This window comes from Eublepharis macularius, chromosome 12 (genome assembly GCF_028583425.1).
Source record: "Eublepharis macularius isolate TG4126 chromosome 12, MPM_Emac_v1.0, whole genome shotgun sequence".
Lineage (NCBI taxonomy): Eukaryota > Metazoa > Chordata > Lepidosauria > Squamata > Eublepharidae > Eublepharis > Eublepharis macularius.
The window spans coordinates 44,773,491-44,903,562 of NC_072801.1; the positions used below are offsets into that span (position 1 = coordinate 44,773,491).

General features: G+C 44.5%; 2 protein-coding genes across 4 annotated transcripts; one reads left to right on the top strand and one right to left on the bottom strand.

Moving 5' to 3' along the window:
* The first annotated feature begins 2,397 nt into the window (after nucleotides 1-2,397).
* NXPH3 (neurexophilin 3) lies at nucleotides 2,398-11,093 on the top strand. The gene is made up of 2 exons (XM_054995318.1): nucleotides 2,398-2,454; nucleotides 10,244-11,093. Exons 1-2 carry the CDS (start codon nucleotides 2,398-2,400, stop codon nucleotides 10,985-10,987), a joined length of 801 nt encoding a protein of 266 aa, XP_054851293.1. The 3' UTR covers nucleotides 10,988-11,093.
* Nucleotides 11,094-48,347: 37,254 nt separating this feature from the next.
* SPOP (speckle type BTB/POZ protein) lies at nucleotides 48,348-117,268 on the bottom strand. 3 transcript variants are annotated; one of them, XM_054995331.1, is made up of 10 exons: nucleotides 117,195-117,268; nucleotides 63,273-63,418; nucleotides 61,801-61,922; nucleotides 60,727-60,878; nucleotides 60,512-60,639; nucleotides 56,566-56,743; nucleotides 55,556-55,611; nucleotides 54,207-54,329; nucleotides 51,031-51,173; nucleotides 48,348-49,750 (listed from the first exon to the last, which is right to left on the bottom strand). In XM_054995331.1, exons 2-10 carry the CDS (start codon nucleotides 63,348-63,350, stop codon nucleotides 49,606-49,608), a joined length of 1,125 nt encoding a protein of 374 aa, XP_054851306.1. In that variant the 5' UTR covers nucleotides 63,351-63,418; nucleotides 117,195-117,268; the 3' UTR covers nucleotides 48,348-49,605. The 3 variants fall into 3 exon arrangements, with proteins under 3 accessions (XP_054851306.1, XP_054851307.1, XP_054851308.1); XM_054995332.1 differs by lacking the exon at nucleotides 117,195-117,268 and adding an exon at nucleotides 116,502-116,742; XM_054995333.1 differs by lacking the exons at nucleotides 61,801-61,922; nucleotides 117,195-117,268 and having other exon boundaries at nucleotides 63,273-63,349.
* Between the last annotated feature and the right edge of the window lie 12,804 nt (nucleotides 117,269-130,072).

Consider the following 130,072-nt stretch of genomic DNA (forward strand, 5'->3'; position numbering starts at 1 on the left):
CTTAAATGAGCAACAGTCATTTAACATTCAGCAGTTTCCCTGCTAGTTGCCTTCAACATTTATTTCAAATGGAAAAGCAGGATCTTTAAAAAAATCAATTCCATTTTAGTTAATTAATTAGAATATAAAAGTTTCTGCATTTTTATAGGATTGCCAGCTCTTTTCCTGGCCTGGACTCTTGTGCCTTTAATTGTTGCATGAGGCAGAATTTTTTTAAAAAAGAGTATCTTTTATTTCCACGCTGAAAGAGGCAACACTTGTTGAAATCTGTGTCTGTAATGTAGCTATTAAAGGCATGTCTGTCAAGGATAGAATCAGCAACCCACTAAGTGCCAAAATCCACAATACACCCAACACGTGTCAGGCCACAGTTATGCAATCTGACTTGCAGTGAGACGTACATCATGGGAACCAACCTTAAATAAACCTCATTTGCTCAATGCTGCAAGGGGAGAGAAGCTTCAGTTCAGATGTTCCTCCCAGCAAACTTCCACCAGTGGCAACAGCAGCAACGGGGATTTTTGCCCCTTTTCCCTTGCTCCATGTGACATGTGAGTGTGTCTGGCTCCACATGACTCAGCATATGTTGGGCATATAATGCATTTTGGCCCACGCTCTCTTGCATTAAGAGACTGCAGCAGAGACTTTCCCGCGCTTCCTTTTCTAGCTGTCAAAGGACGCCAATTTTCTGTTTGACAGCACTATGAATTCCCTGTTTGGGGACCCTGTCGGTGCCTGGTTTTCCTTACTGTATCATTAAAACTGTTTGAAAAGTAGAACGAGCAGCTTCCATAAATATTAAGGAGCAGCCCTGGATTGTCAGCTCTCAACGCAAGGAGGACCCCTTGAAGGACTTCGTTGAAGGGAAGAAAATTCCGTGGTGCACTACCGATCAGTGTAGCTCTTTGATGGGAAAAAGCCATACCTGTCCAAATTCTCCCTCCTGTCTAATTCTTAGATAAGGAGTTTTCTCAGAACAATGCCTCCTGAGCCATACATTTCTTTCCCTCTACCTATCACCACTTTTCTTCTTCCAACTGCGAGGGGGCTGATGTCTTGGCAGGGATAAAGGCGGTACACGGCTGTTCCCACGCTATGGGGCTTCTTGAATCGCTGGAGAATAACAGGGGAGCCATGAAGCCAGGCTGAGATCTATCATTTCCCCTTTGAGCCCACAGTTAAATAATGTGAGGAAAATGGGGGAAGAAGGTGTCCAAGCCACAAAGCAAGGGGCATTGTGGGTACTGCGGTCAAACGGAGCAGATGGGGAGACAGACATGGCATAGCTCACCAGGCAGTTGTCCTGCACTATCATCCTTGAACGGAATTGTGTAAGAACACTCTTCATTTCAATAAGGCTTTCACAGGAGACCATCGTGGTGGATTGGGCCCCATTTTAATAAGTAGACTGTACCATTTGGACCAACTGCCACTGAATGGCACCTTGGGAATCAACACATCTACAAAAGTAAAGCGCAATCCTAATAAGAATTACACCTGGTCTTAAAGGGTGGAACTCTGCTTAGGATTGCAGTTAATATATTTTCATTCTCTCCAATATCCTCCTGTCTTTCTCATTTGGTTAATTTTTAAAAAATGATAATATCTAAGTTCTAAAATAAGAATATTGGCGTTCAGGAAATTCACACCAGGAAAGGACAGCCTGTCTTGCCCCTAAACCCACATATGTAGCAACTTGCTCTGCTTGCTTTGCGGTGCAGGAAAATCTGCCCTTTCTCAGAGAAGAGATTGGCTAGAAAGAGCATTAAATTCCAGCCATGGCCTTGGGGAAAGAGGCTCTGGTGCTCAGCCCAGCTTCAAACTGAACCCCGAGCCCCATTCAGAACCCAAACACCCTGTTTTCATATTTTAACATTAGTCCTGTAAGAGGAAACAAAATGCATCTTGAAATCCACGCAGCATCTTTTCGAACCCACCTGCAGCCTTCTTTCCTGGGTCCTGGCCTAACGCTGTGGGGTGACCCTCTTTGTCCCCACCACACACACATACACCACGACAAGTTTTTGAGTGTGGTGCTGAGTTTCCAAGTTGACAGGCAGGCAAGGGTTAAGGCAAGGCTCAGTGCTCCAGTGGTGGCACCTATCAGTGGGAGGGAGCTAGTGGAGAGCAGAGCGAGGGACTGGAATGAGTTTTACCAGAGTCTCCAGCAAAGCAGGGAACAGCCGGTAGTCAGACACATGGAGGTCTCCAGCTGCAGTGGGTGAACCAGCTGCCTTCCACTGCCACAACCCTGCATGTCTGGCTGGAAACCGACTGCCAAAGCAAACCTGGAATGGGGGGATCCTAGGAGGCCAGAGGCCAGGGTGTAACAAGCAACATCGAGAAGGCAGAACAGATTTGCAGGAAATCAATAGGAAGAAAGAAGCTGGGGAGAAAATGCAGCTGACACGGTGCTGTTTCATATTTCTCATCCAGGGGAGCATCTATCTGCTGGTGAGTGACCGCTGGACCGGGCAAGGTTGGAGGGGAAGGGGGAAGCTAGGGACATGCCCTTGTATATGCCTACAAGCAGAGTCAGGGGTTAACCGGCGCAAAGCATCTCCTGAAATTAGTATGATCAAGCAGTTTTTATGCTCTGCTGTTTCTCTAGCACTTTTTAACATGCGCCAGGGCTTGTCTGGTCTCAATTATCCACACAGCAACTTTGCGAGATAGGTTTATAGCATCACAGACTTGAGTGGTAACCTCAAAGGCCATCTAGTCAAACCCCCACACACACATATCTGTGCAAAAGGCAAGAGCAGCCACTTTTAGAGGAAAGTTGCCATTCTTTGAGAGATGGATTCTGGTACTTTATTCGCCACCTGAAAAGTAGAGCAGCTTTTCCCAGATTGCTTTTGTCCCCTGCAATGGAAACTTTCTCCAGAGAAATTTCTTTGTGTTGTTAAAGGCTCAATGAGGGCAACTCTCCCACAAGGGATGGTAACTTGGCAGTGGGCAAATCAACACCCATCATCCCCAGATCGCCTTGGTAGAATAGGGATATTTTTGTTTGTTTGCTTGCTTGCTTCTTTTCAGTGTGGTTGGTTTACTTGCAACTTGGCTCGCTTACTTGAGTCAGCTGATGAAGAGTGTAGCCTTGAGTGCGCCATAAGATAAATACACTTTTGAAAGTTGCCTGCTAAGCAAACTGCTCTAGCTAACTCAAGCAAGTAAGCCAAGCTGTAAATAAACCAACTACACAAAGGAAAATACATTTATGCCCATGAGATCCAGCAATCAGGCAGTATAGAGTGAGGAGTACTTCCCTGTGGTGAGCGCTCACATCCTGAATATGAGCAAAACTCTTTCTGCACATTCCTCTGAAAGAAATTTGAAGGCCACCAAATGTCCTTCCTCAACTGTATTCTTTTGGTGTGGGGAGAACAGCGTTCATGGGAGAGAAAAATCCCCATAACTGAACAGAACAGAAAAGGAGGCAATTTGATCAGACAATAAAATATAGACACCTCCACTAAGCCCCCTGGCTGTCTAGAGATTCAAACACAGATTGAAATCTCATGCTAAACCAAATCAATGATTTGCTAGTTTTAGGGTTTTTTTTTAAAAAAGAAAGTATTTTCAGGTATCTTCTGCAAAATGCATGTATTAATTTCCAGCTTTTAAGCAACTTCTGCAGTTCACCATCATTCATTTGCAAAGAAGCCAGTGGAACACAGAATACAAAGACAGTTGTATTAGGCTTGGAAATGTTGTGTGCTTATCAAGAGGGGCAGCATTTTTTTCAGTTGCTATCCACATATATGGTGGATTTTTCTCTGGCGTTCTGAATTCGAGAGACACTATTCACAATTCAGTTGACTGGTGTGGGCTAAAAGAGCTTGTTCTTCCAAGTCTAAAGAGGTGGCTTATCTCCTCAAAAACAAAACTGTGAACAAGTGAGACTCATTCTGAGATTTTGCAAACAGCATTGAATATCTGAGTGTGTGATTGGAGCTTACTTTGGATGGGATGGACTGGCATGAATGGCGAGGAATAATGTTTGCTTCAACAGCAAAAGCCTCCACCGTCTCCCCTCCCCCTATTTAATCACTGCAAAACAGGAGGTGTCTCACTGGAATTGCTGGTGGCTACAGGTAGCTCTTGTAAACCCTGAAAACGGTTGTAACTCTTGGAAATCTGTCTGTTCTTTGCGCGTGTGTGCCCATGGATGAGAACTCCTTTTGCCCTTCTCCCCAGCTGTTCTGTTGTTCTGTGCACAGAAAACATTTCAAGTCCACGGGGAAATGAGCCCAGAGTTTTCTCCAGCAGCCGAGCGCCTTTAATCTCTGTGGATTCAGCAGGATACGTCTCCCTCCAAATGCCGCAGGCACAGGGTCGGCAACTGGCTGGTTTGGAAGTGGGCTGACTCCGGTGGGTGTATCTGGGAGGATTCAGGGGTGCCTCCCTGCATCCTGCTTTGTTTAATGTTTATCCTGCCTGCCTGTGAATCATTTAAATATATCAGAAGAGACAAAAGGGGGGGGGGTTGTAGTGCTCTGGCAAAAGCGGTAGCCACTTTGCTTGTTAGAATTACAGCATCAGAGCTGGGAAGTGCCAGAAGGTTGCTACATAAATATAAGAAGTTGCCTTGTGCCGAGAGTCAGGCCACTGGTCCATCTAGCCCAGCATTGCTCCAGCTGGAAGTAGCTCTTCAGGGTCTCAAGCAGAGAAAGCTCTTTCCTGGCACCTGCTCCTTGAGATTGTCTTAACCGGAGATGCCAGGGCTTGAACATGGGACCTTCTGCATATAAAGCGGATGCTCTGCCTCTGAGTTATAGTTAGGATGTGTGAAATTAAGAGGGGGTAGCCATGTTAATCTGTTGCAACAAATAAAAACAGGAATCTAGCAGCACCTTTAAGGCTAACAATGTTTCAGCCAGCATAAGCTTTCAGGGACAGAGCGGCTGAGTGCTGACTTTGTCAGAGGCGATGTAAAATCAAGTCTGAACCCTTTTGCCACTCCAGACCTTGACGGGAGGTCCCTGTGCCAGGCACAAAAAATATCATCAGTGCACAAGGCAAGAAGATTATTACTATGGGGATCCCTTTGCTATGGAGTTCCCTCTCCAAGGAGTTCCCACCTTAGTCTGTCCTTGCATGCTTCTAGAAGATGGTGCAAGATCTGGATTCTTCCAGAAGGTGTCTAATGATTAAAATACATCCTTATTGTGTTGTGATGAAACATTCTGCGTGTGTGTCTGTGTGCTGGATCATTTCTTTATATTTATTGGGCTGCTGTGATTCTTCAGAGAAAAAAAGGAATTAAGAACAAACAGGTAGGCTGGGCAGACCCTCCTCCCCAGATCATCCACTGAACTCTTCTTTCCCGGGTCTTCTGACTCTCCCACCCAACAGAGTGCTTCACTCACTATCCTTTTCACACCCTTCTTTTCACCAAGGTCACAGCAGCCTCTGCCTCTGTCCCCAAAGGCAGACCATAGAATGACACATCGTGGCTGGTTGCATGTAAAAAAGAACAATCATTCTTATACAACATTCTGGCTTTGGCTGTGATCAGCCACGGAATGCTCACAGCCACGTCCTGCCAGAGATATAGTGCCTCTAATCATGGAGGCTTTACTTGGCTCACCCTGGGTAATAGCCACTGAACAGTAACTAACTACAGCAAGCGTCCCCAAATACTTGGGAGAGCTGACATAAGGAAGGAATATGACCTGGGATCAAAATCCATGTCTGAACATGGGGAAGTCAGTTCAACTCTATCTTCCGGGGGGAGGGGTTATTATGGTGCCCCCTGCTGGAGTTTACAAGGCAAGAGACTAGCAGAGGTAGTTTGCCATTGCCTATCTCTGTGTAGCAACCCTGGTTTTCCTTGGTGGTCTCCCATCCAACTACTAACCAGTGCCAACCCTACTTAACATCTGAGATCTGATGAGATCAGGTTAACCTGACCCTCCAAGTCAGGGCATGCAAGCTCTGCTTCGTGATTATTTAGTGCTCTAGCGTATTTATCCTCACAACAACCCTGCAAGGTAGATGAAGGGATGAGAGAGATAGCATAAGGCTCGAGTCAGATTTATTCCCAAGCATGCATAAGATTTCTGTTTTAATTCAACCTATAGGGTTGGATCCAAAGGCTCTTTTTCACTAACAGTATAGCCTTCTCTCCACAAGTAGACCATGCCTCTTCTGCCAGAGAAAGACTCAATCATTAGGCAGAATGGAACTTTTGAGTTTGTTTTTGATGGCAAGGTCAGAGTGGCGTAATGGCTACAGTGACAAACTGGGAACTGAGTGATCGGATTCAATTCCCTGCTCTGCCACAGAAGCTCACTGGGTGACCTTGGGCCAGTCACTCTCTCTCAGCCTAACCTACCTTACAGGGTTGTTGTGAGGAAAAAATAGAGGAGAGGAGAATAATGTAAGCCAATTTGGGTCCCCAATAGGGAGAAAGGTGGGGTATAAATAGAGTAAAATAAAAATAAAATAAAATGGTAAAGAAAAAAAGTTTGTTGAAGTAGGGTATTCCTTATATGCACACAATTGTTTCACAACCTTTGGCTCCCCATAGTCCCAAATCGAAAGGTAAACTGATATTGTGCCCATTTTACAGATAGACCACTAAGGTCATAGGTTTTTTTTTTTTAAATTCCTCGAATGGGTCTTCTAGGGGCAGTGCGGTGCAGGCTCTAACGTGTTGGGAGGCCCAGGTTCAAATACCTGCTTGGTTCTGAAGTCCTTAAAAATCCCACTCTGGGTTTTCTGAGGAGAGGGCACAATAGAGATATATGAATGAAAAAAAATGATACTTAGATGGAAAGGATAAATGAAACATTCATTTTAGTCATCCTGTCAATAACCCTGAGTTTCCAGGTAGATTTGAGCTCCCAGCTGACTACCCCCTACCATTTTTATCAGAAAAGGGATGGCACAATTTCACACCAAGAAATAATCTTAGAGCAACAGGTCTTATGCACAGATTCTACCAATATGATGTTAGTGCCTTTGATAGTATTTATATATATACACATTTGGGGGAGGGGGCATATATAGAGGGCAGCTGATGAGCCCGATCCCCTTAAATGATAATATGCTAATTCTGGAGCAAATATTTTCAAAGTGCATTTGGGTCATTCTTTAAATATATACTTTGTTTGGGAGGGTTTTTATTGTTGTTACTATATGTTTTATGTACACATCTCATAGCAAATGTGGTCAGGTGCTGACATTTACCAGTATTTACCAGTCCCTTCAAAAAGGGACCAAGAAACAGCAGAGATTGTTGTCTTGAATTGATCGTTGTCTTTAAATTTCATCCTCAGATTTGTATTTCCAATTTTTTAAAAAAAAAACCCTGCTAAATTATGCAAACAAGGATGAGGTTTGGTCATCTGCTAGGGTTATGAGATTGTCCTTGAGACTGACCAGCGAATACTAAGATTCATATAACCACTTCCCAGTGGTTTTCTAAGATCTTACAAATGACCAACACATGTCAGCATTTACTGTAGTAACACAGTCACTTCAATTGTTTTTGGTTAACGTTTAAAACGAGGACTTCTGGGAGTGTATTGCAACAGCACTGTATAGTGGTTAAAAACTCAAGACTGGAATCCCCACTCTGTTCTAGAAGATAACGAAGTGACTTGGGGCCAGTCACTCACTCTCAGTCTAGCCTGCCTCACAGCGTTGTTGTGGGAATAAAATCAGGATGGCATACTGCCTTGAGCTTGTTGGCAGGAAGGCTAGCCTTGGGGTTTAATGGCAGCTAGAGGCTCAAGAGCTGGATTTTAAGGACAAGGATGTGTGGGATAAATTTTCCTCTTTGGCACAGCCTCCTTGTAGGCTTAATTTCTAAAGCAAAAGGTTTCACCAATAAAGACTGAATATTGGAAGATGAAGCACATGCATGCACGCACATACATTGTGCAGCACAGATTTTGGAGCAACTTGGGATTCGGGGAAGGCTTCGGAAGGATTTTCCCAAATCACATATCCCCAGAGTCCTGGTTGTTTAACAGCAACCAGCCCATATGGTGTACTCAGAATGAAGAGAGCTGGGTGCAAGTCCCTGCTCTGCCCTGAGGTTCGCTGGGTGACCTACACACCCTCAGCCTTCCTGTGCTCACAAGGTTATCGGGAGGATAAAATGACAGAGGGGAGAAGAGGCACAATGCCCCGGGAGGGGACAGGACTGGCTGTGAATACTGGCTGCACAGGGAAAGGAACTCTACTGAAGTCTCTCTTCACATGTTCTAGAGGCGAGGGCTGGCATGAGACATATCTTGGGGCTTAGCCTGGCCCAGAAATGACCCCTGACCATTAAGGGGCATGTCTATAATGTTAGTCAGAAACAACTGCAGTTCAGTCTTCGGCAATCGCCCCTGAACAGTGAACACATTACTATTCTATCTAGAACATTATTTCTGTCTCACTCTTCCTCCAACGAGGTTAGGGTCGCATACATGGCAATCCCATCCCCCATTCTATCCTCCCAGCAACCTCATGAGCTTGGCTAGGATGAGAGGGAGTGAATGGCCACAATCACCTAGCACAAGCCACAGGGTGGAATAGGGAGGCAAACCCAGATCCTCCCCCAGACCCCAGACCCAAATGTTAATAACTTCAACACTCTCTTATCCCAAGCAATAGTTTAACACCCACATCTTTGGATTTGGGGCATTTTTTTTTTTGCACAATCTTACCCCAACGCCCTTCTAGCCTATAGTCCCCAACATACACAGCTTTTGTCCAGGTAGCTCCATGACCCCCCGACATAGTCTTTGTTGTTTGTTCTCCTCTCCGTTTCATGAGCAGAAAAGCAGGCAGGATCCGACCCATTGTGTTCTCGGCTTCAAAGTTTTCAGCCATACAAATGTCTCATGCTTGGTCATGAACATTTTATTGAGCAAGAGGGTTCTTGGCATGAGCATGTTAAAAATGGCAGACCTCTCCCAGGATCTTGAAGGAAGGAGGTGATTTCTCTTTAAGTGAGACCTTTTAAACAAACAAAGCCGCTGGCTGCTGGCAGAAGGAACATTTCCCTTTTTCATCTCGTATGGAGAAGGGAACAATCCCTAAGCAGCACATTACAGCCAAAGCAGGATCAGAGGAAAAACAAATGGAAGATACATCAGCCTTTTTGGTACATGGTGGTTTTTGAAAAGATTTGAAGCAAACGCAATGGCTAGAAGACAGACTACAGACATATCACTCAGAATAACACACAGAATCTGCTAGGAAATAAAATATTTTGTTCCATACCAAGAGATCCTGCTCAATATCTTCACCATTCTCTTTTAAATGTCAGTTCTCCCTTTCTGTCTCTTATTCCTGAAGCTGCAGATACATGGTACCACATCGCTTTCAAAGCCATCTCAAAACCCACCTCTCCCATGAAGCCTTCGGGCTCAACCTCCCAATTCCTATCCCCAACTGAAACAGAAACCCTTTTATGAGCAACTCAGTCACCCTGACCCATCTCCTTTAGTTTTTTGCACTGTAAGTTCCTTGGGGCAGAAGCCTGTCTTATGTTGCATCAATCTATAGCATTTCCCTTGTCTACTGATGAAGTCATATTTGGCAAACAGGGAGATGTCCCAGCATGATGACCCATACTCTGGTAGCCCTCCAGTATTCCCTGTGTTCAGCAGTTTCAGCTTGTCACAAGCCTTGCTTTGTCTGAAATTAAAGATTTATTGATTATTTATTAATCAAGTATAGCTTAAGATGCAATTTTCATGGTCACTTGCCTGGGCTGTTCTCCACATAAGGGCTAGATTATGCACATGCTGAAAAATTTCTATGCATTGATTATAACAACCACAAAAATCCCAGGGTCTCTCATTGCAGGAAATAGTCATGATAAGACAGATGCTCTAGATTATGGGTATTGTTCTTGAGGGCACTTCTGCAATTTTGAGGATGAGGAACGGATGTCACCACAGAATGGCTGTCACAGTGGGGACACAAAATGACCCATAATCTAGAGCATCTGTCTTATCATGACTTCCAGGGGGACTGGGGCTAATTACAAAATGTTGAGAGGTTGCAAGCCAAGCGTCCTGCTATGGTGGAAGCAGCTGTTTCTGAATGGGTGCTCCTCATGGACAAAAGGGCAATACCTCCTGGGTTCTTCTGTGGTACTCCATAAGGTAAAAGAAAGCAAGGACGGGCTCTTTGTTTTGGTGGGCATCATGTTGAGAGTCATTGCTCTACAGCCAAGTAAATATGGGTAAAATGGGATGTTCCAACAGTGATGGCTTCTTGTTTCACACAGGTGATCTGTGGACAAGATGAAGCTACAGAAGAGGAGGAGGAAGAAAGCGGAAGACCACCCAAAGAGCAACAACGATCCCGGCTACAAAAGAAAAAAAGCCAGCTCTCCCTCAAGTCTCCAGCACCCCAATCTCACTTTCAGAACACAACTCTGCTGGAATTGGCCTCCACCAACTCACAAGAGTTCTGGAACGTCTTAGATAGCTTGTCCAAACAGGATCAAGTTGGGCAACTCCGAGGCCGAAGGGAGTCTGTAGGCAACCCCAGTCGTCTCAAGAAGGTATTTGGCTGGGGCGACTTCTACTCTAACATCAAGACAGTCAAATTGAACCTCTTGATTACAGGGAAAGTGGTTGACCATGGAAATGGCACAGTCAACGTGTTTTTCAGGCACAACTCTACTGGACATGGAAATATCTCTGTCAGCCTAGTGCCACCCAACAAAGCGGTAGAGTTTGACATTGAACAACAAATCTTCATTGAGGCAAAAGAATCCAAGATCTTCAACTGCCGGGTGGAATACGAAAAGGTGGACAAGGCAAAGAAGACTACCCTCTGCACCTATGACCCTTCCAAAACCTGTTTCCTCAATCACACACAGAGCCAAGTCTCCTGGGTTTGCTCCAAGCCATTCAAAGTAATCTGTATCTACATAACCTTCTACAGCATAGACTACAGGCTTGTCCAGAAAGTATGCCCAGACTACAACTACCACAGCAATGTTCCTTATTACCCCTCTGGATGACATTATACCTCTCTGGTCTCTAAAGTAGCCCCAAATCCACCATGATGTGGGATTTGGGTCAAGAAATAAAACTGAGGCAGCCCACAGGGAGAAGGACAAGTGATGCCTCTCTGATGCCAGACAAACCAAGAAACCTAGTCTCTGCTGAAGACAATCGGTTCAAGAAGAGTTCGAGAGAAAGAGAGCAAACATACTATCCTTGAATCCATTTACCTGGGGGGGTTTTTTGGAGGCTTGGGGGTGTGCATGATGGAAAATCCATATGGTGCTCCCTCACACCCATAAAAATTAACATGGGGGAAAACCCCAACCATGATTTTCTCCTGTGCTAGCCTTAATGTGGTTTTCACAGGAGAACTTGGTGGCTTGTGTCTCGGGTCAGATCTAGCAGTCATGTTTAATGACACCTATAACCCACCACCAAATGTGTCACCTTGCCTTATGGCAGAGCCCTTAAATCTTTGATCTGTTGTGAAGACTGAAAAAAAGGTGGATCGAATCAATGGAATTTTTAGGGACTCCCAAGGGCCACCATCTGATTGTCACTTGCGAGTGCTTGTCTCTTTGAAACAAAAGGTGGTGAACCTTGGTCTCTGGCTGCGATGATTCCTTCACTCCCACTCAGTTGCATCATTCCCTATCCCAACTTGGTCCCCTCCTGTTCTGTCGAGCTCCTTATGGCATCCCAAGGAGATAGCGAAGCCCATATCAAGGGTTAAAGGATAAGATGCATTTTATTTCTACCATACCTTTAAGAAGCAACGAAGGATCAAAGAAAGGCGCTCCATTGAAAATGGCTGCAATCTGACCCAACCCAAATAAAAAAACGGGGCTATTAGCCAAAATATTATTCAACTGCAAAAGAACTGGTTAATAGCACATAAGCTTAATGTGGCAGAGAATTTATGCTGGGTGGTGGTGATGGCAATGACCTAAACCAGCAGTTTACTCAGTTCTGTCTGTGTGGGACATTGACGACCAAGGAGCTGGCCTTCACAATAATGGCAAAAAGCTGCACACTAGTACCAGCCTCTGCTTCATCATATAATGCCAACAGTTACTGAGGTTGTCAAAGAGGCATTCCTTCTCACATACACAGGCTGGAATACCTCTTCCATTGCTGCACAATGATATGCACAAACATCACAGCAGGAATCATCTTAGAGGAGGCATTCCTGACTCTGGGTGAGTAGGAATGCCTCTCCTTGAGGGGATGCCTGTTGTCCAGCCCCTAGCTGGGGGGTTGTTTTCATTAGTGCTGTTTTTTTTCCAAAAAAGAAAGTTTGCTGAATTTGGGGAAGTTTCATTAAGCAAAAGGGTTTCTAATCTATTGATCTAGCCAACTGACTAAATGTCACTGCTGTATAAAATGCCTATTCAAACAGAATATGCTGTACTAAAAATGTATTACAATTTTACCCATTTGTTTAATGCTAGCAAACCCAAATGCAATGGCCAGTATCCTAACCACTCTGTTCAGTGAGGTTTAAAGTCTTCCAGCAGCCTAAGGAGACTTCCTCCAATGGAATAGTCTCAAGAAGAAGAAAGAGCCACAGCTATCCGGAATATTCCCATCTGTGTGTTCAGACTTAGACAGGCAGGTGGTACCAAAAAACAGCATCTTTTGTTGGACTTAAAGACTGCAAGTAGAGTTACCAACCTCAAAGTGGGTTCTGTAGTCCTGTAACTACAACTGACTACCAAACTACAGAGATCAGTTCCTCTGGAGGAACTGGCAGCTCAGGGTGGAGTCTCCCCACTGAGCGCCCACCCCTCCCAAACTCTGCCCTCCCTTGGCACTGTCCTCAGATCTCCATAGCTGACTCCTCTAATTGCAAGAGAACAGAGGAAGAGGCAACCTCTAAAGGTTTTTAACTTGGTGGTGAATGATAGGCAATGGATGCAACAGTCCAGTCTTGATGCGCAAGGAAGTTTCCAAGGGGAGCTAAAAAGATCCTGAGATACAAGAGGAATACACACACACACCATCACTATTTCTAACAGTAAACCAGGTGGTCCTTGTATGCATGACAAAACCAGGCCATCCATAGAAAGGGCAAGTGTGGGTATGCATTAAAAACTGGTTGAACCACTAAGAGAAGACTTGCTCCTCTTTTAAACTGTCCTGATAGGGACTGAGCATGCTTTTGGAGTCATGCAGTGTTGAGAACTGCTGTCACTCAATGAGGGAAAAGGGGATGGGGTTAGCTTGAGAATTTATAGAAATCTCAGAATTTAAGACTGAGACTGGGAGGGCTGGGATTTCCAAACTGCCCCCCCCCCCCCCGCTTTCTAAAATTCCTCAGAGCTGCTCTGTGCATGGTTTTCCATTTTGAGGTTTGCCTCTCCAAAATAAATGCCAGATGTGCTTTCAGTGGCACCCAGTTAAATTATGATGGCAAAAATCTTTTAGGCTATTTCCACATGGACATTTTCTTCTGCCTTTGCTTCCAAACTGGAATGTGGTTTGAAGGAGCATCCACACAACATTATCCTCTACCAGTCATTTTCCAGATTTTCCCTGTCCTCAATAGTCTTTGAAGAATACTCAGTACTCTTCAATGTTCTTTACTAGTCTTCTTGGAAAGAACACAGTCCAAGCATGTTAGCATGCACCTAGATGACAAAGTTCATATTTTTAAAGGGCTTTTTTTTAATGGTAATTTCTACTGTACTATAATGTTATAGCAATTAATGACTTCTTACAAAAAGCCGTCCAGTGGTACAACTGGGGAAATGGCAGCTGATGGAGGAAAGTGCGCAGAAAGCTCCTGCGTGGATTCTCCAGTGCCAATGTGTGAACAAAAGCCTCTGCATTTGCAGTGGCAATGAATGCAGTATGGAGAATCCTGCTGTGCCAAGGCAGCCTCAGTCCCTCAAACCTGTGTTGCATTTCAACAGTACAACTCTCAAAATGAATTTCACTGTACTTTGTAAAAGAAAATTAGCTGCAATGCTTTTGCACTGAGAAAAGTTGCCAAAGGTGGTCAAAATTCCAGAGAGACAAAGAACCTTCCAGCATTCACCAGATGCCCATAGAATGTAGCCATTATTACACACACAGCCTACACACACACAGATGAGTGCATAGAGTTGGATTCCTTCCACTGCAGTTCACTGATCTCCATGGAATGCTGCACCTGCCAGTCAGGGAGGCAGAGGAATGTCATGGGGGTGGGGGGAGGGACGTCTGTAGTAGCAAGAACGAATAAGTGGCAACTGCCAATTTAGTCTGGATCCAATCCATGGAGATCCCTTTGAGGTAAAACAGAGTTTTGCGAGCAACAGCGGGTTGCTGGGTATACTTTTTTGCCCACCCCCACCCCCAGAGGTACATCAGGTTCACACAGAAACCTGTTTCCAGGTACTTTTTTTTGCTAACTGTTGGCCTTTCATTTGAACCAAGAAGAGCTGGCTTAAAATCCCAACATGACTTCAGTCTTACTAAATTGCCATGGACCATCCCTTCTCAGCCACCATCCCCCACCTGTGAAAGGGAAAGATGAAAGGCCTACCTCAAAGGATTGTTGTGTGGATTGAGATGATTAAGCACACTGTGCAATACATACATTTCAGAAAATGACTATTTCTATCCCCCTTTCCCCAAATTTCCACTTTTCTCTCATCACCCCTCTACCTCTTCCCTCTCTCCAGAGGACCCTCCATTCTCTTGGGCCAGATCTCACCTCTCTTCCTGCAGTTTGCTGTGTATTTTCCTCTGTTTCTCTAATAAGAAGGATGGGGCACATCTCCTTGTATCATGTGTTTATTTTTAATACTGTCCTTGAAGTGAGGAATAAAATCACCCTCTGAATTATAGAGGGGAAAGACCAAGGAGTGGGCTTTCGTTTTGTTATCAAATTTCTATCCTCCAATAATAACTTACAAAGGTGTTTGTTTCTGAACAGGGTAAAGTCCTTCCCCCAGGGGGTTAATCAGTTTTAACATCTCCTCCTTGAGTTACACTTCTCCCAGATGATGAATGAACCAAAGGTTGCAGAGGGTGGGAGGAAATGGAATAATCGAGGAAAGTGCAGCTGAAAGTTTCATTTGGATGCTTCGTTGCTCCTGAGAATGCTTCTGTAATAAATACACAGCAGAGAATTGCCACCACATGGAACCAGCCCTAGAATCTGCCCTGTACCAGCTTGCTCAGGTGGCCCAAAGTCCTCCAAGTTTTCTTTGGCAAGACTTCCCAAAAATTGTACGGATCAGACTTTGCCAGAGAAAGCCCATCAGACTGCCTTTGGGGAAAAAAAGATTTCTGCCAGAGGGGTTTGCCAAGAGATGAGTTGCTAGATCAAATTCAAACCTTCTGGAAGAGTTTCTCTGCAGTTCGGATAAGCCATTTAAGTTCTGCAAGCAGTCAAAGCGACCAATCCCTTTGACAGCAACCATAAAGGAAAATAAAATGGAACATACTGCTTTCTGAGACAAGGCTGTGTGACCCCGCTACCCACATCCCTGGTCTTTGAGATACATTATTTTAGAGACAGCGCATAGGAACAGTGCAGCTTGCTCCAAATCTACCACTGGATAGAGACGGGCATTCAGCTGAGGCATTTGGGTGGCAGGAAAAAAGACGGTGAGAAAAGATAATTGGCTGGAGGGAGCACATAGGGAGTCAAGAGATGATCTGTAAAAGCGATGTCCCCATCCAATTCCAGAGAGGGGCAGAAGGCAAGACAGAGGGCAACGGCTAGAGCATCAGTCCAGGATCCTCCTGCATTGGTAGATCCGGCCTGTTGTCAACACACACACACAGCTGCATGTAAAGAGAATGTATTCATGTTGGATAAACAATGCAGAGAGACTAAGGAAAGGAGAAATCGTTAACACTTGAACAAGAAATCGAGCCTGATTAGGCAGCAGATATAATACAAACAAACGAAAGGAAGCACTTGACTCGTGGAACTTATTGATACATGATGCTGCAGTAGCCACTACAGGAAAAAACAGCATTTCAAAGTCAGGGTCTGTTAAGTAAGGAACAGCCTCCACCATCTATTTATTGAAACATTTATACCCTACCTTTTGATATATTACAAGGCAGTTTACAAAAATGATTTTTAAAATTTCAAATTAAAAACCATGAGAGGCTGGAAGTAGATACAGATAGTTATGGAAAGGGGGGGGGGGAGGCGGCGGCACGGGATGAATATTGCCATGGCACTTTTGATGGTCCATATGGATTGTTGGCCAGATCCCTTGACAAGCAGCTCTGTCATTTTAACTTTTATATACAGTCATCAAGATTACCCTGGAGATAAGCCACTTTGCTGAAGCAGGTCTGGATGTGGCAAATGACTGGATAGGAGATGCTGCCATAAGGTCCAGGGTGCAAGAAAGTTGGGGATATTGTAATAATAAATAAAATGAGCAAGGCAAGCAGAAGAGGAAAAACAATGCTGTCAGGTTTAGAGATTTTTTTTAATCCACAGAACTAGCTCCAGACATTAGTGAGGGCCACTGCCCCCACTATCGCCATGTTGCATGAAGTGCCTCTGCAGTCCTGCCACCAGAACTGTGAACTCCAGTTGAATCTCAGCAGGTAAATTAGGAGTTCCATCTGTGAAATGGGAACAACCAACAGGGCAGCTGCAAAGAGGCGACAAGACAGGGAACAATTGATTCAGACATCGTGATCAAGGCAAGAAGATCTGCTGCAAAACCCGTAAGAAGTATTCAGATGGGTGGGGGCTAAATGGTCCTGCATCCCCAAAAAGAGGGATGGGAGAAGCAAATAATTTGATCTCTGAGAGAGAAAATGCCAGGGCTCCACATAAGCAGGGGGCAAATTTACTCCCATCTACAGAACACGATGCTTGCCAGTTAGCTAATAAATAGATTTCCTCTTCGCACCAGGATTCGGAGGAGGAAGGAGGGGGACCTCTTCTAATTTAAATTTAATGAGCCTCAAAAGCTTGAGCCTCCAATAACCTTTGCTCCCGCACATCCAGAAAACCAGCCGCTCAGAACAAACCCCCCAGTCAAATCTACCATGCTTCGCTGTTAACAGGAAAAAAGCACCAGCACAGCTGCCTACGCTGCAACCATCTGCTTGGCTGAACCCTACACAAAAGGACAAGGGGGGAGGAACAGAAATCAGCAACAACCAGGAGACCAAATAAGAGAGAAGTTTGCTAACAGTACAGGAGTTGAAGGTGTGCCCCCCCCCAATAATAAAATCCTTCCCATTGAGTGGCTGAGGACCAGTATTATTAGATCTTGGCTCTGTATCTGTATTCTGGCGTCACCAGGGTGGTGTGAACTCTACCTGTACATCTGGGCATCTGGTGCAGAATTCAGTAACTTAAACAATGCCGCATTCATTAGACAGAAAAACAAGTTTCTAGTCCCCTGTGATTGACTGACTGACTGACTGACTGTCTACACAAAGACTATTGCAGTTGGAGACGCAGTGGATATATAAACTTAACAGCTTGGTTCCGTGTGGTTTGAATAATGAAATAGACTATTCTTGAGCATTTGGTTTAGTTTGACGGTGTGTCAATAGCAGCCTGCATACGGGCTTTCTCTGTGGTGGCCCCTACCCTGTGGAACAGCCTGCCTGAGGAGAGCCCCCACTCTCCTGGCTTTCCGCAAACGATGCAAAATCGAATTATTCAGAAAGGCTTTTTACTCAGATAAGAGGGAAGTATTGTAGGGAGCAGGGGGGGGGGGTTTCAGATGCTTTGTTAATGAGTTAGGGACCATAGACTTCACCACTATGTTGCCTTGCATATTATCTGTTGCTTTGAATCTGTACTCCTGTATACTACCTGTGCTTAATGTTGTCTAATGTCAGTCCTAGAATTGTTTATGTTCTGTTTTAGCAATTCTTCAACCCTGTATTGGATCCTTGCTAATGCTATGTCTTTGTAAAATCCTATGTCATTGTTTATGGAAATGTCCTTGAACTGTATGGAAATGTCCTTGATACAGATTGTACTAATCTCACACTATGTAATCCGCCTTGAGTCTCAGTGAGAAAGGCGGATTATAAATGACATAAAATGACATAAAAGCCTGCTTGTCTGTCTGTTTATAAGACTAAAAATGAAATAAACATGTGTCTGGTACAGTCTTGGAGCCAGAGGGCTAGTTAGCAGGATGTAGGAGCTAAATGACGAGATTTTATATACGGAGAGGTAGGGGGCAGGAAGAGATGTGTTAAATTGGGCAGAATTTACACACGAAGAGCTTTCAGCTGAATGAAGAATTTTTCATTGATCGGCCATCTGCCTGGCAACCAATTAGTTTGCTGATTAAATTTAAAACAAACTCTAACATTGCCAATACTCAATATAGAACAGTTCAGTGGCACAATAAAGAATAATAAAATTTATTCCAGCATAAGCTTTCATGAGTCAGAACTCACTTCATCAGGCGCACTGGAGTGTATTGGACTCTTGTTTTATTTTGTTGATACAGACTAACATGGGCTGAATCCACACTTCCTTTTTGTTTCCATGCCTTTTTCGCAACTGCAGCGCTGTTCAAGCAGATACTCACACGCTTTCCCATTCTGCGTGTTCCCCGCCATCACCACGCCACAATTGCGCCTCCTTTCCGTACTACGTGATAATGGCGGAAATCTGTTTTTGCCCGCATTTGCGCAATAAAGAAAGGTCGGTATACTGGAAAACCTACTTTGTGAGCAACATGATTTCCGGAGAATGTTTTAATGTGACAAATTATTTTCAAATTTGCCCGCCATAACAACCAGCCAATTGTTAGAAAGTGGTCTGTGATGAGCAAAAAATGGGCCAATCAAAGTTGAGGGGGAGGGGACCTTGCCATTTCTTAAAAGTCGGAATATCGGTATAGCAGTGCGATGATATCGCCCCCCCCCCCCCGTCGCCCTCTTTGCCCCCATGCAAGACGGGCTCCCTGGTATACAAAGGAGCTCCGACAGAAGAAGCGGGAGCTAAGACGGCTTGAGCGAGTGTGGTGGCGATCTCGGCACGAAGAGGCAAGATCATCTTACAGGACGTTTATGAAAGCCTATGAGGTGCCAGTGAAGGCTGTGAAGAAGGAGTTTTATGCAGTCTCCATCGCATCAGCTAGCTCACACCCAGCAAAATTGTTTAATGTGGTTCGGTCATTGGACTCCTTGCCAGAGGGAGGCCATCAAATTTTGAATTCAGATACTAGCTGTGAGGCTTTGGGGAGCTTTTTTGCTGATAAAATCTTGTCTCTCCACCGTGACTTGCCAGCCACAGTTGATTCAGTGAATGAGCTGGAGACCCCTTGGCCGTCTTTGGGGCCAATATTTGATCATTTCAGCCCACTCTCTGGGGAGGAAATTGACAGGACCCTGCGATCAGTTAGGCCCATCACATGTCCTTTGGACCCATGCCCATCGTGGCTGATAAAGGCCAGTGCTGAGGGGCTGCGGTCCTCATTGGGAGGCCATTGTTAACCTATCCTTAGGCTCCGGGGGTTTTCCTGGGCCATTAAAGGAAGCTGTGTTGAGGCCTCTTTTAAAGAAACCATCACTGGACCCCACTGACCTGGTCAATTACCGCCCGGTTTCGAACCTCCTGTTTCTGGGAAAGGTGATTGAGCAGGCAGTGGTGGAACAGCTGCAGGGCTTCCTGAAAGATGTCTCAGCCCTAGACCCCTTCCAGTCCGGGTTCCGTCCGGGACATGGGACAGAAACATTGCTGGTCACCCTCACAGACGATCTTCGTAGACATCTGGATTGAGATCCAGAGGAGTTAGCCGTGTTAGTCTGTAGTAGCAAAATCAAAAAGAGTCCAGTAGCACCTTTAAGACTAACCAATTTTATTGTAGCATAAGCTTTCGATAATCAAGTTCTCTTCGTCAGATGCATGATACAAACTCGTCAAATACAGAAGAGGAGGAGGGAGAGGGGAGAGAAGGGGACATATATCAGAAGGGGACAAGATGCAATTAGTGGGGAGGCAACCAAAACATTCCTTTGCTGGATCGAGGAGGCTCAGTGCTGCTGATATTGGATCTGTCGGCAGCGTTCGATACAGTTGATTACGATCTTCTGACTCACCGCCTCGCTGATGTGGGGATACATGGGACTGCCTTACAGTGGCTTGTCTCTTTTCTCCATGGTCAGGGACAGAGGGTGGAGCTTGGGGAGAAATTGTCATCCCGCCATCATTTGGTGTGTGGGGTCCCGAAGGGAGCAATACTCTCCCCTTCATTGTTTAACATCTATATGCGCCCCCTTACCCAGTTGGTGCGAAGTTTCGGACTTGGGTGTCATCAATATGCAGATGACACCCAGCTGTATCTGATGATGGACAGCCGGCCCGGCTCAGCCCCAAATGTCCTGGAACATGCTTTTGCAGCCGTGACTGGTTAGTTGAAGCAGAGTCGGCCGAAACTGAACCTGATGAAAACAGAGGTACTGTACTTGAGCCACAGGGGATTAGGTTCAGGACTCTGGCTCCCGGCCCTCAATGGGGCACCATTAGTGCCAGTTCCAAGGGTTAAGAGCCTGGAGATGATCTTGGATGCCTCCCTGAAAATGGAGGCACAGGTCACAGCGGTTGTCAGGTCCTCTTTTTTCCATCTGTGGCAGACCAGGCAACTTGTCCCTTACCTGTCAACCTGTGACTTAACTACAGTGATCCAAGCAACGGTCATCTCTAGGCTAGATTACTGTAACTCACTCTACGCAGGGCTGCCTTTGAGCCTGACCCGGAGATTACAGCTGGTACAAAATGCAGCGGCACGTGTTATTATGAGAGTGCCAAATAAGACGCATATAACACCATTCTTACGCGAGCTACATTGGTTGCCAGTGGAGTACCGGATCAAATTCAAGGTTCTGGTATTGACCTATAAGGCCCTGTGCGGACTGGGACCAGCGTATCTACGGGACCGTGGCCATTTCCACATGGCTCCCCGCTGCTCGTAACAACCTGGAATATTGCAAAAAAACCCATGGAAGATCGCGTTTTCTGACACGAGATTTGCGCAACGTCATGTGACGTCACGCAACTCTCGAGCGAGAAAATGCGATCTTCCACTTTTTTTCACGATATTCCAGGTTGTTACGAGCAGCGAGGAGCCAAGTGGAAACAGCCCGTCTCTCCCCATATATTCCCCAGAGGACACTCCGATCAGGGGACAAACAGCTGTTGGTGGTCCCTGGCCCCAAGGAGGCCCACCTAGCCTCAACTAGAGTCAGGGCCTTTTCTGTCCTGGCTCCCACCTGGTGGAATGCTCTGTCTGCTGAAATCAGGGCCCGGCAGGACTTAGTATCTTTTCACTGGGCCTGCAAGATAGAGTTGTTCCTCCAGGCATATGGCGGAGGCTGGACCTCCGCCAGCCTGGAAAAAAGGAGTGTATAAAACCCTCCCTGTAAAGGCTGTCCTCCATCTTGTTTTAAATGTGTTGTTTTTAACGAATATGCATTTTTATTATTTTTATTGTGTTTTTAATATGTTGGTATCCGCCCTGAGCCCGCTTGCAGAGAGGGCGGAATACAAATTTGAAATAAATAAATAAAAATAAATAAATAGCGCAAAATTAACTTTTTTTTTTTAAAAAAAGGAAGTGATGTGCGCTGTCAACGCTGATAAGGGAGGAGGGAACCGCCCACTATAACGCTTTACTCAGTGGCATGTGGAGAACTGATTGCGCCACAAAGACGCACTGGGAGGGTAAATGTGATGATGCACAGCATGGTAGCGGAATGAACCCAACTGCCATGACTGCGCAAGATAAGCGGATGGTGAGTGCGTGTGGATTTGGCCATGGCTGCTACCCATCTGGAATAAACCTCAATATAAGTATTTTTTAAAGAAACAGAACTGCAAGAACGTACAATTTTAAGACAGAAGCTACCATTAATTCATAGGGCACCTTTAATGTTTTCCCTTTTCTTCACTCAAATAGAATCAAACACTTAAAAGGCTCCATTTCTGCTCACTAAAATATGCCCTTACTGATTAATCAACTAAAGTTTTGATTGATTTATCTTTTGAGTCTAATCATTACCTTATTATTATTTTACTGTACAAGTTTAGGGCCAAAAAAAGTGGAACCTCCATGTTCAGAAGCCGTGTATCTCAGATTATGAAATGCTGGGACAAGGAATACTTTTCTTCATTGTATCTTTCTTGTGACCATTTCAAAGGGCATTTGGCTGTTCTCTGTTTGATGGCAGTGTGCAAGACTACAGAGGCTGTTGGTCTAATCCAAAAAGGCAATTCTTAAATGAGCTTCTTTCTAAATAAAAAGCTGCTGGCGTTAAGATATGTCATATTGCAAAAGGAAAACAAAATCCGCCTCCACATCTGGATCTATTTCTGTGTAAAGGCCAAGAAAGAGCAGGACAGTGGGTGGGTGTGCCTGAATTTGCTTCTAAATTGACAAGACCAATATAACATTGCAGAGGGTGGAAGTGGTTAGATGCTGCCTTTCAGTACATTTGTTTGCATGTACAGATTCTGATTTGTGCAAACTTGTCCTAAGGTCCCAGCCTGAGACAGTCTGGAGGGTTGGGTTTCTTCAAACAGCACCTTCCTAGAACTAGGGTTCTCATTTAGCCACCATCTGTAGGGGAGCCCGTGCCAACAATCCCCCAGTCCTCTCAGAACTCAATGGGACAGCAGGGGAATATGGGGGGAGGGGGGTGACAGCATCCTGTGATGCCACAACCTCACTTCAGGTTACACCACGTCACAGGATGCTGTAGAAGTCACCTGAAAATCTAGTTTTTACAAGAGTTTGGGGGAAATCCCAGAGCATCCCATGGTGCCGTGACATCACTTCTGGTTACACAGTCATGGTGTCATGAGTCACCATTATGGTAAATCATGTTCCCACCTGTCTCTCTGATGTTGCCAACAAAGGGCTGGCAAACCCTTTCAGGTTGGTAAAATGGTGCAGAAGGGAAAGGTGATACCATGTCTCCACATCTGCTGTGGTTTGAATCCTAATTGTGAATAGCATGCATGGAAATTGAGAAGAACCCACAACTTACATATGATTGTGTTACATCTGACGAGGTTGGGAGAATACGAGACCAAACCTGCCCACACTCCATAATTTGTGATGAGGAACCATTGGACTCCCAACAGCATGGTTTTCTTCGGCTTTTGAGAACGAGGCTAATTGACACGAAGAGTTGTGGTCTTAAAGATGCATGTTGGCAAGACAGAGACAATTATGAAGCATGGGTGTCAGTAGGGCCCAAAGAGTAATTAAAGAACACAACACAATGTCAGGGGCTGTCAGGTTTGCACCAGGAAAGTCATGGCCCCACACAGAGATCTAGTGTGGTGAAATAACCAAGAACGATCAGTTATATCCAGCAGTTTCGAATTTGGGCTCCTCTGCTGACCAACAACCCAGAAAATGGAACATTTTTTTGTCCTCAATTTTTGTTTTGCACAGGGTCAAAAGGGGTGGTTGCTTCCTCCCTTCTATGTGAACATACTATTGTGGTACTGAAAGGACAAGGTCAGGACTGTTGGCCCGTCACAGACTACTATATCCATGTCTGTGTCTTCTCCAGCTCAGAGTCTCAGAGATCAGTAGTTGGACAGGTAGGGGCTGAAATCAACCATGCGGCAGGCACCATGTCTCAGTTTAGTAGTCCAAGAGAGACCACCAGTCTCCTTGTGGTGAACTAGTATGGTAGAGTGGTTAGGATGTTGGACTAGGATTTGGAAGACATGGGTTCAAATCCCCCCTCTGCTATGTAATTTGCTCCCTGACCTTGGCCTAGTCACTTGATGTTTCACAGGATTGTTATGAGAATGTAGTACAGGAGAATCATATACACTGCTCTACTACATATGCACTTGAGAGATAGCATTTGTAACTTGCCTGGCCAGTCCAGGGCCTCCATACTGGCTACCAACAAGGCTCTGATATTGCAAACTTCTGCAATTCAAGGTCTGAGTGCACACAATCTCAGGTCACGTAGGAGACTGTGGTCCACCCAGCCCCTGGATGTGAAAGGGTCTGGGTTCAAGAACTCAAGAACACAATTTATGTAATACGTTTTATTAGGCCAACTCAATGACGCATAACAGCATGCATGCAAGCTTTCAAGTTCACCTGAATTCTTTAACAGGCCAGATGTTATAAAATAAAAGAGGGGGAAAGCAGACCGAGCCATGATTTTAAGACCCCCATGCCAGCTACAGCTGCTGTAGCATAGTGATTTAACTGGTTGGGTTGCGAATGAGCACTGTGTTGGTTTGAATCTCACTACTCAGCAAATGGCCTTGGGAGAGCCACGCCTCTCAGCCCCAACTCCCCAGCTGTATTGTGGGCATAATAACAACACTGATTTTGTTCACTGCTCTGAGTGGAGGACTAATTTGTCTAGAAGAGTGTTATATAAGCACAATTATTATTATTTGGTGGAGCTTCTGGCAGGCAAAGAAAAATCAGATTTTGAGTTGCTGTAGGCCAGGGCCGTAAAAGCAAGAGGTACTACTAAAAGAGAAATCCTAAGCAGAGTTACTCCAGTCTAAGCTCATTGATTTGAATGGACTTAGACTGGAGTAACTCTGTTTAGGATTTTACTGTAAATCAATTGAATGCCATAGCAACAATTCCCCCCATTGTCCCCAATTTCCCTTTTTTTGGACCAACAGGGCTGTAAAGAATTTGTCCTGGTTCAAGGCCTATTCTCTCCATGTCCTTCTGCAGTGGGGGTGGGCGGGTAGGACCATCGAGGGTACCCCCTCCAGTTGTCCCCTCAACTGGGTTCCACATATAAAATATATAAAACCTAGAATTCCCCTTCCAACAAAAGCTTGCATGGAAAGGGTGAATATCCATTCTGAACACTCGGAGCAAGGCAGAACATTAGCAGGTCCCTAATGTGCATTAGGCAATCTGAAGAATGTGCCCCTTTAGTCAGAATTTATAGCCCACAACCCTATCTTTATTGCTGAATTTTTTCCTGTCTCTTTATTCCCAGTTCTCTTCCCCCCATAGACATAAAAGTAAACAGAATGAAACAGAACAAGGCAGCTTTCACTAGAAAAAATATAATTAAAAGAGGACTGCAGAGATTGCTTCTGCTTGGAGTATCCACCACTGCTGACCTCTCATATTCGAGCTGGAATTAGGAAATGGGACAATGAATTTCTAAAGGGGGAGAGACAGACAGTTGGTCTCTGAGAAGCCTACACAGGCGAAGCCACGCACAACTGTAGAAAAATCCAAAACAAGGGTTTACCCACACGAGCAGCCTTGTCCAAGCGGTTTTCAACTTGTACTTTTTGACATACACATATCCCATAATAAGAGCTTGCGCCTCCGGAGATTGCTTTACTTCCTTCCCTGAATAAAACGACCACAGCCAAAACCCCATGCCAAGAGCTGGAATTAAGTTAAGGCAACAGTGCATTTCAGCGGAGAAAGCCATTCTTAGAGATGGACTGGAAAAATCCAAGAACCAACGTGGAACTGTAAAAAATGAGTCTGTGAAAAGGTAGGCACGGTGTCAACGGAGTTAGGGTTTTGGAACAGCAGCTGGGGGACCCAGGTCAGAACTCCTTCTTTGCTCACTGGAGGACCTTGGGCCAGTCACACACACTCTCAGCCTAACCTACCTCACAGGGCCATTGCTGTGAAGATAACATGAAAGGGAGGAGGAAAGAACAATGTCATAAGCCACTATGAGTCCACATCGGGGACAAAAGCAGTATAATAAACAATTACCTAATTAAAAATAATAATTAATATAGCGAGCTTCACACTGATAGAATCAGAATAATGTTTATTGCATGTGGCCAAAGGCCATCCCAATTCAGCAAATAAAACAGGTAAGTAAAACATGAGCAATAAACAATAAAACTATAAAGATAAAACCACATAAAAGTACAGTAAAGCACATTAGCACCTTTTTTAAACACAGGTGAATGAGTCTCAACCACATCAGTATTTATATATTTCATACCTTCTCAGTTCACAACAATAAAAAGAGATACATGACACGGTGGGGAGGGGGTCTGCATACTTTGTCAACATGTGCAGAGCAGTGGCGCAGGGCTGGGGGTGTAATGGATTGCAGGATTATCAGTTTCCCTACAATAATATTTTCCTGTAAATGGAATTATTAAATTAATACAACATGTCAGGGACTAAGTGAGAATCCATGTGCCAATTCTTTAAAAGAACATTTTTCTGGGTGTTTCACATAGGGGAGAATTAGAAATGTGACTTCCCCCCTGCCCCAGTCTAAAATGGTACGGCCTATTCTAAAGCAAACCACACAAGTCTAGTTGACACAGGTCACAGGATGAGGAGATAAGGCAGAGTTACGTAGTGGTTAGAGTGGTACAGAATTGGACTAGGAAGATTCAGTTTCATATCCTCAGGTGAGAAGCTCATTGGAAGATCTTGGGCAAGTCATATTATCTATGATAATTCCAGTGGGATAGCTACATTTATTTAGTGTAACAAAACAAAGCAGAAATCCAGTGGAGCCTGAAAGACTAACCACCTATATTCCAATATGAGCTTTTGTGGAAAAGTGTGCTCTCTCCATCTCTCTTATGAAAACTCATACTAGAATACATGTTGTTAGTCTTTCAGGTGCCAACTGGATTTCTGTTTTGTTTGTCATACCCTGTCAGCCTAACTTACCTCACAGGATGGTTCAGGATAATGGAGGGCGGTAGAACTGTGTGTGCTGCCGAGATCTTTCAGCAAAGGACAAGATAGAAAAGCAACATAATAAAAATAGGCAATTAAAAATATCAATGGAATACTGATATAGTCTGATGTATTTATTTATTTACTTCATTCATATTTCACTTTTCTCCCCAACAGGGACCCAAAGTGACTTACAACATTCCCCCCATCTGCATTTCATCCTCTCAACAATCCTGTAAGGTAGGTTAGGATGAGAAGTGTGTGATTGGCCCAAGGTCACCTTGCAAGCTTCCATGATAGAGTGGATATTTGAACTTGGATCTCCCATATCCTAATCTGTCCACTCCAACCACTACACTATGCTGGCTCTTAATTGACCACTTCAGATTGAAGGAGATCTAAAAAGTCCCCATATTATACATAATGTCTCCTGCACAAAAGTGTATCCGTAAACAGAAAACTAGCAGAACAGGAAAGCCAGTATCTTTCATCTTAAGGTGTTAGGGTGTTTTTTTTAAGTTTTTTTTTTTTTTACATGGAGGAATATTTAAGAAAAGCATCTTGCCTCTGCAGTCAGGAGTGCTACAGTCCATTCAAGCAAGGGACTCTGAAGTAAAACCTCTTCAGTCAACTCAGATACCCTGTAGTTCTGGTCCAAAAGGGGATGAGATCTTTATTCCCAAAGGGGTGCTGTGCTGATGACACAGTGTCCTGAAGATGAAGTTGGAACCCTCCTACTGGGTGGAAAGAGGCCAGTTTCCTATGTGATACATTTCTCTCCTATCGCCCATCTGTTCTCCTACCAGTCTCTCCTCTCCTGGGACCAAAGTGGAGAAGAGAGAGAGACTCTCAAACATACACATAGACACACACAAGCAGGCATTGCGCCTTCCACCTCCATTTTCATCAGCCCTGTAACTTGAAGAGCCAAAAAGAACCAAACAATGAGGCCCACACCCCATTCTCCTAATCACAGGCAATACAGTTCTGCCGATGTGATTGCATACACAGAGGTGAATTGCCAGGTGTTTGTTGTTGTTGCATCATTGCTCCCTATGGTTGCTAACTCCAGCTTGGGATATTCCTGGAAATTTAGAGTTAGTGCCTGGGGACAGGAAAAGTTGGGGACGGAACTTAGTAGGAATATGATACCATGGAGTCCATCTTCTGAAGCTGCCATTTCCTCTCAGGAAACTGATCTCTGTAGTTCCGTTATAATTCCAGTAGGTCTCCAGGTACCTGGAGGTTGGCAGCCCTAGTGCTCAAGCACCTACTTTGGCTTCCTTCCTTCAGGCTTTGACCTCAAAAATCCACAGTGACATGGGAGTCTATATGCCCACACAGAGGTCCAGGCCGTCCTCCCTGTTGACTCCCCAGCACTGGGATTTGGTGGTTAATGCCTCTGACTCCAGAGCTTCCCTTTGGTCATCCTGCCTAGTAGCCCTTGATGGCCTCTCTTCTATGAATCTATCTTTAAAAGCCATTTATATCACTACATCTACTGCCAGTGAGTTCCACAATTTATTCTTCATTGAATAGAGGATCACTTCCTTTTGTCCCTCCTGAATCTATGGCTCATTATGTATTATGGGACAGGGGGAGAAGTTCTCTCTATCCACAGGAAAACTGGGATGAGGCAATCATTCCCAGCTATAAAACTGACTTCTCCAAAAGGAATCTGCTACTCTTCAAATCATTTACTCATTCTCTGAGAGGTATTTTGGACTTCAATGATCTGTTCACTGGTCTCCAACAATGCATTCAGTTGGACTATTGGAAACACGTATCTAGGCAGTACCATTTTAGACTGTGGCAAGCTTTTATCCTCTTCCCATAGAGAAGCAAAAGGAGGGGCCATGGCTCAGAGGCAGAGCACCAGCTTTGCATGCATAAGGTCTCAGGTTCAATCCTTGGCACCTCCAATTAAAGGTTGAGCCAGTTCTGTGTAAGTGGTTAGCTTGATGGACTAGGAGGTGGTCCACATTTGCCAGAAAGCTCACTGGATGACTTGAGGCCATCTCTCTCTCTCTCTCTCCCTAGCCTTGCCTACCTCAGAGGGTTGTTGTGAAAAGACAATGGGAACACAGAGAACCACATCAACCACCTGAGCTCATTGGAGGATAAAAGAGATAAACATGTACAGATAGATGAGCTTTCAACTAGAAGTTAAATACTGGGTTAAACAGACTGACGGTTTGACAAAGCAGCTTCATATGTTCAAACAGCAGAATGCAGGACTAACACATTTCCCCATGGGCTTCCGTAAGCAAAGGTTTATTTTAAGCCTCCTGCCTTCACCCCCCCCACCTTCGTTAAATCATTCCTGCAACTTCAGAGATCCATTCCTTGGCACACTCTCATTGGCTGGATGCTGTTTGCTTATTGCTGCTGTAGTTAAGCCTTCTGCTCCCAGCCTCCATTATGGTAAACACGGTATCTTAATTAAAGGACTCGGCTGGCTTGCTCAACTCAGGCAGATGGAGTCTTAATTTAATTAGTATACTTTAATTACCTATGATAATAAGACCTCCACCTGTGTCCAGTTTCTTTTTCTCCCCCTTTCTTAAAATCAGTTATCTGTGATAACATAGCTTTGTCAGCAATGAGCTGCAAAACAGGAGATAATTTTAAGAATAGCCTACTGTGAGCACAATATACCAGAAGAGTGTTTGCTGCTTTCTTAACATTAACAAAACACCACCCAAGTTCGCTGTCGATTATAGAATCTCAAAAGGAAACTTTTCTGGTGGAAGAAGTTTACAATCAAAATCTCAACTTACGGGAAAGGCAGGGGAAGTAGGAAACCACCACTGGCCTTTCTCTCTGTAAATATATATATATATATGTTGGCCATATAGATAATATATGGGCTAGCAGACATTTGATTACTGTCCTCAATGCAGTAAAAAAAACCCTATTGTTGAGCAAGAAATAACCTCAAGTGCAAAAAAAAAGTGTGGGCCCAGATTTTTCTAAAAGAAGAAAAAACGCTACGTCTCTCTCTCATTTTTATTTCTCTTGATTATGAAGAAAAAAATATATTAAAACCTGGCAAAACCCCAATGGAATGGAAGTTTGGATTTCAAATTTACAAACCCAACATTTTACTTTAAGCCGTCAACTGGTTTTCCTGGCCAACAAAGACCACTAACCAGCCCAGCTACAAACACGGTACCTGAAATTCTGTTACATTCCATCCCTCCAAGCAGCTCCAGGCAGCATAAAGCACCACCACCCTTCCTATTTTCTACTAACAACCACTACGTGAGGTAAGTTAGCCCCAAGCCACCCACAATGCCATCACAAGCCAAGTTACACCCTCTTAAGTCCATTGATGTCCATGGACTTAAAAAGGGTAATTTGGCTTAAGATGGCACTGCCCGTGGTGTTCTTGTCTGAATAGGTATTTGAACCAGGACTTAACACTTTAACCACCAGCTCTCTTAACTGCTTTAAGGGCATGTAGAGAAAAGGGTCATGTGATTAAGGAGGATCTCTGCCCATTGAGGAGGAAAGTGAGGTATAAATATTTTAATATTCTGACTAACCTAGGAAAGAACATCCCATTCCTGTCAGAATGGCTGACAGCTCAAAAGAGTTATACCTTAACTAATCTCTACTGGCATAGGTAGACTTAAAAAAGAGGATACAATAACAAATGTATGATGGATCAAGTCTACTGCTATTAAATAAAGCAGAAGTTCAGTGGCACCTTAAAGACTAACATATATTCTAGAGCTTTCATGAGTTCAGAGCTCCGGTGCTGTGGGAAGGAAATCATTTGGGAGATTTTTACCACAAGGTTGATGGATTTCTATACCCTACAGCTCGGTGCAGTGATAATTTAGGGGTGGTGGTGGTGCAGGGATGATTCCAAGATAATTCCAGAAGGATAACCACACTAGAATATTGTAGCAAATTGCTGTTAGCCATGATAAGTGAATGGGATTTCTGGGTTCAGCTGCAGAATGCCTGATTATCTGATGCTGGGGAGCTGCTGCCAGGTGAGGCCTAGTGATACTGGGCCCCATTTGAAATCCTTCCAGGGCCATCTGACTGGCCTGTGCTGGAGTTAAGATGCTACTGGTCTGCTCCACCACAGCTAGAATCAGCAGGAGGAAGAGGGCTGCCAGTTGTCCCTTCAAAGTAGCCAATTTCCTACTTCCCAGTTATTTCACAAACTGAAACCACAGGTTTGCCAAGAAAGCAGAGGAGGTAAGCATTACATCAACTGAAACCACCAACCCTTCATTTCCAAATGAGCCACAGTCACCCAAAAAGCTGGGTGCCAGAGCTTGCTGGGCCCCTTGGATAGTATGCAAAGTCCTCTGCAGTGGGATGGGACAGAAACAGATGGTTTTAACAGGCAATGGGAGCAAACACAAAGAAACAGAGCCTGGGGCAGATACTGAACTCCAGGCCATGGACAGCTCTGTCTCACTAGTTCAATCAAGAGAAGGAACAGGGCTTAGGAGAGGCAGTGCTGAACCTGGATCTTTACACCGTTCAGCAACTTGCAGAGAGCTACTCCCCTTAAATACAGGATCCTGCAACTGATGTGTTCAGTCAATGGATGGTTTGAGCTGCACACTTAGCCAGTCCACATTATGGAATTACAAGGTGTCTTCCTTCTATCGGAAGATCCATAGTCTGCTGCTCTTCTGATCGGGCTACCATTGTGACATGTGAGGCTCCTGATGAATGTTCCTCTGGCTCAGTGGCTGCTCAGGGTTAGGGACACCAACAGGCAAATACTTGGGAATCAGAGGTTGGCTTCCAGATTGCTCTTTGACCTTGGACACTGTACAATCTGGAGTATTGCAGACATCTTTGCTTCAAAGATCAACAGAGACCATGTAAGAAAGGAGAGCAAACTGATCTCTAGCCCAGATGTCATTCACACAAAGTCCCACCCAAAAAGACCAAGCGAAGAGACAAACAGAAAACAACCCCACTCTACTAAGGAGCAGGGGTTTTTTTTCCTGGGAAAAGAGGTGGCGGAACTCTCAAGAGGGAAATGAGGAAGAAACACACGGGTTTCCTTGAAACAATATTATTTTCAAGCACTATTGCCAAATATTTTCAAGAGGTGCTGGAACTCCGTTCCACCACGTTCCCCCTGAAAAAAAGCCCTGCTAAGGAGCCATTTTTACTTAATTTAAGAGGGCGGTCCATGCGTAGAGATCCATCAGAATTGAGCTTTTCTTGCAAGAGTATAAAAATGTGATGGCCGTGCATTGCAACTTGTTCAGTTTTCCATAATTATGCTGACCTTGACTCCCTACTTCTAGAAACACTGCTTTCCTAACATACAAAAAACCCCCTACACAAAACAAAACTACAGCAAGCGCAACAGAGCAAAGCTTATTAAAGATCACTGCAACCCATGTTTGTGCGAACGAGCCTCTGAAAGCGTTGACAAAAGCAGACATTCTATGGCAGCTGCAGTGGTCTCTTGGGGGATGCAGATATATCTGTCAGCAGCAAAGACCACCACGTTGTTCTCCAGAAGTCGCTCAGCAGCCCGACAGATGGCCAGGGCTTTGCGCTGCCGCTAGGGGACTGCGACCGCATGAAATATCGAGCTGCATATAAATGAATGGCTGGTGTTCCAAAAGCAATGTCTTCTGCAGCCATTCAATAAATATAGCTTTTGGCGTTCCTAATTCTTCTTTTGCTACCAAATGTGCAGGCAATGGCCCAGCAAGCTGGCCACAGCTCTTCCTGAGCAGAAAATCGCAGAATCAGAACTAGAAGGGAACAGACCTCACTCATCTGTCGCGTAGAGGAACCATCCATCAGCCAATGCCTCTAGTGGAACACCACGCGAGACACAGTGCATAATGTGCTGCTTAATTTTCTTTTTTTAAAAAAGTAACTTGTATACACTTGCAGGAGAATGTCTGCAAATAAGCCCAGTTGGCTCAAGCAAGAAACAAGTTTTTTTAAAAAAAAAAAAAACATTTCTGGGTGGGCTTGGTTTGTTAGAATAAGAGCAGCAATAGTACAAGCACTGAACATTTCCCTAACTTTCTATTTGCAAGTCAGCTATGAGCTCCAGTTGACACATGCACCCTGACTAGTCAATTTGGCCTACGAGAACATTCCTTTCTTAGCTCACATACTGGAGATCAGTAACCCCTGGACATGAAACATACATATGTCACTGGATGTTTTATATGGAGCAAGCTACCCGTTCTAAAGTCCCTTGCAATCCCATTCCAGGAGTTATTGAATTATTTAGATAAAATGGTGGAAGAAATGAGTTCAGAAACAGTCATAAATCTTCCAGCCAGTGCTTAGGTAACTGTAGCATATTATCAGGAAGAGGCCATTGTTTCTGTATTGGCTATGCGATAAATTAATTTCTCTCATACATATTATCTGTCACAATGAATGCAAAAGAAAACTGCATTTACCAAGACTTTACAACAGGCTGGGCAGCACGGCTTCCAGGCTATAGGAGACCTGGGCCCCAGAACAGGCAAGGAGATCCACAGAGAAATGGTAAAATCCAAAGAGCTGTGAGTCCCATGAAGGATTTTCATGAGGAGGTATTGCCCCCAAACCTGTTTTCTTCATTCATCCAGAAGGATGAACATTTGGGGGTGTTTCCTGTGAGCTTGGTGCTTTGATGACTCAGTACAAAAGGATGAAGAACGACATGAAAGCCATTTGGACCCCAGGGACATATGAAGTGGTCTTATATCAAGTCAGACCCACTCGCCTATGAATTCTTTGCTTTGCTGCTTTGAGTGGTGGCAGCTTTGGGTGGCACAATGCAGATGCTCACCACTGAGCCACACTCAACCCTAACAACAGCAAGGTACAGCATTTTTATTTATTTACACCCTATCTTTCTTTCCAATGGGAACCCAAGGGGGCTTACATAATTCTTTTCTCAATTTTATCCCCACACCTGCAAGGTAGATTAGGCTGAATGTGTGACTGACCCAAGGTCAGCCAGCAAGCTTTCAGGGCAGAGCGAGGAATCAAATCTGGTTCTCCCAGATGCTGGTCTAACACCCTAACTTCTACACCATGCTGACTCTCACTGCTTACAATTTTACATTAAGCCATACACCCAAGCTCCACCTGCCATAGCAGGATCAACATAGATCTGGTTAGAGTGTTGGACTACAATCTGAGAAACGCAAATTCAAAGTCCTACTCTTCCGGCTCTCGAAAGCTTATGCTACAATAAAGTTGGTTAGTCTTAAAGGTGCTACCGGACTCTTTACTATTTTGCAACTACAGACTAACACAGCTAACTCCTCTGGCTCTACTCTTCTGGAGAAGTCAGGTGGGTGCACTTGGGTCAATCACACACACTCACCTTAACCTACCTCACAGAGTTGTTGGGAGGATAAAATAAAGAACAGAAAATGATGTGAGCTGCTCTGGGTCCCCATTAGGTGAAATAAAAACTTTGAATTAACTGAGCCTTGGCAAAGCAAAGGCTCTAGAAGGGGAGATGCCAGAGGCGGTGGAGGGCCATGAGAGAATCCATCCCCTCTGGAGAAATCTCTGCTGGCTCTGTCTTTCAAAACTATGCTTCCCGGCTAACATTGCATCTCCCAACATGTAAAGAACATGTGTCAGATGTCTTGTGTAGAAAGACTCGTTGTCAACTTACAAATTCAAATTTCATAAAGCTTTGAGGCACTTCAATTCTGTAACAGGCAACAGCTGATTTTTTAAAAATGTACAAAAGCAGCCATATTTGGGGAATAGGGCTGAAGCACAGGCACAAGAACCACATTAAGACCCATTCCTAAAGTTGCAGGATTTGAGTCCAGGTGCACCTTAGAGAAGGGAGCTCTGACTCTCAAAAGCTTACACTCTGAAAATCTTGTTGGTCTCTAAAGTGCTACAGAAATCCTGCTATTCTACTGTAGACCAACACGGCTACCCACCTCCAACTATTCACAGAATTGGGGCCATTTGATCAGCCTGCAGCACTAAATGCAGGAGAATGACTCTGCTTCTCCAGCCAGGCCACATCCCCATAGTTATCCTCCCCTCCCCCAACAGTGGCATAAAACTTGCCGGGGCAGCATGGCCCAAAAGTCATGCAAAGTGGGAGACCAGAGTTGTGTAAATTCTGGAAATCTTCCTCCACCCTAGCTCTGGCTTCTGAGGCCTCACCAAGTACTGCTCCAGAACTTCTCAGCCAATGAGAGCTAGAAACTTAGTAGTAGATATATTTTTCAAAAAATTAACACCAAGTTTCTGCATCCCTAGAAACCAGTCGTTCCAAGCATGTGGAAACTGCATTCCCTTGATCACAGAGTTACCAGCCTGCATACAATGCCTCAGCAATTAGAAAGGAAAGCTCTGGGGAATTTTTGAACCCAGCACTGAGCATTTTAGAATGAAGGCATTACAGATTGCTTAGAGAAGGCAGGAATAATCACAGCTGGGAATTTTCTTTTATCAGAAGTATGCACAAACACAAACATTTATGTGTTGCTTGTGTGCATGCATCCTTCTTTTTAAGACTTACCAGTCTTTTATGTCCTACAGCATTGGAAAACATAGTGAAAGTGGACATAATTCTCAAATACAATACTCATGTCATCAACTGTGCTGCCTATTGCAAAAAAGCCACACACACTTGGCATTCCAGATAGGAAGCAGGAACAGTCCTATCGATCCCCCACCCTGCAGGCTTTACTGCACTCTGCATTCTTCCACCCCAGAAAACCTTGCCAGCTGCTTTTGAAATAGAAAGCATCCTTGTATAACTCAGTATCATATTCGTATCTCAGGAGTTAAAACACATCGAGCTGCTTCTTCATAATAAGCTAACAGGACAAGGTAAATCTGTCATAGGGTTTTAGGATACTAGTTTCTGGAGGTTAGTCACCCTCTAGAAGGCAAATCTTGCTGATCTGAGAGAATCAGATGGTCAAAGGCAGCCCAGCCAGCAGCTGCCTGCAGGAATTGGGCCAGATTCAATTCATGAGCAAATCAAATAGTTTGGAGGAAGAAAGGAGTAGTAGAAGGTAGGTATGAGCCATGTCCTTATTACTTGCTTTGGGATGATCTGAAATAAACAGGTTTATTTCCCAGAGGTTTAATTGATGTTTGGAAAATTAATCTGAACTCTGAATTAAGCTTGGCCTCTTTGCAGCGCAGCCAGCGCTAGCCAGGAGCCTACAGATCCTTGCTCCGCGTCACAGCCTTCATAACATAAATGGGACTTCCTGTGCCCCTTTCCTCACTTTACATTACTTCAGAAATAAGGCTGCACTGGTCTGGTAGCAATAAGGCTGTAGCTTCTCTGAGGCCCTGGTCAAATTCTAATGCCTAATAGAGGGGCTGCAATTTCCAGCATGGCTAGGGTTCCAGCCTCCAGGTGGTGGCTGGAGATCTCCCGCAATTACAATTGATCTCCAGGCCATAGAGATCAGTTCCCCTGGAGAAAATGGCTACTTAGGAATATAGACTGTATCGCATTATACCCTGGTGACGTCCCTTGTCTCCCCAAACCCTGCTCTCTCCACTCTCAAAATCTCCAGGAATTTCCCATCCTAGATCTGGCATCCCTAATGAAGGCCCAAACAGAACCTGAGGACTATAAGCCCTGATGCTGCTGGATTTCACTGGACACAAAACTCCAGAGAGCACCAATTCTTAAGTACAGCCCTCCAGGCTGCAGTCTATTTATTTAGATATTTATACCTCGTTTTTCTCCCAAAGTGACTTCAAATTGCCAGCCTCCAGGTGGCGGCTAGAGATCTGGAATTACAACTGATCTCCAGACAGACTGGTTCCCTAGACCTCTAGAGGAAATGGATGCATTGGAGGCTGGACTCTATGGCATTATACCCCACTGTAATCCCTCTCCTTCCCAAGCCCTACATTCTCCTGGATCTATCCCCAAATTCTCCAGGAGCTAGCAACCCTACTTATCTGTACAACCACCACTCTGTGAAGTACAGGAGGCTGAGAGAATGAATGCCCCACCCAGAGAGTTTCCATGATCTCCCAGACCCTAGTCTGACACTCTAACCCTTGAAGGGGGAACATTAAGAACTTTTGGGGTCAAATGGAGAGTATTTGGGGTTTTAAGCAGCCTGAAGTCCCAGTTCTGAGACATCTGCTCCAAGCCCTTTAAAAAATGCTACATAGCAAACAGGAATCCAACTTAACATTAAGGAGTTATCTGATGGCTGTCAGACAAAAGGGTTTCATTCAATCTGTGCCTGAGACCTGTGTATTGTATGCACACATCGTAAGTATACCTACATAAACTTGCCTTGTTAGGAATGTTGCTTCCATGTCTTTCTGATTTTTAAACTTTTTAGAAAGCGCCATTAGTAACCAACCAGTTGAGCAGGTCTGGTGCAATCACATAAGAAAAATCTGATTTTTAATATTTTTTTTAAAGCTCAGGTAATTAGTTTAGTAAGGGAGTCCATTGTCAAAGACTCCAAACACTCTTCTGAAAACAAAGAGAAACAAAAAGAAACAACAGATTTTTCCCAAATGCAGATTCAATATAAGACATAGGAGTGTTTTTTTTAAAAAAAGAAATACCAGAACAAAAGCTAAAGAGTCTTCAAAGCATAGCAGCTCCCCCTGCCTGGTTGGTTGTTTTGTGTGCAAATGAACAAGCTGTTGTCTTTCATTACAAGAGAGAAAGAACAAAAAAGTAAAATATACTCTCACACAATAAAATGAAATACCTCAGTAGATTCCACCAATAATAATTTAAAGCTCAAGGGAGCCAGTGATGAAAAAAAATCTCTTTAGCCAATAACGGTTTAGGTTTTGCCATTTCAAATGATCACTAGAAACACTCCACAAAGCTTCTGGGGTTTGAAGTTTGCTGTCTACATTTATTGTTTGCCTGAAGGAGGCAACGTATTCACAGCAGTTCTTCATTTCATCAACACGGAGAAAACCAAAAACCTTCTAGTCAGCTAAGTGGGCAAGGGTTAGGTGTGCTCTGACACAGACCTCTAAGCAAATGGAAAAATCTGATCTCTATACTAATAAAACCTCCCAAAATTCTATACAAATAGAACAGATAAAAATCTGTAGTACAGACCCTTAATATAGTATCAAGCCACATGCTGTACCCGAGGAGGATTTGCAACCAGAGATGAACCATTAACAGCCCTTATCCTTCCCTTTGGATTTCGTATATTGTCATTCATTCCATTTGCCTCATTTTCATTGCTAAGCATGGTGTGGCAGTTAGAGCGTGAGACTAGGATCTGAGGGACCCAGGTTCAAATCTCCACTCTGCCATGGAAGTCCACGGGGTGACCTTGGGCCAGTCGCTCTCTCTCAGCCTCACCTGTATCACATGGATGTTCCTGGGAAGATAAAATGGAGGAGGGGAGAATGATGCTTTAAGCTGCTTTCAGTCCCCAATGGGGAGAGAAGTGATGTATAAATATCTAAATAAAATGAATAAAATTTGCTGTCAATGTAACCCCTATGAGGTAACTGGTTTAGCCCAGTAAGGTGGAGTCAGTAGCTAGAGGCAGGCTGCTCAGGCGGCAGCTGGTTGCTGGGAAGCTTAATAATAATTTATATGCTCTTATCACCTGGAATAAGGTAATCAAATGTTGTATGGAAACAATGTGACTTAAAAGTGGTGTTTGTGTATTGCGTTTGGTTGGTGTTACTGGGATTGTGTTATTTTTGCAGGGCTGTAATTCCCCAACAAGAGGACAGAAGCCTGGGCCACGGTGGCTTCGAATTAGTGAAAAAGGACTCAGCATTTCGTGGAATGTTGGACTGTTTTACCTTTTCAAAGACATTGTTGATTTAAAGTTTTCTGTATGGTTACACTTGTGAGTTTAGTTTTAAAAAATAGCTGTATTTTATTAATGGTTGCACTTATGAGTTAGTTTTTAAAACGTTGTATTTTATTGTGTGAAAGTTTGCTTCCTAAACCCCTTAGAACCCCTAAAAATAGAAGTTACATCAACCCTTATCTTGTTGACGTAAACAAATATGCACATAATCTAAGCCCCAGTGAAGCAAAAAACAAGATTGTAAAATTTTGGGGTGGGAGGTGGGGCATCAGCGCAAGAAAAGAATCTGGTGTGAAAGACTTATGGATTCACATCTCGTAACAATAACCAAAATAGGGGTGTGCAAACAATGTGAAGTTGCCTTTATGCAGACCTCTGGTCCATATAGTTCAGTATTGCCTACTCTGATTGGCAGGGGCTGTCCAGGGTCTCAGACAGAGCAAGGTCTTTCCCCCAACAGCTCTTATACAAAATCCCTTCAAAGGAGATACTGGGGATTGAATTTCCTATGTACGGGCAGTGTGTGTACGCTACCCTCCAAGCCACAATACTTCAACCAATACAGCTTTCAAAACTCAGTCTTACCCATATTTGCATCCTACATTACAAAGAGAAAGAGAAAAGGGAAGCAATGAGCGAGTGTGGGAGAGGCAGAACAGCAGAGAATCAAGGGGAAGGCACAGGTGATGAACAACCAGGATGGCTTTGCCAGAGCAGAGACCTTAAGAAGCAAAGATGCTTCCTGAAGAGAGGAGGAGGCTACTGCAGGCAGAAAGCACAGATGGGAGTGGGAGGAGACAATGGGGAATGGTAGCAGCTGAGCCTCAGCAGTACCAGGAGTGAAATCCAGTGGAGTTGAGAGACATGATCTCATGGGGGCAGAGGAGACACAACTTTGCAAAAGGGAAAGAAGCTGGAGGAAACCTGAGAATGTCAACTCTGTATCTAATCAAGTATTTCAGAACTTTGCACTCTGTTCTAGGTGGGCAGCTGTGTTCATCTGCAGGATTCAGGTCCAATAGCACCTTAAAGACCAACTAGATTTCCAGGGTATGATCTTTCAAGAGTCAAATCTCCCCTCATCAGATACTAAGGGGACAGTTGACTCTCAAAAGCTCATACCCTGGCTTGTTGGTCTTAAGGTGCTACTGGACCTGAATCTCGCACTCTGTTCTGTATTCCTAATTTGTTGAGATTTATGACTGAGTTACAGATAAACCTGATGTGGGTAGGGTGAGTGCGCTTGAACACTGATGTCCCTTGTTGGATAAAGGGCAAAATGTCTGTCCTCCCTTCTTATAAACTCTTCTAATGAGAGATATTAAAAGGCTTTTGCTTTTGGTACAGACCAGGAGAAGAACAGAACATTTGAGGGATTACAACTGTAATCCAGTTGTGAGACAGTCCTGGTGTAGTTCTTATCTGATGCTACAGCAAAGTCTAAGTCAAAACAAGCAGTTTCCATGCCCCCCCAGTTTATCTGGCAGACTTTTAGGTGTACAGGAGTCTTTGTGTGTGTGCATGCTCCAGGAGACTAAATGCTGCTATCGCTCAGAGGAAACCTCACAAAAGTCACAATTAGTATTTAAATAACACCCTAATTTCAATCTAAATGCAGAAAAAGTATTATAGAGGTGGTGCAAAACTCATTGTCCTATCAACGTTTTCTTAACTGCCAAGTAGAAGCTTGTCCTCCCTCAAGGCTGCCAGGGTGGGCACAGCATTCCATGGGTCCTTCTCAATTTGAAGGCCAAAGAAACTGGGCAAGTCATACCATTTGTTTCTCTGTTTGGCTCAGGTTAGGAAAGCAGGGACAGAGGGAATCTTTGTCCAGGGGCCCACATCAGCTTCGATAATCGTTAAACCCCCACATTTTAAAGCAAAACATGAGGATCAGCTTGTAAACACAAGCCCCAAATTTGAAGTTCCTCATTTTAAAACGGTAAGTTCTGAAGTTTGAACTCTCAGCTTTAAAATGATTCACATTTCAGGGAGAACAACAGAAAACAAGTTATCACATATGCACAATGAGAGACCATTGGAAGATTTGGAGACCCCCTAAAATTATGGTTAAAAACATCACTCCGAGCCAAGTGCCTCTGATGCACCCCCACTTCCACTGCAGCCAGCCAGCAAGGATTTTTTAAAATTCTCTTCGAAATATTGTTTGGATAAACATGCCCTCCCCTCCCTGCAGAATTCAGCTCTCCCAACTGTTCAGCTGGCTCGGGCCTCTCTGCCTTAGCACAGCACACATTGCAGACGAGAGCTGCAGTTTGGATTGTGAAGAAGGGAGGGGACGGTAGTGGGAGGTTTATGAACAGTATGCTGCAGCTCTGATCCTACCATCGCCAGATGGCTTCAGCTGTATCAATTACTGTTTATAAAAAAGGGGGGGAGAGATGAGAGGAAAAACCCACACAGGGAAAAAAATTGATAAATGAAGTGTTAGCTGGCAAAGATAGAGGAGCAACACCACCAACAGGTTGCCGCTCTTCAAGGTCTTTCAAATTAACAGCTTTCTACTCAGAGGAGCTAAAATTAGTCACCCAGCTCCCATTGTGCGCGACTGGTTGTGCGGAACTAGCATCTCTGAATGGGGATGGGTGTCTAAAGATGTATCGGGCCTATTCAATGGAGCTCAGCTAAGCATGGTGTGGGTGTGGAGGGCGAGTGTGCAGATGCGCATCCACACCTGGAACAAAGATGTCCCTTGTTGCGGCAAAGACAAATGTCTGTCCTCGCTTCCTATAAACTCCCAGATCCAACTTTGGATACCCAGTTTTAGCTTAACACGGCCTAAGCCCCATAACTTACCTTAGAAACTGCCTCTTTTCTCATGTCCTAATGCAGCCTCTACAGTTCTTCAAGAGTAGCTTCCCGTTGTGATGCTCTCCAACTTTGGACCATCGCCGCATTTCAAGAGGCTGGAAAAAAATCAACATGGGGACTGCTCTTCCTGCTACAGCTGTTTAAGACTGGGCATGGCCAGAGGTACCTTATGGCAAGAGCCAGGGAGTTTTTTGCCCCAAGGAAATGGCTTGCAGCCTGTGCCCCAGAGGGAGTTGGCTCAGTGGATCCAGGGCTAGCCTGAGCTGGAGACGCGTTTCCTTTCGTTTATGGTTTTGTGTTTCTGTTTTTGAGACCCCCGACGAGGAGAAAATTAGGACAGAAATACTTCAGCTAAAATGTCTGGCATTGCGGATTTATTTTATTTGAGCAAGCATTTTGAGGAAAGCTGTCACCCCAAATTACAAGTGGTAGATTCAGAAAATTTTTTAACAGTCCAAAACAGGTTTTTAAACGTTTACCCACCTTGACCCTTTGAGGAGAGGGCGGGCTAACAATTGAATAGATCTATCAAGAAAGGGGCAAACATGTTCTTTGCAGAGGGGTGATGGGAAACAAGAAATTGCTGACAGCTCTGGTACAGCAGAGAGGCCAGGACTGGGTCAAAATCTCATTCCTGCCATGATCTTGTAAGGCAAGGCACTCTGTCTCGGGCTCGACCATCTTCTCTGCAACAATAAGTGCTATCAAGTCACAACCAACTTATGGAAATCCTCATGGAGTTTTCAAAGCAAGAGATGAGCAGAGATGGTTGGCTATTGCCTCCCTTCGCATAGCAACCCTGATCTTCCCTGGTGGTCTCCCATCCAAGTATTAACTATGTCTGACCTTGTTTAGCTTCTCCCAGCTCTGATGGGCCTGGGCTATGACAGGCTATCCACATCTGCAATACAGGTAGTAATTCTCTCTTACTTTACAGTTAAGGCAATGAACGTAAGCACCCAGGAGAGCAAAAATGGTAAACAACCTCTCCTTCCATCAATGAGCACATTAAATGGAACTGAGTAAAAATCATTCTCTCTAACACCAGATTTACTTATTTGCATCTCAAAAATACAGGGCAAAAGCCAGCAGGAAGTGTCCAAAAGCACATCCTTGTACTTTCTAAGGAGTTGAAACGCACGAGTACCAGAGATGTGAACAGGAAAGGTCCGGAGTGCTTTAAATAGCTTGTATCTCAATCTATAAATTTACTTCATCAACAATCTCACGCTGTCATTTCCCCAAAGAACTCAGGAAGGCATACATGGGCTCCCTACCCTCATTTTATATTCTCAATAACCTTTGTAAGGTAGATTAGGCTAAGAGAAACGGAATAGCCTAAAGCTTCGTTACGGAATGGGGATTTGAACCAGGCTCTTTGGGTCTGTCCCTCTGTATGACTATACCACATCAGATCTGACAAAGCACTGCATCTTTGGACGAACATCAACAGGATCAAATGTGACAAGCGTATCACACAAAGCTCCCGGGACCATTTGTTGGCTGTTCTTGTCTCCAAAAAGAATGCTTGGCCCTTGCACATAAATTGCTTTTGAAGACTACAGTTGCAGATAACAAAAGGAGGAGGAAACCTTCTGAAAGGAACACAACGTTTGATGACGAGAGCACAGTGGTGCACGTTAGAAGTTTGGATGAGGAAACCCAGCTTCGACTCAGCTCAGCAGCAAAGGCTGATCAGGTGGCCTCGCTGAGCCTTCAAGCATCACAGGATTCCTGTGAAGTTAAAATCAAGGCAAGACCTCAGCAGCATTCTGTACACTGAAAAGCAGCAGAACCTACAAAATAACTTTACTAACACCACCACAACTAACAGAAATAATGACAAAAATCAGACGTTTTGCCCATCTTTAACATTTCAGCCACCTCTGCCATTTCCACAGAGTTACAATAAACAGCTTTGAAACCGATGAAACTTGGGGAAGGGGAACTTTTTTGCAGCTCGTCTCCAGAGAAAAGGCAAGGCACCACGAAGCCATGCCAAACCCACCCCCACCCCCCCAACTTTTTGGACATGCAGAGTAGGAACACTCAATGCAAGGCAGGCTTCTCCATCCTCGTCTACAAGCAGAGAATTATTCCCTCCCCACTGCAGGCAGAGATCGCTCCCTGTCCCAGAAGGCGAAGCCTTTACACACATGGAGCTCTGCACATAGGCCACATGCTCAAAGCAGCTCGTTTGTTGCCTATATTAATGTCTATGCTCTAGTTTCCCCTTGTCAGTCCTTCGAAAGAAAGAAAGCTCTAAACCTAAAATACCAATCCATCAGTTTGCCTGGGGGAATCTCATGAAGCCACCAAGGACACCCAATTCTGGTTCTACTCTCTCCTCAAAGGGGGTGGGTGGGTCACAGAACAGATTACCTCTCTTGCCTGTGTGGCCTTTGTTTCCCCAGGGAAGAGATTGCCAAAACCAGCCTTGCTTTCCAGTCAGGCACCTCCCCGAAGAAAAAAGCAGAGCTAGTGATGTCAAGGTCCGTTTAACTTCTTGCAATCCTGTCTGCATCCTGCAAGCAGAAGCTGAGGCAAGAGACTCCCTGAGCAGTTATAAAGCTGCTCCCGCAAACCCAACGGGGACGAAATCTTTGACAAGTTACTGCAACCCTTTCGGTAAACAACGCAGCTTCTTCTTTGGAATAATTAAGCCAGCCTCCTTGCCCATACCTAGAGACACAGATGCGACGCAACTGACACAAGCAAACCTTTGTGTGAAACAAAACAACTCCCCCCCACCAACTCAACATGCCATTTAAATCTGGAGATTGGCTTATCCATATCTCCCACAAGGGTAGCCCTGTAAAAAGAAGAGATTCCAAAATCAGACAGATGCTTTTGGCAAGATGAAGGTCATTGTTAAGAATTTCTGTGGCGCATTGGAATAAATGTCTGTTCTGCCTCAGAGAATGGTCAGTCAGATACTTCCAGAAGCTCAAAGGAGAGATGTGGCATTGATGTCCAGGGAGAACCAGTGTGATGTAGTGGTTAAAGTGTTGAATTAGGATCTGGGAGAACCAGGTTTGAATTCCCATTTTGACATGGAAGGTTATTGGGTGACCTTGGCCCCATCACACACACTCAGCCTAACCTACCTCACAGGGTTGTTGTGAGGATAAAATGGAGGAGACAAGGATGTAAGTCACCCCAAGTCCCCATTGGGGAGAAAGGTGGCATATAAATGATGTAAATAAATATGAAAACTACCAGGTTGGACTCAGTATCTCTTTCTTTTTTAAATTAACAGCCAAGTATAGGTCTGTTATGTTATCTTCCCATAAATGCTTAAAATTAAAGCAGAGGACAGGCTACTTGGGAGCTGAATAGGGAAGAGGCCCAGAAGTCATGATAGGATAGTTAATTTTTTATTTATTTATAAATATATAAATAAAATATCTTAGTTGGCAGCTCCCCACAGCCTGCTTTTTCTTTTCATCCAGCATCTCACACATGTATGTACATCATTCTCCCATCAGCTTCACCATCAGTACAGCTTAAACATATCTGCTCAATACAACTTTGTATTTATACAGCAGTCTGAATGAGATACTTCAAATATGTTATCTACAGCTTGGGGAAGAGAACGACTCCACCACTGCAGTGCAGTAGTTTAATACAGAGCGTCAGGCTAGGACTTGGGCACTCCAGCTCCCCGTTTCCATGAAACTCACTGGGTCAGTCACTTTCTCACAGGGCTGTTGTGAGGATAAGAGGAAGAGGGAATCAAGTAAACTACCCTGATCCTGGAGGAAGGACAAGATAAAAATATGGTAAGATAACAAACAACTGTTTTCTAAGGACTATCCAGGGAGTCGATAGTGGAGGAGGATTTTTACCACAGCTCTCTTGAGTCAAAGCCCGTATCTTCAACTGTGACTCTGTCTTATATTTTCCTGCTTTAAGATCAACTCTCTCAACATTTACTGTCAAGGCTGCCTATTCCATCGAACCATTCAATACAAGGTGCTTCTCCACTCTCAGCTTTCTTCCATTGATCTCTTGCTCATTCTTTCCACTCTTCCATCTACTTAATGTACACACTTTGCAATCCCACCTACGGCAAGTCACAACTATATTTAAAAAAAAACAAAACGTCAGGGCACCATGAGCACACAGTAAAACAAAAGGCATGGAATCATCATCAGTTTCAATTTTGTTTCCAGAAGGCCTGAGGAAAGGGCTCCACGACACTTTGGGGAGGGGCGGGGATGAGTTCCACAACTGGAATCCAACAGCTGAAGAAACTCCTCCCCCCGAGACCCTGCCAACCTTGCCTTAAACAAGGCAGGTTCCCACAGGTGAATCCTGTTTGTTGATCTCAGATGCTCAGACACACTGATATGGGAGATGGTCCTTTAAGATACTGTTAAGATACAAATCTCTCCCTTCACTTGCTCATTTGCCTTTTCCCCACTCCTAAACTGGATTATTATTATTTTTTTTGCTTTCCCACCTACCCCAGGTGTTTCTCAAATCCCCTCTTTCTTCTCAGAGGTCTTCTCCTCTACTGACAGTAACTGTGAATTCTAAAGATGACATTCTAAAGATGAAAGACCTGAATTCAAATCTCATAAATCTTATTGGGAAATCTTGGGTCAGCCACACAGACTGACTTCTTTCACCATGTTATTTTGAGGATGAACCTGAAAGTCAGGGGAGCCATGCATATCACTCCAAGCTCTTTAGAGGCAGGGTAGGATAAAAACTTAATAGACATATCTTGCAATCATTAACAGACCTCCAAAGAGCTTTGAGTGATATGCATGGCTCCCCCCGTGGCTCAGGGGTAGAGCATTTTCTTGACATGCAGAAGATCCCAGGTTCAATTCCTGGGATTTCTATTTAAAGGGATCAAGTAGAAGGAGATATGAAAGAGAGCCAGTTGGGTGTCGTGGTTAAGAGTGCGGGACTCTAATCTGAAGAACCGAGTTTGATTCCCCACTCCTCCACTTGAAGCCAGCTGGGTGACCTTGGACTAGTCACAGCTTCTAGCTCTCTCAGCCCCACCCACCTCACAGGGTGTTTTGTTGTGGGGATAATAATGATATACTTTGAGTGGGCATCAAGTTGTTCTGAAGGGCAATATATAAATAGAATGTTTTCATTATTATTATTATTATTATTATTATTATTATTATTATTATTATTATTATTATTATTATTATTATTATTATTATTAAAGAGCTCTATCCAAGAACCTGGAGAACTGCTGCTGGTCAGATTAGAGAAAACTGACCTGAAACAACCAATGGACTGATTCTGTATAAGACTGCTTCATTTGTATCTGAGCAACAGCTTCCATTTATAGTGCTTAACGGGACAAAAATAATTATTCCTCTCTTCCTATTCCCTACTGTGTCTTGTTTTGTTTGACTGTAAGCCACTGGAAGGAAGTTGAGTGCTTAGCACAATATTCGATTCTTTATGAACCTACTATACCAGCATGCCAGGTCTGATAACATCATTGACATGCAAAGAACCTAACACCAATTTTTCTGAATACAGCAGCAGCCATCCACCACCTGCTAGCAAATGCCCATTTCTCAAGGGTGCATGAAAATAAAACAAACACAAAACACTTTGCACATTTAACATGTGGTCATTTCTTTCTAAGTTTGCTCTTGCAAAAATGCAATGTAGTCTTTCAACATAAAACAGGCAAGGCTACTGGAAGAACTTATTATTGGATCTGACAGCAAGTACATTGTGTAGCCTGAACACCAGGGGAACACATTCAAGCCAGCATTATTCCACTCACTCCCCACCTCTTCTGTGGGTGACAGCTCCATTTACAAGGGAACCCTTCATTAATCAATCCCACAGTACATGTTCATGTGCTTGTTCAATTTTCAGGATGTCCTGCTAAAAAGACATTTGAGAAAGACCTTGCTCTGACATTTTGGATGGCTGCTGCCAATCAGGGTTAAATGGACAGCTGATTGGTGGGCCTTTCTATGCAGCAGCTTAAAGGAAAAGGCAATGCTTAGAAGTATCAGGGATTGTTCTTAATAAAAAGGCATTGCATGACTTTTGTATTTAAAAATCCTATGTAAATGTGACCTCTGTTTTACAAAGGCAACCAGGATTTCTCAAGCCATTTCCAGATTGTCAACATGCAAAGTAAGAAAGAAAAGATGAACTGGAAAGGCTAGGAAAAAAGAAAGTAACAATCCTCTGATGCTCAGAAACAATGAACACAAGAAATATTAGAAAAGGAGGTCTCTTCAGGGATCTGTCACCCCTTTCCCCGAACTTATAGATCTTCTACTCAACTCATGGAAAATTGAGACAAGGTAATGATATCACAATTCACACTATGATAGTGACACTGGCTCCTCCATTACATACTTGGCCCTTATTTCTGGGAACTTCTCCTGGACATCTGATGCTAATGGGAAGGAACTCTAGGGTAAATACACCACCCAGAGCTCTGCATGCAAGCAGAAACAAATGAGGTACATTCTGGTTCTTTGCCTCCTAGGCCAAGCAATTTATGCAGAGAGGAAAGGAAAGAATTGGGTCCAGGCACATGACCCTGCTTTGGACTGGAGTTCAGTTGAGTCTGGTGTCCCCTATTTGCAAGCTAACATTATCAGGAGCAAGACTGGCCTTCTCTGCTGTTGCACTAAAGAAACGGAATTCTTTGCCTTATGAAATGTCTCCCCTTCCCTCCTGACCTTCTATGCATTCTGTTTAAACTTGCCTGTTTGAGAGGACTTCTAGAGATGGATGTGTTTTTACAACTCCACATTCTGTCACCTTGTTCTTACTATTCCAGGCTGGCAGTAATCTATGCAGCTGTTCACTAATCTTTTATTGACGCTGTGCATTTATTTTTATATTCTGCACAATACACTGTGTTTCTTGTATGCCGCCTTGAATGTTATATATACCTGAATGGGTGGGCTATACTAAATAATTAAGTAGGTGCCCACGCCCCACTCGATAACTCTAGGAGACTAACTCTCACATCCATCTCCTACTGAAATACTGAACCAAAGTATCTCAGTAACAGTTACTATGATTCCTGACCTTCACAAACATCACATCAGCAGCAATAAAAGTACAAATACAGAACCCAATCACAAAAAAGAAAAAGAATGAAGCCAAGACAGAACACACAGTACAAAAGAGTAATTATATTTCAAAAAAGAGGAAAAGGAAGAAAAAAAGGAAAAAGGAAAAAGTTTACCAGCTATTTTGGAACTTCATTCCTGTAAAAGAAAATTGGTTTAAAATGGAACAGGGCCAGGTCTTCTACAAATCAGTAAATTGAATACAAACACCCAATAAGAATCATTTTAGCAGCTCAGGACAAAAAGAAAAACCTTAGACACAGTTTTCATGAACAATAAACTTTCTTTTTTTCTTTTTTTTAAGAAATAAAGAATTCAGAGGGTGTGAAGGAATCACAGGAAGGAAAGAGGAAACAAAACTAAAGTGGGGGTGGGGGTGGAGATACCAGAAGAACAAAATTCCCACGATATCTAAATAGGTAACCATTGTCCTTGGACAGCTGATTCCAAGTCCAGCATCAATTGCAATAGTTCCTGAATGCCACTAGTGGCTGCCTCAGTCCCATCCACGTCTTCCAGACAGCTTCACGCAGTCCCCCTCTTTGCCTCTAAAAAGTAGCCGTTTTTTGAAAGAGAGTTTTCTCCCCCTGCTCCACAATTCATGTGTGCAAGCGCTACTGGGAGAGCCAAGTCACCTCACAGCTGCAAGGCAAACACAGGGATTTCAGCACAGCAGGAAGGTCTCTCCCTCTCAAAAGTCTCTCACTAGAGAATCCCCGGGATGCTCCCGTCCATGGGGCTTCATTCCATCGAGGCATCCGCCGTCACCCTTTGCTCATACAATCGTTTCCAAAGCAAAGAGAGCATCTTCTTTGCTCCCAGCACATCTAGCTTCTTGTTCTGTTGCTGTCAGATGCAGAGGCAATTTGTCATCTTGGGGTTTTTTTTCCTTAGAATTTCATATCGTCATTTGGATCTCTTGTCTTGGGGCGGCGCCAGGCCAACCCCCTCCAGTTCTTTACTCAGCCAAGTCAAAAGGAAACACACAGACAATGCAGCAACAGGGATATATTAGGTTGAACAGCCCCCTTTACCCAAGGTCCACCCCTCCCCCATTTGCCCCCAAGTTTACTTGGTGCTTTTTTCTCCTCTTTTTGTTAAAAGTCTGCATGTCCCAGAGCAGTCTGTTTATTCCCCACCCCCCACCCCCCACCCCACCCACAACAGAGTAAAAAGCTCCACAGGTTGCATCGTCTACCTGGTTGTCAAGGTTGGAGAAGCAACTGTTTCTGTCGCTATTTCCATTATTTTAAAAAAATAAACCACAAACACACACACACGGGGTTGTGCGATGGAGGTCCGAGGCTTAGGACTGCTTCAGCCGCTTGCGTGGGGGTCCCAGAAAGGGGCACTGTGCAGAGGCCAGCGAACGATATGCTTCTGCCACCAAGTGAGGGTGAGATACTACCATCGACTTCCAGCCTGAAGTCTCCATGACATCTGAAGCATGGCTGAAGAGAATCAACAAGAAACCAAAGATTAGCAACAGGAAGAAGTTCAGCATCGTAAAGATAGGTGCTGTTTCTTGCTGTCCCCTATTTTTGGGATTTGACTTTGATATCCCATTTTGGCATCTCACCACCTAGCCGGCCAATTTACAAGCTTTTTCTGTTGGTAACACACTTGATGATGTCCTGTTGGCCTAAGTGAATCAAGGCTAGCTTGGAAATTATATTTCCCTAAGAATATAAGAGGAGATGTGCTTGATCATACTATGGGGTCCATCTAGGCCAGCACTCACTCTGGAGGGCCAACAAACAAGCAAGAGAGACCAAGTCCTTGATGTTTCCTCCCAGTTCTGAGTGCCACAACCACCCACCATTCACACACAAAGAAAGCCTGTGGTCTTCCCCATCCTCTTATTCCTGTCTTTAAGATGCAAGGAGGGGGAAAAAAACCACCACTGCTCAAATCAGTGCTGAGAGAAGGGATGTAGCATTCATGGTTGATAGCTGACATCATACTCTGCATCCAAGGCTCCCTGCTAACTACTCCCTGGATGCTTGAGAGGGAGCAGCTTCATTCCACTAACTACATAAAACAGAATTGTTCAGGAAGGCATTTCTATAATGGTAGCAGGGTTATATCAGAACAGAATGGTTCAAAAAAAGGGCTTATAGAGGGACTGTGGACTATACCACTGCATATAGGGCATATTATGTGCCTGTTATACGTATCATCCTGCTGTCAAGGCATTGTTTTCTAGCCAAGCAATATAAATTTCTGCATTGTATTTGCATTTTCAACCATATCTAATATTCTATATTCATTTCAGATTTCTATAATCCTGGCCCTATACACAGACTATATGCAGAGATCAATAAAGTAAATAAATTAAGTGAACTGCTTCCTGCAATAGAATAAGAGATGGCTACACGTCTCTGGCATGAAGGCAAAAGACAGGAACAGCAACCTATGTGCCCAAGTGTGAGCAGCACAGAAGTGTTTTGCTGACACAGATGGACACAACTGCTGCTCGAAAGGGAAATACGGATATATTTGAATCTATTTCTTTCTCTACTGCTTTTCTCCCCAATGGAGATACACAAAGATGAACAGAACAGAAAAGGTAGCAGCTCTTTGGCAGCCAACTTTTGCTGGTGAAATAAGACCCCGGACGCAACTGAAAAGAAGTGAGATGCAATGGGGGGGGGGGGCTCTGCTCCTAAAGGACTTGCCTTTCCAGATTTCTTCCACTCTGCCATCAAACACAAAGGGAAAACCTACTTACTAGTTGATAAAGTCGACTGCCTGAGTTTTTAGTTGGTCGGCACTGTGTAGATCAGCCAGAATGAGGATCTCTGCTGCATTTTCCACAGACAGGTTGCTACACAGAGCATCTTCACACATCACCTTCAAACGCTCTAGCGCATACTGCAAGAAATGTACCAAGCGACATTAGGCTGGGGTTGAACAAAGGGGGGAGGACGGAGGACTACAAACAGGCTGGCTTGCTGAGGTTGGCTTACAGCCAAGTGGTGGCTATATCAACATTTTGGATCTCACGCCTTTTTACAAATGTGCCCCACTCACTCTTTATTTATTAGGCTGGTGTGTGAGTAGAGCCTTCAGTTTGTTGTCCAAGCTGTTCTCAACACCACCGTAATCAGAAGGCAATGCCAAGGTAAAATACGCAAAGCAAAAAATAATTTCCAGTCATACAGGACAAATACTTGAAAGACAAAATTCAAGACCCCTACATAAATGCAATGAGGGAGGGGGAAAGTGTAGAATATATATTCTGGGCTTAGGTTATTTATTTATTTATACTCAGTATTCCTCCCCCAAAGCAGCTTACATCATTCTCCTCTTTTCCATTTTATTCTCACAACAATCCTGTGAATTAGGCTGAGATTGTGTGACTGACCCAAGATCACCCATGAAGCTTCCATGGCAGAGCAGGGATTTGAATCTGGGTCTTCCTAGTCCAGCACTATAACCACTACAAAACACTGGTCCTCTCTTTAGAATTCCACACGCAAGTGTTGAATATGCTGACAATATATGAAAACATGAAAAATCTCCAATTTGCTCTGGCTTGGGAGGAAAAACCTGAAAACATCCTCTGTCGCTCTTTTTTTTTAACACTAAAAACATTCAAAACTAGTGCCAAGCCTGAATCACAGAAACAGAACTATGCAAAAATTCATCTTCTACTCTTCATAATATGCTAATCTTAACAATCATGTGTCTAACAGACAAATATGTCCCCTCTCAGTGCAGATCAAAAAGTCCACAAGGGAAGAAGGGTCCCCTGAGAGGTATGGTAGGGATTTCTAAAACCCAGGGGAAATCCTAAGTTTGAAGAAAAATAAAAGTTTAAGGCAAAGGAAACATGGTCAAAAAGGGAATGAAAAGGGTCCAAAGGGGTAGAAAAGAAAGAAGAGTAATAGGAAGGCATATGACAGATAAAATGTGCAAGAGGGAGTGTGGGAAGGAAGAAGGGAACTCTGGGGGTAGAAGATGATCAGATAAGGAGGTGGAGGGACTACTGCACGGAGTGGGGAAAGGAAAGGCTGTGGCTCAGTGGCAGAGCATCTGCTTGGCATGTAGCACATGCATCTCCTGGTGAAAGGGCCAGGTAGTAGGTAATGGAAGAGAGCCCTACTTGAGACCCTGGCGAGCTGCTGCCAATCAGAGTAGGCAATACTGACCTTCACAGACCAAGGGTCTGATTCATTATAAGGCAGCTTCATGTGTTTATGAGGAATCACGTAGGGTGATGGTGACTATGTTTTGTTGCTGCCCAACCCCATTTTTTGTGTTTGCAGAAACTTGGGATGGCTGGGCAAAGGCAACAAACAACCTTGGACCAAAAGGTTAGTCTTCTGCTCTTTCAGGTACAAACACACCTTCTCCCCAATCCTCAATAGCAAAGTAGAAGGGAAAAAGCCCAGCTCTTTCACTGCATCCTTGCCCAGTGGCAGATCTCCAGGGTTCAGGGTATGTGCTGTGTTTTGTTTAAAGCATAATTGCGTATTTTACCCAAGAGACTGGAGGAAGACAGAACAAGCTGTTTCAAGGCCTCTCGGGCAAATATTAAGAGGTTTGATGTGCTACCATAAAAGGTTTCGCTTTCTGTTTTTTAGAAAGACGCCCCGGGATGTTTAGAGATGAAAGAGCTACACATAAACAGCCACAGAACCCAAACAATGAAAGCCTCCTTCAACCTTGCTATCAGACCAACAGTTGAGCATTTTAGGGTTTCTCCCAGTAGAAACAGACCCAGAAGCTCTCATTGGCTTCTGCTGTACAAGAAGACAGATCCACTTTATATCCAGTGAATGGCTGGCAGGCAGAAAGAGATACAGCACTGGAGGAAGGTGGAAAGGGGAGATGTTCCAACTTGCATGGTGACAAATTCCTGCTAGCAAATACAGAAGTCCTCTGGTGCAACGGTCCACCAGAAACTCACTGTCACTTTCTTCCCTGCAGAAGACTTTTTTTAAAAAAAACTTAATTCTGCTGTTATTTTTGGCCAGGGCTGGGAAAATATTTCTAGTTCCTAGGAGACAACTTTTTTTGTCAACCTTATTCAGCCTTGCCTTGTTTGCCTAAGCTTCTGGCTCCAAGGAATCCAAAATAAAAATACTGAATTCAAAGAACTGATAAATTGCCTGTCTGATCAGAACTTCTTAGCCGCAATCTTGTAGATGCTGAAATTGTATTATTACATTTAGATACGTACAATATTCCACGCTAGAGTACCTCAAAGCAGCTCTGTGGTGTAACAATTAAGCAGAAGATACGCCTAACAAGCATTTGGGGAGCTCCAGCAGGACTCTAATTTAATTTTTCCAGCAGTCTGCCTGTATTGGAGTAGAGCTTGGAGCAAACAAACAGGAGCCAAAGTGCTAGACTTGCAAAGGACCAGCACCCCACCCGTGCTTATCCCCTTGCTCAACCTATATTCACCTGTGGCAAAAGTGACTTGGTGAGAGGGGCTGAGGTCACCCCACAGGCCAACAGCCCACTCTTTCAGAACTGAGGTATCCCCCGAATTCTCAAAGCCTCCAGGTAAGGAAGAAACATGCAATTCTTGAAGACCTACTTCTTATCTTGCAAACCTTGTAAACTTTTTCCCTGCCAGTTTCTTAAGGGTGGACCCTTCCTATCCAAACTACTTGGCTGGGAAAGTGTAGTCCTCGAGCAACTTGGCCAGGAGGCATGTTGATGGAAACCCTCTTGAGATGAGTCTAAAGAACAAGGAATGAATTTGACAGTGCCACCAATGGTTGAAATGTACGTGAGAATGTACAAAGCAAAGACTAACTATATAATATGATAGGCAAAGATGCTGATTACAATCTATTCTCTGAAAATTTCCAGCCTGTCTCAGTTCCAAGTCCTTTTAATAGTAAAAGAAAATTAAAAAGCCAGTGGCTGATCTGTGAACAGCACACTTACCTTGTCAGCAGCTGCAAGCAAATCGTCCGCCATTTTGTCAAGGTTGGGTGCCTTCCCCGTATAAATGAAGCACATCATTTCTTTAAAGACTTCAGGCTCCACATCGTTGATTTCAACTCGATTCTACACCAGAGGAGGGAGATATGATTATACTTGAAATGCTCAGTCAGACCAAACTGCCCTTTTCCTGCCCTAGAGAACTCCTTTGGAAATCAAGAGAAAAAAATCTGCAGAGGTACAGAAGTGTTTCAGCTTTGCTGGCCCTTTCCAGCTACAAGAGAGGCACTGAATCTTCTCTTTAACCTTGTTTTTATGTCATCTCAAAGAGTGACAGAAAAAAACCTGGTGCTTACTGTTACATGATCATCCTCTTAAATAGCACAACCGTGAAATGCGGGCAACCAGCAGTGGCTTTTAACTCCCTCTAGAGTGTATTCCCAATTAATCATCAGTGATTCTAATGGGCAGATTCCTGCCTAGTTACTGCCTTGCAAAGGTTTGTTCTTTCCTGCCCAATCTCTGCAGTTCAGGGAAGGCTGGGATATACTGCTATGCTTTTCTCATCCCTTCACACCAAGCCTGCAAGACAGATGTCTTAAAACACTATGACTTGAGTCAAAGACACCAACTAGGAAGCCTCCAAGCAAAACAAAGTTTTGAATCTCAAGACACACATCTGAACTTTATACCTTTTTATTGAACAAGTTATTAAACTGTGAATTCACTGCCAGAGAACAGTGATGGCCACAAGCAGATGGCTTTAAAAGGGGACTGGGCAAGATTCCTGGAGGAGGTGTCCATCAACTAGCCATGGCAAGTAAAGGAAACTTCCATATTCAGAGGTAGTAAACCTCTGTTAGGAGGCAAAATCAGGGAAACACCTTGGCCTATATGCCTGCCCCGCCTGGCAATTAGTTGGCTTTTGTGTGAAACAGCATGCTGGACTAGGTGGGCTCATGGTTTGGTCCAGGCTCTTTTTATGTTCTCGGCTCAGGTTTCATGAAATGCAAAAAAGGAAGCCACAAAGCCCCACTGCAGCGGTGTTATGTTTGCAGGGGCTACGCTGTCTCCCCAGCCACTCTTCTGGTCAAGACCTAACTGTCTGAGCTGCAGTCAGAGTCAGCTCTCTTCTCTCTGTATTTCCAGAGAAAACAGCTTTGTCAGCCTGGATAAGCAACTGAAATGTATTCTATTTCTGCTCCTGCCCGAAGAAGACCTTTGTGGGTGGAGGTCAGGAAACTTGCAAGACTTCTAGAGTCACTTTCACCTCTTCAGGACCTCCCAAGTTTGTGAATCAACACCAGGCTATTCCTCGTGACTAGAAAGCCACTTTGTCCCTGCTCACTTACCTTTTTACTTTCCTCCATCTCATGTTCAAACATAGCACTGAAAACTGGAGAACGTGCTGTGGCCAAGGGTGGGATGAAGGAATTGGGAAGGAGGGGATGAGCAGAGAAAAAAAACACACACAAATGCAATTAAAATATGGAACGGCAATCGCCCCCACTAGAGAAGGAACTGAGGTATACGATAGGTACTGGCATATATAACACATCTTCCAATGTATCTGAAGAAGTGAGCTGTGACTCATGAAAGCTCATACCCTACCACTAATTTTGTAAGTCTTATAGGTGCTACTGATCTCTTGCTCTTTTCCACGTCTTCCAATGTAAAAGGGGCAAGCCAAAACTAAGCGCACACAGCAGAAGCCAACCCAGTCTAAAAATCAGCTTTTAATCAGTGTCATGGCCTAATATGTTATCACCTTGGTCTACACCAAGAAATGCTGGCTCCTGCTATCAGTATACATTATGCAAACTGTGAGCAAATTTTACAATCTCACACAATTTATTCTGGTTTTGCCAATCCTAGGAAGGCATTGAAGTCTGCACTCACCCATCCCAAACACCAGAAATCTTAAGTTAGCCTCTTCTCTGCCTTTTTCAGCAGACATTGCTTGCCTTTGTTAAAGCATCTCTCTACAGCCATGAGAGCTAGAAGCTTGTCATTAAAAAAATGAAAGGTACATTGCACAGGAAGATGAATCCGGTAGCCTATATTTCTGTATAACTGCAGCATAGTGTACATACTAGTGTCTTAAAAAGTCCCTGATGAAGCAGATTTTAAATTCTTTGTACCTTCTGAGTATGCTATTTGTGTAACATTTCCTGAGGCACAAATCCTCCCCTTCCCCCCATCACGCCCCATGCAGTCTTTTTTGACCTTTTACAAAAAGGTATCTGGAGCCCCTTCCTGAAAGAAGAGGCAACCTGCGAAAGATGCATCAAGGCACTTGAGGCTCGACACTGATCTCTCCATCCGCCATCCAGCTAATCCTCCTGCCCGTGTCGATACTGACCTGCTAATATGGCTTTGTGAGCCTGGAACTCTTGGCCTGCCACACACAGGCAGCAGTCCGTGAAGCGAGAGTTTTCCCAGAGGCCTCCCAACTCATCAGCCAAGCGGCATTCAGGTACCTTCACCATGTTCATGGAGTTCTGGCCGGAGATATTGACAGAGTCCTGTACTACACTCACCTGCAAGGAAGCAGAGAGGGGACAGCATATTTTATTTAATTAATCTTTAGCCCACCTTTCACATTGAGACTCAAGTTGCAGAATAAGGTGCAGAAATGCACAAGATATTCAAAAACAATTCAAATAGGATTACAGAAATTAGGAAACAGCACACAGAAAGCTATCTGGAAGCATGACATGCTATAAAGAATGCTGAGAGTAGATTACAGAAGTACAGTAAAAGCAAGATGATACTAGAAAAACATGGCAATAAGCTACAATCTTATTCTATTATAAAAGCACCCTCCTGGACTGTCTCATTATATGGCAATTCAGATCCCATTATTAAAAAATGCCCTCCTGAATATTTCTGGATTGCACATTCTGCAGAATGACAGAAGAGTGGGAATTCCGGGCTTCTTCAGGCCTATTTCAAAAGCAGGGAAGCCTAGGAAGAAAAATGGCAGTAACAGCAACAAAGCAAAAGCACCACCCCCAAACCCCACAGACTTTCTCAGGGAGTGATGTGGCCCACTTCCCACAAGTAATAAGGCCTGATTTAAGAATGATGCTGCTAGGCAAGAAGAGTTTACCACTGTGGCATTGCACATCTCTAGAACCTCATTTAAAATGGACCCACAGTAACTACCAACAGGCACACATTATGCCGGCATGTCAATTTTTATATACATATCAGGTTTATATTGTGCAATGGCCCAGTTTTCATGCAACAGTGGGTGCATTCAACATAACACAGGTATGTTATTTTAAATCATACCTAATGTATAGCAGGGTGGGGGCAGGGGAACAGCTTCTTCCAACATGGATTTCTAGATTCCACCCAAATATGTAGAAGTCTATATAGTTCACCTCTAACAAACAAAGGGCTATCCACCCCCTATAGATTAGCCAGACACCCAATATGTGCCACAAGCAAAAAGCTGGAGCACCACAGAAAATGTGCTTACTGAGTTCCATACAGCTCCCGAAAACACAAGCACAGCTATCTAGCCACACATCCCAGCAGAAGACAAAAACCTCACAGTGGGTGGTCAATGCTCATTTATTAAGAGGTTGTTACCACAGTGTACAGAACAGGGGATTCAGTCTTCTGTAATAGCTGGTTTTATCAATCCCATTTCCCTGGGTTTCTGATCAGGTGCAGATGTTTGGTAAAGTTCTTCTTCAGGCAGGGTAATGCATACCAACTCACTAAGTGATTACGCATTTTGGTAAGCTACCAATGCAGCAGTGGTCTTCTGAATTCACCCATTACCATTAATTATATTCTTTTCTAAGCCTAGTTGTGAGTAGCCTGAGCACCAGCAGATCCAAAATGAAGATCCCGTTTAGCTAGTGCTGGAGTTCACATACTTAGTACAAGCCTTTTTTTAAGACGAGGAGGCAGACTTTTTCAACCTTCCTAAGGGCTATTTCAGAAGTGAACTTTTTATCCAGAAGGATCTTGAACAGTAAGATGTATGACAATTCCATGTCCTTTTCACTCCAGGAGCAGATCAGTGAAAAAAGGCATGAAACAGTGGTCAAAGTAGAACGTAAATGAAACCTATTCAGAATCAGAAATGGCCCTGAAATTAATCTGAAACTGCCCAAGATATTATGCAACCTAAGGGTGTCAACTCTGACCTTCAATTTAGAGGAGTGAGCTGGTCAAAAGGAGGAAGGCAGAAGAAACAGGGGTGACAAGCAAACAGAACACATGGCCACAGCACTGGTCCATCATTCTGATTCCATCAGAAACTTGCAAGCAGGGCATGAAGGAAACCTCTGTTGTCTGTTGCAAGCTCTCATCTTGTTAGTGGTGAAGGTACAGGTGCCACTAAATATGATGATGTTGCCCTTCCTGGCTAGATCCCACTAACAGACTTCCAGCTATTTAATTCTTCAGAAAAAAATGTGTCAAAAGGCAACATATCCTGAAGCAACAAAGTACAGAGGACTGTTTACAGGGATGCACAATCCAGCAGAAATTGGGGGTTGACGTCCTTGCCAATGATTTTCTTTGCAAGTCTGTGCTGCCCACTCAGCAAACTGCTGCATTTTGGGAATTTTGCCAGCCATTGTTCATATCTATTTATCTAAAAGCTTGGAGCATGACTCAGCTAAAGTTAAGTACTCTTGTCTCAATGATTTCAACAGAAAAATTAAGCATGTGTTTAAACAAGAGCAGGATTGCAGTAAGTATCTTTGCTGTGGTAAGAGCTAAAAACAAATTCCTGACTTCGTCTTAAATCAAAACTAAGATTCTCAGGAATCTGCATCTGCAAGAGCTCTCAAGATACTGCAAGAGCCCACACAGGAGCTACCCCCCCCCCCCCAGAAACGGACACTTCAAGGATCCAAATACAGCTTAGAGGCAGTGCCATAGATGGGTGACTGTTCCACATGATCAGTACAAAATCCGACCACCAACAAAGCCTCGCTGCTGCAGGAGGTTAAGAGGGGAACAGAGTTAACAAGAACAGAAAGGAGATTTTGAAAGAGACCAACATAAAGCACTCTTCCTCAGTGGTATTCAAGTCTGAAAGGAAACAGTAACCCCCGCAACAGTTTTTCAGTTCACCAAATGTTACAGAGTCCTTAGAGAGCATCTGCAGAGGAAAAAGAAGAAAAAACTACAGTATCTGCTCCTGCTAAACTGAAGCACAGCTGCAGGCACCTGTGGCCAAAAAAAGGAAAAATAAAAGTTAGCTGAGCATATGGTACACCTACCCAAATGGCAGGAAAACCTCTCAGCATCAGCAAAAGCCGGCACAAGTTTTTCATCTCTCTAAATACCTTTGGGCTTCCAGAGTGCCCTATCTTCCAAGATTCATAGCCTTCCCCCCCTCCTAACAAACATCTATGAAGATTCCTGTTTCAAGAAGGGTCCTGAAGAATCACTTAATGTTGTGAGGAAACAGAAAGACCACTTTGCCTAACCAGCTTAGCAAAGTTGGGCTGGCCAAACTGCCACTTTCCCTATGGTGATTTCCACTGGCCAGCTTCTGCAATCTAATTCACAGTATGCTACAAGAAAGTGCATGGGGGAAAATATTTAGAGCAATAAGCTCTAGATAACTCAGGCAACTGGGGAAGGGAGGGGAAGCTACACTACAGCAAAAACCCCAGTAGCCGTTCTGACTTTAAAAAAAGGCAAGTGGGGAAAATATCTACCGCCACACATACTGAGTTGGATCCAGGCTAAATTAACAAGTTCCTCTCTCCGATTCCCCCTTCCCACTGCAGATCCATCCTCATGTCACACCTCAAGGTACCCTATCCTCCTACAGCAGCATGGTATGGAGCTCAGTGGACTGAAGTGGGACGGAAGAGGCAGGAAAGTTCTGCCCTGATTATAGAAAATTTAGTCTGGATCTAATCTAAGAGCCAGAGAGAGAGATTTTAATGAAAAAGGCAGTGTAGTAGAGCGGTTAATGTACCAGACCAGGTCTTGGCAGACCCGAGCTCAAATCTCCACTCTGCCATGAAACTCATCTGGAGACCCCAAGTCCAGTCATGCACATTCTGTCAAACCTACCTAACATGGCTGTCATGAAGATAAAAATGGAGGAGGAGAGAACCATGTATATTAGGACCCTGAGCTCTCTGGAGGAAAGGCAGGATGAAAAAAACACAAAATAGAATGATGAACAAAGGATGAGATCTATAGAAGGAGCAGAGATGGCAGGAATCTATGGAGGGAAGAATACAAAGATAAACATGTGTCTGCTTTCCAGGTCCCCCTTCATGGATGAGAGAATAATTCCGTGATGGATCCCTTCCTACCTCACAGAAGAGAGTGAGCTTGTCATCTGGAAGGAGTCCGTTGGCCTCATCCAAGAGAAAATCTCTCCTAATAAACTTCTTGAATCCCCAGTCTTTGCCTTGCACAAACCGATAGGCTCGCTGGCTCTCTGAAAACATACGGGATAGGATTATTTTTGTTTTAAAATAAGTCAGTAAGAAATACACAGAGTATACTCAGCATCACTTTTGCATACCCATTGCTTTTGTTTCTTCCCCTTTAGCATTCAGGATGGAGAACTTGAATTTGGCTCGGACTTCACTCTTTGGACAGCTGACCAACAACAGGTAGAGCGAAAGGTAATCTTTACTCTCTTCATCTAAGCCCTTTGGGTTCACACGCAAACACCTGCAAGAGCAGAAAAAAATGCTCTACCCCACCTTACAATCCTGCATACCAATCTAGTGAATCCAAACAACAACTGGCAAAAACTAAGTATCCATATACAGATCTGTTACACTGGGGGGGAACAAAAGTTTACAGTGTAGTGGACAACAGACCATACCCTGCAACAGCTACCGATACAGTAGCAACACATGGCTACCCCATACAGATGCTGAAACAAAAGAGGACTGCGGAATCCGAACTTTTCTTTCTCTCTCTCCTCCCTCTTCCCACCTCTGCACATTTAGTATGAATTGTCCTTAATACCCCAGAACAGATGCAGAATGGATCTGCTCTTCCTCGGGGTCCTTTGATAGGTGGGTTTTATGCACGCTTATAACTGAGCATACATTTTGGGGCAGAACTTTCTCACAGTGCAGACTGACCAGTAACCCTGGATTTTTCTCATTCCTCTGCAAATGTGGCCTTCTTTACTTGTTTCAGCCATCTGTTCTTGCCATGTGTCTGTGGCCTAGATTACTGGGTCAAAGGCCCTGTATTGTTGCAAGCCATTTAGACAAGAGGGTGTTTTGCGCCTCCCCCTCCCCTGCCCCCTTCCAATACACCCTATGTGATTTCATTGCCATGTTATGGGAAACTTCTGGGATGCTGCCATAAAGCGTGCTGGTCAAATGAGATCTTCCCATAAAGCTCAGCAGTTCCTTTCCTTAATCATCTTTGTGTGAGAAATCAGTAAAACAGGCCACTACTGCTCCATTTTACAGACAGCAGTGTTAAGGCTCAGCAACGGTTGCATGTCCGGGGCCTCCCACTCAATCTACAACCAAACTTGGAGTTTGATCCCAAATTCCACGCCATATGCTATGTCTTGTTATTCCCCACTGTGCACAGCAGCCGAATGTTTCTCATGGTAGTCCTTACCTACCATTTCAATTTATCGTTAGCTCCCGATGAAAAAGTTGAACTTTTTATGACCTCGCCCATTTCCTCCCGGCAAAAACTGAAGTTGTTGATGGTCCACATGTAGGAGAATTTGACCACTTTAATCTTAGGAAAAAACATTGATAAGACTAACTAGCAGCTCAGATAACACAGTTACAAAGAAAAAGATGATTGAAAGGAAGAACATGAAAGAATACCACCACCAGCGTTACTAACCTAAAAAGCTACCTTTCATTTGTACTGGGGGCTGAGGAAAGGTTATGCTGTCACTGGCACTTCTCTGTCTTCCAGAAACATGAGAAGCATTTCATGAAAATTTGGTTTGTGCCAGCTTGAATCTGACACAGCCACCCCCACCTCTCTCAGCCAGAAATAAAGAGGAGACTTGGTCCACAATTCATGGGGTCTGAACCCAGACCAACTAAAAGATGCCCATGGCTATGAACCTGGCACATTCACTTGGGGGGAGGGATATCTAGAACTTGTTGTAATACATACTTTGAAGCAAGCCTCCGTAAAGCTGGCAAATCTCATCAACACAGTAATGGGAATAATTATGCCTAACATGATAACTCCATGAACAAGAGAAAACAGAAAGCTACCGAAGGATCCTATCGGATGAACACTTGAGATCTTAAACTGCCAGTATATTCAGAGTTTTATTTTCCTCAAATCCCAAAAAATTCAGAATTTGTATTTAAGAAAGCTCAGATTTTCATTCAACTGCTAGATTCTACATCAGAGGCCTCCTCTCAGAGAAAACCCTCACCCTTATGGATCCTTCACTACCTTTAAGACCTTTCTTGATCAGAAAACATTCACATACCATGTCAGATCGCCATGTGCACAAAGAAAGGCAATCTTGAGGACTGCCCCACAACCACCACTGCTGTACCCCACAGTTCCATCAATTTCCACTGAAGAATTCAGCATGTGCCCCTACTTTGGCTGGATCCTGCACACATTATTTAACTTTTTGCTGCACATTTTATTCTTTGATTTGATGTGTTATCCAGCCAAAGGATGGGGTGGGTTAGAAAAATCAAAACACAAGTTGTAAAATGTTGCATTTTATACACTGGGGTGCAGCTACCTCCTCTCAAATTTCCAGAGACCTTGCAAGAATAGCATACACACTGCAAAAGCTCAAGATGTGGACCAGTAGGAGGCCCAAGCAGACATTCATAGGTTGGCGTCCATCCCTGGGAAGCATAGCAGAACTACCACCTAAGTGTGGGGATCCCATGCTTTTATAACATATAGGTAAAGCTGGCAGGATTCAACCTAGATGGTTTTTGCAGCCAAGTGACAGCTGTACATACTGCTCTGAAGGCTTGCTAAAGACCAGAGCAATTCAGAGAAGGGACAAATTAATGATTGCATGAAGATTATTTACCCAAAATGCTTTTTCCTCTGACAAGGCAACACCAAAAGCATCCCAAGTCACAGACTTACTTGAGTGTAACACCAGCTCTCCGCAACAGGTCCACTTGACATTTCTGCCGGAGGAGGTGGACTCGGTACCCTTGACATCGCCAGTTTGGAGGTCAGACAGGACTTCACAGGTTAGTTAAAAGAAATCTGTATGCACAATCTTCACCCTGATGGAGTAGCCAAAAGGCAGGCAGAAATGGAGTTTAAAACAAAACAAAGGGAAAAAAGAGCAGTTGTGCCCAATGTGGAGAAATGCTTTTATTTGTAGGTTTGGGGTGTATTAAAACCTTCACCCATTGTTTAAAAAGTGTCTTTTAACTAAGAACAGGTAGGAGAGGGAAAGGATGTCAAATTGCTTCCTGAGCTGCACCCAGCCGTGGGCTTTAGTTGTGCAGATGTGGCCAGAAGACTTCCTGCTAAAAGTGTATCCTTCCAGATGTGTGTGTGTGGGGGGGGAAGACACTTGAAGAACTAAAATACTAAAGTGGATTCTTCCTGGAACCTCCAGGAAAAGCCTCTCTGACCTGCCCAGGGGATGGGCAAAGGGAGAGAATAGAACATCCTAGCTCAGGAAGGAGGCTCTCTTTGGCGGACCTGAGCTGGAAGCTAAAGGAGCTGACTGCTGGCTTCCTGCCAGCAGTGGCCACTGCCCATATGGAGGCTAGAGGCCTGGACCATGAAAGGTATGAGATCTTCTCAATAAGCGGGAACTTTCTAAAACAGAAAGCCTGCCTAAACAGAAGATCTAAGTTAATCGCGTACAAAGAGAGGAATAGAAGAATTGTATTTTTATTCTTTTCTTCTGAGATTCCTTGCTGACTTTGGTGCTGTGCTGTACTTAGTATGAGTGTGAACATTCCTTTTTTTAAAAATAAATGCTTTTAAAATTTCTTAAATGATGATAGCTGTTCATGATACCACAGACTCCCACTGCTCAACGACACTATCTAAAACAGGTGCCAGGGGAAGGGGGCGGTCTGTTGGCAATCTGCTGATCCCCAGAGGTGTACAAGTGCAGCAAACAGTCCCTGCTGTAACCAAGTGCTGGATAGCAGGAGACTGGGCACAAGGCAGGGCTCAGAGTGGCATGCCTGCCCAAGGGAGAGGGGAGTCTTGGCCCTCCGCATGAGTAATTCCCACAAAGGCCAAGTGGTGGCAGCAAGCATGAGAGAGGAGGAGGAGCCCCTTGAGGATTTGGGATGGCACCATGTGGGTGGCACGTGCCAAGCGGAGACTTGGGTTGCCATTGGTTATCTCTAGACACTCCAGAAGACAAGAAGGGGTAGTGCTCACAAGTCAGTGGGGCTGTTCCACCACATCAATCCAGCAAAATTGGACAGTTCCAGATCTGTAGTGTTTTGCTTCTCACAGCTTCATTGCCTGCTCCTCTCCATTCCTGCCCCCTCCCCCTGCCAGTCTTTAATATATATACTTAATCTGGCATATGTTGTGCTAAATTAACCATATTACTCCTAATGAAGTCCTGGCATGATCAGACTGTCACTAGTGCTGGAAAAGCATTTCCAATTCCTGGGAGCCAGCATCAAACACCTAAGACTTCTGCAGCCTCATCCATCACCCTACATTCCCTCCTACTGCTGCCTTCTTCAGCATACTTAATCTGGGGGTGGGAAGGAGCAGAGATGCTTTGTAGTTTAGAGTAGCACCCATCACCACAGCTGTAGATCTCCACAACTCCCTGTTACAGATGAGGAACTGAGGATGAGAGGGAATGATTTACAAAAGCCACCCACAGTAAGACAGGGCTGGAGGCCAAATCAAGGTTGCAGCTTTACCAACAAACTGCCTCTCAAATCATGCAAAGTGAGGACAGCTGCAACTTCTCCAGAGTGTTTGCCTAAGTAAACAAGAAGGGAATGTGCCAAGAACCAGATGGGAAACATGCACCTGGCCCATTGCATATATTTTTGAACTACAGAAGTGAACTGTTGTGTGGGGGGAGAGGATAACAGGATAATGGTAAAGGAATGGACTGAGGAGGATAAATGGAATATTGCAGTTTGCTCTATAATCCTGGGGTTTGTTTGTTTTTGTTTTCAAGCACAAACTGGCATTTCATGGAGACCCAATCTAGCAACTGAGACATTTTCCAGACTACCAGCAGTAGCAAGTAAAACGTTGGGTTGAAAACAGCAGAAATCTGATTCAGTTGAAAAAAAACATAAGCAATTTAGCATGACATACTATATGACACAGAAACTTCCCAGTAGGAGCACACTTACAGCAACCAACAGTATAGTCTACAGTACCCATTCCACACATGTGCACTGTCACAGCTGTGCATGTTATTATAGTTCCACAAGTGTAGCATAAATGTTCATTTGGGCCATTCCCTGTGTACTTATCTTTCAGCTACTTTACATCTTGTTCAAAATGCCAGTTCTGCAAAGCACATCCCGATCTGAATTCTGATTGGCAATGACAAGCATCTATTCACGTTCAAGGTTATTCACTTGCAGAAGTTTATAAGGCTCTCCTCTAACTCCACTCACAATATGCCAGTCAACTGTGGCTGAACAATCCAAAGAGTTATGCCTGCCAGTATGTAGGCAGCAGCCACCTTGGGTTGTTTCTGGCCTCATGTTAGCAGGGAAAGGAGCCCCCTAGCCTTACATCCATGAGGCAAACTTTTCCACACAGCAAAGCTTCTCCTACCGGATGCAACTGCAGGCATCTCCAAACAGGAAAAATAGCCTACTATCTACTTAATTCAACTGCTTTTATTATTTATTGCAATTATATTCAGCTTTCCCTGTAAAACAGGCTCAGAGCGGATCACATCGAAATTTTAAAGACTGGAGTCTTTCTTTTAAAAAGTAGTTACTGCTAGCTATTTTATCTCAGTTTTTCATTGTTTTAAACTATACCTATAGACTGAGGCTGCTATTGTGGGGTCAAAGCTAAGTACAAGACCTGTTCATTGAATTGTTCACATCTATAGAGACCTTATTTTTGTTAAAATTCAGTACAATCCTACAAAAGTGGCAGTTTCATAACAGCAAATTTGTTTTTGTAATTAGTATAAACCTGTTGATGTCTGAAGTGACTTTTTTGCTGTTCTAATAAAAGTGAACGTGCAAACTCCACAGGTAAATTAAAGTAGGTAAAATAGCAATCCCTTAGATTTGCTCCTTAGGACTTCGTTCTGCAACATGTGCACACATACTGAGAATCTCTTCAATTTTTTTTTAAAGTACAGGTTCCTTTCTCAGTACAGGCCTTAACACATTTTCCCTGGCTTGAGGAGCCAGCCCAAAACTTTAGGAGCCAGACTCACTGTTCAGCCTTCAGGCGTTTGTTTTTTTAATGACCACGTTTTTCTAATTGTTATCACAAAGCCTAATCTTAGTTTCTTTACAGTGTCCCGTGATTTTATTAAAGCTATCACAAAAGTGTTGTACTACAGAAATAAATAGGGGTAACTGAAGCTGTCATCATTACAACAAAAAGCTAGGCTCTAGTCTTAACCTCTCTCCAATTTCTCATAGTTTCATTGTTGCTTTAAAAAGCTCCATAAAATTGAATACTGAAGAAGCAAGTATAAAAAGCAGCTGGTCAAGAAATAAATATATCTCTACCACTATGGGAGAATATAAAGTTAACATATAAACTAGGAATGACAAGAACTTCAGGCACACGAATTTTTATGTCATACCACAAAACACACTCTGATGTGAAGTAAGTTTTTTTTCTTGTTGAGGATCACTGAGAGACACTGCAATAAAATCTTAGCAAACCATGACTCGTTAAGACTCCTCTATAGCCAGCCTTATCTGATGGCACCTGCAGAACGACGCATTGCCTGCCTAGGCAAAAATTCACACAACTAACAGGCATGGTCTTATGGGATCCAGAGCATGGCAAACTTGCTTCCTATCCCCAGTGACTCCCTAACACACTTGTCTGCCAGCAGCTGTTGGAAAATGCGTGCATCCTCCAAGCCTGGCAAAAATTAAAATTAAAAAAAAAACCCTGCTTCTAACAGCAGAGGTGTGAGAGATAAGCTAAGGGGAAAAAAACAATGTTCTCACAGAATTGCAGACAGGAGTGAGGGGGAAAAATAAAACTATCAATTTTAGAAAGCAAATGGGGGGGGGGAGTCCAACCAATCTCATGAAAGCTGACACGTGTTTCAAGTTCTCATTACCTTTCCTGATACAATTTTCAGATGTTTGCTAGCTTGCAGAACTCCTGAGATATAAGCACATTCTTTATCCTTGGCAAGTGGAAAAACTGACACCACCTCTTTAAAAAAAATCCGCAGATGTTCATCCATCAAGTTAAGAGATATTTGTTGTTCTTTATTATTTTTTACAATCTTAAAAGATGACAAAAGAATGAATGCTATTCTCCACAAAACCTTCATTCTAAGGAATAAGCTCATTTTGAAAAGGCAGTAGGAAGAGAATTTATATAGCCCTTTATAAAGTTTAACAGTATTAGGCCTGATGTATGTAGCCCCCCTGGGAAGTCTACATGCCTACTCAGCCCACCATCTCGGCACACAGGATGAAGGGAGAATATAAACTTGAGCATGGGTTGGGCAAGCGTCATTCCTCCCTCGCCCCCAGCAATCTGTCACTAGCTGTAAACTGCCACATATAACATTTCTTGACATTTTGTCCACAGTCACCATTCTGTCACAGTATGAATAATATAACCCTGACTTGCATAGCCCAGGTGAGCCTGATCTCGTCGGATCTCAGAAGCTAAGCAGGGTTGGCCTTGGTTAGTAATTGGATGGGAGACCTCCAACAAAGACCAAGGTTTCAGAGGCAGGCAATGGCAAACCACCTCTGTTAGTCTCTTGCTATGAAAACCCCACCACGCATCACCGTAAGTCAGCTATGACCTGAGGACATTCTCCACTGCCACATGGATAATACAAACAGATGCAAATAAACAAGTCATACAGGTCAGTGATACACTTTCAGGCTAACCAACCTCTCAGGGTGTTAAGAGGATAAAATGGAGGAAATGGGAACAATATAGGCTGCTTTGGATCCCCACTAGGAAGAAAGGCAAGGAATAAATGGATTAAATAAAGTAAAATTACTACAATTCTACTAATAATCATCATTCATGTCAAGAGCAGATAACTCTAGCAATCATCAGTAACAGCAAAGGCCTCAACTGAACACAGCCTGCAGAGGATGAGGCAGCTGATCACCCAAGAATATATATTCTCATTTCAGTTTCTAGTCCTCATGGAGAACAGAAAAAAAGCTAAAACAGAAAAATAGCATTAAGGTTCAAAATCCAAAAGACCTTCTAGCAGCTGGGCCATGAGACATCTGATACAACTGGCTCCCTGGGAGGGAAGGTTCACAGTTACATTCTCTCACTTCTGTACAACTATCAGCCTATCTGCCAAAGGGCAGAGCTGAGATGCCGCGGGCGGACTGTGCTGAAGACAAGCAGCAGCCTTCCCTCCAGAGTGGCTAATTTACGCACTGTATTGCCAAGTGTAACATGGCAGCAAGACAGAGCTTTTAAATACTGTTTTTAGATAACTGCTGATGATTTTAATGTAAAATGTTCCTGTTGTTAGTTGCCCTGAGCTCATTTGCAGGTAGGGCGGGGTATAATATGATAAACAAACAAACACACACTTGCACAGAACTGTCATGTTTATTATGCACCCCTTCATAGTGACCCTGTGATGTAGCTCATTATTCCCACTGGACAAATAAGAAATTATGCCCGAGAGAAATGCTAAATTTTTGAGTGCAAAGAAAGAAAAGGGGCTTGTAGCCAGTCCTAAGACAAGAACCCAGCTCTCCATCACTGGCTCTTAGAACCTTTACCTCCCAAGCACCCTCAGCCCTTGTTTCTTTCTCTGAGCGGCTGTTGCTTTTCTTCAGCCCAACACCCTCATTTCAATCCCATCCTCCCTCCAGCAGATGAGCGCTCAGCCTGGAGTACCTGGGAAGAAAAGTTGATGGGGAGACTCAAAGTAAGTTTTCATTATGATCTTATAGAGATAAAAAGGAAAAATATTTGCGTAACAGAGCCAAGCCTTGTCAGTTCGCCCCACCCTCCAAGTCTCAACTTGCTTTTTTAAAAAAGGAAATAGGAAAGAAGAGATATCTCTCAGCGATGTGCAAGAAGGGGGAAATTAGAAGTAACTAGTACAGATGATGTTGAACACACGCCCCACAGGCAGACAAATCTGCACATACCATACAAGTCTGGCTTAAGGCAAGCTGATAAGAGTATTATCAACACAGTTCTGAATTGCCAGGAGAAAATTAAATAGATTTTTCAAAAAGCACAAAGCTTTCAGAAACACAGCAGATATCGAGATTAGCCTGGCACAGAGAGATTACCCACCACACTTCTCCTCTCTTTGAAAAAAAGATTTCACACACTGCCATGCCAGGGCATCAAATTACTGCTTGGAATGAGACATTAACCCAATGCCTACCTTGAAGAATTCTCCACAAGCATCAACTCCTCAGCCTTTTATACACCACTAGATCATGGAAGCTTTCTGAGGCTCAGGTTCAGAGGTACCTTCCCTGTCCTGACAGACTTCTAAAATACTAGAAAAAGAAAATTCTGAAGTAGGACTGGAAAACCTTCCTAAGCCCCAGAACTAAATTTACCACTAGGTCTAGGGTTAGAACTATGTGACGTGGGAGAGTCTAAATTAAAGATCTGCCTTCTAAAGCAGATTCCAGATACAAACCATGACTCAAAATCAATAACCAGCATAATACTTCATCTTCATTTATTTGACCATATTAATGACCTAAAAGCGTCGTTTTTAATCCAGTAGCACCTTAAAACCACTGCTTGTTCTGAGATGTCCTGAGCAAGACAAAATGAGAAGGCAACAGATTCTCTCCAGGTTTTGTTTGTGTCCTATAGAACAAGAGTTGGAAGGCCCAGGGAAATTCCCAGTAGGGTTTTGGGTTGTCCTCTTTAACAGAAGGCCCTGAACGCAGACACAAAGGAATAAGGTCTAAGTATAGCTCTGAAAACAGGATCTGATGTAAAGATTTGGCTGGAATTAAGATTGGCTACCAACAGACCAACACAAATTTCACAAGTCTTCGAAATTCCTGTGGGCAATGTTATGGAGGTGTGACATGGTCAGCTTTGCACGTTTTTACAGAAAGGTTCAATGACACTGGAAGAAAACATGTCAATACCAATTCCCTGGCTATGGTGGAGGGGATGATGGCCAGATGCTTCAGACGGAATCGAATGTCAGCACTTCTTCCACTAGCACTTTTTCCAATTTTGTGTTGGTTTCATCCTGCCCCTAAAGATGGAAAGACCCATTTAGAGGGGAGGCTGCAAGACAGATTTGCATGAAGTATGTCCTAGATACCTGGCATATATACACACACTATTTATGTTGCTAGTTTATAAGGTAAAACACCAGGTCTGCCTTTTACAATTATGCTCTGTGTAGTCACAATTTCATCATTCAAATAACATTTCTATTGTATTGTCGAAGGCTTTCACGGCCAGAGAACGATGGTTGTTGTGGATTTTCCGGGCTGTATAGCCGTGGTCTTGGCATTGCAGTTCCTGACGTTTCGCCAGCAACTGTGGCTGGCATCTTCAGAGGTGTAGCACTAAAAGACATATCTCTCAGTGTCACAGTGACAATGAGAGATCTCTGTCTTTTGGTGCTACACCTCTGAAGATGCCAGCCACAGTTGCTGGCGAAACGTCAGGAACTGCAATGCCAAGACCACGGCTATACAGCCCGGAAAAGCCACAAAAAACAACATTTCTACTGTGCAACACATACTCTGCCATTTGAAGCTGTGATTGCTTCACATAAAATTAAATTCACAGACAAAAGCCACATTTAAAAACTCAAAGGTAACTTTTAAAACATCATGGGAAAAATGATCAAAAATTGTATTCTGAAGAGAACCACCAACAGCTCCTCTAAAAGCACAGGAGGGAGTAACTGTATCTTTGGATGGTTTTCAAGACAAGGAAGGAGGAAAAGAATGAGAAAACTGAGCTCCATCTACACAACATTGTTTAGAATCCAAGGCAAAATAATTCTGCCAGTAAACAAATGCTGTTCCACTTTATTCTTAAAATGTATTTCTAACTCTGACAAAGAAGTCTGGAAAAATCTCAAGATATAGGAGACGAGGGCACAGGTACATGCTACACCACCAAACTGCTAGAAGCTGTTACTTGCTAACAGCTCTCTGTCTCCCCCTTCCCACCACCCTGCAACTGTCATTGCTCTATCCGAGGCCCCTGCAATTAACATACAGCCAGCTTTCACAGCCTTATATTTCTTCCACTACTGGCCTCCAAATCTACATTGTCTGAAAACCTGGGTCTCAGAAGCATGGCAAGCAAGTATAATCAGCAAAGGCTTCCTTGGTGTAGAAAAGCTGCAGCCATGAACACCCACTCCCCAAGTCTCAAAATGGAAAAGAAACCAAACCCACAGCTCCTGCACAGACTGGTAAGATTTCTACTTTAAACAAAATTAAAAGGCAACAACTCAAAAGTTAAGATAGCCTTCTACAAAGAGACCCAAGCAATGACCAAGGGGTCACTTTGTCTGTTCAGCAGCACCAGTGAAGTTTCTAGTACCTCAATAAACAGAGCTAGGAAAGACACATGTCCAAATCTGGGTTCTAGAGATCTGGGCACCTGGAACTTCCCCATCCCAAGCAAACTGTTGCCCTGCTTTGCAGGTTAACAGTTCTAGTGGCCAACCCCATTATTCCCAGTTTCCATGCTTGTTTTGTGTGTTTGTTTTGCTTCCTCTGGAAAAAAAAATTGACAGCTGGCCTCCTGTTAATATTTCCAACATGCCCCGCAGCTCTGAACACAGATCACAGCCCTGACTTACATCCTAACCATGTCACAGTTGCTCTCCACTGAATTCTTCACTGCTAGTTCACTTCCCTTCTTTAACCACATGATCACCTGCTCCGGGCTGAAAGAATTCTCATGTGCCTTGTTAACCAGGGTCCTAAATATGTGGTGCTGGCATCCAGAAATTTGGGGTACCGGTTCAGTTTTGTCTTTGCTTAATAATTCTACCCCTAAAACGTTAATTCCAAAAAAAGACAAAGCCTCACAGCTCTTATTAGCACAGGGCTAGAAGTACCCTATAAGGCTGATCACCTGGACTGTTAGAAATTTTGATACTGGCACACATCTTCAATTTTATTAATTTTGACTTCATCTTTGCTTACATCTTCTGTACTGCAAGATATTTATATCCCAGTTTTTAAAAAAAACACTCACGAGGCAGCTCACAACAATAAGAGAATAAAACCATACTATCAAGGTCTAACATGATAACAGCAGCAGTAAACAAGCATTGTTCCAGCTGCAGTCGAATGAAAAGAGCGCTGCTCCTGCTCCCTCTGCAGGATGGCTGGTTGCTGATGGGAGGTCCACATTAAACAAGCAGGAAAATGAGGCAAAGAGGAAGCAGCAGAGCCCTGAAGTGGTGAAATGGACCACAACACTTCCCACTGCAGGATGGGTTCCAGATTTGAATGTTTGTCCACATAAAGAATGCCATGCGGATTTTTTTAAAAACCCTACAACAGCAGAGACAATGCCACCACCACCCCTGCTTGTTGTGCTGCTTTGCCACTTAAGAGAAGTCTTTAACAGCATTCTGAAATGTGAACCTCCACCTGCAGCCTGAAGTGGTAGAGTGGGGCACAAGCACAGATGATTTTAAAAGGGGATTAGCCAACTCCATGGAGGAGACATCCATCAGTGGTTACTGGCCATGGGGACTAAAGAGAGCCTCTACATTCAGAGGCAGAAAACCTCTGAACAACAGTGTGGCAAAAAGCAATTCAGAGGAAGATCTCAGTCTTCTATGCTCTGTTGGTCCTCTGTAGTAACTGTGCAAGGCACAATGCTGGACTGGATGGAACACTGGTCTGATCGAGGAGTTTTTCTTGTGTTCACAATTGGGACAGATAGGCTGATGGATTTTATATTGAGGAGTTTTCAAGTAAGAGGCTGCAAAAAACGGGTCACAAACATCTCTTAACATGGTAAACACATTCAAGACAAACAGGAAGCGCAAAGCAGGTGGAAGTTTGTCATGGTCCTTGTTCTGCGTTTCAAAGGCACTCAGAAGCAACAACACCTCTCCAGTTCCAATCACCTCCCGGGTCTCTACAAAATATGATGCTAGAACTCAGGAATGTCAAATTTTATCCTTCCTACCAGATTTGGAAGGGAGAAAGGGAAGTCCAGACCACAAAAGACAGTACTAGACAAGTGTGTAGACTACTGGTTCTTACGGTTTATTAGAATGGAAAGATGCCATGGAATTGATCCCATTATGGATAGAACAGCAGTACTGCCCCTGTATATAGTACTGCCTCATTGACAAAGTCCAACAATGATTTGGAGATGCAGAAAAATAAACAGAGGCAGACAAAGAAAAATAATAAAGTTACTTCGACTACTTCCACTAGCTGGGAGTAGCTGCTAAAAGTAGTTTTGTATCACAACAAAGACAATAAATGATTGTGCCGTAGAACAAAGACATGGAATCGACAAGAGGACAGAAAAGATAAAAGGCAGCTGAAAAGTATAATTAAAAAACCTGAATCATTGCCAAAGGCTTGGAGGTTATTTGAAGCCACACTAATCAAGCCTCAAAATGACATGTATACCATAGGGGGAAAAGATGCAAGCAATACCAGAAGGAGGCCAGTATGGTTAAACAGTACAGCTAGAGAGGCTGGATATTAAAAGCAATGCTTTCTTTAAAAAACAAAAGCAAAAGAAGTTTTGCCTACAGGAAGAATTAAAAATCAAATACATTACAAACCAAATGTGAACTGACAACAGAAACAGAAAACAAACATATTTATTTTCTTTTATCTTGCCTTTCCTCAAAGGAGTCTAGGAAAGTGTAAACAGTTCTCCCTTGCCTCACAACAATCCTGTGAGGTCAGGCCAGGCTAGTGTTACCAGAACTGCTCTTTTATTATAATGGGGAATTAGCTGTAGCAGTCTGTAACTATTAATATTAAGCGAGGATCATAACCTATGTATACGGAGGTCCTGATCCCAGACACTCTAGTGAAAAAGAGGCAGACAACGAGTCAGGTTCAAACACGTGTATTGAGTGTAGCGTAAGCCTAGCTTGCACAATCATACAAAGAGCATACAAGGTCTAAGAAACATAGAGTATGAAATACAGAGACGTTCGCATTAGCTGGTTCCCAACGATGATAGGGGGAATACTCACTTATCCTGGAGCGAAGCAGAGACGCAGCAGCGAGGGTGGCCCAATGCCAGCACTGGGACCACAGACGGACAGCAAGGAAGTCTGGATAGGGATGGCCTGAGCACCGAGTGGTCTGGGAGACCAGCTTAAATACCCCAAAACGTACCCTGGGGCTGGTGCTTTACTTGGTGGTTCTCACAGATTAAAACAAAGGGTCTAATGGGCTACTGAATGGCTTGGATGGGCCACTTTGGTAATCAGATTGTGATAAGTGACACCTCAGGAAGAGGGGACAAAGGAGGGAGGGGGAAATCCAAGTGGGCTGAAAGGATGTTCCAGCGGACAGGGCTTGTCCTGATGTCATCAGCTTCTGGAATGCGGAGGTTTCTTTGAGATGCATTCTCTAAGTGCTTGGGATGGTCGGCACTTAGTTCCTTCTCCGGGGCGGCTCCTAAGATATGCAGAGCGGGGCGAGGGGCTCTCGCTGCGGACGTGGTGTGCCCGCTTCGCCGAAATGGCTTCTCAAAGCAGTCTTCTTCCCAGGGTCTTCTGGCTGCCTGAGAACATGGATGCCGGCTGGGCATAGCTGGGGCTGGATAGCAGGCTGCCCGGTAGCGAGGGCAAGCTCGGCGACCGGCCCGCGGGAGGCTCCAGGCGGGAACTGACCAGGGAGCGCCTAGCCAGGCTCGCTGGAGGTTTCCCCGGCAGGCGCCCGGCTGCTAGCAGCGGCTTGGGCCCATATGAGGCAGGCTTCCATGGAGGCAGCGGGAACAACACTTTAAAACACAGTCCAAGGCAGGAAACAGGCACGGTCCGTGGCAGATGGCAATGCAGGCACGGGGCACACTTGTAACAGGGTCCAAACACACACTAGGAAGTCCAGATACAGGTCAGGGCAGGGCTGCCCAGAAAGAGAGTCCTTTGTGCAGTTAACCAAACATGGAGTCAGTGAACTACACAGTCTATAGCGGCAGCAAGGTAATTGACACGCAGGCAGGAAACTGACACGTGTATCAGAGCACACACGTGCAAAGCAGTCTTTGGTGCAGCAGTGAAACAGTAATGCAGGAAACTTTAACACAATTCATAGCAGGCTTTAAAGCAGGGGAGGGGGCCTACTTGGCAACAATTCCCCCCCTCGGAGACCCCGGGACGTCAGGCGCGCGGGTCTCCGAACTTGACTTCAAAGGCGAGGTGGTCGGCAATGTCCGGTGGTCGAGCTTCGAGCGAAGAAGGAGTGGGAAGGGAAGGGGGAGGAGGCGTCACTCAAAAATTTAGTTTGGAGAACCACCTAACCGAATACGTGCAATTTAGATCAGCCAATGGGCTGCAGGTCTCTGGGTTCACACCAGGGGGTGTGCTAAGTGCAATTGTCAGAATAAATAGTAATAATTCATAGCAATAGTAATTCATAGTAATAGGCAGCAATGATCAATTCATGCATATAAACAACAACAATTCATATTTGGGTACATTGATCAATTCATGGCGGGAGGTAATTCATACGGAATTCATGGAGGATTAAAACACTTAAAACCAGGGGCAATTCATATACATGGATTAATTCATAAGCATAAGATTTAAAAGCAAAGACAATTCATGGTTCGATTCATGAATGTAGGATTAAAAGCAATTCATACAAGGTAAAGTGAAATGTGCAAGCATGGCATAATTCATCAAGGGTAGAGTAATTCATAAATGACTAAAATCATAAATACATATATGTGATTAAAAGCAATGGTTCATGAAGTCAGAAGCAGCAAGAATAAAAGCAAGTGCGTGGAAACAATTCATGAGGGGTAGGCGGCGGAAGGGCTCATGGGGGCAGAAAAATACACTCTGCAATTAAAAACCAAATCAATATGGCTGGATTAAAATCAAATTCATAGACTAGAACTGCCTCGGCGGAGGGAGTTGGGTTAAGAAGGCAATTCAAAAGGTTAAAATCAAATTCATAGGGATAAAGTTCATGGGCGCACTTGCAATAGATAGAGAGAGGGACTAGTTCGGGGCTAAATTCATGGGAGTTAAAATTCATAAAAGCAATGGAAAGAAATTCATAAAACCATAGAGTAACAAAGATCACAGGCGGCTCAGTCCGCAGTACAGCTGCTGGACTGGGTTGCATATATACAGGAACAAGCAAACTTAGTCCATGTGTTCCAAAACACACTTCCACCCCCCCTTGCTGTCTGCGTCAATCCGCAGAGCAGGGTCGGCAGGCGGCGAGAAGGGCTTCAGGCACACAGTTCTAGTCCTCATGGAGGTAGTGCCGCTGGCGGTCGTTTGGAGACGGGCCGTGGGCTGGGAGGCAGAGTAATAGGTCCCCCCCCAGTCCACAAGAGGGCCTCGGAGCGGTGTCCAGCAGCAAATCGTCCATGGGGCCGGTGCAGGATTCATACACATAATAAACATAGTCATAGTTCATAACAACATAAGCAACTACACAAACAAGGGTTACAGGAGGGCGCCAAGAATAACCTTTAGGGAAAGAGGAGGTCGGGGTTGTAATGATCCAAGCGGTAAGACAGCTGGAGTTGCTGGAGCTGTCGGCGGCTCCAACAGCCCAAATAAAGTAGTGAGGCACATAACAAAACTTGGAAGGCCAAAATAACGATGATTGGGTGCAAAGCCAAATTGTAAATTCCAGTGGCAGTGGGGCTCCAGCCAAAGAGGGTCTCCCACCACGAGTGCTCGCCGGTGGTCTTAATGCGCTGGACAAGATCCAAAATCTCCTTTCCGTTGTGGGACACAACCAAAGCAGTGGTGTCCCCGTCCCTCTGGATGCTCTGGAGGGTGCGGTGGAGCTGCGGGTGGGCCAGGAGCTCGTGGATTAGCTCCAGACCGATGCCAAGGGGAATGGGCTTCACATAACGATAGATGGAGGGTGCCACCAGGATCTCTTCTTGGGTCCAGACCGGTACCGTGTAGGTGAAGTCGCAGGCTGCCACCGAAGACAGGTTACAGAAGCAGCGGTTGACTCCCGGGATCACGGGCTTCAGCTGGAACGAGTTCAGGACCACAAAATCGCAGGCCGTTCGCACGCAGGCACATCCTTTTCCAATGTAGACCACCGCGGAGCTGTTCTCCCGGACAACCTCGAAAGAGCACTCATTGAGGGCGTCGACTTGCGGGGCTACACAGGGGTGATGAGGTGCAAAGGCTTGGTCCTGGCAAATGAAGCCGGTCTGGTCTCGATGCTGGCACCCTTGGAGGCTGACGAGCTGCCATCCGGTCGGGGTGAAGCGGGCCCAATGGTCGGGGTGTCTGGCGTAGAGGACCTCGGTGTCGCTGACTTGGAGTCCCAGAGGCACGACTGGATACACGTGGAATGACTCGTGCGCACTGGCCGTTAATAAAAATAATTTAAGCTCCTGGGTGGTCGGTGAGAATGAGGAATTTACGAGAGACCACCAGGATTCAAGCTCCAGTTCTATGGGTGACAATTTGGGCATAATCAATCTTTTGATTTCCAGGGGCAAGTGCCCGTCCGTGGCTTGCCGAATTAGCCCCATGGCCACAGCCTGATTTAATTGTTGGGCTTGCATACATGCCATAGCTATTGACACGTTGCGTTCAAAAGACTGTGTCCCTTTGAGCAGCAGAGAAAAATCTCTTTCAATTTGACTCTCCCAGTTAACTAAAATGGAGCTGATCTCGTGTTGCCCATTCGAAATGGAATTTAGAGACTGCACCACCGGTTTACCTAAGTCAGAGATGCTAGTCGTAACATGGGCAAACTTATTAGCGAGAGTCTCAATGTTGACCGAATCCATGATTGCTAAGCCTCCGGCTGCTGGAGCAGTCCAGTCGGCAATGCTTCGTCTGGCACGCGAGAGAGAGGGGGAGGGATCGATCCACAGTTGTAGCCATGCATTCCAACCCTTGCTACCGGCCTCCAGATAGGGAGCGCACTGCGGCAGCCTCTGGGTTATATTTAACTCAGCTAAGTCTATGCGGATCTCTTTTAAAGACATTTGCGGGCGGACTAGAACTCTCTCTCGAATGTCAGTTTTCAAAACATGGGAGCCCACTATATGCGTGCCGCCTTGGCTTAATTGTTCATTGCTAGCAATCAAAGGGTCAATTTGGATGGTGTGGGTCTCCTGGGTCCGGATCAGCAGGGAATAATTGCCTGGTTCATGAGTCAAATTTACAAAGAGCAGCCCAAGCCGGTGAAATTTCTCTACTAGGGGCTTGGTTTGGCATTCGGGCGTCTGTTGAACCAGAATCCAATCGGGTGGGCCATGTTTGGCTAGGTCTTCCTCTTTTACAATCCAGGTCAAGTTCTCCCAGCGTTCTATAGCAAAGGAGAGAACTGCGCCTGAAGGGGGCGTGATAGTGACTGATGCAGACTCGGTGGTGGTAGTGCCTAGTAGGATGGTCATTCTAAAGGGGTCTCCTGCCTTCCATACTGCGGCCGACACTAAAATAACTTCACAGTATGGTCCGAAAGCCTCAGTGACAAATGGCGAGGTTTCGAAGTTGGCAGGGGTGGTATATTTGTCTACCACCGGGACTGCGGTGGGGGCTGGCCTGATACGGGGAAGAAACATACATGGAATCGGAGCAAGTGGTGACACTGTGTCAGTAGGTGAATAGCACACTAGTTCTTGGGACAGAGTCTTTACTCCCACACATAAAATAACAAGCTCTGGGGGCCGGATCCACTGCTCTTCACAACTGCGGAAGTTAGTGCGATCCGTGGGGGTGGTCATATTGCTCTGCTGCACAACTTTGCAGACCATCATTTCATTTCCTGCCAGGGTATTTATACATCTCCAGTGGGGGTAGGGCATTAATTTGGACGGGCGTCCTTCTATTAGGGTGCCTGCCAGCACGAGCAAACACAGAGTAGCCAGGTGCCTCATCTCCTGGCCTTCCTTTTCCTTTTGTAGTGAAAATATCCTGGGGAGACCTGCGGATATAAGTACAGGTTCCCTGAGTTTGTTGCAGCAAAATAAATGAAGTAAAGGGGGAAAAAGAAAAAGGGAGAGCGTTTTTCTGCCAGCACTGTCTATTAGGTGGGGCTCGAACGAGAAGTCCCAGAGCACTAAGCGAGCCTTCCAGCTTGTTGCTCTGGGGAACTCCTGTGCGAAGGTTTCTTTCTAAGGCGTGTATATTTCAGGGGGGACGTCTTTACGTCGAGCAAGGGTCGGCTGTGCGTTAGGCGGGATTATGCAAACTCGCCCCAGGGGTCCCTGGGTGCCTAGGCTATGTGGCCTTCAGGTGCCCCTTGCTCGGTGGCGGGCTATTTTTATTTTGCGGGCTGAGAGCTATCGGTCCGGCTCGGCCTGTCCTTGCCGTTTTAAAAAGAAAAGAAAACTAAAGAGCGGTTTCCATTAACTATAAGGGTTGCTGCAGACGGGGGCCCTCGCTTTAATTTTTCAAAAATAGGCCTTCGTCATATGTTTGCAGGACTAGCAATTTTTGGAGGGACTTCCTCAGGAGGCCCCATTTTCTGGTTTAAAAAGGTTGCACCGGGCAAAAAGAAAAATATACTGAGCAAACGAAAAATGCACTGAGCAAAAAAGAAAAACACATGGAGCAAGAGGCATACGGGTGTGGGGTACTTTCGGGTTGCCCTCACTTGGAAGGCCTGGCAGGGCTTCATTATAACTTCAACATGTCTCCCCCCCTTCTTTTCCTTTGTACGGTACGGGCAAGGGAAAAGATTACGTGGGGCGGGCGGCTGCTGGCGGAAAGGGCCGAAGTGGAGCCGAGGGTGCTCGGCGGCGTTTATCGAAAAGCGGCGGAGGCGGTCGAGATCTGCCGGCGCCACTGGGTCTGGGTTATTCGGGGGTCATCTTGGCGCGGGGGATCCTGGCTATGTAAATGAGGCACGCTGCCCCTTGTGTGTAGCGAACGCACCCCAATAACACATTCCAGAGGTAACATATTTACAAAATACTGGCGGGTCTTTTACCTTTGCACTAAAGCGTACTGGCTGGTGGCGCCGTATAGCAACTCACCATGACGAACATGAACATTAGTAAAAGAGGGATGTTGGGCTATTTGGGGAATCCTTTTCCAGGGGAGGCACGGCCCTCAAAGCCAAAGCCGACCATCATGCGAAAGCGTGGGTCTGGCAGGTGAGACCCCGAATCTACGTAGATGCGGGATCTTCACCAGCACGGCGGGTGAAATGTTTTCAAACAAAGAAATCACCTTATTTGGTGGTTTCAACGTTGGAAGACTGCATTCACTTCTGGGCTAAAGCCTCTCCAACCACCTTCACACACAGCAAATCTCTTTTGCCTGTGCAATTTTTTTCCGAACATGCGGCTTACAATCCAATCAAGAATCACTTTCGGTGGTGGTCCTATTTGGCTTTGATTGCCGTGTCTTCTTCTAAGGGTCCCAACTGTGGGGCCCGCCTAATGAAGTTAAAGAATAGAACTGGAAAAACTTTTAACATTTACACCGATATCTACATATTCTATTGTTTCTTTTATTCTAAAGCTACAAAAGTCTGGTCTAAGGGGACACACGGTATCTCTGGCCCAGGGTGGAGTGATATCTGGCGAATCACTGGGCAGAGGGGGGCTGGGCTGGTGGTGGTTCCCCCCGGGTCATACACAGGAGGGGCGGTTTGCAGCGGCTTCCCTCTCCATTCTTTTAATTGCGAAGCGTGAAAGTATTTTAGCCAAGTGCCTCCTGTCTTTCTCTGGATAGCTACCTGATAGACGGCTGGGGAGACTCTTTTTGTGATAGGGACTGGGCCTTGCCATTTGGCTGCTAGTGAATGCGCCTTTTGCGAGAACTTCCTGTATAGAACGAGCTGTCCTTCCTCCCATTGCCTGGGATTCCTGACCCATCCTAGTTTGCGGTCCATATCTTTCTGAGCTGTGCCCAACTTCTGGGCCACTTGCATGTGGACGGCGTGTATGGATGAGAGCAGATCCTGGACCCAAGCGTCATTAATCACTACGGGCTGCATATCGGAAGGGAGCTGCGTATCTAGCCAGAAGGCTTCCGGGAGCTGCATTCTTCGCCCTGTCATTACCATATGGGGTGTTAGCCCGTGAACTGCGGTAGTGCCTCTAATGACCATTAGGATTATGGGGAGTTTTTCATCCCAGTCTCTCCCGGAGGAGCGAACCATCTTGCGGAGAGCCTCCTTGAGGGTCCAGTTGGTTCTTTCTATGGCGCCTGAAGCTTGAGGGTGGCCGGCTATGTGGAACCGTTGCTGGATGCCTAATGCTTTACAAAGCTCCTGTGTAACTTCCCCGATGAAGTGTGAGCCTAAATCGGAGTCCATGACTCGCACAATGCCCCATCTTGAAAAGACATTGTTGAACAGTAGTTTGGCGGTGGTGGCTGCATTGTTGCGCTTGCACGGAAACGCTTCGACCCATTTGCTGAAGGGGTCTATGACAGTGAGGCAGTAGCGATTGCCGCGAGCAGTGGGGGGAAGGGGGCCGATAAAGTCAATCTGTATGCGAGCCCAGGGTCCATCAATTCTCTGATGCTGGAGGGGAGCTCTAGGTCCGGTGGGGTCTGCATTGACCATAGCGCAGGACAGACAGTTGTCTACCCATTGAGCTACTTCGGTGCGCATGCCAGGCCACCAACCAACCTCTTTTACCCTTTCCAGAGTCAGATCCTTGCCTCGGTGTCCCTGCTCGTGGACAAACTGAATTAAGTCAGCCCTAACTTCCAATGGCACTACCCAATGGCGTTCGCCGGCTGCATCTACTGCCCAAACTATGCCTTCCTCTTCTCTGATCATGAGTCTCCCTGTCTGATCCCTTCCTGCGGCTAGGAGGTCAGTTATTTCTGGGTCAGATAGTTGCAGTTGTGCTAGGTCTAGTGTTCCTGCGGTTCCCTGAGCTTGGCTGCGGGCTTGTGCTCGAGTGGTGACAGGGCGGAGGGGACAGTCGGTGGCTGATTCCGGTAGGGGAGCATTTTCAGTGGCGGCTGCCTTGGCTGCAAGGTCTGCCTGGTCGTTCCAATAAGCGGTCTCTGAATTTGTCTTCTGGTGTCCCTTGACATGGGTCACCTGTGTTGGGCCTGAGCGGGACTGGAGGAGTGCTGCTACCTGCTGCCATAGCTGTAGGTGGGCTACGGGTTTCCCATCGCTGGCCCTCCACCCCTGATTCTGCCACACCGGGAGCCAGACCGTGGCGGCTTTGGCCGTCCAATCCGAGTCGGTATAAATGGCAAGTGGGCTTCCTGGGGGCTCAAACTCAAGCACCGCCAGAAGCGCTTGCACCTCAGCCGCTTGGCTGGAATGGGGGCGGGCTGGGCCTTTGAGGGTATGGGCGTCGCTCACTCGCACGGCGCCGTAGCCTGTCCGAGGGGAGCCTCCAACGTGAAAGGAGGAGCCGTCACAGAACCAGCATGTGAAGCCGTTCTGTCGGGCTTCCTCTAGCGGGACTCCCCAAGTGACTGGCCAGACAACCTGTGATGGCGGGTCCAGGGGGCACTCGTGCTCGGTCCCGGTTACCAATAGGCCATAGGGGGCTGGAGGTTCAGTGGTTTCCTTTTTGAATTCTACTCCGCGGTTGACCAGGGCCAGGGTCCACTGGGCTATTCGAGCGTTTGAAACTTGTCCGTCTTGTATCTTTCCCGACAGGATATATTTGAGAGGCGTGTGAGTAGTTTGAACTATTGTGCGGGAGCCTCCTATGATAAATTCCCAATGGGTCAGACTCCAAACTAGAGCAAGGCATGTCTTCTCGCATGGGCTGAACTTAGTTTCTACTGCGGTTAGGTTGCGAGAGGCATAGGCTACTACTCTAGCGGTCCCCGCTTGCTGCTGGGTGAGCGTGGCTCCTATGCTTTTGTCTGATATTGCTAGCTGGATAAAGAAGGGCTGGGTAACATCTGGATGGGCTAGGGCCGGGGCTGCGGCCAGACTGCGCTTTAGCTCGGCTAAGGCTGTCTGTTGCTCCGGTCCCCACTCCCAGGGAGTGTTCTTCTTGAGGAGAGCATAAAGGGGGCGAGCTTTGTCTGCAAAGGACTCGATGAAGTCTCGGGAAAAGTTGAAAGTTCCTAGAAGGGCTCTGAGGGAGGGGACATCGGTGGGTGCAGGCAGCTTGGAAATGACCTCCATTCGCTGGGCGTCCGGGGTGCGACCCTCGGGTCCCAGGGTCAGACCCAGGTACTTGACGCTGGTCTGAACCAATTGGGCCTTTTCCCTGCTTGCCTTGAACCCAGTCTCGCGGAGGAGTTCCAGGACTTCCCTGGTGATTTGGCGGGCTAATTCTTCCGTGGGGGCGTGGACTAAAATGTCATCCACGTAGCTCAGTACGTGGGGCCTCGAGGAGGGTTGGAGGCGTTCCCACATCTGAACTACATGGGCATGACAAATACTGGGGCTGGAGTGGAATCCCTGGGGGGTCCGCTTGAATGCGTATTGCTGGCCGCGGAAAGTGAACGCGAACTTGTACCAGCAAGACTCATGCAACCGGATAGAATGGAAAGCGTTGGCCAGGTCTATGACCGAGTAGAACCGGGACCCAGCGGCAATGGCCGTCAGGATCTCATTGTACTTGGCCACAACCGGGGCAACTGGAGGGGTGGTGGCATTCAGGGCACGGAAGTCGACCGTCATTCTCCAGGTCACTCCATCTGCTTTCAGAACTGGCCACAATGGGGCGTTGCAGATGGACTGCATCGGGAGTATGACGTCCCACTCAAGGAGTCCTTCTATAGTCTTAGCTATCCCTGCCTCAGCTTCTGCTGGGTACTTGTACTGTCTTTGGGGAGGGGGGTCCTTTCCTTCAATCAGGACGCAGGCGCCCTTCACTATCCCACACTCGGCCTTGTCTGTCACCCACACTTCGGGAAAGTCCTGAACCCAGGGGTCTCCGGTGACAGGGGCGAGAGGAAGGGGGGCCTTGAGGGCTGCGCATCGATGGACTGCATTAACAAAGTCGGGGCCTCCCGGGATGCGCCACAGGAGCCCGTTCGCTAGGTCAATGGTCAGTCCCTCGGCACGGAAAAATGGCATGCCCAAAAGTCCATCGTCTTCTCCCCGGTTTGTGCACGCCGAAATCCGGGTGGCCAGGTTCCCAACGGAAAGGGGGATGTCCTGCCAGACCGGGGATTCCTGCATGCCGCCTCCAAAACCGGCGAGCTGCATGGTTGTGGGGGTCTGAGTTCCCTTTGTGACTAAGGTGGGCCGGAGTATATTAAGTGAAGCTCCGGTATCTATGAGGAGAGTGGCAGGCTTCTTCTTTTCCCCGGGAGTCCCGATCCCTGCCTTCACTGTCGGTCTCCCCCATGTATCCGGCTTTAGTTTGGCAACTATGCCCACGGAGGGAAACTGGGACTCGGGGCAACCCTATTCTGATCCTGCACCCTGATCGGTGGAAGCGGCGCTTCCTCTAAAGGGGTTGTTGGGACTCGGGCGTTCCCGAACCGCAGCTATTGGGGGACTCGAGAAGGGAGGGTCCGGCGGCAAAGGGGGCGCCGACGGAGGCACTGGGGGCTGCTGCTGGTCTTCCCATTCCATGATCGCCTTCATTAGAACGGACGTGGGCTTTCCGTCGAAGAGCTCCATGTTCGCTCCAATGTTTTTGAGGCGCATCCATAGTTCCCAACGGAGGGAGTCCCTGGACTGGGGCGTGCTGCCGCGGTCCCGGTAGCCCTCGTGGTCGCCCTGCGATGCTCCCCAAGCATTAGACTGGTCTGGAGGCGGGTAGACCTGATGGTGGTACGGGTGCGATGCTCGTGAGTGAGAAGGGGCTATGGGTGCATCCTGTAGTCGGGGCTCGTGGGGTCCCTGCTGGGAGGAGGAACTGTAACTCGGGGTAGGCGCAAAGGAAACTCCCGGACGGTAGTCCCTCGGTCCTCTTCCCCGGTTAAAGCTACTGCTCCTTCCCCTCAGGATTCCTCCCCTTGCCTCCGGATACGGGCTGCGTCCCTGTGGTCGGTACTGAGAGTGAGGGCCATGATTGGCATAGGTAACCGCGCTAATCGGCTCGCTTTCCTTCCTACGAGAGGCTGGGGACTTCACATGGCGGATGGCGCCGGTCTCTCGCAACAGGCCAGCAATGCTCCTGATGCGGGATTCCAGCTCTCCCCATGTAATGCTCCCGGGCTCTACTCCTGCTAGGGCTAGGCGAGTGGTGCTGTTGAGTCCATCTATGACTGCTCTCCTAAACTCTAAGTCGTCGAAGTCCGGCATGTCACTTAAATCTAAATCTACCTCGTCTGCTAGTTCGGCTAGGAGCTGTTTCCTGGCTAAATATGCCTCTGGATCCTCTCCGGGTTTTTGAGATTCTGCAATATATAGGGCCTTTAAACTCTTGGTGGGCCACAGGAAGGCGCACAACTCTTTCATGGCACCATACTGACTGCGAGTGGCTAGTCTCCGGTTGGAAATATATGCGTTAAGAGAGGTGACTATTTCGGGGCTGGCACAATGGCGAGCCAGCTGAGCTACATCGGAGCCACTGGCAGAGGGCTGGGACATGGTCACGTGTGCAAACCATTGTATAGCTGAATCTCGGTTCAGGGGTCCCATGCGGTCCGCTATGGCTTGGAGCTCATCGGGCCTCCAATTGCGGGTTTCCTTAACTATTCGGTCTGTCTTCCTGCCATCATCGTCTGTGGTGACAATTTCTTTGGTAGCTATCGGATGGAGGGGCTGTGGAGCTTCCTCGGGCTGGGATGAAGGAGGTGACCAACTGTCGGTACTACCTTCGGGGAGGGCCAAGAGGGCTGCGGGATGCACGGCGGAAATTACGGCCTGCTGCATCCCCAGGTGCTGTTTTAGGGCCTCTAGCTCCCTCTTACAAGCGGAGTGGTCTGCAGAAGCTACCTTGGAGTGATTGTGCTCTGCCATGAACTGGGCAGCATGGGTTAACTTTGCAATTTTCTCCTGACCTTCAATTACTGCGTGCTCAGCCATATCGGCACGAGCGGTGGCTACTTCAGCCTTGTGCTGGGCGTCCTGGAGGGCGGTAGTTAGTCCTTGCTTCTCTAATATGAAATTGACGCGTTCGGCGCGCCACTCGACTGCTTTCTCTTCATGGTCTCTCTCCTGTTCGACTAGTTTGGCCCTGAGACTCTGGATTTCTAGATGCAGGGCGTCCTGTTCTCGTTTGGCTTTCTCCTCTAGCTCCTTCCTTTCTCTGTCCTGGGCTATTCTGAGCCTCTCTATTTCCTGCTCACTATCTTCCTGCGCTATATGTAATTTATTTATCAGGGACACGCTGTCCTGTAGGGCGGTGAAAAGTGCCCAAGCTCCGTATCTGTCCTTCTTGCTCGACTTGGGTTTCTCTTTCTCGCAAAAATCTTGGAAGGCGCTTCTGACTATCTGGAGTGGGTCGGGTCCCTTGAAGGAACCGGCTTCCCAAGGGCAATCTCCCTTCTTAACTAGCCACTTCTCCAGGCGGGGCACGGTGGGGTTTGCCCGGTACATTTTTCCTTTTAGTTTAAGGCTGATCTCGGGGAGGTTAAAGAGTGGATCAGCGACACCAGGGGTGGGGCGATTAAAGCTGCTCAAGGGTTTTAACAACTTCTTCCTCTCTATGTCCCTTTTGGGAGGTTTATCCTTCCCTCAGGTCCTCAAGGGTTTTCACCAGGGGGTTTTAAGGTTCTACTTTTAGGGTTTACAAGGGTATTTTTAGGGTCCTACGCTCAATCCTTCTCCTCTGGGGGAGAGGGGAAAATTCCTATTCCCGTTTCAAGCTTGCCTACAAGCCACGGGACCAGGAAAAGTTTACTGGCTCAGAGGGGGCTCTCAAGCTCTCTAAGCCCAAGAACCAAAACGCTCAGTGCTCCCAAGCCTCTGCCTAGAAGCCAAAGCTCAGGGGTCTCCCAAGCCTCTGCCTGGAAACCAAAAGGTGTCCCCAAGCCTCTGCTCGGAAACTGCAATTAGGGGGTCTCCCAAGCCTCTGCTCAGGCAACCAGAAATGCTCCCAAGCCTCTGCTTAGAAGCTGCAAATGCTCCCAAGCCTCTGCTCAGAAGCTACAAATGCTCTCAAGCTCTCTGCCCAAGAACTAAACTCAAAGTGTCCCCAGGCCTCGTGCTCAGAGACAAACGGTTAAACTGTCTCCAAGCCAAGACCAAAAGACTAAATGCGCTCAAGGACTGCCTCTGCAAGTCCCCAAGCAAAATTGCTCAGGAGTAAAGCTTACTGTACTCCCAAGCGAGGTGCGCTCAAGAGTTCTAACAACTCCCAAGCAGGGTGCGCCCAAGAGTCCCACTGACTCCCAAGCGAGGTGCGCCCACGAGTCTGACTTAAAACTCGCAAGCGGAAAGGCGCCCAAGAGTCTACCTTAAAACTCTTAAGCACGGTGCGGCCGGTTGCCGCGGGGCTTCAGGAACCTGGCTTTAGATTCCCAAAGCTAAACTGACTGAACGAACGGACTATCGATCCCTTCCCGTTTCCTCCGGAGCGGGGATTGAAGCCTAAGTGCTGGCAGGAACGGGGTTTGGACGGACTTAGGAGAGACGGGGGAGGGCGGAAAAGAGTTTTATATGTGCTGCTTCAGGATATATATATCTATAGAGCCTACTTCTGGGATCCCACCCACATAGACGCGTTTAGGCGGCCCGGAAAGTGGCCAGGAACTTCACCAGTTCAGAGGTCCTCACCCACAGTACACCGGTTATAACGGCTGGAGGGCCTCGCGGTGCACCACAAAAGGCAAGTAGTCCAAAGCTGGCTGAAGGAGGAAATGGGGAAAAGCCAACCCACAAGATAGAATTGCTCGCTAGAGCCACACACACTCACACTTTTAATTCCCTGAGCTAAATTGCGCTCTTTACACTGAGGTCTGGAAAATTTTCCTCTAAGTCAGTTCGCCGAAAACACGCGTGTCGACTCACGTGCATTCACACGAACTGGGTTATGCCCGCATCCTCCACCAGTAAACTGTTACCAGAACTGCTCTTTTATTATAATGGGGAATTAGCTGTAGCAGTCTGTAACTATTAATATTAAGCGAGGATCATAACCTATGTATACGGAGGTCCTGATCCCAGACACTCTAGTGAAAAAGAGGCAGACAACGAGTCAGGTTCAAACACGTGTATTGAGTGTAGCGTAAGCCTAGCTTGCACAATCATACAAAGAGCATACAAGGTCTAAGAAACATAGAGTATGAAATACAGAGACGTTCGCATTAGCTGGTTCCCAACGATGATAGGGGGAATACTCACTTATCCTGGAGCGAAGCAGAGACGCAGCAGCGAGGGTGGCCCAATGCCAGCACTGGGACCACAGACGGACAGCAAGGAAGTCTGGATAGGGATGGCCTGAGCACCGAGTGGTCTGGGAGACCAGCTTAAATACCCCAAAACGTACCCTGGGGCTGGTGCTTTACTTGGTGGTTCTCACAGATTAAAACAAAGGGTCTAATGGGCTACTGAATGGCTTGGATGGGCCACTTTGGTAATCAGATTGTGATAAGTGACACCTCAGGAAGAGGGGACAAAGGAGGGAGGGGGAAATCCAAGTGGGCTGAAAGGATGTTCCAGCGGACAGGGCTTGTCCTGATGTCATCAGCTTCTGGAATGCGGAGGTTTCTTTGAGATGCATTCTCTAAGTGCTTGGGATGGTCGGCACTTAGTTCCTTCTCCGGGGCGGCTCCTAAGATATGCAGAGCGGGGCGAGGGGCTCTCGCTGCGGACGTGGTGTGCCCGCTTCGCCGAAATGGCTTCTCAAAGCAGTCTTCTTCCCAGGGTCTTCTGGCTGCCTGAGAACATGGATGCCGGCTGGGCATAGCTGGGGCTGGATAGCAGGCTGCCCGGTAGCGAGGGCAAGCTCGGCGACCGGCCCGCGGGAGGCTCCAGGCGGGAACTGACCAGGGAGCGCCTAGCCAGGCTCGCTGGAGGTTTCCCCGGCAGGCGCCCGGCTGCTAGCAGCGGCTTGGGCCCATATGAGGCAGGCTTCCATGGAGGCAGCGGGAACAACACTTTAAAACACAGTCCAAGGCAGGAAACAGGCACGGTCCGTGGCAGATGGCAATGCAGGCACGGGGCACACTTGTAACAGGGTCCAAACACACACTAGGAAGTCCAGATACAGGTCAGGGCAGGGCTGCCCAGAAAGAGAGTCCTTTGTGCAGTTAACCAAACATGGAGTCAGTGAACTACACAGTCTATAGCGGCAGCAAGGTAATTGACACGCAGGCAGGAAACTGACACGTGTATCAGAGCACACACGTGCAAAGCAGTCTTTGGTGCAGCAGTGAAACAGTAATGCAGGAAACTTTAACACAATTCATAGCAGGCTTTAAAGCAGGGGAGGGGGCCTACTTGGCAACACTAGAAAGAGTGACTGCCTCAAGAGCACTCAAGGAACTTCATGGCTGAGTAGGGCCTGGAATAGGGGTCTCCCCAATCCACACCTGACACTTTAACCACTACATTATAAAAACTACATTATTTTAAAAAGCACAGAAGAACAGAAATTGCAGAGGGAGTAATCAAACTATTAGACAACATTGGCTGTACAAGGAGGACTGAAGGAATGAGGAGAAACATACTGTGTATCATTGTTTGCACAGCCACAAACAGTATCTTGAAGACTGAGGAAGCAGGAAAGAGCAACTACAATCAGGGGATAAAATATCTCCTTCAGAAAGCCTACTGGGGCTGTTCAGTTGATAAAACAGATGACTACGGAAGAGACAGAAGCTTGTAAGATCATCAATAGGCCCTAACTTAGTTGGCTTTCAAGGAGGAATAGGTATATATGTGGACCACAGGTCTAATTAACAGCTCTTGGCAAGGATTGCTAAATGGAACCTTGATGTTCAGCGCTATTCTGAATAACAATGCTTGGAAAAAACAAGCAGGGCTATCCAAATACAAAACTTATGTAATGCCTTTTATTATTAGGGAAGGGCCATGGCTAAGTGGAAGAGCAACTGCTTTGCACGTAGAAGGTCCTAAATTCAGTCCCCAGCATCTCCAGTTAAAGAGATCAGTCAGTGATGAAAACTCTACCCAAGGCCCTGGAGAACTAACTGCTGTCAGAGAAGACAACTGTTACCTTGAGAGACCAATCGTCTGACTCTGTATAAAACAGTTTCAAGGAACACAACACTGTTTATTTACTTTACAATCCACCTTTCTCACTGAGACTCAGCTTACAACATTAGAAAACAATGCAATGAAACCTAGTATAAAATATACCAGAAACAATGCAAAAACTGGATTATAAAAAAAATCAGAAAGCAACGCAGTGTAGAGTCACCTCTACTATCTGCTTTTGAATCTCCAAGGAACATTTGGCTGGCCAGTGCTGGAAACAGAAGGCAGAATCTTTGGCTTAAGCTCTTTACGTTTTTGCACTTGTGAATGACAGTTGTTTCCTCCAGCTTGGTATCTCCGATGGCAGGAGAATCCATTCTGGTGCATAATTTCTCTCAGAATGTTCAGACCAGTATCTAGCTGTGGATAGAGATGGGCTTGAACCAGAAAAAAAAACTGACCCAACTCGTGAACCGGTTCGTTTGGTTCATGAAAACGTCAAATCCAGATCAACAAATTGTCAATTCCGGGCCAGCAGAAGGCCGCTTCCAGGTCAGCCGAAGGTCTGCAGAAAGTCCATCCCCTGTTGCCTAGTAAACTGATTGGCGCCAGGCTGTCTGCAGTGACAAACCAAAAAATGAACCAAGCCTAAAGTTCATGGTGATTCATCAGAAATGGCCTCTGACAAACCGTCGGTTCACAAACCACGAACCAACCAGGTTCGTCATGAACTTTGGTTTGTATTTCGGTTTGTGCCCATGTCTAGCTGTGGAACCTAAAAACCAATCCACATAAAGAGATAAAAGCTAGGCTAGGACCATTTTCCTTTCATGGCTCAGTTTTCCACAGGCACAGAATTTTTTCATGTGGGAGTCTCCCAAACTTAGCATGGGGACATGCTTTGCAGGCAGGTCAACAATTCAATCCATACCTTCTCCAGTAAAGGGCAGCCGTCACTGGGAAAGCCCTGAAGAGCTATTGCCGGTCAGACTAAACAATTCTGAACTAGGTGGACCAATGATAAAGTATGATTCAGTACATGATACCTTCCTATGTGCACCATCCTTGTGAATATGCAGATTAGACTAGAGTTATGTGTCCACGTGGGGTAGGGTTGCATCTACAAGCTTACTGAAGCCAGTTCATCTGAATACGTGTAGAGTACCTTTCCCTTACTAATTCACAAAAGAATGAAGGTAGGGGAGGACTGTGGCTCAGAGAACCTTGCTATGAAGTACCAGCACAAAACATGTAAAGAATTAAATTACAGGCTGTTCTGTACCCAGAGTGTTTGGCTTGTTTATTTTCCTTCCTCCACTGTGCTAGTGGGACAAGGTCTTACTGCAAGAGCTCTTCGCATTAAGACACACACCCGTGAGGCTGAAACTTTAAGACTACGCTGTCAGGCTAAGACCCAATAAGAAGGGCAACTACACCCACTGAGCTTCCCTCTTCAGGCTTTCACAGAGGGCCCTTTACTTTAATTGCTCTGAAAATGAGTCTGGCAGTTGTGAGCAGTTGCACACCAAAGTGCAGATTACTCGGCTTTAGCTTTGTGAGCCAATTCCAGATGTCTCCAGAGACAACGGCTGTTGATTTATATATGAAAGAAAAGAGAGAATGTAAGGTAAGGCGGCTTTGAACAGGGGCATCCTGGTACTGCCCAGGCTTCTCTTTGCCAGCTCTGTGGCTTGCCATGTGAATACTGCTCTTTGGGCCTGTTTTTATTTGGATGTGAACGCTTAACGCTAAACTGTGCATCAAATGCCTGCCTTATACCTCTGCAGTCCCCCAAGTCCAGCCTAGTACTCTCCGGTTGTTCCCTGAGAATAATATCAGCATGGCTAACAAAGAAAGTATAAGGTGAATCCTAAGCAAGGGTTGTTCTTTCTTTCTTCTACCAACTTGAAGAAGGGTGGGAGCAGAGGAGAGAGACAAGCTCTCCCCTACCAACCCCCTGCTGTTCTGCAGACAGGATGGCTGCCCCAGCAGGTTTCAAATACATTTTCTAGAGATATGCTGAAGCAATGGAGCTTTGGGATACTGAGTAGTTTACTGATCATATACAGGAAGAGGAGCTGAAACAGGCTAAAGGGATTTCAGGACTAGGGTGAGTGGTTTATTTGCTGCTCTGTACCTTCTCCTCTAAAGGGAACCAGTTTATGCAAAAACAAGGTCAAAACAACAATTTGTGACTTAACTACCAAAACAAAAGTCATACAATACTCGGGTCAACTAAAATGGCACAAAACAGTATGCAAGCTTTTGAGTTCTGCAGAACTCTTCATCAGGCTGGATATTAAAAACAGAAGGGAGGTGGACGAAAATATTTCAGGCCTTGTCTTGGCATCATCCTGTGCAAAATGCTGAGTAGGATGCAGACAAGACAAAGTCTTAACATCATAATCTGAGACACCTCCTCCTCCCCCTTTTAACATCCTGTCTGATGAAGAGTTCTGAAGCTTTTGGAATCTTGCACAGTTTTGCATTATTTTGGTTAACCCCCAATTAAAGGTATTATGTGGCTTTTGTTCTTGGATTTTGCTCTGGATCAATGAGCTACCTACTGCCACTTTCCATTTTGCTTTTCCATATCCTTTACGGCAGCCCTTTGCATCATCTTCAAAGATCAAATATCAACCTGGATCACATGGGGCAAAAACTGTCTCACAAGTAATCTCAATGGCAGATTCCAATCCATTTTAAAAGATGTATTCCCCACCTTTGACCATTCAAGATTGCTTACAAGCCTAACTAAATCAGAAACACAATTCCATTAAAAGCAGACCCCCCCCCGCCGCCCGCCACTGATGTGCTACTATGGCCCGCCTGAACAGATGGGTCTCATGTTGCTTCCTGAATGTCAACAAAGAGGTGCGCTGCCGCACCTTTTCCAGGAGCTGTTTCTAGTGCCACAGGGTTATTGCATTAAATACTCATATTGATTATCCCAGTTCTCCAGAGGAGAAAAGGCTTAACTGAATCATCCTAACAGCCACAGTTGTAGAAATACGTACCACATCAAGTGGCTTATTTGAGAAACTAGAACCAGAACTGGAAACATACTAAGGACTTTATTAAGTCAGTAGAATTGACTCTCAAACTTCTAGGGGCTACCATCTCTCTTTTAGGAACAAATTTCATAAGAGTTCGTTCAGTATTCCTTGAGAAGATGCTTCTGTTTCTCCTAACCTTATTGCCACTTTTATTGAAGGACCCTGAGTTCTAATGTTTTGGAGAGAGAACTGTCTCCCTCCCCATGCTGATCATAATGGTTTTGACTCTGTCTGATCCATCCTTTGTTACCTTTTATTCTAACCTTTAAATGATCCCAGACTCTTTAGCCTCACTTGCGAATAAAGGATCTCCAATGCTCAGCCATTTTAGCTGCCTTCTTCTGTGCCTTAATTTTCCAGCTCCAGTTTTATTATTTAAGAGTGACGCTCTAATCTGCACTAATTTAAATATGGCCAGACCACAGAATTTTGTTATTGAGATATGTGCCACTTAGTTTCCAGCCCTTTTCCTAATAATTTCTACCACCCTGTTGCTAATTTCACTTCCTCCGCACATTGAATAGAGCAAATTTTTTTTTAGTATCTTTTCTCTGGACACCCTCAGGGTTCATCTGCTAGCAGATGGACTGGCCAGTAGTATTGGCCACAGAGCATATCATTTAGTGCTCTCATTGCTTATTTCTGTCCATTGCTAAAACTGTCAGGTTTACTCCCATCCTGACCTTAAGAAAGCCAGTTATCAATGCATAAAGAACTTGTCCTCTATTTGTTAGACACTTAGTCAAAAGCTTTTTGAAAATGTACTGCTTTCCTGCCAGTTATGATTAAGTGCATATATGGCCATTTCACTTTGTATAATGGTTTCTTTCTCTTTTTTAGAATTTGATTTTATCCCATCCAGCATTCACAACTCTCTTCTCTTCAATTAATCCTCAACAACTATGTGAGGTAGGGAAAGTTGATTAAGATTGTGTATTAAGATTACACAACTTTTTTTAAAAAAGCTAAAATCAAGCAATGACAAAAGAAAACAAATAGAAACAGCACAAGCATTAACCATAAAAATAACTAAAACAGAAATAAAAACTTCAACCAAGAGTCAGAAGGATTAACATAACAGATATTATATCATGCTATGTCATGATAAAATGATGTCTCTCTGAGTATTGCCCCAAGCAATGCTAGAGAAGACTTGCATCCAACCACATGTCCCAAAAACTCAAGGACACTCATTTTTGAACGACTGGATGGTATTTTGCCATTGCAGACCTCAACTTTGTCCCTGTATCATTCCTTAGTGTCTACTGATCCCAGGAACAAAATTTTTATGTGGGGGTTTGGGGGAGGGGACTGGTGAATGCTGCCACCATTCTCCCACAAACATAAGTTCCCACAACCATGTAACTGAAAATAGACCACTGAATATGGAATTTGAGAATCTTACTGTTCAAGTCCACTAGTTAGCTTGGAAGCATTATAAGAAGAGGTAACTAAGAGCCAAGCTGCCTGACATGAGGAGGACACGTGTCAGTTTCCCAGAAGTTTTGATGGGAAGTGCAGGTGTCTTGTCTGACTGCCGCCACCAGCTCAGCTCCTTCTCAGCATGGCTCGCCTCCCCGGGGGAGTGGGGGGAGTGAGGGTGCTTGCTCCTGTCTGAGAGCCAAGCTCTCAGAACTGCACAGCGGGCAGGGGCGTTTAAATCTCCAGAGCCGGCCCTGGACCCAGCAGGGCAGGCCGTCCGAAGGGCGCGAAAGGCAACACCAGGCCAGAGAGACCAACTCTATGGGGGAGAGGGCGCGTGAGATTGAGCCCTGATAAGTTTCAATCGGGGTGATTCTCTGCAAGCTGCTGGGGAAGGCTTTCAGTATTTCCCCAGCTCCAGGCCAGGCTTCTTTTGCCTGCAGTGCGCAGGTGGTGACCAGCCGGCCCTGCTCCCCTTTGGGAAGAAGGGTTTCCCTGCCTTCAGACCCCCCCCCTTCCAGGCACTTCCTGCCTCTGCCAGGGCGAGCCGGGGTAGCACGGGGCGGGAGGCCAGCCAGGAGACAGGACCATTGCCTGCACTCCATCTGGGCCACGCACCCTCTCCATGGCAATGTAGTGGGCCATGGTCCAGCTGGAGCCCCGCACACCCGCCATGTGCCTTTCGTGGCACGGCTGCAGGGCCCAGCGGGGTGCAGCCAGGACAGCACACGCCCATCCCCGGCTATCCCAGGTGGCATGGCGCAGGGAGCCAGCTGGTGCCACAAGTGCCAGCTTTACCCTGAGGCAACCAAACAGGGAGTGGGGCTGGGTGTGCGTGGCTTCGACTATGCCACGGCCCACTACCTAGCATTGGTGCTCGGCCGAAAGGCTCAATCCCACACACCCTCTCCCCAGAGAGTTGGTCTCTCCAGCACGGTGTTGCCTTTTGCACCCTTTGGATGGCCCGCCCCCTGGGTCCAGGGCCGGCTCTGGAGATTTAAACGCCCACTGCCTGCCGCGCAGTTCTGAGACCTTGGCTCTCAGACAGGAGCAAACACCCCCACTCCCCCCTGGGGAGGTGAGCCAGGCTGGGAAGGAGCTGAGCTGGCAGTGGCCGTCAGTTAAGACGCCTACACTTCCCGTCAAAACTTTCGGGAAACTGACACGTGTCCTCCTCGTGTCAGGCGTCAGTTGTAGCTTGGCTCTAAGCAGTGCCTATAAGCCACAGAAACTGGCGCTCTTTGGAAGGATTAAATACACCGGAAGAGGGAAGCCCAGGCCATCTCCAACTCTGAATCTAAGGAGAGCTGATATTTTTACCTTTAAAACATGCTCTGGTTTTAACATTTATTTTCATGCTTAGCCTTTTCAAACAGCATAAGGAAGCCATGTGTATACACAACTGATTCTCTATGACACTATTTTTGAAACTGTTTTAGCTTCTTATTTTCTTATGGTAAATTTTTATTGGTTTGCCAGCATTAATATTCTCTTGGGTTTCTTCCTTAATGTTAGCAAAGGCTTTGAAAGAAAGCCCTCTTGCCTTTTTGGCCCAGCTATTTAATCCCACTGGCATCCTTCTGTACTTGTATGTGCGGTTCCTGATTTTAATTAAATCTAGACTTCTTAAAGGGAGTGGAGTCTGCTAATTATGCCTAAACATTTACATTCTTGGGTTTGTGGATCGTGTCCCATGCTATGTTCTCCTGCAAAAGAGCAAACAGAACACGCAAGACCAGCAGATTACATACTAGGTCCCTGTAGAAAAGAAACAGTACCTGAAAAAAAGGCTGAGAGATCACCTTGTTTTAGCAGGAGACACAAATACAAACGCATTCAATATTCCATGTTTCATGGAGAAAAAAATCTGTATTCATAGTGCATGAATAAATTTCCTCTCAAAGATATATCCAATGAGAAGCTGGGAAAAGAAGCACTTTTTCTCCATGATCCAAGAGACAAATATGAAATCTGCTATGTTATCACCTAGATTCAGGCCAAAACACAGGATGTAAGTATCTTTTAGTAGAGGCTACACATGTCCATATTCCAACTAAAAAGATGAAGAGATTTTTTAATAAAATGGATGAAGATGGAAGAGGGCAGCAGTGTTTCATTTGTAAAAAGAGAAATATCTAGAGTTAAGCATGCCTGGAAGGCACACTGACCTGGAAACCCTTCTCTCAAGTCTCAGAAGATCTGAGGGGCTAGCGGTAGTTACTCAGTGGTGAACACAGCTATTCAGTATATACACAGAGGAATTCCCTTATTGTTACTTCACATATTCCAAGGTTCACTCTGGGCACAGAACAGGTATGGATTCACTGTATCAATCATTGATTTAATTCTAATTTCTCATGAATTTTAAGATCCTCCCACCCGCATATGGTAAATCTTATAGCTCAACTGGTGGAGCAGCAATTAGAACAAACCATTACCACCCAGCCATTAACTGTAATTGATTATGTATAATTTTCACATTAGGTTTAGTCTGAGAGACCAAGCTTCTGAGATGGGAACAAAATAAATAGGCAAACCTCCAATACCTAGCGCACGCAGTTAGCTGGACCCATGGAATATTAGCAAGAGGGAATTGGATTTGTGATCTGCCTGCTCCAGAGACTAAGAAATTACCCATAATGTGAAATCCTTAATAAGATAAATAGGTGTTAGGAGACTTGGTGGGGGGAGCATACACAAGAAATGAGAGATGGCATATTCCACGGATAATGGGAAGGTGCAAAGGCACTAATGGGAAAGAGACAATAGAACCAGTACGGCAGAAGAAAGAGGCTCAGCCGGTAATTAGGAGGAATGATGTGAACAGATGAAAAAAAAGGGCAAGGAGTTTGAGCATCAAACTGTAAAAGAAGCCAAAGGAAAACAACATGCTGAAAAGACGACCAGGCCATTTCTAAGACAGATAATTTAACAGGCCAGAATGGAAAATTGCTGCTAATGCTTTCCTTTAACATTACTGGAGTCATGTCCTTTAGAAGACAGCTACTGCTACCTTAGAATGAGAAGCAAATGCATAACAAAAAATAGAAGAATGTGCATGCATGAGGGTAAAGACTACTCAGATGTATCTTCTCATTTCTCTGTTAAAGTAGCTATCACAGAATCCAGCAGCAACACTTTCTGGATGCTCTGGGATACTGGTGGTTAGATGATACTTGCGCAGATTCTTCAAGAGAGGTGAATTGTCAGAGCAAAGTTAGCTGGGGTGGGGGATAAACCAAAGAAATTGAAAGCAACAGCACTACACCAACATCCTGCCTAAATTGCTTTGAAAATTTGAAACTTTTTAACCTTGATGATTAGGAAAGAAGGACCCTGCCTTAGGTCCTGAGATGCTCGGGAGAAAGGTGGGTATATTTTTAAATAAGCGTACCTTGTTTCATATGCGAAGGAGGATCTCTCTAAAGACACAGAACTCATGGGGGGAAAGTATGCATCCCAGTACCCAAAACCCAAAATGCTATCTTTTGACAGACTGAAAGATCTTCGGAAAACAAAGATGCACTTACCATAACTGTTGTTCATAGACATCTTCTGTGCAGGAACATATGGAACTGTGCATGCACAGGCCTGCTGATCGGTGAGGTTTTTATAACTAAAATCTGCTAGAGAGCGCACGTCTCTTCACTGTGCATGCATGGCATTTCCTGCTGAATATGTCACCAGGAGCCGGCACCCCCTCAGTTTCTCCTCAGTCACCAGCCCAACAGGTAAGTATTGAAGAGGCACAGCAGGGCAGGAGGGAGGGTGTGTGTGCCTGCACAGAAGACATCCATGAACAACAGTTATGGTGAGTACAACTGTTTTCATTGTCAGTCTTCTGTGCAGTCCCACATGGGAGACTCACAAGCTTCTTACCCTGGAGGTGGGTGTGTCTCTTTACGGGAAGACTGAGTGTAGTACAGCCTGTCCAAATGCTGATTCTCTCCTCTCCATCACATCCAGGACGCAGTGTTTCGCAAACTTATCTGCAGAGGACCAAGTCGCTGCATTACAGATGACACATATGGGCACTCCTCTCATCAGAGCTGTGGACAATGCCTGGGATCTCACGGAATGTGCCTTCACCTCTAAGGGGCAAGGTAAGTGTGCTGTCGTGTAGTATGTTTTGATGGCTAGTGTTACCCATCTTGCTATGGTTTGTGCTGTAGTTGCCTTTCCTTTTCTAAGGCCAGCATAGCAAATGAAGAAATGTTTGTCTTTTCTAAATGCTGCTGTGCGATCTAGAAAGAACAAAATAGCTCTGTGCACATCAAGTGTATGTAGGGCTCTCTGTGAACTAGATGAAGGTGTTGGGGAAAATACCAGCAGTATTATGTCTTGGGACAAATAGAATTGGCTCACCACCTTGGATCTAAACTTGAGACAAGGTCTTAGAACCATTTTACTTTGATGTACCTGCAGAAAAGAAGGGTCGGATCTTAGAGCTGCCAGCTCACTCACCCTTTTTGAGGACATAATAGCTACAAGAAAGGAAACTTTTTCAAGGTGCAATTTTTTCCCATTTGAATGCATAAGACTTCCTAGTGTTTTCTCTTCTAGAGTTAAGGATGACTTCTATTACTCTATCAGATAGTGTTCTTGTCCTATTATGTGCCAAGCTGTCAGTCTCAGTCTGGGTAGGTCATGATACCATACCCTGTTGTTGCTGAGGTGGTTTGGTTCTGACCCAAAGTGAAATAGGGAGCCCTTGGACAGGTGCATCATGTGTTGGAACCAAAGTTGTCTGAGCCAGTATGGCATTATCATAATTATATCTGGTGTGTCTCTCGGTATGTTGCTGACTGTTCTGGCAATTAGGGAAGTAGGAGGAAAGGTGTAGAAGAGATGTCCCTTCCAGGGTAATTGGAAGGCATCCCCTAGAGTTCTGGCCTATGCCTCCTCTTCAGCAGAACTTTGGCACTTTCTGCTTCCCTTCTTTAGCAGATAGGTCTATATCCAGGTATCCCCACTCCTGGAACACCTGTACTAAATATGTGGTTTTTAGAGACCACTCGTGATTGTCTGTGTTTAGTCTGCTTAATCTGTCTGCTGCTACATTTGTAGTGCCCGGTATATGTACAGCCTGCAGGATAATGTTTCATTCCAATGCCCATTCCCAGATTATTGCCTCTTCGCAAAGTACTCTGGAGGTGGTGGCCCCTGTTTGTTCAAATAAAACATGACGGTACAACTGCTGGTCAGTACCTGTTCCCTCTTCTGAGTTACGATATCTGTGAATGTGATAAGGGCGTAACAAATGGCTCTCAATCCAAGGGCATTGATATGTAATTCCTTTTCATGTCTCAGCCACTTCCCATGAGTGCTGAGTGAACCACAGTGGGCGCCCCAACCCAATTTTGTCACATTTGTGGATATAGTTACCTCCACTTGTGAAGACCCAAATTCTAATTCCTGCTAAGAGGTGGTTATCATCCCTCCACCATTCCAGTGATTTAATCACTGCCCTAGGTATTGTATATTTTTTGTTCTGTCTCTGCGTTTCAAAGTCATGGGCAGATAAGAACCACAACTGCAGATTATGTATATGTAATCTAGCCATAGGTGTAACCACTGTAGTACAGCCATGAATCCCAGAAGGGTCTGAATGGTCAAGGCTGATTGAACCTGCAGAGGGTAAAGTGTCTCACTATATTCTTAATCCTGTTTGCTCTTTCCTGAGGTAAGAAGCCTCTATTAGGCACACTACTCAAGATAGCCCCTATAAACTGTGCCCTTTGAGAGGGGACAAGCGCAGATTTCTTGATGTTAACTACCAGACCTAACTGTTTGCAGGTATCAATCACAAAGCGCACATGAGGTTCCAACATCTCACTAGACGAGGCTGAAATCAGCCAATCGTCGAGATAGGGGTATATTGAGCATCCTTCTTTCTTCAAATAAGCCACCACTGCAGTATTACATTTTGTAAATACCTTTGGTGCTGAGGACAGACCAAGTACCTGGTACTGGAAGATACTGCCATTATAGATAAACCTCAGAAATTTTCTATGCGAAGGGTGGATAGAGATATGGAAGCACGCATCTTTCAGATCTAAGACTGCAAACCAAAAGCTAAACGGAAGCAGTTGTAACACCATGTTAAGTGTTACCATTCTGAACTTCCAGACGTGTATATGCTTGTTCAAACCTCTGAGATCTAATATAGGTCTGACACCATCGTCCTTCTTAGCCACCAGGAACATTCCAGAGTAAAATCCCCATAGGGACTTGCTGGTTGGGACCCCTTCTATTGCCCCTTTCTTTTGTAGTTCTGCCAAATTTCTTTGTAATTTGTCTGAACAGACATTTTGGGAAGAATCAGGAAGACTCGGAGTCGGGTAACTGAAAAACCCAGTTTTATAATCAACAACTTTTAACACTCAAGTATCTGAAATAATATTTGTCCAGACTGCATAGTATTTAGTCAGCCTGTTCCCAAAACTGACAGGTTGTTCTACTCCTAGTCAAAACTGTTTCTGCTGACCTTGGGACTCTTTACCCAGTGAGATCTGCTGCCCTTGGCGAGACCTATTAGTAGATTGTCTGCGTGAGTATTGCCCTTGTTGGGACTGGGGCTGTCTGTCCTGTGAATAGTGAGAGAGCCAGTTTGGTGTAGTGGTTAAGAGCATGGGACTCTAATCTGGAGAGCCGGGTTTGATTCCCCGCTCCTCCACTTGAAGCCAGCTGGGTGACCTTGGGCAAGTCACGGCTCTCTGGAGCTCTCTCAGCCCCACCCACCTCACAGGTGATTGTTGTGGGGTAATAATAACATACTTTGTAAACCGCTCTGAGTGGGCATTAAGTTGTCCTGAAGGGCGGTATATAAATCGAATGTTATGTTATGTTATTATAGTGAGGATACACTTGATATGGCTGGTAGCAGTAGTGCTTGTTTTTATACGGCTGCTGTGGGCAGTACTAGTACCATTGAGCAGGTTGTTGTTTTGGAGGGATTACTCTATACGAGCAAGCAGTCTTTCTTTTTCAGTGAGAAAGAGCTATCTGTCTTAGAGGAAAAGAAATGGCAAATCCTCAATTTTGGCCCTCGTCTCAAGCGGTTACACTGTAGTGCGTAGCCAGGCACGCCTTCTGGGCACTATTGATGATGCGAGCATTCTGGCAGAGGGCCTTGCATTGATTTGTTGTTTCGACAACTTCAGGGCTTCGACAACTTCCTGGCCAGAGGTTTCTGGTCATCAGGTATTTTTTCGATGAAACCAAAAATGTGGTTCCATAAAAAGACTTGATAGACTTGAAACTGGTTTCTCACAGATGGAATTGATAACAACAACAACATTCGATTTATATACTTATCTTCATGACAACTTAACACCAACTCAGAGTGGTTTACAAAGTATGTTATTATTATCCCCACAACAATAATCACCCAGTGAGGTGGGTAGGGCTGAGAGAGCTCCTAGAAGCTGTGACTGACCCAAAGTCACCCAGCTGGCTTCAAGTGGAGGAGTGGGGAATCAAACCCGGTTCTGCAGATTAGAATCTCATGGGAAGGTCAAATTGGTTGTATTCCCAAAGTAGAGATATTGTAGGACCTTGTCCTTGAGCATTGGGTCCACTGCTGATATCTCAATATCCAGAGCATGCCATTCTAATCATTTGTTCTGAGTACAGACAGTAATTGTCTGTAGAAAGACTTGTCCTGTTCCCATCACGGCCTCATCTGGTGAGGAACTGGATGCAGGGCTTGGGCTCCCTTCCCGGTCAGACTCTGATGTTTGGTAAGAGAGGGATAATTTTGAGATCTCGTATTGCATCTTGGAGCCCCTTGGTTGGTCAAAGCTGTCTAAGGCAGATGCTATAGAGTGGGATCCGTAAGGCCCGCCCAGTTCGAGACCGTATCTAGAACTGGAATATGTTGTTCTTGCCAGTCCCGGTATACATGGGAGCAGCAGGGTTGCTTTTCATTGTGGCCCTTTGTCCAGGGCAGTTCTGTAGAGATCCCTTCTTCAAATTCCCCTTCCTCAGCCAAGGAGTGATACAAGGGTGACCTAGAGTAGAATGACGGTGTTCAAGGTCTATCAGTTATGATGCTTTCGACTTGCTCGTGTCTCTCCTTGTGCTTTGTCTTCTTGGTCTTCTTTCTCGGAGGCTCCAGAAATTCAGGGTCACCTTGACTTACACCCTCTGGTGTTGCTCTCAACTGGCTCACGGCTCTCAGTTCCACGGTTTTCGGATCCGAAACCATCAGATCCTAGGGTTGAGTAGCGGTCAGATCTGAGCACCTCTTCTTCAACTTTCTTCTTGGTGCCAGAGTCAGTTCTGATCTCAAGGGCAAAGTTGATAGTAGTTGTCGTATCCAAAGAATCTTGGGGAGGCTCTGTGTCTCGAGCGTGTGATGTCACTGTCAACTCCAAGATGTATCAGTAGCTGTTGGAACCAAAGTGGTCTATTGGGTCAAAGGACATTGGATCCAAGTTGGGGATTTGATCACAGCAGAGCAGAAGCAAAGAACCTCCCTGGCCAGTGGCAAAGAAGGAACTGAGGGTGAGGGCAGTCTCCTGGTGGTATATTCAGCGGGAACTGCCACACATGCGCAGTGGAGAGACGTGCGCCCCCTAGCAGATTTTAGCTATAAAAACCTCACTGATTGGCAGGCCTGCACATGCACAGTCCCATGTAGGACCATACAGAAAACAGACAATGAAGGTTAACATCCATCACCTCAAAAGTGCAGCATTTAATATTTACCATTATGGATTCTTTACAGAAACACCATACAACTACTTCCAGCACATTTTTTTTTAAAAAAGATTCTAGCAATAAAGGGAAAATCAGAAACCCAGGGAAGGGAGGAAACAATTCAAAGTTGCATAACATTATGAACAGCTCCAGCCCAACAGAGAGACAATAAATGGGTGCACAAGATAAACAACAAATGCTCAGCTGTCACAAGCAATGTACTGCTCTGGCACAGAAGTGGTTATGGAGTCCAAAATTAAACACAGGCCCTAAAACAGGATTTGGCAGGCTCTGATGCACACAAGGAACTCTGCTTGAACAGGGGCTGCCCCATTCACTTCAGTGTCACAGAGCAGCCCCTCTCTCACTGAATGAAACAGCAGCTTATGTATATACGGAGTCCTGCATGTTCTCGTGTGTGCCTCAACAGCCTTGACCCAGCAGAGAAAAAGACCATACTTTAGTTTCCAGTTTTTCAGTGGTAGTATGTCCAGTACCTAGATGTCATCGGTCTGAGATTCATGTGAGATTACAGAACAGCTTCCTCAACAGATGCACATGGATCCTTTAAGTTGACTGTGATTCAATTATGTCCATTTGAAAGTTGGTAGTTTTCTGAGAAACACTAGTTTTGGACAGAGGGCTAATAGTACTACATTATACTAAGTTTTTCTTCATGTTTACTAACAAAAAAAGTTTTCCAGCAATATAGACTTGGATCCTAACTACATTTTCCACAAACAGATGACACTTCCAATAGTGGGAAAGAATTGGGGCATAATTTTCACCAATTCCACTCTCTCACTGCAAACCGCAGTTCACCCCACACTATTCCAAGAGGACCACTAACCCCCAGGAGGCAGGGTTCTCCAGGGAGGGGGGCATAGACGGCTGCAGCAGGAGGTCAGAAAGTTTCATTTCTCAAGTAGTATAGAATCTAAGCCACAGACTGCAAATTTTAAACAAAAATTAACCAGAGAGTGATTCCATACACATTGGATAATGCACTTCCAATCCTCATTATAGATCATTTGGAACGGATATTTTCGTGTGTGGAACAAAAAATCCATCTCAAACGATTGATAAAGTGCATTGAAAGTGCATTATCCAACATGTGCAGAATCACTCAGAATGTTATCAGCTGGCGGGAAGTCTCCTCTGTTGTCAAGCCCAGAAGGAAAGGGGTGTGTTGAGTATCTGGAGTAATAGGCCTTGGCAGCAGGTCATTTGGGGAAGAGAAAACCGGGCTTTGGCCACCCCTTGCTCCCTTGTCTCAGAATTCCTCCAGCAAATCTAGTGGCTAACCTTTACATCAAAGAGAAAATTATTGTGTGCGCCCTGCAGCCAATAATCGCTATGAACTGCTGGTCCTGGGGGACAGAAGATGTTAATGAATGATAAGAGGAAAGTCTACAATGGGAAGAGAGAATCAGAGCAGGGTGGATAAAAATCAATGATTTTTTTAAAAAAAAAATTAATCTGATTTTTTAATTTAAATTTTTTTTTAATTTAAATCGGATATTTTAAATAAAATATTTTTAAGGAAAAATCTATCTAAAGATAGTTTTCTATTTAAGATACATTATAGTCCAAAGGTTATCATCATGAAATAAGGATTAGTTTTTAATTGTGCAGCATGAGGCTGTATATTCATGCAATGTTTAAATTTTTTGGTAAATGAATTCCATTAATCCATTCACAACATCATGCTCTTCCAGAGGTTTCTGTAAGATTATTGGGCAATTTTTCTATCTAGAAGATATTACCACAGATGCTTGGTTTTACAGTTCTCAAAACTGTGAATTTGTGTCTGCAGAGATCACATGTCTCTTCTTCACAGCAAAATAAACATACACAGTTGAGAAAAGGATCTTAATCCCACTGTTTCTTTGCAAACCTTTGTACACAGAACCAACCCCTTACCTCTTAAGTGCTAAGTTTCAAAAAATTCAATGAATTGTTGGGGAGTGGAATAGATCTGCACAAGAAGCTAAGTGTGAGGAGTCTTTATCTAGTCTTACTGAATAGTGATTTAAATCGTGATTTAAATCTATTCGATTTAAATCAAGTCCACCCTGAATCAGAGTAAACTCCCATTTTAGACTGGATCCAACCCTTTGTTCTGCCACAAAGAAAGGTTGGGACTGGAAATATAGCTACAGAAAGCCTATATTCCTAGCAAGTCCCAGTAACAGTCCCAGGTTTGAAAGTTGAAGGTATAAACACTAGCAAGTGTGTAGCTGTTTAAAATGCTCATCTGAGGATTCCAACAAGTCCCTCCGCACCAGTTTACAATCCCTACCAGGTTCTGGGCCCCCAGCTGGTTTCTAGTGTCCCCTGACCCTGACCCAGGACAATCTGCCACTCTGCTTTGCACCTGAACCCAGCATTTCCCCGCTTCCACAAAAAAGAAAAACCATCTTTCCGCCCAACTTAATGTTCCAGGGAGGCAAACAATAAAAACCATTCAAGCAAGCTTTTAAAAGTACATACATACTATGAAAATGATTAAAAACAACAATTAAACAATTATGTAAAAAGGAGGAAGATCAGTGCATTAAATAAAATAGGAGTCTTCACTTGCTGGAGGAAGACAATGATAAAGGAGGACAGATTAATTTCCACAGGATGGGAATTCCGTAATTTTGGTCTGCAATCAATGTAGCCCTTCCTTGGGTTGCCACCCATCTAGCCTCAGATAGCAAGGGCACTTGCTGAGGCCCTGCCCTCAGACTTACATAGGGAAAGGGGGTGGAAGAAAAAAGTGGTGGAAGTAGATCATTCATCGCTCTTAACATGATGCAAAATGAATAGCACAAGATTGCCACATCTGTCTGCGGTGAATGCAGAGAAGCTATAACCTATTACTACCACTGCACATTCATTCAGAGTCAGGCTGCTCTGTGGTGTATGGAACAGAGTCTTTGACAAAAGAGCTTATAGTCTATTATGTTAGACAAGGCAGAGGCAGAAGGGAGAACTCACAGACAGATAAGAGTGTAGCAAGGGCTGGGAAAGGAGATTCAGGTGACAGCAGAGGGACAAATTAAGGCAAGGACCCCATTGTTCAGAAAATGTTTTGTTAAATAATTGGATGAAGGGAGAGGTGGAAGCAGACAGAGAGAGAGAGAGAGGAGGCAGAGGCTTTTTTCAAGCACAGGGGGAAGCACAGCAAAAGGTACCAAGAGGAGGTACAGCACACCCATAGCCTATGTGGGAACAGCGGTTAGAATGCCACCAGACTAGGACTGAGTAAACAATAATAATTAAGTCAAGCAACAGCGACTCATGGTGACCCCACACGGAGTTTCCAAGGCAAGAGATGAGCAGAGGTTTTTTGCCATTGTCTTCTTTCACATAGCAACCCCGGTTTCCCCTGATGGTCTCCCATCTAAGTACTAACCATGGCCGACACTGCTTAGGCCCCAAGCTCTGATCAGCTCGGAGGAGTCAGGGTTGCTAGGATTGAGTATCTGTACACAGCCATTAACTTTGGTGGCCTGCTCCACTTCACAGGATGGTTGCAAGGATAAAATGAAGGAGGTGGGAAGAATCATGAATATACCACCCTGAACTCCTTAGAAGATAGGCAACACAAATTTCAGTTCACACAAAATACAGCAGAAAGGCTTGTTATCTGGGGCTAGCTGCCAGGAGCATTTAAATCCCATTTTGTGTTCCTGGAGTTCGTTGCTAATTTGTTTCTGGATCTGATTTAAAGTTGGGGCTTATCTTAAAGCTCTTCATGGCCCAGAACCCCCACATCTGAAGAACTGCCTCTCCCAGTATGATCCGATTGCTGCAGCTCTGCTTGGCACAGCAATGCTTTCTACCACTCCTACACATGGATAGGTGCAATCCACTGCTGCTGCTTCGCAGGCATTTTCAGTAGCTGCTCTCCTCTCACTGAAGAACAGCATTCAAACCAAGGAAGGGCTTTCTGATGTGCTTTCTGTGCAGCAAGGCATTTGAGGCTATTTAAACGACTACAGAATACAAAGGGCTCTGACAGCGTTTTATGTGGTAAGTGTCAGTAAGAAAGGCATTATTATTAATGGAGGCTTTTTTGTGAGCCAGCCATTTTCATTATATTAAGAGACCCTGTCTAGTGAAGTGACAGAAGTATCAGACTAGGATCTGGGAGACCCAGGTTCAAATCCCCATGCAGCCATGGAAGTTTGCTGGGTGACCACGAGCCAGTCACACTCAGTCTCTCTCACTCACTCACTCACTCACTCACACACAGCCTAGCCTACCTCACAGGGTTGTTGCGAGGAAAGGGAATGATGTAAGCCGCTTTGGATCTCCATTGGAGAAAGGCCAGGTTTAAATGAAATAAATATTATTGGTTATAGTTTAAACTTTTTTATTGATGATGCAGATGTTTTATTTGTAGGTTTATGTTTTAAATGGATATACAATCACAGCAACTGGAGAAAGATTTGACAAGAGGCATTCAGAATTGAATGGAAGATAGGAAAATAAAACAGGCAGGAAGGCCAGCAAGGAGATTAAAACCAGCTAGATGAGAGGTGACTTTATTTTACAACTGGGTTTTATTTTACACCTGGGTTTTATTTTAAGTGCCATTACCTGAGCTCAAGCCCTCACAGTTGGACAAGTTAATCTAAATTAAACAGCATTTTGTTCCAGCTGACTGCTAACTAGTACTTATCAAGGGACTATCCAATTTGGCTTCCCTGGGATGAAATATTATCACAGTTCTCATTGTGTATCATCACCACAATTAAGAGTCAACTAAATGGACTTTTATCTTTTTCTGTATTGTAGAGTGAAGGAGTAGAGGTGGGGAGGGCCAATTTAAGACAGGAGAGAATTATTTACATAAGAGACAGTGCCAAGTGCTTGGGGGACTTGGCTCTAGTTTAGAAAGCAAGTGCTTTCAGAATACAACATTGCAGCAACTTGCACAAGCCCTTAGAACAGGGCAAGCCATGTGTCCAATCAAGTAGCTCAGGTTGATTTCCCCCACACTAATTAGAAAACTGTTAAACCCTTGCACAAACTCTTTACAACTCCAAGACTCCAAACTCTTTACAACTAGAAGCATCCAAATACAGAAAAAAGGAGAGTAAGAACTCAGAGCACATAATCTTTGCAAACTGCTTTCTAGCCAGGATAAAACTAGTATGAGTCAAGACCGACATCACCACCACTCAATGTTCTCAAAAGGAACAAAAAGATGTTTGGCCTTACTCTGTAAGAAGGCTTCTTCACTGACAGTTCCACTGGATTTTTGTCCAGGCTTGTCATATTATTAGAAAAATGTATCATGCAAAATTAGGAACAAAAATAGAAATTTTCTCCACTTGGTTAGAACCAACACCAGAAACTCCTGAAAACCAGCAGCACTGAATTTATGGATTAAAAGCTAGAAATGGACAAAGTAATTCAAGCCATTCCTAAGTGGACAGCTGCGTGTTTTGTGTGGGCCATTTGGAATCCTAAAAATATGAGCTTTTCTTAGCAGGGAAGAGTTAATTGCCCCCATGGTCTAGAGCAGGACTTGACCAATCCCAGGCACCAGAGCACCTCAAAATTTTATTGTGCCACTAGGATTTTCATCAGTAATTTATTGTAAGGCCCTCTTGGTGATTCTCAGTAGAAGTACAAAGCTTATACAGGTGAGGGAGAGGGGGTAGCTTTTTGCGGTGATGACAACCAGAATCACCCCATATTTATATATACACTACAAAACTTTGGTCATAGCTTTAAAAAATAGCAAGCAACTGCAAAGAGTTTAGGATTAAGTTTTGTTGTGGCAATAATTAGAAAGCATTGTCATTATAATATAAAACTCTGCTGGCTGAAATATAAGTCTGGCTCCTAAACGTTGGGAGTGGCTCCTAAAGTCGAAGAGAATTTGTCAAGGCCTTGTCTAAAGGCCCAAGAATTTGTATTCAATTAATATATCACTTCCATACCAGTTCAAGCAACTTATCTTGGGCTCCCAGGCACTATCCTATCCAGGCACTTATAAAGTTCAGCCATGCTTAGCTTTTCTGTAGTTATATTGTCCTCACTACACCGTCCAAGTATATGAATATGCATCAGAAAGACATAAGATAGCCAAACTTTAGGGTTTGGTTAAAGATTACAGATGTAGGTGAAATGCCTGGAACAGTGCAAAGATGCTATATAAATGCCAATTATTATTATTATGAATACAGCTCTTGATATAATAGGTTGATGTTGATCTGACGCTTGCCTTTGGCAATGTTCTTCCACACTTCCCACCCTCTCCCAAACAGAGATGTGTGCATAGCTTTACAAGAGAGCTATATAAACATTCAAAGTTTAGGGCTTCCTAAAGCAAGAATTTTACAGCAAGGCTTGTTGCAAGGGAAATGTGGAATTCAAGTCCCTGACCAAGCTCCTCATTTACTTCAGAGCCTAGATGGGAAGAGAAAGAGAGAGAAGCCAGCAGCAGAAAGTGCTGGGTGGGAGATAAAGAGCAAAGCAAGAACACCAGAAAGGCTCTAATGCAGGACTAACATAGAATAGCTAGTAAGTTGTATAGCCCTTCAGAGCAACTGGTTTGACTACTATGTGAAACAGAATACTGAACTAAATGAACCACTGGTTTGATCCAGTAGAGCTCTACTTATGTTCTTAAATTCAGAAGGATACGATTACATAATGTTTAAGAATCCCCACCCTACAGTGTTCTTCCCCTAGAATTGTTATTCTCATGATACGCACCAGACTGAGGAGTGTGAGGTGGAAAATCCTGGAATAGAAAAACCCTGAGAGTTAAAAGGCATGACTCAGGCTTCTTTCTGAATTTGTCTCCACTTCATCATTTGTCACCTTTATTATTTTCAAAATTTACAACCAGCACTGTTACAGCTAGAAAAACAACAACTGAAAGCTTAGAGTTAAAATTCCAACAACAGCCTCAAGGATGCATAAAAATTCCACAGAGAACCACATGCTGCTCAATTTCACATCATATCATCAAGCATACAATTCACTGGTAGTATTACAAGTAAACAATTAAGGAGCTAATGAGATTGCAAATTCAGTGTCTAGATTATTTCTACCATATACCTTCCCTCCCCTTTCCACATGAGCACCTGCACATGTAAATTCAGATCTGTGAGAACTATAAAAGTCTATATAACTCGAGACTTTAACAGTGAAATCCTAAACAGAGCTACCTCAGTCTAAGCCCACTGAAATCAATGGGCTTAGATTAGAGTAACTCTTCTTAGGATTTCACTTTAAAGAGAGCTAAACTAACAACACTCCCTCCCTGCAGAACAAAATTACATAACCAGTCATGTCAAACTCCCCCTATACATTTCTTCCCAAGTTTTTTTTGGGGGGGTGGGGGTGGGGGGGGAATGCAACACAACTTCTTCTTACAGGCTATGCTTATGGCAGCGATATGTACTCAGTGACTCTTTGACATGCCACTTGTGGCTCTTCTGAGCAGTTCCCCAATGCAGCACCAACCACAAGCTCCAGAAAAGTGGGTAAAGTCCTTGTCTAGTGGGAGGTGGCTCATACCTTGAAACAGTTGCCACCAGAAAAACAGGTAAACTGCAAACCTCCCTGAAATGCAGACCTCATGCCCAGGATGGATGTAAACATGGTTCTTATGGCTGATGTTAACTGCGAATGTGGCTCTCTACGAGCTGTGGAGTGAGTACTACTGATCTATGTCATTCCTGGGTCAACTTAGTTCCAAAGCAAAACCTGGAAACAGGAAGCTATTGGGTTATCAGCTAAACAGCAAGCAGCTGCTGATTAAAAACAGGGAGCATAAGCACAGTCCGATAATGAAGACCAAAGCTATCTGCAAGTGACATGCTGAGCAGAGAGTAACAGAAAGGGTGGCGCTTATAGTGCCAAATGAACTGTGATCCCTCAGATGTACCCCAGACCACACATACATGTACCCACATGCAAAGGAGTGGCTTGTATGTTTCACCTGCCATGAAAGAATGTTATCTGTCCAAGGCAAGAGAGGCTAAGTTGAAGAACATGGCAGCCTCACATGGAGACAACAGCGGTCACACACAAAAATGTGTGTGGACCTTGTTCTAGATGCATCAATATCAACATGATAATCATCACGCTTTCGGATTAAGCCCATTTTTCAAATGCACTTATACAAATTTGATTAGCTCCACCCTCTGTCAGTATTAAGCATCACAAACAGCAAGATGCAACTGTAATACACAAATGGGAATGTATGAATTGGAGGGTGGTAATCTAACAGAAAGCGTGGCATACAGTTCTGAAACATGACTACAGTTTAGAAGTTTTGTATGCTGCCTTATTTGTAGGCCATGACAAATCTTACCCTCAGCCATCTAAAAATATTTACTTAGTCCTGTATCTGACCACCTCTAGGACATGGGACATACATCACTGCTCTTGCACCACTGGTTCCATCAGCAGTGATACCAAGTTTCAACAAAAACTTGAACTGAAAAAATTTCCAGAAAACTATCTGACAAAGAGTGTGTGAACCAATTTAGCATGTTTATTTTTACACTTTTAACAACAAAGGAAATAAAATTGTTTCTATTCCTTGACTTAATCATCAACCCAAAGGGAGACTGTAACCAAAAAAATCAGAAGACAACTGAGACTTGGAAGAGCAGCCATGATGGAACTAGAAAACATCCTTAAGGATAAGAATGTCTCTCTGGGGACCAAGATCAAGATAATCCAAACTATGGTATTCCTCATTACTGTGTATAGATGTGAAAAACGGACAGTGAGGAAAGCTGACAGGCGGAAAACTAATTAATTTAAAACGTAGTGCTGGAGGAGAGTTTTGCAGACACCTTGAACAGCCAAAAAGACAAATAAGTGGGTTCTAGATCAAATCAAGCCAGAATTCTCCCTAGACGATAAAATGACAAAACTGAGGCTATCATACTTCGGTCACATCTTGAAAAGACAATACTCTTTGGAAAAGTCAATAATGCTAGGAAAAGTTGAAGGTGGTAGGAAAAGAGGAAGACCCAAAGTGAGATGGCTTGACTCAATAAAGGCAGCCATGTCCTCCAGTTTGCAAGATCTGAATAAGTCTGTTAATGATAGGAAGTTTTGGAGATCTTTAGGGTTGTCATAAGTCGGAAGTGACTTGATGGCACATAACTCACACTTTTTAACTTCTATTTACTAAGCAAATTGTAAGAATACCGTGTTAAGTTTATGGCCTCAATAACAACAAATACTTAAAATGAAATATTATGTTGGGGGAAGGAGGCCAGATCAAGTATGACTTAACATTATATTCAAACAAATTCAAAATGTTAAGTGGTAATTATTTTATTGGGAAAAAGTTCATTTTTAATTTTTACAGCACAGTGTGTACTTCCCTAACATGGTTGAAATTTAAGAGGAAAAACAAAAAGCACTGAAAACTGCCAACACACTAATTTTAGCAAACCCAAAGAATTGTGTTTGATAAGCTAAGGACATTTTTATCAATTCACCTCTTTCAAAAAACTTAACTCTTGCCCACAGAGGTCACATGAGCATCTTACAGGTCCAGCAGCACCTTAGAGACCAACTACATTTCCAGGGTGTGAACTTTCGAGAGTCAACGCTCCCTTTGTCAGACACATGGAGTAGAAAAAGGTAGTAGGCATCTTTAAAATCCAGGTACAGAATTGGAGGAATATTGCAAATTAGATTGTCAGGAAGCTAGCTATAATACATATTGTAATAATTTCACCATCACTTTTTGTAACATTATTAGTCTCATATCAGACTGGTGACTACAATATCCCAAATCCTGACTTAGCTCTCCCTTCTTAAAGGTACAGGTGCTGCATCTATTATGGGGGAGGGGTAACTTCCACTGTACTTTTTTAGGTTCAATACAAACATTTATCTTTTTTTCAACTTTATAGAAAGATTTGTCTTGCCTATTCATGGCTTCAGTCTCTAGATGTGTATCCACAGATGTGTCTGTGTTGAGAATTTAATATACTGATAGCAGAAAGGATGAACATGTACTTTAAACAACAGGTAACACATTCACTTTCCTTGAGATTTCAATACAAGCACTGCAGTAAAAAGGAAATGTGTTATCTGCAAAGCACTAATATACTTGTAAATGCGTTAGCAGCTCATAAAGATGTTTACTAACCAAACTTCTCACATATATCCAAGTTAATCATTTCTGACAAATTAGTGGGTTGAAAGCAAAATCAAAGTCTCTTCCATGTTACAAATGCCACTGAGCATTTGAAGACTCTCAACCGCCTACAAGCTGCCTTTAACCATTGCATAAACCACCATGGTGCATGGAACATTACTAAACATTGTAGCTGAAGGAGGAGAGTAATTTCAAGTGTAATTGGTCTAGATTTTAGTAGACTTTGTGGAAGGGAGAGTATGGATTGTTAAACTCCCCGCAACTAAAACAGTTGTTTGTGAAGTGTGAGGCAGACCTTCCTTGGGAGACACAGCACCTTTGCAAATGCAGGTTCCTCTGCAAATCCTATTAGAATGATCTAATGAAGCTAGGAAGCAATCTTACACCCACCAACTCTCTATAAAAGAGGCTGCTTTGTTACTCTCAAAAATAGTCAGAGATAGAAGAGGCATGAAGAATTCTCACCTGATGCATCTGTTGTTGGATGGTATAACTTTAAACTGCACATGGTGAACAAACATTTGAATATTGCACATGAAATTCTCCATGCACATTCCAAACAAAAGGGCAGGGAGGAGATTTCCCCAAGCATTCTGTCTGACATGGCAGTATTTTAAATGGGAGAGAATTCACATGTTTGATCTCCATCTGCAATCTTAAATGGTACAACCCCACAAAACCCAGAAGTACTACACAATATATGTTTTAACTCTTGCAGTCACATGCTAAAGGGGAAACTGTTTCTACCCCAGCCAAATCAAAACTTGCTCTGTCCCCGTTCTTTTCTTTCAGTGATTCTGGATAAAGGTGAAAGATCGCCACCAACCCAAGTGCCTTTCATCTGTTCTGTTAGGACCATTCAAACAACTGATCTCAAGAAACAGTAACCCCAAGTGAAGGCCTCCTTGAAAAACACCCCCTTTCCCCCAAAAATGAATTTTACACTCTCAAGGCTGGTTGCTTCCACAGATGACCTGCTATTTTAGTTAGGAAAAAATGACGAATGCTTCCCTACTAGTTGCCTAGAGATTATTTATTCACCACAGGTGATCAAGTGAGAAGCTATTTATAAGCCTGCTTTTAATCTGTCACCACCACCTTCACCCTACATGCTTTGCTGCAGCGAATACCCACTGGCTGTAGCAAAGCATCACCCAGAAGTCTCCTCACCACTCAGTAAAACAAGTGGAAGTGTAATATGGCATGACACTCGCCCACCTTCAACCCATTACATCTCAATGCTTGCAATACTGCCTTTCTGGTTTTCTCATCTGCCCATCAACGCTCAATACATATATTTACTGAAAATATTTATTGGACCTAGCTGGCCCAGCAGAGCTCCCTGAACTGCTAATCTCTTTTCCAATAATTATTATGGTCCCTCTGGGCCACAATATACTAATGGCAAGAGTATGCAGTAAAGTTTCACATCCACCAAAATATCCTCATACACCTCCAAATATCAGAGTTCAAGTCTCAATATACTTAGGACAGGAAACACAATCCTTTCTTTAGACAACTGGTCATGGATATGTAAGGGATGCACTTTTAGCAGTATTCTATTAAGTAAGTTACACTCCAAATGCTGCCTTGTTGATTTTAAATTGTTATACAGCCTCTTGAGGTGAGATGGGTTAAAAAGAAAGATGCAGCCTCATAACTGTCAGATCCAATTCCATTTTTTCCTCATTGATTCAGCTATTCTTTCCAGTCCTTGCCTCCTACATTTCACTCATATGGTTTGTCTGAATAATCTGTACATGTGCTACCAAACAGTAAGCTAGAAACACACGTTAACAAATGAAACTATGACAAGAGAAAACTACACTTGTATCTGAAAATATTACCATTACCAGATTCTACACAGGACAATAAGCTCCTATGCCTTCAGTAGCTGTATAGCAAAACAGAGATTCAGCAGGTATGTCTTTTCCCATCACTAGAATATTTCATTGCAAGTGAAGCTCCTCCTGAAAAAAATTCTTCTTCCTATGCAACAGCCCATTATATACTGAATCTAGCCACTCCACCTATTCATCAACTTGGACCATTTCTAAGTACGTGGCTAAGCAAACAGCAGACTAACTGACACCTTTCATTTTTCCTCTGTCTCTCTCTCTCTCACACACACACAATATCAGACTCAGTACATCCCACTCAATTCCCTCCTTAGAGAGAATGATTTCTATGCTTTATAACCTTTATACAGAAAAAGAATGAAAACTGAAGAATAAGAAAATTGGGTTTCTATTTCTACACTAATTAAATTTCTAGCCATACCTATCTCAAATGCTTTAAGTATTCCAACAAATTCAAAGAAACTGATATTCCACAATTGTAAGAAACTGAGTTAGAGAGCAAGTTTTAGAACTATTCCAGTTGAAAGAAACCCCTAAACATTCTAGTCCACCCTACTCACCCCCTCACACTGAAAAGCCATTCATTCACCAGCTCCTGATCCTAATGTTACAAACAGTGATTACCAATATAGAGATAACATAAACAAGTCAAGGCAGTGTTTTTAACCCAAGGAGTGACCAGCCATCCTCCCCAATACTTAATGATAGATAAACAATTTATTTCAGACTTAAACTCAAGCCTCTGCGTACTGGGCTATTCTACATTTCACATGATTTTACAGTTCAGAGGCAACCAACGCAGAATTTCATTGATTCCATAGGGAATATAGGCCTATTTCTCCCACCCATTTTTATCATCTTCCACGAAAAAAGTCGTGGGGGGTGATTCTTACCTGTTGGCCTCAGTAAGTAACTTCTGTCACTTTATTCTCTATCGGGATAGGGAGGACTAAACCGGGTACCCAAGCAGGTGAAGTGGGTGGGGATAATAAAAAATGCCCCTCCCCATTCCACCACCATGCTTGGTCCCCTCCTCCTCTTCCTGTCCCCTTGTGCAAAGCAGCCACAGCACTCAAAGCTCACTATTTGGCAGCATGTCTCCCTCGTCCAATCCCTTTCCCCCTTCCGCAGCTGCAGAGGATCATTATTCCGCAAGGCCCCTGCAGCAACATTATGCGCAGGCGCAACAGGAAAGGGGTGGGAAGTGGAGAAAAGGAAGCCCGGAAGCTGCAGGATGTGGCTGTTGCCGTCGCCTTTGCGCAGGCGCAAACGATCGGCATGCAACAAAACTTTTGCATCGCATGCGTGCCCTGGACTTCACCTGTTCCTCCCACCCCAACAGTTTCCACCACACGGCGCCTGCGCAGACTTTAATAAGAGGGCGCATGTGCTTCTGCTGTGACCAGCAAATCAGCCATGCGCGCATGCGCACATCTCGCCCGAGGCTTTTTCCCTCTGCCCCGCCCCTTCTCCCTGCGTCAGGCCTTTCGGCTCGTTATTTTGCAACTTTTCGCCCGCCGGCGTTATATGTCTCTCCCTTTACCCTGCGCCGTGGCAAGCTACATCCATCGGCCCTTCCGCCTCACCTGATAGTGATATGCAGTGGCCGCAGCCATCCCCTTGTGGTCTCTTCATAGCGCCCTGACCTGACACATCCGGGACTCTACCGTGACGTCGTCACAACACAGCCTTCACTTAAGGGCGGCTGCGACACTACGCATGCGCCACAAAAATCCTCCGTGATGGGCGGAAAGGGCGGGAAAAATGGCAGAGCCATCGAGTTAGAGTTGGAGTGAGAAGGAAAATGGGAAGGAGATGCGCACGCGCTTTGTAGAATGATTGGGAAGTGTGTTGTGCCTCTCGTCTCGCCTTTTATTGAGTGTTCTGGCTTTCTCGGGAACATTCGAAACCCATGTTTCCGTGCACTGACTCCTTATTCTTATAAATAGAGTGTGGACATGTGCGTCGAAGACATAGTTTAAAGTTATTCTGAGATGTAAAAGGAGACAAAACAGAAGATCTGCAAAGTTTGCTTCATGATAATTGAGAATAGCCGCAGACAAATCCCCAAAATAAAAAGTATGTACTGTCTCTTATGAATACGCCCAAAACATTACAAAACTGCAAACTTTCGCGTTCTCTGGAACTCTTTTTTATTTTTTTAAATTATGACTGACAAAAAGAAGATGATGTGGAATAAAAACTAATTAAGAGTATTGCTCTCTTCAATATTGTTGTACTGTTATTGTTGAAATGAATAAAAAATATATTTTTTAAAAAAAGAGCATTGCTCCAACTTAGGGTTGCCAGCCTCCAGGTAGTGGCTGGAGATCTCCTGGAATTACAACTGGTCTCCAGGCCACAGAGATCAGTTCACCAGGAGAAAATGGCTACTTTGGGGGGTGGACTCTATGGAATTATGCCATGCCAAGGTTCTTTTCCTCCCCAAACCCCACTTTCTCCAGATTTCACCCCCCCCCCCCCAAATCTTTAGGAATTTCCCAAGTTGGAGCTGGCAACCCTACTCCAACTACATGACAACTTTGGACTGAAGGCAGGGTTGCCAGGTCCCTATACCCTCCTGGCGACCAGGGGGGGGGCGTACCTGGCACTTACCTCAGGCTCTGTGTATTCATGCTCTGGTGCTTGCATGGTGACAGTGCTTCTGGGAAGTGATGTCATCATGCCTGCCATTGGCATGCTCCCGTGCTTTGAACAGGGCAAATTCAGCGCATTTGGGGTCAAAGTTGGTTCAACATAGTGACTTCAGGAAGTGACGTTGTTGCGTCCCACGGGGAGCGTGACCAGTGCCTGCTTTCCTGGGTTGCCTGCAGTCTCTGGGGGGCTTGTCACCTCCTGCTGGGGCAAACCCCTGGGAGATGGTGGGCAACTGGGACATCTAACTGAGGGAGGAGGGTTTGGCATAATTATATATGTCTGATGCATCTCCAGGTCTATTATAACTATAATCATTTTAGAATTTTTACGTACATTCAAACAATATTAATCAAGCATTTTAGCTTATTCTTCCTCCAAAAGCCACAAAAACAATATGGATTCATTTATTAACGTGATAAGTAATAAAAAAGAAACTCCCTAACACACACAAGAAATTTATTTTTGGAATACTCCAGTAGTTCTTAGATGTTTTGTTTTTATTTTAGTCATGATCCAGCCTCAGCAGAGTAATTTTTACTTTCATTGTTTTTAGAGAGAGAAATGTACAGTGCAATCCTGAACAGAGTTACTTGCTTCCAAACCCAATGCCTTCAATGGGCTCAGACTGGTGTAACTATGTTTAGGATTACCCTGCAAAGTGCATGTTTAATTCTTCCACTGAAATCAATGGACGTTAAAAGTGCCTAGCACCGGCTGGGGCACGCCCTTTTTGTTGAGTTTTAAAATATTTTCTACAGAAATGTAGGCTATATCAAAAGGTAGTCAATGAATGAGGGACAACACCCACAGAATACCAAAAATCAATTTCATATATTGATACACAATTTCAAATATTCCACAAAGTATACAAAGTGCAAAGTGCTCATAGATACTTAAATATATTTATACAAAATTAGTCTCATTATACAATTCCATGCTGAATCTTTCATAAGTGAACCGGAAGACGTCAACTCCCTCCAAACCTGCCTAAAGTCCAAAAACTTCTCTTATATTTTTCTTTTAAGTTCCCAAACAATAATTAATTCAGAGTTTTTTTCGTAATGTTTCTCACGATGGAACGGTGTACTTCCCATGGAGTATGTAACGCCAGACTGGTCTGTTTCTTAAGGCAAAGATGTAGCCATAAGGCGTACCCCGATGGAATGCTCTCAATTTGAGGCCAGCTGCGAACAGATTTCGTGCCTGCTTCTTCAGGAGCTTAGCACCATCAATAATAGACTTTAAGGGAAACAAATCATTCCTGTGTCCCGGTAAAGGCGGCGTTGCTCTTCATACGTCCATACGTCCATGCTCCTGAAGAAGCAGGCGCGAAATCTGTTCGCAGCTGGCCTCAGATTGAGAGCATTCCATCGGGGTACGCCTTATGGCTACATCTTTGCCTTAAGAAACAGACCAGTCTGGCGTTACATACTCCATGGGAAGTACACCGTTCCATCGTGAGAAACATTACAAAAAAAACTCTGAATTAATTATTGTTTGGGAACTTAAAAATATAAGAGAAGCTTTTGGACTTTAGGCAGGTTTGGAGGGAGTTGACGTCTTCCGGTTCACTTATGAAAGATTCAGCATGGAATTGTATAATGAGACTAATTTTGTATAAATATATTTAAGTATCTATGAGCACTTTGTATAGTTTGTGGAATATTTGAAATTGTGTATCAATATATGAAATTGATTTTTGGTATTCTGTGGGTGTTGTCCCTCATTCATTGACTACTTTATACAGGTACAGCCATTTTCTTTGCGCTATATCAAAAGGTAGGCTGTTTTTAGTTCAGTGTAAATATGTGTATTCATACCATTTCCTAAGGCTGTAATAAGCTTCATTGTAGGTCTTGCTCTTGAGTAAACACATTGTCAAGTCCAATTGCCTGTTTACCTAGTTAATTTAATCAAATATATCTAAGCCATTATATTATACTTTCATCAGTAGTGCTTTGGTCAGTGGTAACTATGATTCTGATATAACCAAGAGCAGTTAAATAGTGAAGGAGCTTATAAGTGAATAGCATGTAATGTTTTGTGATCTCTCCTGTGCTTAGTTTTTTCATAATAAGAAAAAAAACTCTGTTCCACTGTGTTTTCTGATGAGGCAAATGTGTCCCAGTCTTTCTGTTTTCTGTTGGTTCACTTGCTTTGATGTCACGGCCTTAGCCTAAACTGACATCACAAAGAGCCTTTTAATCAGGACAGGAGTCCACACATTTTGGTTGGATTGGGTAGCAACCTTTTGGTCACCACTGCGCCTCCCTCCTTAAAAGATTTGTGTGATGCCCATAGTGAAGAGGGAGGTATGGAGCATCTAGTATACACAGAATTTGATAGTTGTGACGTGATTGTCTCTGACTTTCTGTCAGAGTCTGGAGAAAAGAACAAGCAACATGAGACTCCGCCCTGTTTCCAAATCCCCCAAATAGCTGGTGCAACATGGAAGATTGTCATTTTACACTAGGCACTGGGAAAGGTCCAAAGGTCAGCCAGGAAGGGGGTGATGAGAACCTTTTCTTAATTTCTTCTTAATCTCCTAAAAGATGGAAAACATTTTGTTTGTAATTCCAAAGCATAGTTGGTTATATTTCTAATAATATCCACGTTTTCTGCATCCACAGAGAGAATATGCTCTCTTGCACCCCACACAAACTTGGCAGAGAACATGGGAATGAGAGTTTTGAGTACACTGTTGCTTTTAGCATTTTCTGCTATTTTTTAGAATACAGATTGCTGCTTGGCTTCCCCCCGCCCCTATTTTTCATTTTATCTGAAGCTTTATTCTGATTGAAATGTATTTTAACACTGATGCTTTAAGGTAACATGAAGCCTTTTAATGGAAAATACAGGATACAGATACTTAAAATAAATAACTGATTCTTTAACTGAATCACATGGTTGAGAGATGCGAGTCTCTTGATAAACTAGAGAAGTGCAAGAGTAACAGAAGGCCATGCTTATGCTGTGGGAAATAGTACCTTGAGCACAAATTAGGTTACATGGGGATCCCTACAAGAGAAAGCAGATTGATGGATGGGGTCATTTGTTTGCATGCAATAAGGCTGCTTGCAGAAACCCAGTTTCTGGCTGTATCCCTCACAGATGCATCTAATGCTAGAACAGCGTTGTACAACAATCTAGAATTGTCCTGTCAAGACTTCAAAAACAAGAGGCTTTTGTGGCATAATGTCGGTAATTTATTTATCTGTTCATTTGTTTACTGCATTTATCACTTGCCTTTATCATTGAGACTTAAGGCAGATTACAGAGTTATAAGAACAATAGGGAAAAAACATCAGAACAAGATGTACAGTGAGCAATGTAATAAAACTAAGTTACACAATTAAATAAAATAAAAATATATGTAATAGCCTGGGTTTGCAAATTGCAGGATACACTCAACTGGATTTCACAGCCAGAGAAAAATGAGATAGACTATATAATACATTCAATAAAGAATATAGTGTTCTAACCTTATTACCTTTTTAGAAAGCGCTCTTCTGCACAGCTCCATCTGACCAGGTTTGTATTGCCTTCATGAAAATGCCTTCCTGGACATTTCTGTTTTACACATTTGACAAAAGAGGTGTGGGACCCTTCCTGTCGTCGTCAGGCACAACAGAGAATGCTCAAGTATGTGCAGCTGCTGTCCTTACCCTTTTGCAGGGCGACCCCTTCAGAAGCCTTTGCTGAGATGAACATAATGGGAGAGGCAGTCCTGTATATACCTGGCTCCTAGGCCATTAAGGGCTTTGTAGATCGGGTTGCCAGCTGACAGGAGTGGCAGGAGTTCTCTCACCTGCCCCTGGGACTGAACCCAGGAACAAATCGGCAACCAAGCAGTAACTGCAGAATAGGAGCAATATGTGTACTCTGCCAAGATCCCAATAGAAAATGAGCTGTGCGCTTCTTCACCAGCTGGAGTTTCCAAGGGCAAATCCTGGCATGTACAGGACAATTGTCTAGCTTTGAGATAACCATGGCATGGATCCATCTTGCCAGATCCACCAGACCAGGGTAGGGATTGGGAACCATCCTCTGGGCTAAGCAAATATGGAAGAAATGCCAAACTCATTTGGTCTCCAGTAATAATGCTGGATGCAGAATAACTTCCCCAACTCTTAACTAAATCAGCAAGAGTTATATGCTTTGGTTTATGAATGATGCCATAGAACAAATCAATGTATTTTAAAATAAGGCGTGTCTAAATAAAAACCAGAGATATCTGGCATCAGTGTGGGTATCCATATTTTATTTAAATATTGTTTTATATTATAGCCCATAGTTTCTCAAGACCTCAGCAGGGAACTATACGACAGTGAGATGTTGCATTTCTTTTGGGTGAAGACAACACGTAATTCAGGACTTAATAAAGTGTTCTAGCATTAGAAATTTGTCCATTCAGATGAATAAACTTTTTTAAAAACCCTGTGAATACTCTGAGACTCGCATTTCATTTCTAAAGGACCACCTGTCCCAATATAAAAAACACATAGCAGATTTATTCTTGTACATCTGTTTATTCCCTTTGTACACACACCCAAAGAAATTAGATTTGCCTCTGCCAGATCATGAGCTTTTTCAGTGATGGCTCCACTCCTTTGGAAGAGCCTACTGAGGAAATCAGGAAAGAACCATCTCTGGCAGTATTCAGGAAATATAGGAAGGCATTTGAGAGAGATTAATCCTGTCTTTTTATCACAGCTAGAATTAGGGGTATTTTTAATGGACTCTGATTCACAAATATGATAGGTTCTTTATTATAGTTTGGTGGTGGGTTATGTCCAGATTTGTCTATTTCTGTTGTCATTTATTTGTTTAAAATAGTTAAATCCCACCTATTCACAGTGCCAAAGGTTGCTTACAAACTGTAAATATACAGTTCCAAACATAGTTGAAACACATAGCATCAAATTAAAATTGCAACTCATGAGACTTATATACTTACCAAGCGCCAATCAAAGTCATTAATTAATTATTCTGCCCAAGGCATGTAAAAATAATTCTGCTTTCTACCTTTTATGGAAGAAAGAGAGAGTAGGAGCTTTCCATACCATATCCAGCAGGCTGTTCCAAAGTGTGGGCACCACCACTGAGAATGAGCTTGCTGTTAGCAGTCAGTCCCTCCTTCACAATGAAAGGGTAGTTTATGAATATGGCCATATCATAAACCCCTTCCCCTCATGTGTCCTGAGCACAAGACATGCTGCCTGGCTAGGCAGTTCCCAACCTGGCTAGAGTTGGAAAATTACTGGCACATGAGTCATGAGGCAAGACTGGCTAGTTGCTTCACACCCTGGAGATGTGTAAAGAAAGACTTAAGATAAAAGAGGTCTTCCAGGAGTTCCTGAGTTAATCTCATCCACACCCTCCCGATCTTCCCCTTTCCTAATCAAGGTTATTCAGGGACTTGATAACTTCCCTTCTGCTAATCATGGGTCATCAATCACCTTCTTACCTATAGTTCTGCCAAGATATGCTCAGTCAAGACTCTCTCAATTTATTGTCTCACCTCTGGAGGCAGCCATTAAGCTATTATTTTGGGGACAGAAAACAGAATCCTGCCCCAAGGTACATTTCACGGCATAATTGGGCTGCCCTCTGCCATAGCTGTGTCCTGGGATCCTACGCACATCCTCAGACACATGTCTGAACTTTCTTCCTCTTGCTGGTCGCTTAAGTTGCTACTCTCTACGGACCTCCTCTATCTCCTAGGCTGGTAACTATCACCCAGCCATGAATCTCTCTCTCTCTCTTCCTATTTTCTTCATTAGCTCTGTGTGCATGCTGTGCGTTTTTCCTGTGTGTGTTTTTAATGCCCCTTTAATAAAAACCATGCCTGTTGAACACCCGCCTGTTTATTAGAGAGTCCTCTAAAGGAACAATCCTGGTATACATTGATGGAAATCCTGCTAGTTACCGCTTCTCACTGCGTCTCCGTGTATGCTAATTCCCCCGACTCGCAAGGAGACCCCTCCCTTTAAGTAACAACACACAGGCTGTAGAAGAAAGGACCTTCCATAAACAGGGGACTGTGAGAAATGAGGCATCTGATTACCTTAGTTGATGCATAAGGGGAAAAGTGGTCCACTAGACATATGAGTCTCAGGACATTTTTTATTTTATTTACGTCATTTATAGTCCACCTTTCTCACTGAGACTCAAGGCGGATTACATAGTGTAAGATCAGTATCAAAGACATTTCCATACAGTGTCAAGGACATTTCCATAGACAATGCCATAGGATAAATAAATACAGTTTACAAAGACATGGCATTAGCAAGGATCCAATATAGAGTTAAAGAATTGCTGAAACAAAACATAATCAGTTCTAGTACTGACATTAGAAAACATGAAGCACAGGTAGTATATAGGGGTACAAATTTAAAGCAACAGATAATATATAAGGCAACATAGTGGTGAAGTCTATGGTCCCTAACTTATTAGCAAAGCATCTGAGACCCCCTCCCTACAATACTGCCCTCCCATTCAAGTAAAAAGACTTTTTGAATAATTCAGTTTTGCATCGTATGTGGAAAGCTAGAAGAGTGGGGGCTCTCCTGACCTCCTCCGGCAGGCCGTTCCACAGGTTAGGGATCACTGCAGAGAAAGCCCATGTATGGGCTGCTGTTGATTTCACCCATGTGCAGGCTGGCACCTGCAAGAGACCCTGTTCAGATGAGCAAAGCTGCCGTGGACATAGGGAGGGAGGCAGTTCCGTAGTTATGCTGGACCAAGGCCATGAAGAGCTTTGTATGTAATAACCAATACCTTGAATTGATCATGGTAACTGATATGTAGCCAATGCAGTGACTGTAGGATGGGAGTGATGTTCATGCTCCTACTCGCTCCCGCTAACAGTCGAGCTGCAGCATTTTGCACCAATTGGAGCCTCCTAGTTAACTTAGATGGGAGACCAATGTATAGTGCATTACAATAGTCACGATGTTACCATAGCATGGGTCCAGGTAGCCAGGTCGGCCGTATTGAGATAAGAAGCCATCTTCCATGCTACAGTGAGATTGTAGCAACCATTTTTTGCAGCTGCCTTAACTTATTTTTCTAGTAGTAGCACTAGATCCAGTATAACCCCTAGGCTCTTTGCCGAGTCTGCAAGGGTCAGACAAACTCCATTGGAAGTGGGGAGTACAATGTCTTTCAAGATCTCTGCCTTCCCAACAAGCATCACTTTAGTTTTGTCTAGGTTCAATTTCAATTTGTTATTTTTCAGCCATTTCACCACCGCAGTCAGGCAGCAATCTAAGATTTCTACTGCATCCTGTGGGGACCTGGATAGCGAGATACAGAGTTCAGTGTCATCTGCATATTGATGATATCCCACTCCATAGCTGTGAATGAGTTCTCCTAAAGGTTTTATGTAGAGGGTGAATAACATGGGAGATAAGATCACGCCCTGTGGAACTCAACAGGATAGTTCCCATTCTGGAGATAGCGGATCTCCTACGGCAACCCTTTGAGTCCGTTCCAGGAGAAACAACTTAAACCAGTCCAGAGCACATCCTTTGATGCCCATTTCTGTTTCTAAATGCCTTAACAGGATGGGCATGGTCTACTATGTCAAAGGCTGCAGATAGATCCAGGAGGATCTATCTGCTTTAAGGGCTTTAAAGGTACCAAAAAGCACCTTGAATTGTGCCCCCCAAATAATACGTAAGAAAAGAAGCTGCCAAAGCACAGGTGTATTATGATCGTAGCAACAGCATTCTGTACCAACTGAAGTCTCCAAATAATTTTGTAAGCAGTCTCAAGATTTCGAGCTAGAAGAAAGATGGAATATAAACCATAGTAAATGTGAAAAAATGAACTCCAGGAAAACTTGCCATGTTAACCAGAGAATACGAACAATGGCCATTGGGCTGTACTAAACCTTAAGACAGGGAATAAGTCAATCAAGTGGGGGGGGCTGCACATGGACTTGCGGGAGACATCCCCCCTATCCCCCTCCTCCACTATTTATTCTTTCCCTTCCATGGCAATCCTTTTCCTGCTTGCTTCTCTTCTTCCCACCCACCAGCCAACCTAACTTTCCCTGCTCCCCTATCTTTCTGTCCATTCCTCCTACAGTTGCTGCTGGGCTGGGTCTGGTTGTGTGGTTGCTGGTGGCCATTGCTGGGCTGGGCTAAGCGGTGTGGGCAGTGAGTCTCTGGTGGTCCCCCACCCAGCCTGTCTGCAGCAAGCCCTTCTTCATCAGGGGACATGACAGGGAAGGAGGACAGGAGGACCCTTCCAGGGCTATTTTGGCCTCCAAGTTGTGCCCCCTCATGTCTTTTTTAGATTTCAGATTTTTTCCCCCCCTGCAAACTTGGGACTTGCTTCAGGTTTGTAGTAAAATCCTCCCTATCTGTCTCTGGCTCCATTTTGCAGACCTATTGATTCAGACTCTATGGTCTGATTTGGAATTGAATACATGATTACAGGAAACGAGAGCAAAAGACAATTAGAAACAGGTATCAATGGATCTAGTTCAAAATAGGAAAGGATGGTGCCTTTGAAATGTCCATGAGCTACTAACTGGTTGGCTGGGGAGGAGGGGGAGGTTTTCAGCTAGTTCCAGTAGCTGTGGTGAGTTTGGCCTTTCCATGATTACATTGCATGTTAAAGGGGGAAAGGCAAGTTTTTAAAGGATAGTTTTTCTCCAGTTTCAATTAATGAAACCAAGCAGAGGTTGAAGGGTTAGCAGTACATTCTTAAGAATGCTTTCCTAGGAGTAAGCCCCATTGGATAAACCTGAGCAGGATTCTGAACAGACTTGTTCAAGATTGCTCTCTAAATCCCATTTCTTCTCCCCACAGTGGCCCTGATCCAAATTGGAGCAGTACACACGCACAATTTACTTTTTGCAGACAAGGTGGAGTTCTGTAATCTTTATCATATCTCTTTTGGCACCAAGAAAACTTGATTAAAGTGATTACTTTCCCCCCAAGCATTCTAAATTGGCTAACAATTCCCCCTTTTCATGCGTATGTTCTCACCCTGCCCCTTGGGAACTGTAGTGCAGGAGCTAGACAAAGAAGAGAGCTCATTGTCAAAGGAACTGTGCAACTGTGCAATACTCCTAGATTCACAATTTGCTGCTGCTGCTGCTTTTTTAAAAAAAGGTCACATTTTCATTAAGTGCGCACAATCTCTGTGCATACATAATTTTTTTTCTAACTTAGCCATTCCCAACCAGTTAAATTGATTGCTAAGAGTCTAGAGCAAAGGTATTTGCTTTGTAAATTACATTCTCAACTTTGAAAGTTCCAGTCAATTTCAGCAATCAATGACCCTTTCATAGAACTGAAATACAGTGTAAAAGTAATCAACTTCTAGGTAGGTGCCAACAACAGCTGCCAGCTACGGGTGCCTATGACACAGGCATAAAATAAAATATGCTCATAGCTTGATTATAATTATGAATTGACTAAGAATTTCAGGGGAACTTACAATATATTTTGAATATTGTGAGCTAGGACCTTTCTTGTTTCCAATCCATTATGTTCAAGCTTTGAGGATATTATTAGCTGAAGAGATTATATTAGTAGCAATTCACAGGAAAGATAATGGGCTGGATCCAGCTAACTTTGGGGATGAGTCTTGCTCAATGCTCTTTCTTACTGCTGCTCTCATGCCACACGGCTCTTGTACATGCCAGTTCCTTTATCCCCAGGGTGGTCAAATGGTACCTCTTCATTTTTCGCTAGTAGTCAGTTAGATCCAACCCAATGCTGTGCATGTTGCACATTAATGGGTATCGATCCCTGGTCTAACAGAAAGTAATTAATGCTCAGCAGTGGTACGGGTACAAAAACCAGTGAATGAACAACACTGGATGAAGTTACATTAAACTGAGAAAGACAAACACTCTCTCTGCCCATGAGCAGGCAAGTTAGCTCAGACCAGTCTCAGTGGTGCTCAGAGGCGTAGGGAACAGATAGCCCATTTTATTAAAATGCTTCGGTGTCCAAAGACATATCTCTAAGTCGTAATTGTGGAGACCAGTCCCCAAATGGAAACAGCAGTCTTTGGAAGTGAACCTTACAATACATTACTGCTGAGTCTTAGCACTGGGGTCAATGTGCGACTGCCAGGCATCATCCGTTGCCCCTGCATGAGGTTTAAATCTTTAGTGATCAGCTGAACCATAACAGATAGCTCCCCCCCCCCAATCCCCTGCCCCTGAAAAACTGCAGCAAACCTTGCGAACATCAACATAAGACTTCGGGGGTGGCACTTGCATCGCTTTTTGTCTCCCAATGCTTCTAAACCAATATCATTGAAAGCAGATGCGTGCGTGGATTTTTAACAGCATCTGCTTTTTAAAAATATTCACTTCCTTTTCAGTTTTTAATTATTTTTTGTTCCTCCGTTTTTCCCTTTCAATTTACTAAAAACCTAGAAATGTAATTAGAGGGAGGCTGGGCTGCAAGAAAGCTGCCAGCATTTCTACATCATGATTAAATATATCAGCCGTTTCTTTAGTGAAAGAATGGAAGGGGGGAGGAAGAGAACCAGGATCCTCGTAATTATCTCCCTGTTATCCAGAGAAGAATCGGTAACACGTACAGATAGACTTATTGAAAATGCAACACTAATTAAAAACTCATATAAGCTCCTGACGATCAAGACAGTGCAAAAATAGCCCCCACAGTTATTTAATTATTTCCCTCTATTTGCTAATCTTTGTTTTAGCAAAACAAACAAAAAAGTATTCCAAACAAAACCCCACCACTGGTACACTGGAACGACTTAATAGGACTTTTATCTATGCAGCAGTCAAAACAGACAATGGGAGCTCAATTTGATTCACCTCTCCTTATGCCACTGGGAAATCTTCACAACTGGTTTTCCGAAGGTAATCTAAAAAGGAATGTTTTGATGTGTCCAGAAACAATGCTTAGCTGCATTCAGGAGACTCTTTTATTTATAAATTTCATTTATTTGTTTTTCTCTTAATGCTTAATTTCTAAAAAAGAAGGGGGTGTCTGGTACCAGCCACTTTTCACATGCCCAGAGGCATTTGCTTTTCTTTTATTACATATTGTCAAGCTGCACCTCTGGAGAACCCCATTTCAGAGTAGCCTATATAGTTTCTGCCTTTCTCAATGTAGGGTTATATCAGAATCAAAATAGCCATTATTGGTAGATGCAGATAATGGTCTCCCTGCAGCAGAAGTCCTTGTCCTTGCTGAACCTGAGAAATTTTGACAATGGGTAGCAGTTGGCATCGTCAAGTAATGGCTGCCATGGTGTGCATGGCCCCCCACAGGGAAGGAGCAATTACAAAACGTTGGGAGGTTCTAAGAGCCAAGCTACAAGTGATGCCTTACACAGGTTGGACACTTGTCATCTTACCTCAAGTTTTGATGGGAAATGTAGGCGTCCTGGTCTTGCAGCTGTAATGGATACCCAAACTGTAGAACCAGGATGCCTACATTTTCCATCAAAACTTGAGGGAAGCTGACAAGTGTCCAACCTGTGTCAGGTGTCACTTGTAGCTTGGCTCTAAGTCAAGCATCCCCCTCTGATGACGGCAGCTATTTGGGTTCTTTATACTCCTGGGCCCTACCGAAGCTCTACCAGTGTGGTGGCAGAAATCCAAAATTGGGCCTTTAACTTTGGGGAAGAAGAAAATGGATGCCAGGAAACACATTGGCAGGAATCATGGTGCCCACAGGCACCAAATTTAAATTACTGCCCAAGAGTCGTCTTCAAAAAATGAAAAGTAGTTGCAGGATGGAAGATGTGATGGGGAGCAGAGAAAAGGTGGAGCGAACAGAGGCTGCTTGATCCTTTT

Bases quoted from the DNA above. Each gene is read 5' to 3' on its own strand.
- NXPH3 (XM_054995318.1), top strand. From the start codon at position 2,398: ATGCAGCTGACACGGTGCTGTTTCATATTTCTCATCCAGGGGAGCATC. The intron at 2,455-10,243 runs GTGAGTGACCGC...TGTTTCACACAG, and splicing joins AGGGGAGCATCTATCTGCTG to GTGATCTGTGGACAAGATGA.
- SPOP (XM_054995331.1), bottom strand. From the start codon at position 63,350: ATGTCAAGGGTACCGAGTCCACCTCCTCCGGCAGAAATGTCAAGTGGA. The intron at 60,640-60,726 runs GTATGCAAAAGT...GTATGTTTTCAG, and splicing joins GGAAGAAACAAAAGCAATGG to AGAGCCAGCGAGCCTATCGG. The intron at 54,330-55,555 runs GTAAGTGAGCAG...CCTCTGGTGTAG, and splicing joins AGATGGAGGAAAGTAAAAAG to AATCGAGTTGAAATCAACGA.